We start from the raw sequence: 144,179 nt of genomic DNA, 5'->3' as shown, positions 1-144,179 counted from the left end.
ACTGTACCATCCTTGCCTTCTGTTTCTTAGTTTTGTATCTACTATTGTTAATATTTTAATATTTATTATTTTTATTGTAAGCCACCCAGAGTTGCTTTGCAGAGTGAGATGAGCGGCATACAAATTTAATAAATAAATACATTTCTTACCTAGTGTTTTGTCAGAGTTCTCTATGATAAGTGACCCTGAGTCATTTGCCATGGGAATTGTATCATTCTAGTCCTACAGCTGTCAGGCTTCTATGAGCAGGATTTGACTAAATCTACCTCCTTACACTTCCCATTTTAGCTCGGCTTTTTTCAGCCTGATTTGGCAGAAGACTGCAGACATAGTTCAGTTAAGTTTGAATACCTATTGCAAAATTAAACGATACACAGAATTTACTGCCCGCTGCAGTCAAAGAAGTCAAGAATTGGTATACATTCTGAAGCATTGAAACTCAAGGCTTCCTCCTCCTGCTCTCCCAATTTAGGGTTAATTGACATGGTACTTGGTGGCCCTGTAGTCAGGAAATTGTGGAATTTTTTTACATCCTTAGTCTGCGAACTGCTAGTTGGTTCCTCAAGACCCTCAATCCGTACAAATGAAGTCTCATATTTCACTAGGTATGTCATATTCTTCTGTTCAATTTCATCTAACCATTTATTTTCTTCTTTTTCTTTAAAACCTTCTTTTTCTGGCAATCTTTCAGGAGGGCTTTCTGCCTTTCATCTAAAAATTCTCAAATTGGCCCTAATGAGAAATAGCATTTCACCAGACCTTATTATAACAAGCAGTAAACTCATGAAGAAGATAAACTGCTTAAATAAATAAATAGATAAATAAGTTGGATATACAAGGACATTCCTCAAGTCCCTTCATCTTCTCTTCCAACAGAGCCGCTTGTTGCACATGTAGTTTATGCTGTCTTCAGGCAGAAAGACAAACATGGCACACATGCTTGCTGCAGGTTACTGGAAGAGCTCCATGGAGGTATGACATCTAGATGAATCCATCATCATCATCTTCCAATTTCTTTACTAGAGACCTGTATAGCATTTTCCTACCTGCCCAGAATAATGGTTACTTCATTGTGAGTGCCCACATCTGTAATACAGTAAACATTTCTCCAGACCATGATAAGTCCAAGAGATTGGAGTTTATGGTAGATTCTTTGCTCAGTGTTAATAATGAATGCTCACATATTTACATTTAAAGAAATATATTTTACTAAATAGTGAAAACTTTTTAAAAGGTTAATACTTTGTCCATGGAAGTAAGACAGATGTTGCTCTTTGATAGTACATGATTTCCAGGCCTAAAGAAGTACATAAATGCAATATATAAAGACCCAGACTTTTTGCCTCAAATATAGCAAGTAGACTAAGATAAAATAATGTTGAAAGCTATGGAAATAACTTTTATTCCTTTATTATTTTATATTAAACAGTACGAATTTATAGTAAATTTGTTTTGGGATGTTTTGATTCTGATGTAGCTATCTTTTAAAATGTCTGTAGAACAAAATAGCTTAACTTAGATAAAAGTGCTTCTTGGTAGTTCATTCCATTTAATCACATATAGTTTGGTCCTCGTGCCGTTGCCATTACTGTCCAGGTTTCATACTTCCTAGAGGTTCTGGAGGAATTAACTGAGGTCTTAGGTGCGTAACCATCTTAATATCAAACAGATAGACTTTGAAATAAGATTGTTGCACATTATATTAACATGAGATTAATACAACATAACATGTTGTGTATACTTGATGTTTGAAGGTGCAGTTTCAAAGCTGGAATATTAATTCACCTTGTTTTAAGTGCTTTTATCATTTCCATACTTTGAGTTATAGTCTGTAGATTGTTGGTGTAACTAGATAGCATTGCTGGTAAAGTTTGCATTATGTTCTTCTTCAGTGTATCCCAAACATTTCAGGACATAAAAACCATAATTTTTCATGTATGAGAAATGCCCAAAATAATGATTATACAACATTGGAGTCACATATGATTTATAGTAACAGATTCTTGATATGTGTAGTCTCTCAACATTTGAATTATAATTTATAATATTATAATTTTATAATTATAATTATAACATAATTTATTTATATTTATTAAACTGTATTATTTTACAAAGAAAGAAGGCTGAAAGAGGGCTGAAAATCTTTGGAAATCTGAGGGGGGAGGGGTGCTTTACCTTATGAGATCAATTTCCAGCTGTCACAACAACCCTTGTTTATTGGGCATTTTTTCTTTTTTAATTGGTTTGATGCAATAAACATATTTCCTTAAAAATGAATACACATACAGGAACATTAATACTTTAAAAAGTATAAGTAAGTATAATCTTTATTGTCATTATACTTAAATACATCAAAATTGATTACAATTTGTATATTTATATATATACAATTTGGTTGTATATGCATACACAGAATTAGGTCAGGCCCAAGACATTTATTGGCTGAAGTGGAGCAGCTAATAGATCCCATTCTATATTAGCTGATTATACCATATTATTGTATAAAAACTCTATATATTTCTTTAACTCTTCATTCATTTGTTCATGCACTATCAGACTCCAGACAAACAAGTATGAATATTAATGGATATCTCCTTTTTTTAACCCTTGCAAACATAATGTCACCCTCCTTTACCTTCATTTGTTTACTTTTTGTATGATTATTAGTACAACAGCCCTAAAATGATTTATATTGAAGTACTCCACTAACTTGGGTTTACTCCTAAATCAGCCTTTAAAGGAGGACAGCCTCGTAGCTTCCTGTGTTTATATATTTTAAAAGGAAATTCAGTTGTGTTAAATACAGTCAAGCAAGTGTGAGAACAACTAAAGACTATTATCATTCTTCCCCCATTTCCTTCTTTCCTTTTTTTGAATAATATTTATATTAAAAAAACACAAAGAATTCCTGAAAAGCATCACCAATATATAACCGTGCATACCTATCCATCAATGTGCATATTAATAGATTGTATAAAAACCTTTTAATATTAGTGCACAATGGGAGTGATGCATGGGGGTTTTCTTCCTCCATTTACTATTAGCTGTTGAAAAAAAAATGATATAAGTCATAGTTTACATCTATGTGGTCAAAATTTGGTTAAATTAGAAGCAGAGTTCTTACAAATCAAAATAGGATTAGAGAATTTCTTTAGGTTGGTGAGTTGTTGTGGCCCAGCAGGAGCCATTGGAGCTGCCACCAGACTCCGACAGCGAGGGTCCCTATGAGTCGACTCTGGAGGATGTGGAGAACCCTGGACAGGGTTCCGACTCCAAGCAGGGCGCAGAGAGGCTGGTTGGCCACCCGGAGGCCCCTGAGCCTTGGACCAGTGGGGAGGACACAGAGAGTGTGATCCGGACATCAGCAGTGAGTTGTTCCTGGATGCCCGGCACCCGAGAGCTAATAGGCGTAAGGAACAGTTGCGCAGTTACAGGAGGTAATTGCACTCGGCTGGTGGTAATTAGGCTCCTCTCCAGACTATAAAAGGACTGCTTGTGCACACGCCCCTTTTGCAGAAGTCAACACATTAACTAATGTTGGAGAACAATATTGTCAGCTTGGCAGGCTGGATTGCTGCCCAGGCTTATCTGTGTTGGATTGCTGCCCAGGCTTGTCTGTGCCAGTTTGCTGCCAAGGACCTGTCTGTCTGTTAATAAATTCCGTAAAGTATCTTTGGCTCGGAGTGTGTTGGTGTGGGACGAGGGGGGGGGGGGGTCAGAACAGATTGACTTCTGCCTAAAACGAACCTCCATCGAACTACAATGGAGCAATTCCGTGCTGAGAATGTCCAGTTGGCTCAACAGATTGCTTTGCTGGCTGGTCAGGTCTCTCAGTTTTCAGAACCTGCTAACACCCCCCCCCCCAGCCACAGAGGAAATGCCCAGTGGCTACACCAGACAAGTTTGATGGCAACCAAGCTATGTTTGCAGTGTTCTTGGGACAATGGCAGCTGTTTATCAGCTTGAGAGCGGAGGACTTTCCCACCGGCTCTATGTGCCCGCAGGGCCCCTCCGTGGACTGGTCCTCTCCCAGTGTCATGACACTCCAGCAGCGGGACATTTTGGCCTTTTCAAGTCATTGCACCTGGTCTCCCGTACTTTCTGGTGGCCCTGCTTACGACACGACGTGCAGATGTACGTCACTTCATGTGTGCAGTGTCAACAGGCCAAGTCAGCAACGGGAGCTCCTCCAGCCTTGTTGCAGCCATTGGCGACCCGGGACAGACCCTGGGGAGCCATGTCCATGGACTTCCTGACGGAACTGCCTCCGTCTTCAGGTTTTACCACGGTCCTCGTGGTGGTGGACATGCTCACCAAGATGGCGCATTTCATCCCCTGTCGGAGATTGCCGACAGCCCGCGCCACTGCCCGCATGTTCATCCAGCACATGTTCCAGCTGCACGGCCTACCTGACCGGGTTGTATCAGATAGCGGGACACAATTCACGGCCCAGTTATTTGAAAGGGCTGATGGCAGCTCTAGATGTCCAGGTTTGTTTGTCCTCGGCGCACCATCCCGAAATCGATGGGGGGACGGAGAAGGTGATTGGGATTCTGGAACAGTACCTGCGCTGCTTCGTGAACCAGCAGCAGAACAATTGGGCGGAGTACCTAGCCGTGGCGGAGTTCGCATTTAACAACTCGCAGTATACCTCCACACAGACGACGCCCTTCATGGCGAATGTCGGGTACCACCCTCACATTTTCCCTCTCACCCCAGTGGACTCTCCAGTCCTCGCAGTGCAGGACTTCCTCTCTGAGCTCCAGGCGGTCCACCAAGTGGTGCGCCGCTATCTGAATCAGGCAAAGGAGGGAGGACTACAAAAGGGTAGCAGATAAGTCTCGACGTGCGGTGCCGGAGTTGGCTGTGGGAGATCGCGTGTGGCTGGCTGTGGGAGATCGCGTGTGGCTGTCCACGCAGCATCTTCCGTCCCACCGGCCGACTAATAAGTTGGACCATCGGTATCTTGGGCCGTTCCCCGTGGAGGTCGTCATCAACCCGGTGGCCTATTGCCCAACCTTCCCACGCTCGATGTGAGTGCACCCGGTGTTCCATCGCTCGCTCCTGATCCCTGAGCGGTCGGCTTGTCCTCTCCGCCAACCCTCTTCCCCCCAGCCGTCATCGCGTGAGGTGGAGAATGCGGAGCTAGGGTGCCATTTGAACGGTCAACTACAAGTAGTCCTCCACTTATGACCACAGTTGGGAATTTCTCTTGTAAATTGTTGAGGTTATATGCTGAGTTCCTTCTTTTAAGGCAATATTATAACAGTTGTTAAGCGAATCATGTGGTTGTTAAGTGGATCCAGCTTCCCAATGTGTGATTTTGCCATAAATCAGCAAGAAAGGTCACAAATTGTAATCAGTGACTTTAGGATGCTGCAACCAGTCAAATGCTAGCTACAGTATTTGCCAAGTGCTGGAATTGTGATCACGTGACAGTGATGATGATGTGACAGTTGTACCATTAGCAATAGCACTTATATACCACTTCACAGTGCTTTGCAGCCCTCTCTAAGCAGTTTACAGAGTCAGCATATTGCCCCCCACAATCTGGGCCCTCGTTTTTACTGACCTCAGAAAGATGGAAGGCTGAATCAACCTTGAGCCAAGTTGAACTGCTGGCAGTCGGCAGAATTAGCCTGCAGTACTGGATTCTAATCACTGTGCCACCACAAGACAGTCACTTTTTCCAGGACTTGTGATTTTGAGTTGTCATTAAACTTACAGTTATAAGGACTGCCTGTATTCTGCAATATTCTTCCATTCTTACCATTGGCTTACATTTTGAGCAAAGCTTCAGTGCAGTTCCTGAAAGGAGAAAAATATTCAAATGATATAAGTGAAACAGAATTAATACTAAGGTTAAATAGGAATAAACATAATAGGAATAAACATAATTATTTTAAAGACTAATAACCATGGTAATTTTAATCAAAACCAGATGTTTTCTTGTTAGTTTAAATAAACATAGTTGAGTTCTTTATCTCTGGAAGAACATTTAAAATCAGCATCACATGTTTTTCTTACTCTTAGATACTTCCAACTGCTCAGCGTCTACTTGATGAGCTGCTGTCCTCTCAGTCCACTGCCATCAACACTGTATGTGGAGCCCCAGGTAATAAATAATGCTGTGGATTTATTATATTAAAAAGTATAATCCAAACAATAGTTTCCAAATATGCAAATAAATTTAGTTTCTAAAATGATAGCACTTTAGGTTGCCTATAACTAAAAAGCATAGAGGTGTAGCAGATTAAGTATACTGATCATGATTCTCTTGAGTTGTTCATATGAAACTTTTCCTCTGTTAAGTAGTAGGAAGGTATGTTGTATCAAGTTTCAAATATATGTTTCAGTATTTCTGTAGTAAAATTAAGGCTCACTACTTTTTTTACCTGTAACCTTGAGTAGAGGGGGAAACAAACACTTGGGAACAACTGAAAGACTGTGTCTGCTTTTTCCTAAGATCCTACTGCTGGTCCATCTGCCTCTGATCAAAGCACCTGGTACTTGGATGAATCTACATTAAGTGACAACATAAAGAAAACTCTTCACAAATTTTGTGGTCCCTCTCCTGTTGTATTTAGGTAACTTAAATTGTCTTATTCCTTTACAATTTGTGCGAATTTGCAAAGTCCAATGCAAACATCAGCACTTTGCCTCTCCAGACTCTGTTTGTTTTTGGAGGTTTAGAAAGATGGTAAAAGATAATGTTTTCTTAATTGTAGGTGGAGAACTCTATATATATTTGATCAGCTATATTTCAACATGTGAATCATAAGGTGTATACAAGTAGTCCTTGATGTATATATATACATATTTATATATGTGTATGTATATGTGTGTGTGTGTGTGTTTATATACACACACACATGCACACACACACCACACACATTCATTCAGCAACTGTTGGAAGTTATGATGATGCTGAAAATATAGACCTGTGACTGGTCTCTGAAGTTACAGGATTGCAGCATCTCCGCAATCACATGATCAGAATTTAGGCTCATCCGCATTTATGACCACAGAAACACTTCAACTCCCTCACTTGCATAAATCCCCCCCCCCCATCGCTGCCCTTTTAGAAACCCTGCATTCCGCCACATATTTCTACTCAGTGACGTGCGGTGAGGTTTATAGCTGGTGAGGCAGCAATTTTTTTTAGACTTGTGGACTTCAACTCCCAGAATTCCACAGTCAGGCATGCTCAGTTGCGACCTGCCGTTCTCCGCCCTGGGATTTGGCCACGGCACCGCCTGCCAGAGCTGTGCAGAATCCGGGGCGCGCTTGTTGGACGAGGGCAGCGCATGTGGGGAGCAGACGGAGCGGAGGAAGCCTCTCCCCCCCCCGCTTCCCGCACCCGAAAGAACAAAGGGAACCTCTGCCGCCGCCCGGGCAACCTGGCTGGCCTCTCGCGGCGGCTCTCTGGTGCCAAGCTTGGGAGTCCCTGGAGGAGCTGGCGGGGGCTGCAAGCACCGCAGGCTGGACTGGAGCCTCGAGTCTAGGGCAGCGAGTCATTCGATAGGAAACTCGCCTCTTGGAAGGAATGACTCGCCTTGGCTCCTGCTTTGTCTCTCCTGCCTCTTCGCTTCTCCGTTCGGTCGTTGGGCGGCAGATCGAAAGCGGGAGCCAAGCTGGGTCATTCCTCCCAAAAGGCAAGTTTCCCATCGAATGACTCGCTGCCCTGATGATGAGAGCTTAGGCTGTGCCTCACTTGCCTCACCTGACTGCACGTCACTGTTTCCACTGCAGCTTCTAGATGTATGGATCGCCACTGTTGTTTCCCACAGCTGACCTTCGTCATCTTGTTCCTCCTGCTGGATCCAGCTGAGGGTGCAGCTCTGGGATGAACAAACCATTATGCAAAGCATTCAGAAGAATGCTAGAATATAGAAGCTAGGAATCCCAAGGAGATAGCAGCCAAAAAAGGAACCTAAGTTGAGTGATAAATGCTAAGCAGCAAAAACACAAAGATTTGTATATAAACATCCTCTGGGTTTTGCTCTATAGCAATTTTGTGCAAGACAGCCATAATGCCTAAAAGATTCTTGACTTTTGCATTAAGCACTGTATGTGAGAAGACTACCTAGCCACTGAGAAGCTACAGTGGGGCAAAAAAGTATTTAGTCAACTACTAATTGTGCAAGTTCTCCCACTTAAAAAGATGAGAGAGGCCTGTAATTGGCATCATAGGTAGACCTCAACTATGAGAGACAAAATGTAAAAAAAAAAACACCAAACAATCACATTGGCTGATTTGGAAAGAATTTACTTGCAAATTATGGTGGAAAATAAGTAGTCACCTACAAACAAGCAAGATTCTGGCTCTCACTGACCTGTACCTTCTTCTTTAGGAGGCTCCTCTGTCCTGCACTCATTACCTGTATCAATGGCACCTGTTTGAACTTGTTATCAGTATAAAAGACACCTGCCCACAACCTCAAACAGTCACACTCCAAACTCCACTATGGTGAAGACCAAAGAGCTGTCAAAGGACACCAGAAACAAAATTGTAGACCTGCACCAGGCTGGGAAGACTGAATCTGCAATAGGCAAGATTGGTGTGAACAAATCAACTGTGGGAGCAATAATTAGAAAATGGAAGACATACAAGACCACTGATAATCTCCCTCGATCTGGGGCTCCACACAAGATCTCACCCCGTGGGGTCAAAATGATCCCAAGAACAGTGAGCAAAAATCCCAGGACCACACGGGGTGACCTAGTGAATGACCTGCAGAGAGCTGGGACCAACGTAACAAAGGCTACCATCAGTAACACACTACATCGCCAGGGACTCAGATCCTGCAGTGCCAGACGTGTCCCCTTGCTTAAGCCAGTACATGTCCAGGCCTGTCTGAAGTTTGCTAGAGAGCATTTGGATGATCCAGAAGAGGATTGGGAGAATGTCATATGGTCAGATGAAACCAAAATAGAACTGTTTGGTAGAAACACAACTCGTCGTGTTTGGAGGAGAGAGAATGCTGAGTTGCATCCAAAGAACACCATACCTACTGTGAAGCACAGGGGTGGCAACATCATGCTTTGGGGCTGTTTCTCTGCAAAGGGACTAGGACGACTGATCCGTGTACAGGACAGAATGAATGGGGCCATGTATCGTGAGATTTTGAGTGCAAACTTCCTTCCATCAGCAAGGGCATTGAAGATGAAACGTGGCTGAGTCTTTCAACATGACAATGATTCCAAACCTACCGCCCGGGCAATGAAGGAGTGGCTTCGTAAGAAGCATTTCAAGGTCCTGGAGTGGCCTAGCCAGTCTCCAGATCTCAACCCCATAGAAAACCTTTGGAGGGAGTTGGAAGTCTGTATTGCCCAGCGACAACCCCAAAACATCACTGCTCTAGAGGAGATCTGCATGGATGAATGGGCCAACATACCAGCAACAGTGTGTGCCAACCTTGTGAAGACTTACAGAAAACGTTTGACCTCTGTCATTGCCAACAAAGGATATATAACGAAATATTGAGATGAACTTTTGATATTGACCAAATACTTATTTTCCAGCATAATTTGCAAATAAATTATTTCCAAATCAGCCAATGTGATTGTTCGGGTTTTTTTTTTACATTTTGTCTCTCATAGTTGAGGTCTACCTATGATGCCAATTACAGGCCTCTCTCATCTTTTTAAGTGGGAGAACTTGCACAATTGGTCGCTGACTAAATACTTTTTTGCCCCACTGTATATAATGTCTCTTGTTTCTGAAAAGGAGACCCTAAATTTGGGTCTCTCCAGCCTCTGAATCGTTCTCTCTATTCAATGTTCCAGTTTGCAGATCATCATAAAAGCAAAGGAATCCCCTGTCTCCCTGGAGTACTGGAAAATTCTTCTTTCATATTGATCCTAAAGGAACTCCTGTCATTGAGGCTGCAATTCCTACCTGCTCTCAAAAGATGAGGATTTATCCTTTAAGAAAAAGGATGTGAGGGCGATCTGGCTGCCACATCTGTCACCCCATTGATCGCCAGGGTTGATTCGGCTGATGTGGCTGGCTGGGCGGGTGTCCCCTCCCTCTCTCCCTGCTCCATGTGCGTCCTTCCCGAAGCTGCGTGCTCGGTGGAAGAGGACGACCATCCCAGATAGAAGGAGTGTACCGATCTTCGGTCAAGGGTATACGATAGCTGCGCTCCCCGGCTAGAACCTCCAAACAAACTCCTTTAAAAAAAAAAGATTCAAGAGCCAGCCCTATGGTTTCTAAAACAGCTATTGTGCTAATTCAAATTTCCTAGTATGTATAACAGATCTGAGCTACCTCTAGTCCAAGAAATGCATCAGGTTTCCTATTTTAGATGAAAAAAATTACACTACATTGGATTCATTCAAAGTTGTTCAATATAGCTGTCACCAGTAATAAATGTTCCTCTTTGTCTTGGCTCATGGGAGAGTGAGTGAACTGCTCAGTAATTTGCTGTGACCAATTTTTGAGGAATTTTAGAGACTCACTTCTATTCAGTGTAATTTGCCACAATTAGTGAAACTTTCATCCACTAAATGTGCCTTTAGTACTTATTTGTCCAGTTAAATGAACTGTTATTCTACTTTTACAGCTTAAGGATGTAGACAGAATTCTTGAAACCAGTTTTAGAAGGGGTCCTGGAAAGACACCGGCTTAATCTCCTGGTCATTGGCCTACTTTATAGCTATGTAAAATATTGGAGGAGTTTGTTTTAAACTTTAAGATTTGGCATCAATAGTATGTGGATGACACGCAATTCTGACCATGTGCATATTTTCAAATTGAAGCCTGCATGTAGATCTTATATAGTATTTTGATGCTGTAGTGTGTTGGGGAAAAGTGCTATGAGCAAAGCAGAAAATGGCTGTGTTGAGAATATAACCTACGTTTTTCTTAAATCTCATCCACGTTATTTCACAATATTGATGTTCCTTATGCAGCTCAAAGGGGAAACTAATTTTAAAACCACAAAACTTAATTTGGATGAAATGACTACATTAAACAATTGAAGAAGAGGATTGAAGTGACACAAAAATATTTGGTGGGAGGGAGTTGCCATTCATTTGGTGGCTGACCTCTTGTCCTTCTTTTTTGATATTACTAAACAGTGTTAGACTCTTCCTGATTGCAGAGATGTATTAGGGAGACAAAATCTATAAAGAAATCCCCTACATGCAGAGCTTCATAAATGATTAGCCTATGTTCAAGCATCAGTTTGAAGTTCTCCCATCTCCTCCCCCCACTCCACTTTTCCCAACTGCACAGTGATGTGAATTCCATGTACCTGTCCTCTACGGAACCCCCAGCTGCTGCTGAGTGGGCCTGTCTGTTACGCCCCCTGAGAGGGAGAGAACCTGAAGGCATATGGAACCTGCTTTCAATTGTACGTGAGATGTTTAAGAGGCGGGATACCAATGCAGCTCCTCTTCTGGAGATCCTGACAGACCAGTGTCTGACATACGAACAGGTATTATTTCCTTAGTTAAATAAATTCTCACAGAAATTTGTGTGTGGGATGGAATGGTCATGTCGATTATGTAGAAATTTTAAGGAAAGTGAAGAATTAGACAAATGCCTAACAGTATAATAATAAAGTGTTAGGACAGAGGTGGCTATCCCACTATCAATTCCTCTGAACACCATCAATTTCCATTTCTAGAATTTAGCCAATTTTGAGTGGTTTGTTTTTTAAATGTGTTTAGCCAAAAAAGAGGCAGTCGTTGAAATACCATCTCTAAGGCTCTATTGCATATATATTCAGCCTGTGTTTTTCTATGATAGTGCTGTTTTTGGCCAAATAAAGCAAGAAATTTGTGTGTTAAGATTCATGGAGGCAAAGTACTGATTTTTGGTCTCTAATCCCACAAAAGAGAGTGAAAAAATTCAAGTCGACCGACTTGGGTTGCAGTATAGCAATGAAATCATTAAAAATAATAGTACTGCTCTGTGTTTTACTAGTCAGATTGCACTTAAACTGTTATGCCCAGTTCTGGTTCTCTCAGTATGAGAAGAAGGACACAAAGAAACTGGAAGGAATGCAGAGAAGATGGAGAAACATTGTGAGAGGGATGAAAGCTAAACCCTAGAATAAATGGTAAAATAACTTTTAAGCTAAAGTTGAGATTGCTTAAGAGAGACATGATAGCAGTCTAACGTTTGAAGAACTGTCATGGGAAAAGGGTATGGAATAAAAACTGATGAATGAAAGCTAAACATGGAAATCCATACTCGGGAAGATTTTTTTTTTATTGTGATAGCTATAAATAATGGAACAGCCTACCTCCTAGAAGAAAATATGGATGTTCCACTATATGAGATTTCCAAACATTAGCTGGAAATCCATGTGTCTGGGATGACCCAAGAATTCCTACCATGAGCAGGTGGTTGGACTAGAAGAGACTTCCAACTCTGTGTTTTATAATATGTCGCACTGGTTTCTGACAATAGTTAGAATTGAAGAATCATGGATAGTCCACTGGATTAAGAAAAATAAGTATGAAGTTTGAGCATCTGACATTCTGCATCATTTGTCTACAGATAACTGGCTGGTGGTATAGTGTAAGAACATCTGCATCCCATAGTAGTGCAAGTGGGCACACTGGCCGGAGCAATGGCCAGTCAGAAGTTGCTGCTCATGCTTGTGCAAGTATGTGTGATGAGATGGTTGTACTTTGGAGACTTGCTGTCTTGGATCCAACCATCAGCCCTCATCGGTAGGTGTAATTCTGAAAGTCCAAAACACAGTTGACCTTGACAAAAGTCTGTTAATGGATACTTGCCTATTATTTTTATAGTAATGTTCATGTCCAGCTTTTTTGCTTGATTGCATCTTACTCCAAACATGGATGGGAGTTACATGGCATTGAAATATTCTAAAAACGTTCATGCCAGATTGCCGCTTTAATCTGTGCTTTCTTTGAATTCATGTTCTAAGTATTCGTCCTTCAAATACATAGTCATAATGAGTAGTACTGTATTTGCTCTCATGTTTTCTATAAAAAGGTTTGCTTTATATTTTTCTCAAGCATGTTTTAAATTTTTAATTAAAAACACTATCTTACTTTTGAAGACCTATAACTTACAACTACCAGATCAGCACAGTCCTGTTTTTTTTTTAATTACTAAAAACGAGTACATGTATGAGGTCCTTGGTGCTCTCTGAGCTTGGTTGCTTTCTTGCAGACATTTCATTAACCAAACTAGATAACATCATTAATGCTAGAGCATCATCAGACTACATGAATTATCTGCATCTTTTGTCAAAAGATACACACCAATCTACAAAAATGTAGGCATCATGTTCAAATTGTATGTTTCAGTGAATTCCTAAGTGAACAAGAGCCATTACAATTTTGGTAGACTATAGCATTAAGCATGACATTTTCGTTGAAATTTGAATGCATACTTATTTATGTGCAGTTATTTGCAAATTCAACTTAAGAAACAATGAATATAAAAGATGCAAAAGCTTGGACACCATTCCAGTCATTATTTTATAACTCCTCACCTTCTAAATGGTTCCTTTAGGCAGCTAAGGTCTTGCTTGTGGAATTTTTCCCCACTTGTCCTTGCAGAATCCTTCTATGAAATATTCCTAGTTCCCCCAGGATGCATTTCACCACATAGTGAAATGTGTTCCTCCACAGATTTTCCGTAATGTTCATATCTGGGGACAGGGCAAGTAAGACAACAATCTGAAAGATACCACCAAAACAGAGCATGGAGAAATCTTTATAAAAAGATAAGTGTTTTGGAGTGCCTTGAACAATCCTCACTTTTCAATTTTGTGAAAATTTGTGGGACAATATCAAACGTGGAGCATATTGAATGGGACCTAAGAATATTTCCCTTGAATTTCTTTGTCAAACACAATAGACCAGGGGTCCCCAACTTGTGGGCTGCAGCCCACTAGTGGGCTGTGAGGGGTTTGCAACAGGGCTATGGAAATGGCTGGCAAGTGTGCACATGCACCCTAACTTATGCGAGCAGCAGACAAGCACACAGGCTCCATTTAAGTGAATGGCAGGTGCACATGCACGCCTTTCGCACAAATGGAGCTGCATATGTGCGCTCTTGCCTGCAGCTTGCGCGGAACAGTCCCCTCTCCTCCTGTCACGTGTCCATAAAGCTGGAAATATTGGAGAATTCTACAAGGATCGGTGTTAGGAATGTTCATAGGAGCTTTGATTATTTGAGGTTTTTTTCTGTGACATAAAAATGAAATTAAGTATTAAGCATATTAGAATATTAGAGTTCTGATAAAATGTAAGTGTTCCTGATTAACAAGAAATTAAAAAGAAATTAAATTTTGACGTTTGCTTTTAATGGGTCACTTTTGCCTCTTACTTGTTTCTTTTCTTCCATACTGCTAGCCGAAGGGACTTGTGCACGCAGCTAAGGCAGTGGCAGTTGAAGGTAATAGACAATGTCAAAAGAGGACAGCATAAGAAGTCCCTGGAGAAGTTATTCCATGGGTTCAAACCAGCCGTGGAAGCTTGCTACTTCAATTGGGAGGAGGCATATCCTATTCCAGGCATCACCTACAGCAGTGCTGACAAAAAGAATTCCTTTTGTTGGGTGAAGGCCATCCAGCAGAGGAACTGCAGGCCACTGTGTATAGAAAATTTTTCTGATGGAGGGAGAGGCCATGGGACAGATGCTATGGGGACATGTTTGCAGCTAGGAGACAGGTCACGACTTGTCTCTCAGGAGCCAGCTGTGCGCCCCAAAGAACTTATTGGGAAACGGAAAGTTGTGTCTGAAGGCCCCCAGAGGGTTTTGAGAAGACTTTCAGCAGAAGGGGATAAAGCTTCATATAAAACAGCTGCGAACAAGGGCAAGCTTCCGGTGGGAAAGAACTTAGCCAGCAAACATGGCGGGAAGCGTCGTATGAGCAGTGAGGACAGTTCTTTGGAGCCAGACTTGGCTGAATTGACTTTAGATGACAGCAGTTTGGCTCTTGGAGCAGAGGCGAGCAATACATTCAGCTTCACAGACAGCCCGTTGAGCAGAAGCTACAGAGATACTTTTGAGGATGATGGTGGAGTGTATTTCTCTGAGGCAACCGAGCCGACCCTCAGAAGCAGTCCTTCCACCAAGAAACTTTCAAAGGAACCCGTGGAGGAAGTGGGCAGTGGAGATGATGACCTCCATGGCCCTGATGAAAGTAGTGCTGGGGTATGTTCAAAGCCAAAAGAGGTGGAGGAAAATGGCGCTGCTGGAGGAGAAGAGGAAGAAGATGATTACCAAGTTTATTATTTAAATCCCCAGGAGGTGGCTAAGGAAGAAGACGAGAAAGCAGAGGGTGGGATTGAAGAGGAACAAGACATGTTTGCTGGAATAAAACCCTTGGAGCAAGAAAACCGAATGGAGGTAGGCCTGTAAGCTCCTGACTCCTGTGCTCCCTTTATTTTAGACTCCTACAGTATATGTTTCTACTGGGAAGAATGAAAACATGTATTATGTAACAGGGAAGGACTGTTAAACTAAGATAACAGCTTTATAAATAACATTTGTATCAATATTGATAATTTATTCTTCTGTGTATCAACATCTGCAGCACTTGGTCAAGGAAAAAGGAATAGAATGTAATTCAGGCATGTTTTGCATAATAATATGTAGCATGCTGTGTTATGTCAGTCATTTTGACAAGACTTTAGGATTATTCATGTTAGGTGCAAAATTTGGTAGTAGGATACACGTCTAACGCAGAAGTTCTGAATTGCATCCCTTGTATCTGCATTTCCAAATGGATCTTACATAATTGAACTTCTGCTTGAGATTTCAAACTATCAGTCAGACTACAATGCATTGAACACGTGGATCATGTAAGGCAGCATCACGTGTTTATCTCAGTTTGTTTCTTGCTTCACATGGTAGCCATTGAGTACCTTTCCTTGTTGGACCTGAAGAGTCACACACTCCAAATGTGGTGCAGGTAGGGGTTGGTAAGGGAGTGCAAGGAGCATTTCTCACAAGTGGCTAGATTTTACTGGGGACTTGAAGAAAGTTGAGGGGTTTTTTTGTGATATGTTTACTGGAGGACTTAACAAACACTGTAGTTTTAATCTATTTCTCACATGGAAGTGGCAGTAAGAGTTGCCATAAGTTTCAGCAGGGAAGTTCCTAGGCCCATAAGACTAAGAACTGAGAGCAAAGAAAGCAAGAATTAGACTGGTTTGCTGCAATTCTCAATTTACAGATCCTGTTTGCCTGCGCAGAGGCTCTTCATGCACATGGCTATAGCAGTGAAGCTTGCCGTCTTACTGTTGAACTTGCAAAAGACTTACTGGCTAACCCTCCTGATCTCAAAGTGGAGCAACCCCCAACCAAGGTAAAATACTGATAAAAACATAATTTAAATGGAAGACCGGGGTTGGACAATAGCTAGTAGGAGATTTAGATGTGTGTGTTGCTGTGGATAATTTTAATGCTGTAACAAGTATAAACCCTTACTTTGAGGCACCACTTAATAGTTATGCTGTGATATTTTGAGATAATTGACTGCTCTCCTTTTGATGTGCATTCCCCATTGTATGTCTTCATCATCTGTAGTAATCCTTTCTGTCCCAATTCTCCATCTGATGGTGGTGGGGAAACAACAGGTCAGCTGCAGAACAATCTGTACTGACTCTAATGATTATCTCCTTTCTTAACCATGAGAGAGGATGGTGGTTAGTTCAACTTGAGGTTCCTTCCAGCCCTATGAATCTATGTTTTCTATGTGAAGGCTGGCGAGGGGAAAGGATGCATCTTCTGAAGAGCTTTGACTATTATTATTATTTTGCTAACTGTTAAAGAATGATGTTGTTCAGTGTGGGATAATGGGCTTCAAAGAAAAAAAAAGTTGGGAGTAAGAATAGGTGTTGCAGGGGAGTAGAGGAAGCAACTGGACTCCCTCAAAGATTGTGTGTTGGGATTAAAAATGAACAAGGAAAAGTGGATGGTGAGGATTATATGATTTTGGATGATAAAAGTACTGAAACATTGAAGGAACTTTTGAATTCTAGTGCAAGGTGTGATTAAAATTTAAAACAAAATAGCTGAATCAGTAAAAGTGCTTTTTGATATAAATAGGAACACCTCCCTATTTATTTTGCCATAAAAGTTTTTTTTACTTCTGTTCAATTGTGTCCAATTCTTGGAAACTCCCTTAACAACTTTGCCATGGCTGAAAGAGGGACTTCTCCAGGGCACCCAACTGGCTTTATGCTCAAAATGGGGGCCAAGTTCACAATCTCCTGGTGTCTAGTCTGATGTTTAATGGCAACACCAAATAGCCTCTCAAAAAAAGTAGATTAGAAAATACTGAATACTGAATATGTGACTGCAAGTAGTGCAATATATGAAGAATTGAGTGAATCCATATTATAGAGTTACTCCGTTCCACATCAAATTGTTGAGCTGTGTTTTTGAGGAGCATATTTTTGTCACCTTGTAGAAAAAAGAAATCTCACATTGCTTATTTATTCATTAAAACACGCTTATGTCCTATCCTTATTCCAAGGACAGGCAGGTATATTTGACCCTCATATCTTTTTATTCCTAAAATACCTATTGGTTAAAGTATACGAGAGCGTGAAGGTAAAACATTAATGGATTGCAAATTTTAGAGAGTTTTTTCCTTTAAATTTATGCTTTGTCTACTAAAAGTCTACTGTCTTTTAAAAAAAAACCAATATTTCTTTAATGATGCTAAAATCGAGTTGCATTTTACTTTCAAAATGTTTATGACATAGTGCAAATAAAAACAAATACTATTACATCAAATGGTGTTTAAAATTATATAGCATTCTTTGTTGTACTTCGTAAAGCTTCATTTCATTTTATGTATGGATTTTTCCTCACATAATCTTCTTGGGATTGGTCTAGACTGAATTTGTCCTGATGGGGTACAACTGAAATCAGTAGAATTTCAGCTGAGACTAGGAAATAGGAAATACAAATTTGTATTTTAATATGAATGAAGCTAATTACTCAGTTGTAGTTGCTCTGTATTTTGAAGTGCACTTCTCTGATTATAAATATGCATGTCAAATATGTATGTTAAAGATGTATAAAAGGGTAGAGATTTCCTTAAGCTAAGCAACATGGGAAAATGCAATTGTGTTTCTTGTTAAATGTTCTTCCAGTTTCCTAGTATTGTCTGTAGCCTGGGATATCTTGATCGTCTCCCTTCAGATCTGTGTCTAATCCTGCTCAGCCAAGAGTAGTTAGCTGCTACTATGACTAGGCATATATTAAGGAAAAGGACTGGCAAGAACCCACATTTTTATACATTTGAGATGGCACATAATTGGAATAAGTTCCTAGGCATGCTTGTTATTTGTAAATTGTTTTTTTTATAGAATCAAGCGCAGAAAAATTCACATTCAGCCTTCTAATTCTCCATCCCACAGGGAAAGAAAAACAAAGTCTCTACCAGCAAACAGACTTGGATGGCGACAAACACTTTATCCAAAGCTGCTTTTCTGCTGACTGTCCTGAGTGAGCGGCAGGAATATCACAATCTGGCTTTCCAGATTGGCATGTTTGCTCTGGAGTTACAGAGGCCCCCAGCATCTACCAAGGCCCTGGAGGTCTGTAGAGGATGGCTTTGTGCCTTATTTAGCACTTTCATGGGGGGAGGAGGCGGGGGAGGAAATTGCGTAGCTAGAGAATCCTAAAGATCATGAAACTGACGGAGGTTTTGGGTTTACACCTCCAGCTCTTGGTTCAAATTGTTTGGCTGAAATAATTTCCCCTAAACTCTGGATAAAAAATAGTGTCCAATTGTTGTAGTATTACAACAGGGTGACTTTTTTTTTACAGCCCAGTGATACAGTATAAGTAGTTCTTAACTTATGACCACAACTGGATCTGGGAAATTTATTTTTGAGGACTGTGGTCATTAAATGAGACATCACATGACTGTGACCAATGACCTTCTCTGCTACCTTCCCCTTTGACATTGCTTGTCAGCAAATGGCAATCACATAACAGCTGGACACTGCAGTTGTCATAAATGCAAGTCAGTCGCCAAGTACCCAGATTGTGATGACATAATCGCAGGGACACTGATGGTCGTAAGTGTGAGGACCGGTCATAAGTTACTTTTTACAGTGCTGTCAAATAGTCGCTAAATCATAAATCAAGGACTACCTGCATTGGTTTTGGTAGAATCTGTTAGCTGGTTATTTTGGAGTTTACTCTCCAAAATGTGCACTTCCAGATGCATATTCTTCACAGACTTCCATAGACTTTCTGCAGAGTATCAAGGATTGAGTTTTGTCCCCAAAGTTAGGGAATTTCTTGGCAGCTTTCACTGGATAAAACCAGGCCTCTCGGCCTCAGGCAAGAATTCTTACGCATCACTACAAAGCATTTTTTTCTTAATGTTATTATCCAGTCTTTGTGAACAATAATGCGTTTGTTAAAATAAAGGCCTTGTGCATGTTTCTTCCTGATCCCTATCACACAGGTCAAGCTGGCATACCAGGAGTCTGAGATTGTGGCCTTGTTGAAGAAGATCCCACTTGGCTCTAGCGAGATGAATACTATCCGGGGGAGGGCTGAAGAGCTGAGGGAAGGAACACTATGTGATTACCGCCCTGTCCTGCCTCTTATGCTAGCTAGCTTCATATTTGATGTCTTATGTGCTCCAGGTAAAACTCCTGCTTATTTACCCAAAGAGAAAGCCCCTTGAGGAAAGACTTGCTCGTCCCTCTACATTTTCAGTGCAGTTTCCACAGTCCATTCATTTATGTCTGTTGGTTCAAGTGTCCACAAGAGCTTCCGTGTTTTCTGTAAGGTTAAAAAAATAAACCTGCTACACACTTGATTTCGACCAGATGCTCACATGTGCTGTGGAGGTCCTGAGCTTAGCCTTAATCACAAAGCCTAGAGTATGCAATAAGCCTATCTGAATCCCTATGTTAGTCAAACTGACTATTCATTAACTATGTCCTAATATTTCCAACAGATAGCCCTCTTATAAATTACTCTACAGAAACTTTGGAGTACAAACTAATTTATCCCTGTTGCTGGCCTGAATCTGATGGGAGTCAAAGTGGGCACCACCAGGGAGACAAGGTTTCTCTATTTAATAGGGGTTATGCCCAGCTTCTTAAAGCAGATGGTCAGTTTCGTCGACTACTTGCTGAATCTCTACTACAGGTTTTTTTCCAGATAAAGCACCAAATCTAAGACCATACTTTACAGCTCTGAGGAAGTCAAAACAGCGCACTCTTCCTTGTGGTGGCCGCAATCCTCTTTTCATTCTGAATTACCAGCTGTGCCATGTGTTAAATTACAATTAGAGTTGTACAAAAAATGTCTCCAGGAGGATAAAATGTCTCAATAGGGTACTGAAGAAAATTTGATGATGCTTGTTTAACTGTAGCGATATTTGTATAAGTTGTTAAAATACAATATTTGCACTGTTTTTTTTTATTTACCAGTCCAGGCAATGTTTATTCTCTGTAGAGCTAATTACCGTATTTATCGGCGTATAACACGCACAGGCGTATAACACGCACCTTCATTTTAAGAGGGAAATTTCAGGAAAAAAATTTAAATTTCAAATAAAGAACTTTGAAGCATCTTTTCCCTGAAGACTCGTGTTTAGTACATTCAGATGCTTTCTTTCCTCTTTCCCTCTTACTTGTCTATCCTTCCTTCCACCCACCCTTCCTCCTTCCCTTTCTTCCTGCCTCCCTTCCAGTTCCCTCCTTCCTCTTTCCTCCTGCCTGCCTGCCTTCTTTCCCTCCTGCTTATCTATGCTTCCTTCCTTCCTTGCACCTCCCTCCCTTCTGCCTGCCTGCCTTCTTTCCTCTTTCCCTATCCTCCTATCCTTCCTTTCTCCCTCCCTCCTTCCCTGCCTCCCTTCCAGTTCCATCCTTCCCTCCTTCCTTCTGCCTCCTTCCTGCCTGCTTGCCTTCTTTCCTCTTTCCCTCCAGCGTGTCTGCTTTTCTTTCCTTCCTTCCACCTCCCTTCTGCCCTCCTGCTTTCTTTCCTCTTTCCCTCTTGCTTGTCTATCCTTACTCCCTCCTCCCCTCCTTCCCTTCCTTCCTGCCTCCCTTCCAGTTCCACCCTTCCCTTCCTTCTGCCTTCCTGCCTTCTTTCTTCTCTCTCCTGCTTGTCTGCTTTTCCTGTGTGTGCCCGCGCGCGAAAAGGAGGTGGTGGGAGATAAATTTGAAAGGTCTTCTGCTTTCGGAACTCGGAAATACCCCCCCTCCCCTTTTCCTCCAGCGAGCACGGAGCTTGAAGGAGGCGAAGTGTGTGCGCGCGCGCAAAAAGGAGGTGATGGGAGAGAAATTTGAAAGGTCTTCTGCTTTCGGAACTCGGAAATACCCCCCCCCCCACTCCCCTTTTCCTCCAGCGAGCACGGAGCTTGAAGGAGGCGAAGTGTGAGCGCGCGAAAAGAGGTGGTGGGAGAGAAATTTGAAAGGTCTTCTGCTTGCCGTGGGCGGGCCGCATTTACATAGAGCAGGGAGGGCTGTTAAAGGGCCGTATTAAACTGTAAAAACATGGCTTCTTAACATTATATCGGCGTATAACACGCATACATCATTTGCCCCCTATTTTTCAGGGAAAAAAGTGTGTGTTATACGCCGATAAATACGGTAATATCTCTGTTCCTCTCCTAGTGGTTTCTCCTACAGGGTCGAGACCTCCAAGCCGTAATTGGAACAATGAAATGCCTGGAGATGAAGAACTTGGCTTTGAGGCAGCCGTGGCAGCCCTTGGTAAGTGCTTAGTTTTCCCCCCCTCCACAATTGCTCCTATAATTTTAAAAGAGATCCTGCCCATGTCATGTATATTCTTGAATCACCTAAATGGTACTGAAATAATGGAAAGCCCGGACACAAGAAGCAGATAATCTTTTTAAATGAAATTTTAGGAGAAAATGTCTTGCCCTAGCAGGAATCTTTTCGTATTTACATAAAGTAGGACGACATCCTTGAATTCTGCTTTGCAGGCATGAAGACAACAGTGAGTGAAGCAGAGCACCCTCTTCTGTGTGAAGGTACTCGAAGAGAGAAAGGAGATCTAGCTCTAGCCCTGATGATCACTTACAAGGATGATCAGTCTAAACTCAAAAAGGTAAGTTATTTTTAGAAATGTTTAGAAACAGGACATATTTTATTCATTTTTAAATAACTAAGCTTTTCAGAGTTTCTTGGAAACCAACTAACTTTCGCAAGACTTTTCAAGATTTACAATGTTGTTTGATGTGTACATGTGTGTGAGAGAGTCTAATCAGGGTGGATGATGTGTGAGTTGCCCCTGTGTGTTTCCCTATAATGCACCTGTAGGTTTCTGTGTGCATTGGGAAGCATGGGATGAGAAATACATACTCTACTTTGATCATGAGACCACAAAAAGGATGCTTAGAATGGAAGAAATAATAATAATAATAATAATAATAATAATAATAATAATAATAATAATAATAATAACAACAACAACAACAACAACAACAACAACAACAACAATTCTGACTCTACAAAAAACCACCCTACTTGGAACAACTTATATCCTCCGACGTTACCTTAACAGTTCCTAGGTCCTTGATTAGGACTCGAGCTGTTGAGCTACCAACCAGCCCCAAAGGCTGTGAATCTCACCAAAGATTAACCAAATCATCATCATCATCATCATCATCATCATCATAATCTCCAATGTTACCTTAACAGTTCCTTGGTCCTTGGTTACGACTCAAGCTGTTGAGCTACCAACCAGCCCCAAAGCTGTGAATCTCACCAAAGATTAACCACATAATAAGAATAAGAATAATAATAGTTCTGCTTTCTCCATGAAGGTGACAAGCAACAGGGAGAAAGCAGAACTGTTTAACTCATTTTTTGCATCTGTCTTTACACAAAGGGATAAAACAGTCCAACCTATCAAAAACAGCACCACAAAAATCAGATTAGGAACACAAATTGAAATAGGGAAGAAAATGGTAAGTGAACACCTGTCTACCCTAGACGAGTTCAAATCACCAGGACCGGATGGATTACACCCCAGGGTTATGAAGGAACTGGCAGATGAGATCTCAGAACCATAACTATATTTTTCAGAGATCCTGGAGCACCGGGGAACTGCCAGAGGACTGGAAAAGAGCTGATGTGGTTCCCATCTTCAAAAAAGGAAAAAAAATAGATCCAGGAAACTACAGACCTATCAGCCTGACCTCAATACCAGGAAAGATTCTGGAAAAGATAATCAAGCAACAAATTAGCGAACACCTAGAAGTAAACAAAGTAATAGCCAAAAGCCAACATGGGTTTGTCAAAAACAGATCATACCAGACTAATCTTATTGCATTCTTTGACAAAGTGACAAAATTAGTGGACCAGTGGAATGCCGTTGATATAGTTTAGTTGGCCTTCAGTAAGGCATTTGATAAGGTAGACTATAACCTACTACTAGATAAAGTAGACGAATGTGGGTTGGACAGCATCACCACAGGATGGATTCGTAACTGGCTGACCAACCGCACTCAACGTGTAGTCCTCAATAGAACTGCATCTACATGGAGGGAAGTATGCAGTGGAGTACCCCAAGGCTCTGTTTTAGGCCCAGTACTCTTCAACATCTTCATCAATGATTTGGATGAGGGAATAAATGTGGAACTCATCAAATTTGCAGATGACACCAAGCTGGCAGGAATAGCCAACACTCCAGAAGACAGGCTTAAGTTACAGAAGGATCTTGACAAACTTGAACATTGGGCACTATCTAATAAAATGAAATTCAATGGTGAAAAGAGTAAGTTTCAACTTTTAGGCAAGAAAAACGAAATGCACAGGTACAGTATAGGTGGTACCTTCCTCAATAATAGTAACTGTGAGAGGGATCTTGGAGTCCTAGTTGACAACCATTGAAATATGAGCCAGCAGTGTGCAGCAGCTGCCAAAAAAGCCAACACAGTTCTAGGCTACATAAACAGAGGGATAGAATCAAGATCACGTGAAGTGTTAATACCACTTTATAATGCCTTGGTAAGGCCACATTTGGAATACTGCATTCGGTTTTGGTCGCCACGATATAAAAAAGATGTGGAGACTCTAGAAAGAGTGCAGAGAAGAGCAACAAAGATGATTAGGGGACAAAAACATATGAAGAACGGTTGCAGGAACTGGGTATGTCTACTTTAATAGAAAGAAGGACTAGAGGAGTCATGATAGCAGTGTTCCAATATCTCAGGGGTTGCCACAAAGAAGAGGGAGTCAAACTATTCTCCAAAGCACCTGAGGGCATAACAAGAAGCAATGGATGGAAACTAATCAAAGAGAGAAGCAACTTAGAACTGAGGAGAAATTTCCTGACAGTTAGAACAATTAATCAGTGGAACAGATTGCCTCCAGAAGTTGTGAATGCCCCAACATTCCAACTCTGCTATTGTATTGTATATAATAATTACAACAACAACAACATCTTGAATGGAAAAGTCAAAGAGTCAACGCAAAAGGAATACATCAGGAGGGTCCGCAAAATATTAAAATCAAAGCTGAATGCTGGAAACATAATTAAAGCCATTAATACATGGGCAGTTCCAGTGATACGCTACTCAACTGGAATCATCAACTGTACTCTGGCTGAACTGGAAAACCTGGACCGGAAAACACGCAAACTTTTGAATACGTACCACGCTTTACATCCACGGAGTGACATTGACAGGTTGTACCTGCCAAGAAAAATAGGGGGCAGGGGGCTATTGCAAATCCATCAAACTGTAGAATAAGAAAAACAAAGTTTGAATGATTATGTGAACCAAAGTACAGAAAAATTGCTGCAGGCTGTGAAAACGGAGAACAGCATAAAAACAACAAAAACAAAGGCAGAATATAAGGAAAAACAACTGGATGACAGATTAAATAGATGGAAAACCAAAGCTTTGCATGGACAGCACTTGAAAAACATTGAAGGAAAATGTGATGACAACTTGACATGGACATGGCTTAAGATGGGAACTATCAAGAAAGAAACGGAAGGTTTAATACTGGCTGCTCAAGAACAAGCACTACAAACTAATGCCATGAAAGCGAAGATACAAAAATCCACTGACAACCCAAATTGCTGACTTTGCAATAACAAAGTCAAAACTGTTTCACATTTAATATGTGAATGTAGCAAAATCGCACAAACTGATTACAAAGCTAGATATGACTGAGTTGCTAAATTAATCCACTGGTCATTATGTAAAAAGTATGATTTACCTATATCCAGAAAGTCATGGGAACATAAAGTGGAAGAAGTTATCGAAAATGAGAGGTGAAGATCTTGTGGGAGTTTCGAATACAAATCGATTGTCATTTGGAGCACAACAGATATCACAGTTGTAGAGGGCCAAAGTGTACAGTTTATTGATATCGCTGTTCCTGGAGATGCCAGAGTCGAAGAAAAATAACTAGAAAAAATAATGAAATATCGCGACCTGGCCATCGAAACTACACGGCTATGGATGAAGCATGTAACAGTGATACCCATTGTCATCGGGAAACTTTGCACCATGTCCAAGAATTTTACAAGATACATCAACAAATTGCAGCTTCCTGCAATAACACCAGCGGAACTGCAAAAAACTGTGCTACTCGGAACATCTTACATTTTAAGAAGGTACTTGATTGATACCTAGGACGCTGGCAGCAAACCGTATCAACCATTAGCACCAGTCACCGGTATTTGTGATGCATTTTTGAATGTTCAGTTGGTTGAGTTTCATGTTTAATAACAATCTTTATTGTCATTGTATAAAATAAATGCAACGAAAGCAGTTAGCAACTGCTGCTGAACTTGTGTCCCAAATAATGTCTGCAGTCTTTTCCAACCATCAGATTGGTTTGGTTTATGTTTCTTTTACCTTTTTCCCACTATGCCCAAAAGTTATCCAATAGAATAGAATAGAATAGAATAGAATAGAATATTGAGTGAAATTAGAATAGAATAGAATACTTCATTGTCACTTTGAATGTACACTAATTGGTATACATTAAAATAAAACTTTGTTACATACAGCTCTCAGAGGGTCACCACCTCCAATATACACTACATAACCATGACAGAATAAATAAACACAAAATTATGCATATACCCACATATATTATATGACACAGAAAACAACACAGTCTAGTTTGGATGTGTACATGTATATGGCGAGAAAAAAGACTATTGCGAGTTTACCAGACGAATGGCCTCGGGAACAAAGCTGTTGCAGAATCTGGTAGTCCTGCTAGATAGAAAGAGTCTGTATTTCCTTTCCATGATTTATTTCCAGTACTCTAGTAATATGGAAAGAAGAAAAAGAACAAAAAAAGAGGAAGGAGCAATTTGATCAGTCTACCCCAGGCATTTAATGGATCCAATGGGTTTTCACAGAGTATTTGAGGAGTTTGAGAGCTGGTGAGCAATTTGATCAAGATCCATTGGAATAAGAGAGGAACAAGGAAACTTGTGCTAGAGTAACCTCTTCCCTCTCACAGAACTGCTGCAGCTCCTTACTTTCCAGAATAGCTCATGGAAATGAAGGATGGGGAAGCTAACCAGATCATGATTGGAGGGGAAGACTCATGTGGAATCACACTGGACACTGGCATTCAGTGGCAAAATACTTTGGACATACTTTGCTGCTTTTACTATATTTGCTGAACATTATTCCAGCAGCCCCTTTTTAAGGTGACATTTCCCCTTTTAAGGAAGACTTCTTGCAGCTGTTGGCAAATATCAATATAAATAAATAAACAAACAAAATTATAAAATAGAGTTGAATTTTAGTTGGACAGAGTTAGGGTTGGAGATGACAAGAGCTTGCTTTGAGGTGATCTGGGCACTGAGGAATCAGGGCTATCTGTAATGTCAAGTTTGCCACTGCTCAATTGGACCTCTACCCTTCATGGTTGGTTAAGATTTCTTGCAAGGTGACAGGAGGTTGAATTCAAGCCATAGTATTTTTAGAGGGAGAATGAGGTGCAATTATTTTGGTAATTTTAGACCGGCCTGCAATCTTCTCTTTTTAGAAGTAGATTATCTGGGTCTTCAGCTGTTGGATTTCAGGCCAAAATCCTGCTTCAAGCCTGGATGCAAGAATGGTCCTCTACTGCTCCTCCAGGGTGTCACACCATTCCCTGCTTTGCAGCTGATCCAATAACTGAAGGCTATTGGGAGAAATAGGCTCAGACTGAATTCACCCAAGATAGAATGACAAGAGATTTTGGGTAACTGATTCTAAGGAAATTGCCCTGATTTGTAGCTCTTACTCAATCAGCAGGCTACAGTTTTTATTTTTATACAGTTAAATTGTATGTACAAATTGTGGTCATTCCTGCATTACAAGGCTCAGTTTCACAATCTTTTGTGCCTTAGTCACTCCTATTTTGAATATTTTAAAGTGCTTTGGAGGGGTGTACCTGGAAAGAATTCATTCACAAGCCAAAACTTGAGCAAAATGTGATGGCCAGGGCAATAGCGAGTGCATCATGACACATTGTTTTATGACTACAGTGCTTTGGAGATTTCATTGGTTGCCTGTTGGCCTCCCTGTGCATCTAGGATGTTGACTGTCACCATTACAAGCCTACATGATTCTAGACTAGAATCCCTGAGGACCACTTTCCCTTGTATTTATCTGCCCATCCAACAGGTTCAGATAGAATCAGCTCCATCCAAATCCCTACTATTAACATGTTCCTCTGGTGGACCCTCAAAAGTAAATGGGTTTTCCGTTGTTCTGGTTGTTGTTGGTCTCATATTCTGCAAGTACCTCCCCATGGTGATTCAATCTGTTCCTTACCTTGTGCTTTTAGGGGAAAAAATGTTAAAACTTATTTAGCACAGGCTATGTTGTCAGTGAAGGTTGGAATCACTTACGTGTATGACTGCCTATCTTTTTGGTTTGTTATTTTAATATTACCATTTTTGTTTGAGTTATGTGTGGGTTTCACAAGCATATGTTGCTGTTGGTAAAACAACACTCCTGAAGAGTTTTATCTTTGTGATAATACTGTCGTAAACCAAATTGAGTGCATGTGTTGAAACAGGGCCAATTTTATGGTTAATGTTCTTACGTGTACCTCCATCAATAGATATAACTGTGACCAAGATAAGTACATTGTTGGACTTGTTCTGTAGCCTGGACAAGGACCATTATAGGCATATTATCCTGAGCACTTTCAACTTGCATAAACTTAGTCTTTTAAAGATTTATACATAAGCCAATCTTTTTGGCCTCAGTTTCACCAAGCAATGTCATCCACAAAATCTAAATCTGTTAGATCGGGTGTTGTCTAAGCCCTATGCCAAAGCTAGGGTTATCCATTGCTCTATGCCAGGGGTGTCCAAACTTGGGAACTTTAAGACTTGTGGACTTCAACTCCCAGAATTCCCTAGCCAGCCATGCTGGCTGGGGAATTCTGGGAGTTGAAGTCCACAAGTCTTGAAGTTCCCAAGTTTGGACACCCCTGCTCTATGCATAACGAAGTCCATGGAAAGGAGAAACAGGAATGGCGATAGTATACATCCCTGTCTTACTCCTGTATTGATGTTAAAGAAAGCTGTGTTGCCCAATTCCGTTTGTACCTAGTAGCTAGTGTTGTAATACAGACTCTGAAATTTTTTACAAAATGTTGAGGAATACCAAAGAACTTTACGATATTCCATAATGATACTTGATGAATTGAGTCAATCAACTTTTTGAAGTCAATAATATTGATTACTTTTGGCTTTTGGAATTCTAAGCTCTGTTTGATGGAAGTGAACAGCCAAGATGATTAAACAGTTAAATGTTTTCTAACAATGCTGCTTGAGAAGAATCCTCCATGTCTCATATCATGACCACATCATTAATGAAAAAGTACTACAAAGATTAGATTAAGAACACCTGAAAACTGTGAATGAATGTCGAATGCGGCTTTTTGGCCATATATTACATATGCCTAAAGACAGTGTCTCAGTGGCTGACGCTGAGCTTGTCGATCAGAAGTTCAGGAAGAAAGGAGGTAGGGAGGGGAGGAGAGAGGGAGAAGAAAGTGTAAATATAGTGTATGGAGAGCAGAAGAGCCAATAATTGTTTTTTGGGAGTTGATGGTAAGATGAATTGATGTAAACATTTAATAATACAACATGATGTTGGCTATGTAATAGTATACATGTGATTATATGTTACGAAAATGAAAAAATAAAAAAACTTTACAAAGGAGAAGTACGGCGGTTCGAATCCCTAGCTGCGCATAACGGAATGAACTCCCGTTACTCTGCCAACCTAGCAGTTCAAAGCATGTAAAAATGCAAGTAGAAAAATAGGGACCACCTTTGGTGGGAAGATAACAGCGTTCTGTGCACCTTCGGCATTTACTCATGCTGGCCACATGACCACGGAGATGTCTTTGGACAGCGCTGGCTCTTCGGCTTTGGAACAGAGATGAGCACCGCCCCCTAGCATCTGGAACGACTAGCACACATGTGCGAGGGGAACCTTTACCTTTACCTAAAGACCTGCGTCCAAAAATTGTACTCCATTGGATGATTCCTGAAGGAAAGACAAAACGATGCCGGCCTTGGAAAACCTAGCACCAAACAGTTAAGGAAGATCTTAAGATGATTAATGTCCCTTGGGATGATGCTGAAGATGCTGCAAATGATTGAAACCGCTTGAAAACACTTGCTGCCCAATGTGCTCTATACAGGAATTGATGATGATGATGATGATGATGTGTGTGGGTTTATTATTTTTGAAGAAATTGATCTTTATTTTATGATTATCTTAATTGTCATCTGCCCAGAACCTTTGAGAATAGGCTGCATGCAAATATAATAAAAATAAATTATTTTATAAGTCAAGGACATATTCTGGGGACAACTAAATTGTAATTTTTACCAAGATAGAAGAGGAGTGTTTTTAAATATTCAGATTTACTGTAATGAATTAATGTACTGTAAGATTAAATTGAAATTTAATTCCATGTACTTTTGCCATATGTTTCTTTCTTCTGATCCTGCCAGAGTTTGAAGGGCAATCCGTAGTTCTAAAAGATTTTGGGAAGGCTTAACTGGGGAAAAATGAATGCGTTCAAGGATACAAAAAGTCTCTGCCTTATGTTATAAGTTACATTACTGTAACTAAACAAGCTAATTGCCTGAATTTATAGAATCAACTGACTTATTAGCTGCATATGTATCCATGAGAACTTAGCCTCATGCCTGTCCTATGAACCCACCCCTTTCTGATTTTAGATCAATCTTGATTATGCCACATTATCCCTTCCATTTCCCAAGTATTTAGTTCAATTCGTAACCTCTGCATTCTCCTGTTCCTTGTTTTGTAGATCTTAGATAAGCTGCTGGACAGGGAAAGTCAGACACACAAACCTCAAACTCTGAGTTCTTTCTACTCATCCAGCAAGCCTACAGTACCTAATCAGAAATCTCCTTCCAAACATGCTACCCAATCAACTGCACCCATGCAGCATCTCCCAGGAACATCTGTTGCACAGCAGACAGGGGTACCGCCTGCAGTCCAAAGCAACCCTTCTGAACCCTTTATGGAGAAGACTACCCAAGGTATGGACAGCCATGTCCCAGGATTCTTCCAACTGGAGTATTCATTATACATTAACATACTACACATCAAGTAGTATTTTTTCTCATTTGGGAATAGGGATACCGAATCAGCCTGTGAATATCTACTCTGACTTTTAACTTTCAATATTTATGTAGGAAAGGAACTGAGTTTTGGCGATAGCATTAATACGGATCCTTGTTTGCAAATGGTCTTCCTCTTACTGCCTTTCTAAGTGACCCTTTGTGCTTCCCCAGAGAACCCTCAGAGATCCCCTTGCGACCCACCTGTTGAGTCCAGTATCTTAAAGCAAGAAGGGAAAGTTCCTAGCCGAATAGCTCTTGGAAGCAGAGGGGGCTACAATGGAAGATGCTGGGGTTCACCAGTCAGACAGAAAAAGAAGCACACAGGTAACTTGGGGCTGGACGTCACATCTCTGCTACTGGGTGGAGACCTGTGATGATTCAGAGGTTTCTGCAAGTGGGGACAACATTGAGGCAAAGATTACCAGCCAGCGGGCAGGTTCTGGCTGACATCAGGTAACATTTTAATGAAAAATGCTTTGTTCATTGATTCATTGATGGGCTAGTTCCTTTCTCTCAGCCCTAGGAAGAAGGCAGTGGCAAACTACTTCTAAAAAACTTTGCTAAGAAATCAAGTCTCCCAAAATTGGACATTATTGGATGGAAAGAAAAAGAACATCTATGTTAGCATAAATTTGTATAGTCTGTGAAATTGATTGTAATTTCTTTTGGTGCTGCCAAATTATGTATCATAATTTTATTTATAAATCTATTTATAAATAAAGAAGTAAGTATTGCCTCCAATCTTTTGGTGAGCAGGGAATTTTGCCTGTCTATTGCTGTAATTAATGTTCACAATTTGGCAAATAATTAGCTGTACTGAGTAAGGTGGCTCAATTTGACATTTGGAAATACACAAGACTCAAGTATATTTCCATATGCCGAAGAGAATTCTTTGATAAGCATCAATATTCATACCTTGGTAATTGACATTACACTGTTGCAAATCAGAGCAGTATAATTGCCTGTAATGCTTCCTAACATGACATAATTTAAATTGAGAGCCACCAGAAGCTCTCAAACAAATGGTGCCTATTTTCTAGTTTCTGATTTGAACTTAACTGCAGAATCCTCTGTATATTGAAAAAAGGAGACGGATTCCATATTGTGTTGTGATTATGTTGTGCCCTCTAAGCTTGCTTACTGTTCTCATTGCCTTGTAGGAATGGCAAGCATCGACAGCAGTGCCCCAGAAACCACCTCTGACAGTTCTCCCACCCTCAGTCGACGCCCCCTGCGAGGGGGCTGGGCAACTACCTCCTGGGGCCGGGGACAGGACAGTGACAGCATCAGTAGTTCTTCCAGTGATTCCTTGGGTTCCTCTTCTTCCAGCGGAAGCCGGAGGGCCAGCGGAGGGGCACGCGCAAAGACTGTGGAGGTCGGGAGGTAGGTGCTGCTGCTCATCTAGAATTGTGTATTTATGGGGCAAACATTTCCTGGCTCTGACCTGCATGCGGTCTAAGAAAGAGTCTCCAAAGTAGCAAGAGGCTCAGTCAGAAATTGGAGCCTTGTTATCTTTTGGAGAATATCTCAAGAATATTTTATTTGGGTTCTACTTCAACTTGTTCCATGACTCTTTTATTTTTCTTTCTTCAGATACAAGGGCAGGCGACCGGAGAGCCATGCCCCCCATGTCCCAAATCAGCCCTCGGAGGCAGCTGCTCACTTCTATTTTGAGTTGGCCAAGACGGTTCTCATTAAGGCTGGGGGAAACAGCAGCACCTCCATTTTCACCCATCCGTCTTCTAGTGGTGGCCATCAAGGGCCTCATCGCAACCTTCACCTCTGCGCCTTTGAGATTGGACTCTATGCATTGGGGCTGCACAACTTTGTCTCACCAAACTGGCTCTCTCGGACTTACTCCTCTCATGTCTCTTGGATCACAGGTGGGGATAGTATCTGCATGAGCTGTTCCACATAACATACCTGTCTCATTTTTAAGAAGCCCATAATTGAAAACCCTCCCAAGTGGCTTCCTACTATAACCAGTGGTTCTCTGGAAGTCTTACCAGTAGTTTCCTAGCACAATTTGTACAACACAGGAAGGGCTGCGGAGTGAGAAAAGTAACAGCTATTATAATCCACTTTTTACCCTTTTGCTGGAGAATTCTGGGAGTTGAAGTCCACAAGCCTTAAAGTTGCCACATTTGGGGACCTCTGCTCTATTGTGAAAAAGATTAGTGTGAGCAATGGGGATAATGAACTTGCATTACATGTGGAAGCGTGCACTGCTCAAAGACAAATAATAACTCTGAGTCACCCTGAACCTTGTTGAATATCTGTTCAAAATCTGATTTTTGCCAGTCTTTAGAAACGGGTCCAGTGTAGGCAAATAAAAACAGCTTTCAGTTTGAGCAATCACAGTTTGTAAAGCTTTAGCTCTTTCTGTCCTAATGAAGACATTGGGTCCATAACAATGTTTCTTAACCTTTTTTGCCCATGGTCTCCTTCTGATTTTTTTCTCCTGTAGCCTCCCTCTTTAGCTCCCATTACTGCATTCAGGATAATAACTGATGTGGTTTTTTTGCCAACAAGGCAATAACACAATTTGTTTTTCTGTAGCCCCCTCAGTGTGTGCTGTGCTCCCCTGTTAGATGCTTTTCATAAGTGGGACCCTTGAGATACCCTAGGGCAGTGATGGCGAACCTATGGCACGCGTGCCACAAGTGGCACGTGGAGCCATTTGTCAGGGCACGCAAGGCGCTGCCCTGTCAGCATGCACGCGCTGGCCAGCTGAGTTCACCTTTTTAAAAGCTATTTTTCGCCTTCCCCAGGCTCCAGAGGCTTTATAGGATCCTGGGGAGGCGAAAAGAGCCCCCCCCCCCCCGGAGGCTTCAGGGACCGTCCCTGAAGCCTTCGGAACGCTTAAAACCACCCTCCGAAGTGACTTTCGGGTTGCTCGGAGGGTCGTTTTAAGCATTCCAAAGGCTTCAGGGACCGTCCGGAGGCTTCCCTGATGCCTTCGGAGCGCTTAAAATGACCCTCCGAGCAACCCGGAAGTCACTTCCAGTTTGCTCGGAGGGTGGTTTTAAGCACTCCAAAGGCTTCAGGGAAGCCTCCGGACGGTCCCTGAAGCCTCCAGAGGGCCTCCGGGGGGTCGGGGGAGGCTCCTTTCGCCCTCCCCAGGCTCCTATAAAGCCCGTGGAGCCTGGGGAGGGCGAAAAAAGCATGTAAAAATGAGGGGGTTGTGCGTTGTGCGCGCATGTGCACTGGGGGGGGCGTTGCATTATGGGTGTGGCACGCCTGCACTCAACCCCCCTGCGCTCCCCTCACTTGTGGCACGCGAGCCAAAAAAGGTTCGCCATCACTGCCCTACGGGCACCAGGGCCATATCCCTCTCCCCCAGCCTTTGAGAATTGCTCATCTAGAAGATGCTTAGATATTAATATTATCTTGATTCTAACATGAATAACTACAATTTTCTTTTAACAAAACTCAGGCAGCCAGCAAATTCGAAGGCAACTCTGCTTCTAGAAAAGAGGGGTGGGTGGGTTTTTTTGCCGTTACTGAAGTTGCTAGATTGACTTCCTGCCCTGTGGCAAAAGGCAAGATTTACTGGAGTTCCTGTCTCAAGTAAGAATAAATACAGTGGCCAAGATTTTCCCTGGGAAAAGGTGGCTGGATGGACAAGAATGAGCCCATTTCCTTTCCTCTTTCCGCATGTGGGTGAATATCATAGCTGAGGGCTGGTTAGATACATAGACAGCCTGGACAGAGTAGAGCTTTCTTCCATGTGGAGATGAATGTTGTGAAAACAGGCTTCTAACCTGCTACACAACTTCTTGTGCAATGTGGGAAGCATTGTGATATGTATGTGTGGTTAAATTGGAATAGCAACAGGTATCACTTGCTACCTGGACACCAGAGAAATCAACTTTTCAACTCTCTCTTTTCTCCTATAATACATTTCTTAAGTCCCTGGGAGAGTTAACACTTGTTGTATGAGCTTTTCTTACTTAAAATCATGGTCTTAATTCAGTGACTGACTGTTGCGTTTCAGCAACATACTGTAGGAACTCTTTGGTGCATAAGGGGAGAGAAAAAGGTGGGCCTGATCTGCTCTAAATCATACGGTAGAAGTGGGCAATATAGCTACAAGTTTTAGGTGGGAGTAGTCCGGTACCTCATGTAGGAGATTGAATGGCAGAATTTGGTCAAGTGCAAGAAGTATCTGCATGCATTCAGAGCTGTGGAATTTTGGTAACAGACACCGAGTTTTCCAGAGTCTGTAAAAAGGAAGCATATGGTAGCAGCAGGAAAATGGGCCATAGATTGCCTTTTTCTGGCCTCTATTCAGTTTGATTTGGTTCTTAATGCTGTCCAAGATGCTTTCCTTTGTAATGATGTACTAATTTAATCACTGGAAAGAATTAAAAGAGATTATTTAATATACAGACCTAATATCTGACTGACTCTCTCCTGCCCTTTTCTCTGGGCTCTAGGGCAAGCCATGGAGATTGGCAGTGCAGCCTTGAACATCTTGGTGGAATGCTGGGATGGACACCTAACTCCCCCAGAAGTGGCATCGTTGGCTGACAGAGCTTCAAGAGCTCGGGATTCCAATATGGTGCGATCAGCTGCTGAATTGGCATTGAGTTGCTTGCCACATGCACATGCCTTGAACCCCAATGAGATTCAGAGAGCCCTGGTCCAGTGCAAAGAGCAGGTGAGCAGGTCAGGTGTCTTTGATCCACTTCAGCACCTAGCAAATACAGGCATCGGCCTCGCTTTTTTATGGCATTGTGGAATAGGGCTGAAACATGGGCTACTGCTCTTCTTGAATAAACACATCGCTATGTTGTTGAGAGCTGATCTCCCGTGTTTCAGTTCTTTAGAGCTGCATCTCTCGAGAGTGAAATTATGACAGTCTAACAACTTCAGATCCTTCCTCTGTTGTTTTATAAACTGAATTAAAACAAATAAGGAACAAGCAAGTTAGCCAAATACATAAAAACACTGACGATAATAAACTTATTTTATATTAATTTTTCTTCAAAGCTTCTTGTGTAAAAGTAAATTGTTATAAATCCTGCAGACCCATTTATTAGATCCCGAGGCCTTGTTGTGTGTTTATTTTCCAGAAATGGTATACAAAAAGTCCTAGATTTACAATCATTCAGTTAGTAATTGTTCAGAGTTATAGTGATACTGAGAAAAGTGACTTAACAACGTCCTCGCAATTAAAAAGTTTGTAGCATCCCCACAATCAACTGATCACAATTTGGGTGCTTGGCAAACGACATTTATTTACAATGGTTGCAGCATCTCCAGGTCTTGTGATTCCCAGCTGACTTCCAACAAGCAAACTTAATGGGGGAAGCCAGATCACTTAACAACTGCATGATTCACTCAACAGTTGCAATTATTTGCTTAGCAATTGTGGCAATAAATGTTGTAAAATTAGGTATGGTTCACTTAGCAACTTTCTTAACACTGGAAATTCTGGTCCCAATTGTGGTTGTAAATCAAGGACTACCATTTTGGAGCCATGAGCAGATTAATCATTTTCACGTCTACACTGTGTGCATGATTGCTAGGCAAGTGAGTATTTCAATCGTACCATCATTTTAAAGCATATTTCCACCTCCAAGCTGTATAAACATGAATGCTTAGTGGATATAAGCATATCAAGTATGTGTATTTGTGTAATGTGGCCTAAGAAAATCAACATCCTATATCAAGGTGTGCATAATTATTAGGCAGCTTATTTTCCTCAGGAAAAATAGGCCAAAAAAGAGATTTAACTGACTCTGAGAAGTCAAAAATGGTAAAAAGTCTTTCAGAGGGATGCAGCACTCTTGTTAAGATATTGGGGCGTGAAAACAGAACCATCAAATGTTTTGTTGCAAATAGTCAACAGGGTCGCAAGAAACATGTTGAGAAAAAAAAGATGCACATTAACTGCCAAATATTTGAGAAGAATCAAATGTGAAGCTACCAGGAACTCATTATCTTCTAGTGCTGTCATATTCCAGAACTGCAACCTATCTGGAGTGCCTAGAGGTACAAGGTGTTCAGTGCTTAGAGACATGGCCAAAGTAAGGAAGGCTGAAACCCAACCACCACTGAACAGGACACATAAGTTGAAGCAGCAGACTGGGCGAAGAAATGTCTGAAGACAGATTTGTCGAAGGTTTTATGGACTGATGAGATGAAAGTGATTCTTGAAGGACCAGATGGAAGGGCCTGTGGCTGGTTCTGTAACGGGCACAGCGGTCCACTTCGACTCAGTTGTCAGCAAAATGGAGGAGGGGTACTGGTATGTGCTGGTATTAAGATGTAGTAGTTGGACATTTTCGGGTTGAAGATGACTCATAGTCAACTCCCAAACCTATTGCCAGTTTTAGAAGACACTTTCTTCAAGCAGTGGTATAGGAAAAAAATCTGCATCTTTCAAGAAGACCACAATTTTTATGCAGGACAATGCTCCATCGCAGGCATCGAAGTATTCCACTGCGTGGCTAGCCAGTAAAGGCCTTATAAGGTGAAAGAATAATGGCATGGCCCCCTTCTTCACCTGACCTGCACCCTATTGAGAACTTGTGGGCCCCTCTTAAATGGGATATTTACAGTGAAGGAAAATAGTTCACCTCTCTGAAGAGTGTCTGGGAGGCTGTGGTTGCTGCTGCACAAAAAGTTGATCATCAACAGATCAAGAAACTGACAGACTCCATGAATGGAAATCATACGACTGTTACTGAAAAGAAGGGTGGCTATATTGGGTCACTGATTTTTTTTTTTGAAATGTCAGAAATGTTTATTTGTTCTTTTTGAGTTGTTTATTTTTCATTTAGTTGCATAATACTTCTGCACACTAATAGATGTCCAATAATTGTGCACACATAGATATTCTAAGAAAGCCAAAATCTCACTTTTACTTTCTTAAATATTCAGGTTTGAGGTTTATTAACATTTTGGTTTGACCGAGAGCACTGTAGTTGCTCAATAATAAAATTTATCGGCCAAAATACAACTTGCCTAATAATTGTGCACACAGTGTATGTCTTTAATAATTTCATGCAGATAACAAAATTGAGCATTCAGTTGTTTTATACTTCCATCCTTTGTTCAGCAGAATATTATATTAAAATTCTCTTTTTTCTTCAGATTTTCATAATTGCAATATATTTTTAATTTGTAGGGACTAATTATAATTGATTCATTTTGTTCAGCCAGAGGGTGAGGTAGCTGTTCCCTTTGCAATTCAGGAGCATGAAAGCCACATGCTGGCCTTTTCCATGCCTGCTTGTTTTGTACTGCTAGTTTTGCTGCCTTGTAGCCCTTAGTTCTAATAGTTATTTCTAAATGGTAATGTCTGAAGGCTCCTATAAAAACCTTGAATCAATGTAGCTTTTGAATTTGCAGGATAATCTAATGTTGGAGAAGGCTTGCTTGGCTGTAGAAGAGGCAGCCAAAGGCGGCGGAGTTTATCCCGAAGTTCTGTTTGAGGTTGCTCACCAGTGGTACTGGTTGTATGAGCAAACTGTTGGGGGAACTCTTGCCCAGAGGGAAGGAGCAACAGGCTGCAGTGCAAATGGAGCCCGGGCGTCGTGCGAAACAGTCCGTGGAATACCAGATGCCAGAGTGACATCGGAATCCGCTACAGTAACGGTGGCTGCTGCGGTGACAGCAGCAGCAACAGTAGTGCCTGTGATCTCAGTGGGGTCAACCATATACCAGCAGCACACTGTGGCAGGACCAGCGATGGCACACGCCCACACCCAGGGCCTGCACCCCTACACCACACTCCAGACCCACATTCCTTGCAATCCTCAATACATCGGCCATCCTCTTCAGCACATGCCACGGCCAGCAGTCTTCCCAGTGCCTGGTTCTGCTTATCCACAGGTAAGTTTTTTGTCTAGAATAAGTACTTTGACTGTGGCACATCATCTCTTCAGTGCAGATGACAAGGACTAGGCAATGGCTGGGCAGAAATGGCATTTTATTTCTTTTCCAATTTGCGAGCAGGGATGTTGGGAGGAAATTTTTTTCTGTTGTTCAAGGGAAGAAACATTCTCCAACCATGTCTTAAGGGCGACCCCCTTAGCAGTAGTAGCAACTACACTGCTGAGAAAGTCTCCTGAGAAGAGTTTCCCTTGGGTGTCTTTGATATAATCAAAGGCTAAGGATCTGAGAGAAAGAGATTATTGTATAGTCATGTTGGTGCCCCATGGACAATCTCTAGAAGTAAACGTCACTTAATCTGTGTTTGGATGGATTGGCTAGTTTCGTCTATCAATTGCTATCAGAATCTGCTTTCTTTTAATTGAGATTATGTCTCAAGTGGAACTCATTAATACCCTGACACTTTTTTTTCTTCACAAGTAATTGGATTTAGCCCTACCTACCTACCTAGAATGATTATTATCTTTTGTCAGTGTTAACAAAAAGTCTTACATTTCTGAAATTACAACTTTCAAACTGTTGGTAAAGATATGGTATAAAATCTTTTTGATATTTTTGTACCACTATGAAAATATGCTCAGTATGCTTCTTCCTGCAGCTATGGATTATTTTCACAGGTAATCTGGTAAAGGTTTTCTAGGTAACATCCCTAAAAAGAAATGTTACCTTTCTTTTTACAATATTTTAGTTTGGATGTTTCCCCTTTCAGAACTCAAACAATATGCAGGAGGTGGAATTGTGGGTCTGCAAAGGGCTGTTTGCACTTGACAAACACATGGTCTTGCCTCTTTGGGAAGGAGCAGGGCAACTCTATCCTGTTTTTTCTGCAGGGTGTCCACCCAGCGTTCATCGGGGCCCAGTATCCCTACTCGGTAACTACTCCGTCATTGGCAGCAACTGCAGTGTCCTTCCCAGGAGTCCCCGTCCCTTCCATGACACAGATTGCTATGCACCCCTACCATGCTGAGACGGGGCTGTCACTGTCTTCCAATGTAGCAAGTGAGTATTCCTATGACAGGTGAAAAGAAATTTTAGCAGGACTTTCTCTAACTGATTGTTACATTACAATACTGTGGTATGACATCTAGTGTGGAAACGTCTAATATTCAGTTTTCAATATCTATTCTGTGACTACAACCAATGAGAGTGTTTGTTAAATAATGGCAACAGCACTTAGACTTATATGCCGCTTCATAGGGCATTTACAGCTCTCCCTAAGCGGTTTTACAGAATCTGGGTCCTTATTTTACCCACCTCGGAAGGATGGAAGGCTGAGTCAACCTTGAGCCTGGTGAGATTCAAACTGCCAAACTGCAGCTAGCAGTCAGCTGAAGTAGCTGCAGTGCTGTACTCTAACCACTGCTCCTCCTCAGCTCAATAATAACTGTAAACCTTCACTATGTTGATGCCTTTTTCTTGGTGGTTTAGTTACAATTGTCAGATTTTCTCACAATGTCCTGAATCTTTGGGGGCCGTATTTAGTTTCAGTTTAGAGTGTTGCAGTCTTAATTACAGCATAGCTTCCATTGGCACTGTGGCTAATCACAAACTTTATAATTTGCAACTGGTCCATTTTACATTAGACTGCAGGTTGTCCAGCATCCTTATAATTAAGTGTAAAGTTAGGAAAGAGAGGGGCTAAGCATAGTGCTGTGCTTAGGGGTGGGGGAAAAAGAGAGAAGACAAGCGGAATGAGCGGTAGGAGTATTTAAGCAGAGTATTGTGCTTTCATTGCAAACAGGGAAGGATTTGCAGCTAGAAGCAGTTGTTGGAACCGGATGTTGCCTGGAACATGTCTGGTTCCAGAGTCCTTTGCACTAAAGCACCAAAGGTGTGAAGTGCAAAACGAAGAAAAAGGACAGTGTACCTTACTCAGATCCTCAACCAGGCCCTATTCTCAAGAAGAGTGCAGAATCAGAGGACAAAGTCTCTCACTTAATGATATGAAGGGACTTTGGGACCCACACAGATAGTCCTCGGGTACGTCCGTTTGTTTAACAAGTGTTCAAAGTTATGACAGCGCTGAAAAACTGGACATACAACTGGTTCTTGAAGTTCTGATCATCAGATATCAGTCCACATGATTAAAATTTGTTCTGTGGCACCTCTCTGCCTATGGCACTTGCCCTCACTCCCTCACACTTACCCACAGCCCTTACTTGCCTGTGACTCCTGCTGCTTCTCATTTAATGATCAGGATGACTCAAAGCAAATCACTTTGTGACAGAAATTCATATCTCAATTGCCATCATAACCCCAAGACTATCCGTGTTTATACCACAACCCAACTTCTACTTTCCCATCCCATTTGCATTCATGTTTAGGAGATGTTCTAGAGATTTGATCTCTTTACATGAATTTCAGTTTTAGAGATGACATTGAAGTTATGTTCCCATCACATTCCTGCTTTCAATAGCAGGAACAGAAACAATCTTCACAGCAGTTATAATTACCCTGATCCTAGGGATCTTGGATCTCATAGCCCTTTTGTGATTAGATGCCTTATTTCTGTATCAGATTCCCCAAAATAGCCAGAAGTCCAAAAATGTTATCTGTCCTTGGCAAGTATCCAAAATGACTTTTGTAGGCTTTGCTGACTACTGATTGCCTACTTCATGTGGAAAGTCTGATTTGTGAAACCTTCAGACAAGAATGCTGCTTCTCTGTAGGCACAATCCCTCCCTTCCTCCCGCCCTCTCTCTGACACACACACATTGGAAAGGAGACATGCTCAAAACAAGATGATTTATCCCAAAGACAGTATAAGTAACATACTTAAACGTTTTTCGGCAATACAGAAAATTATTGCAAAAAATTAAAATATAGTGATTAAAATATAGCATTCCACAAGGGTGACTAATTGAAAGAATGTATAACAAATACCAGATGTCTGCGAACATGTAAGGCAGAACATCAGAGAGAGGCAATGCCAGTAATATATGGGGAAAAAACTTTCTCAGAGAAACGAAGTTATACTTGATGATTTCTGTAGGCTAGATTTTAATTATCTGAAGAGGAGAAAAATAGAAAGTTGAATAAGAACCCTACAATATGTGTATAAATTATTTTCTTACCTACTAGCATCTCCACTGTTGCAGAAATAGATTATAGATAAGGGAACAAAACAAGAAAAAGCAGACTGAATTGCTTTAATTGGATTGATATTAAGTCCCATCAATATACTGGTATTAATGCCAACTCAGATGTGAACAGAAATGTTTTAAAAGGCTATTAATAGCACATCTTCATTCCTGGGGAAGCAGTATGCTACTTTCTAAACCTGTTTCAGATCAATGAAATGTTTTCAAAGTTGCTTCCCAGTGAAGGGAAAATTCCAAAAAAGGTGAAAAAGTTGATAATTATCATTTTAAGTTGCAGAAACATTTTAAGGTTTGATAAGAACTTTTGTGTTTATTGGTAAGTTGTAGTAAATAACTTGTCAACATTTATACATTTATAAATATTCTATAAATATGAAAGTAAATTTCACCATATGAGTCAAAAACAGTTTATATCTTCAAACTAAACTTGATCTTGGACATTATTCTTGGCATTGGTTTTGGGCAGAAATCGGCACTGTCACTTCAGCATTCAAATTGTAAGCGTTAATTTGACTTTGGATATCTATATCAAAGTCCAGAATTGTGTTTAAATTCATTATTTTAATTTCTGTTTCTATTGTATCACCCTCATTTCCTCTGTGTATGAAGAATTTGTATGCTTACTCACGTAAGGTCACTTGATTGGCGTTCCTTGAAGAATTTGCAAACCAGTGGAATGTGGTGATTGATGAAAAACAGATTTTTAAACAAATTAATGAGTAAATTAGTAAAATTAAGCTACTTAGAAATCTTAGCGTCTTTTGTGTATTACAAGTTTGTTGTAAGCATGCTCAATCCCCTTTGTGTTACACAATAGATCTAATTGCTAAGTTAAAAGTAAGGAAGTCTTTTATACCTTTGTCTGTTCTGAATCAATTCATCTAGTCCATGAGTAGCATTGAGTATAGGTTAAAGACCAGGACTGCTTCTTTGGATTTTTAGTCTTCGGTATTTTAGTGATACACAGAGAAATTGTTTATATCCCAACGTTTACTTACTTAAATGCAACAAAATTCTATTTTGTTCCATAGAACAAAATTTCATTTAAGGCTTATTATCTGTCCTGGTTTGAAATTCCTGCTTTTTTGGTTTTATTTTAAATTACATTATCAACCAGGCACAACAACTGCAATTCTAGAGTCAAGCAGGCAGTTCCAAAAAGACTAATGTGTAAAATTCAAAAAATGCAGAAATTGTTATGATTTTGTAACAGGGATCATCCTTAAATTCTACAGCAATATGTTTTTCACTGAACCATTAATGTTTCCTCAAATAACCCACAAATCTATAAATATCTCCCCCAAAGAATACATGTTCCATGTGCATCAACAGAGTAACACATGGACAGTGATTACTATAAGGGCTATTCCTGTACACCTGGAATATCTCCCTTAGTATGTTTTCTCTCTTTTCCTATGGATAACCAAAGTCTTCAGCCTACCATGGCTTCCTGATCTTTGTCTTTCCCCCTGAGATGTGGGTCTCAGTCTTCCTTTTTCTTGTCCTTCAGTAGTAAGAACTGGGCCTTCTATCTGCATTTGTCTGATGGCCTGACATTACTGAATTCCATGAGTTCCTATTTTCATCTATGTTGCCAGGTTGTCTTTCTTACTTTTTGATGTTGCAAGAATATGTCATGAGATGGTATCTGGAACACTACATAAAAACTGTGAGTCAATTAGCCTCCCCCTCTCATAAATTTCTGTATAATTAAACATGTACTAAATAGACATTGTGCCTTGAGGATTTAACTATTCCATTTTTAAATAGAATGACATGTTAGCTATTGCAAATACTTGAAACTTTTTTAGAAGTACTTGTATAGAGAGGTGGAGTTCTATAATCCCCTGTGGGGAGCTAGAACATGGTCTATTTTGGTGTATTTTTTCCCTTTTGCCAATATTATGCAACAGGAGAGAGAGCACATAGAAAGGCTCAGCTGTTGGGAAATATCCAAAAAAATAGGGAAATAAGGCCACTTTTAGAGTGATCAGCCATACAGTGTTATAACCCGGTTTGTGTATTCTCTGCTACTACGTTTCCACCAGGTTAATAACATTAATCCCTGACATGTATTCAGGCAGAGTATGACTGAAATACTGTAGCTGATGTCTTTGATTTCTCCCCTTTATACGGTTGTTTCTTCTCTCCAGTAGGAAGTGTTCACGCAGGGTCTACTTTCCCAGCAATTCAAGGGACTTCCTTAACAAGCTTGTCTTCTCAGCCCAGTTCCCTTGTGACAGGGGGCTTTCCTTCTGAAGATGAACAACACAGCCAACCGGTCAGTCCTCAAGGATTGCACTACCTTCATTCTGCCTACCGAGTTGGTAAGGACAACAAACAGCGATACTTTGGTTGTTTTGGGCTGGCATTGAGAACATGAGTCATGCACATCCTATTAATAGCTACCTGGAAAGGCTTGCCTGGTCTGCCATTTGTAGATGAAAGTTTAAATTCACTAGTTTAGGTTGGTGAGCAGATTACTGGTGAATAAATAATTCAGGAGAATGAGAAGAGACATAGGATTAATTATAGTTGCAGGAAACTGTATTTGTTAATAATATATTCATTGATCCTGTAACACTGGGAGACCAGAAAGCCAGTCTTAAATTGGGAACCATAGACCAAAGGGATTGGTTAGTGATCAGTGTATGTATTCTGGATTCAGGACATTAAAAATGCATCTTCCTTAGTTCTGAAAATTGTGGCTCTCTTGATTCACTGCTCTGGACATTGGCATTTCTAATTATAATTGAACAATGATAAATATGGCCAAAATTGTCCAGAATGCAGCAGCACAGGCAGGTATGAGGTACACCTCATCAGACTTCTATAACATTATTGCTTCATGAACCACCACTTGTCTTCCAGGTGCAATTCAAGGTGTTGCTTATTGCCTATAAAGCCTTTCATGATATTGGTTGTTTTTCTTCTGATGATGGTGCATTCTTTTGGGTTCAACTATACACTGTGTGCACAATTATTACGCAAGTTGTATTTTGGAGGATAAATGTTATTATTGAGCAACAAGAGTACTCTCGGTCAATCCAAAATGTTAATAAACCTCAAACCTGAATACTTAAGAAAGTAAAAGTGATGTTTTGGCTTTCTTAAAAGAATATCTATGTGTCAATAATTATTGGGCAACTATAAGTGTGCAGAATTATTATGCAAATCAATGAAAAACAAAATTTTTCCCATCTTACTCGTTCATTTTCATTTATTAAAGTGAGAATAATAAACAATTCAAAACATACAAATAAACAGTTCTGACATTTTAAAAAAAACCAACCCAAAAAATATTGCATTATTTTTTCCTGATACTTTTTCTTGGTCATATAGTTTTCTGTAGAACTCCTGAATTATTTTCTTTTTACTCTCATTTTGATACTATAGAGCTCCATTCTTATCTTGCAATTTGCTTATCAATTTCTTTTCTTTCTCCTTTTTCAGCTTATAAGCTAACCACTTTCCTAGTTTATTGGTATTTAAAAAATGTTTTGCTCTTTTTATTTGTTGTGCCAATTCTTCTTTTTCCCTTAAATTTAATTTGTGTTTTATTACTTCCATTTGACTTTTACATTTCCTTTTTGCGGTTCTTTTTGTAGGTCAAATTCAAGTCTTTTGTACTCTTGTTATAAGTGTCTTTTGGTATATTGATGGGACATTGTTTTGATAGCTAGCCTCCTAACATGCTTTTGCTGGGTCCCATATATTTTGTAATGAAGTGTCTTCTTTTCTATTCACTTTGAAGAAAAATTCCATTTCTTTTTCTATCGTTTTAATACATTCTTTATCTTTTAATATAGATTGATTCAATGTCCATCTCACCTTTTTCTTTTGTCCCTTCCAACTCACTTTTATTGGATTATGATCAGCCCATATATTTATTTCTATCTCTATCTCTTGCATGTTTGTGCTCAATTCCAGGGACATCCATATCATATCAACTCTGGACCATGATTGGTGACTACCTGAATAAAATGTATATTAATTTTTCTCTGGGTTTGTTTCTCTCCGTGTATCCTGTATGCATGTTTCTTCTGCAAAGTCCTAGGAAGAATCTTCCTTACTGTTTTACCTATTTTGCTACTTTTTAGTGAAGTTTTGTATCTATAAGTGCATTAAAATCTCCTACATAGATATTCTCATAGTCCATTTCAATAATCTTGTGTAGATTTTTGTAAAATTATTCTTGTTTGTTGTTTGGTGCATATATTACTATCAAGAGTATCTGTTTTTGGTTTATTGCAATTCCACCATCAAAATTCTCCCTTCATCTGTATAAATTTGTTTAGCATTTATTGTTTCCTTAATATATAAAACCACCCGTCTTTTGTTTTGTTTTGCTAATGAAAAGTATAATTTCCCAATCTTGGGATATTCCAATAGTTTACTAGGTTGATTTTTAATACGGAGTTCTTAGAGACAAATTATATCTAATTTTAATTTTTGTAGTCATGTAAATTTTTTATTCTTTTTCATATTTGAATCAGTCCATTTATGTTGCTCTATTGTTTCAGCTTCACTTTCTTCTTGTTGTATACTTGTTTCTTACAGTGACGTGTGGTGAGGTTTATGGCTGGTGAGGCTGGTGACGTCATCAGGAAGGCGGGGAATGGGACCACATGTGCTGGAGGCTGAGGCTGCCTCAGCCTCCAGCACACGTGATCCCATTCCCCGCCCTCCTGAGCGTGCTCCGCCGGCTCGCGCACCGCAGTCCTCGAAAGCGACTGGGGAACGACGAGAACCTTCCTGCCTCTGCTGGACTTTGCGCGCTCCTTGCGACTGCAATAGACGTCCAGAAGTGGCAGGGGCTGTTGGGCTGGAAGCCCAAACCCCATTAGCCACAAAAGCCGCTTCTGGACATATATTGCAGTCGCGAGGAGCGTGCAAAGTCCAGCAGAGGCAGAAAGGTTCTCGTCGTTCCCCAGTCGCTTTCGTGGCTTCGTCATCCGGGAGCGCCGACAACATTTCTGCCTCCGTAGCTCGCGGGCGCGGACGGACGGAGGTAGCCAGAGTGGCGCCGAGGCAGTCCGGCGGGCGAGCGACCGAGGATCAGGCTGCCTGATCCTCCATCGCTCGCTCGCTCGCTCTTTCGTTCCCCCGGACCGCCTCGGTGTCGCTCTGGCTACATCCGTCCGGCTGCACCCAGGAGCTGCGGAGGCAGAAATGTTGTCGGCGCTCCCGGATGACAAAGCCACGAAAGCGACTGGGGAACGCCCCAGTCGCTTTCGTGGCTTCGTCATCCGGGAGCGCCGACAACATTTCTGCCTCCGCAGCTCCCGGGCGCGGCCGGACAGATGTATATAATATTATAATATTATATATATATATAGTATATAATATTATATACTATTATTTCATGAACAGAGGTGAGGCTCTGCCTCCTTGCCTCCCCTGACCGCACGTCCCTGGTTTCTTCTTTTATTGGTTCCTCTTGCCTGTTGTATTATGTTTCTCCTCTCGTTTCCTGTCCCTCATTTGCACTGAAATGGTTGTCATACAATTCTAACGCTTTGATTAGTGAATCCAATTTGTATCTTTTTTCATTCCAGTTCACTAATATTCCCTCAGGTACCAGCCATCTAAAGTTTCTATTATACTTGATCAATTTCACAGTCATAAATTGGTATTGTTTCCTTAAATCTCTTATTCTTCTGGGGACTTATTTCAAGACCACAATTTCTTTTCCTCTGTATTGCAATGGTTTGTCTCTTGCCTTTTTAAGTATTTCACCTCTTGTTGATTTTTTGACAAATTTTCACATGTACCTCTCTCTGAAGTTTGCGTGTATTCTAAATATTTCATCTACCTCGTTAGCCATCTCCTGCTTATTTAACTTTAGAGCGTCTGCCAACAGCTCTATTATCATGTCTAGAAGGTCGTCTCCTTTTTCCTCTTCAATATTCTGAAATCGTAAATAATAAGCCGTCTTCTGCATTTCATGCATTATCACTCAATCTTCTAGCTCTTTATTTGCTTGTGTCACTTTGATTTATATCATCAACTTTTTTCTGCTTGTTCTGATTTCTCCACCATTTTCTGAATCCTTTGTTCATTTCTTGTTATCATTTGCTGATAGTTCCTTATTCTTTCATCCAAATTATGTATTTTTCCTTCATCTTCTCCCATATCATTTTCACTTCCCCATATCATTTTTCATATTGTGATTTTTTGTCAAAGCTTCTTGTATAGATTGAAGCATCATTAGTATTTGAGATGTATTCGTTTACTCTTGTTGCAACATTGTATCTATTGATCTTTGACTTGATGAACTAGATGAGGCCAATGATGATGCAGATGACACTTTTTCCCTATTCTAGTTAAGTTTGGAATACTTGTCATTTCAGCATCTACTATTAAGGGAGGTAGTCTAATTAATTTGTTAAGGGAACAGAGAGAAAGGAGGAAAACAACAACAAAAAACAGCCCACAATCACCATAGTGTCCCATGTATTCAATAGGCTAGGAAACCAATCAAAAATCCATCTCTCAATCACCAAGTTGTCTCAGAGATAGTTGTATTTATAATCGATGGAATCAGTGCACAAAATCAGTCCATTTTGGGACTACAGTTATTTCTTTATCTTCTGTCTGTTGGTATTTGTAATCCAAAGGGCCCACCAAGTCCCCTAAAATCCAATAAAATGATAGCCCAAAATGTCTAGTAGATCAAAAAAGCCACTTCACTTGGTTTTAAAACAATCAAGTTATTCCACTGTTTGAGGCTATCAAAAGTATTTATAATTCACAAGCCTTCAAAGGGTTTCAGTATATTCACTATCTGTCTCCAAACATCGAGGAAAAATAATTTTACAACAGTTGTAGTTTTGTCAGTTGTTGCAGGGAAACAGAAGCTCACAAAAGAAACACCACAGAGATTTGACTTGGGACGATGGTGCGCATGCCAGCAGAGGGCTCTGCATGCCACCTTTGGCACACCTGCCATAGGTTCACCATCAAGGATATAGGGTGTTGATCTCCTTAGGACACATTACATAAATACACATCACTTGATATGCTTATATCCACTAAGCATTCAAGTTTATACAGCTTGGAGGTGGAAATATGCATAAAAATGATGATACGTACAAAATACTCACTTGTCTAATAATCGTGCTCACAGTGTATTGTATGGTTATTATCACTACACTGCTATTGATTTGGACTGCCTTATAAATTTCTAAAAAGTAATTGTGGGAAGAAAGTTCTCATGGGAATCCTTTTAATCATCAGTACTAAAGAAGGTAAAAAGAGCCTGCCCCTCATGCCAAATCTTTGTAGTGCCAAGGCTCTTCCTGTTTTAAAAGAAACAAACCAAAGCTCTGCTAAGGAAAGATATAACTATTTAGCATCTGATGGCTTTTCTTTGCTACAAATTGTTCCACAAGTTGCTTCTCCAACCTTTTTCTATGGTGCAGAAAGCTTTAAAATTAATATTTAAATTTTAACAAGGTGAAGACCGCAAAGGTTGTTGGTTCAAACTGCTCTCTCTTGCCTGTGTGGGAAGTGTGAGCAAGGAAGCCCAAATTGAGGGTGCAATTTGCTCTCTCCTTCAGGGATGCTGGCACTGGAGATGCTTGGTCGCAGGGCTCACAATGACCACCCCAATAACTTCTCACGCAGCCCCCCCTACACAGAAGATGTGAAGTGGCTTCTCGGACTAGCGGCCAAATTAGGTAAGATCCACAGACACCCTGATGTGAAGGGGAGGGAACATGCATCTCAAGGTGGGGCTCCTGCCTGCATACAGCTAGAGTGTCTTATTTTATTGCCTAAAATTGCTAGTGCCAGTGATCCCTTGGTGAAAAGAAGCCAGTATAATTCAAGGGTGCTCCTGGTATATTTTCCAGCTTGAAAGTTTCAATGTAAACAGTTGGCAACTGTTTATTTCAACATTATTTACAATACAGGTGTCTTAAAGTTAAAAAAGAATTTAAAGCTTTTGACATCAAGTGCTCTCTGTAGATCCTAGTCCAAATTATTTTAATTGCCAATGGTTGAAAAATAAATGACAATAGATCTTATCCCTTTTTCTTGGATATAGTCTACCAAGATAGCTGCTGGTTTTGTTCTGTTCCTTACAAAAGAGGAACCTCTCCCTCTCTCACACACAAACACAAGCACGGGGAATAATTTCCTATGCCTTACATTCACAACAAATGCCTTTGCTCTTTGCAGGTGTGAACTACGTACATCAGTTTTGTGTTGGTGCAGCCAAGGGAGTCCTGAGTCCTTTTGTGCTGCAAGAGATCATCATGGAGTCCCTACAGAGACTCAACCCTGCCCATGTCCACAACCACTTGCGCACCCCCGCCTTTCATCAGTTGGTGCAGAGGTGCCAGCAGGCGTATATTCAGGTACACATGGGCTTAATGAAAAAGGTTGCTTGCTTCATGCCTGGGAAGCTTTGTGAACTTAAATGTGACCTCTTTTGGGAGAATGGAGCAATAGGGCTGCTGTGAAACTAGTTAGATCCGTTTTAAACTGATTAAAGCTCTGTTTTCCAATCTTCCTATTCCTCTGAAGGACTACCAGAAGAGGGACTGTGCCATTTTATGGGAAAAATTTGGACAGACAGTAAAGGTTGTTTGTTGATTCCCTGAAAGACTTTTCACTTGGCTTTCCTTCTACTTCCCCACAAAGTGGTATATACCGTATTTTTCAGAGTATAAGACACTCCAACGTATGACGCACCTAGCTTTCGGAGAAGAAAACAAGGGGGAAAAATCTGTTTCTGCCTCCCAGCAATTTGCCTCCTTGCAACAAACAGCAAACAATATAGACAATATACCCTGTTTGTAGTGTTACATTTCAGACTATACTTGTACAAATGCTGTTAAAATTGATGTGCTTTCTGGAAGTATAGTTATGCTCTGCTATTTAAAAGAGGATACAATAGCACTGGGCCTCTTCAGATCAAGAATTTATTTTAAAAAGCTTCTTCATTTTGTTAAGCTGTCTAGAACAATAATAAAGCAGTCTTTAAAAAATAAGTCTAATAATTTGAACATTCTATAGGCTTTTATAGTTATTGACTTATCTTCTTGCAGCAAACAGCAGCCTGATTAGCACAAGGAAAAGAAATCTGCTTCTGCCTCCTAGCAATTTGCCTTGTGGAGTAAACAGGAAGTTTCACTTTCAGTTTAAGCATGGGGCCTCCTGATCATCAGCTGTTTCAGGCTGCAGGGATTGCTATAGCCCAGCGATGGCGAACCTTTTTTGGCTCGCGTGCCACAAGGGGGGGGAACGCAGGGGGGTTGTGTGCAGGCGTGCCGCACCCATAATGCAATGCGCGACCCCCCCAGTGTGCATGCGCGCACAACGTGCGACCCCCCCCCATTTTTACATGCTTTTTTTGCCCTCCTCAGGCTCCAGAGGCTTTATAGGAGCCTGGGGAGGGCGAAAAGAGCCTCCCCCGCCCCCCTGGAGGCCCTCCAGAGGCTTCAGGGAATGTCTGGAGGCTTCCCTGAAGCCTTCGGAACGCTTAAAACGCCCCTCCGAGGAAATCGGAAGTGATTTCTGGTTTGCTCGGAGGGTGATTCTAAGTGCTCCGAAGGCGTCAGGGAAGCCTCTGGAGGTTCCCTGAAGCCTTTGGAATGCTTAAAACGACCGACTGTCCCTGAAGCCTCCGGGGGGGGTGGGAGGCTCTTTTCACCATCCCCAGGCTTCTATAAAGCCTCTGGAGCCTGGGGAGGGCGAAAAATGGCTTTTAAAAAGGTGAAGTCAGCTGGCCAGCGCATGCGCGCTGGCCAGCTGACAGGGCAGCACCTTGCGTGCCCTGACAAATGGCTCCGCGTGCCACCTGTGGCACGCGTGCCATAGGTTCGCCATCACTGCTATAGCCTATTACAGTCTTTGCAAACCCCATTTTCCCTGTTTGCTGCAAGGAGGTAAATTGCTGAGAGGCAGAGGCCAAAAGGTGGGGGATGCTGGGTGGGTGGGGCTACAGTGTTCAAGACACACCCAAATTTTCACCCTGTTTTGGAGGGGGGAAAGGTGCGTCTTATACTCCGAAAAATACATTAAGTCTAAATGCTCTTACTATTGTCTTAAACAACAGCAAGGGGGCCGCGGTGGCTCACGTGGCAAGACACGGCCTGCACACTGCTGAGGCCGGCAGCTCAATTCTTGTGAGGGAGTAAACCATGTAGGGACAAGAAAGGAGATTCCCCTCATTGCCTATCGGCATTCAAGTGTCCCTGGGTAAAGATAGCTCCGCCTGAAAAAATTCCTTTCATAGAGGCAGCCAGCCAGCTCTGTGATCTCTGGCTAATACGTGCCATATGCTAAAGTAAATAAGTAAATTAAAATAAAATAAAAGGACAGCACTTTTCTTTTTCCCTCTCCTAGCTCTGCCTGTAACCCCTGATCTGAGAATCTAAATGAGATCTCTGGGGATACAGAGCTGTGATGGCCAATTCCTAGCTTTAGATTTCTGCTCACCCATTAATACTTTGGGATTTATTCATGTTTGCTCACTATTTCTTCTGCTACCCAAGGTAATTATGAAACTAATGGTATAATTAGGAGGGACTGGATCACACTGAGCATTTTGGACAAGGGTGAGAGAAACGTTATGTAAGGGGAAGGTGGTCCACTGAACTGTTTTTGGCATTTATCAACACAATAGGGTAGATAGGTTTACTACAGTAATAAATCCATCTAGATTTGGGTTGGCAACTATGGCCCCTGTAGACTACAATTCCTAGGATTCTTGAGCCAGAGGCCATGGTGGCCCACCCGGATCTAGATTCTTATGGTTCCTTATAGAGGGAAGGCACTACTCAGGCACTATTTTTCCATCAGAAACTGTATTTCATCCCTGCTTTATCTTGGTTTTCCAAAGTACATCCATCACCGTCTGATCCATCTCACTCCAGCGGACTACGATGACTTTGTGAATGCCATTCGCAGCGCCCGAAACGCCTTCTGCCTGACTCCTATGGGCATGATGCAGTTCAATGACATCCTTCAGAATCTGAAACGCAGCAAACAGACCAAGGATCTGTGGCAACGGGTCTCTCTGGAAATGACTACCTTCTCACCCTGATGCGCCATCTTGCATTCTTCCTTACGGGATCTTTTTAATTTTAGCTATTGGAAACCACTGATTCAATGTATTTCTACCATGACATTCCTCGTCCATGTGGCTGTGGCTGTGTTCTACTTCCCTTTCTCTCTTCCCCAGCAAGTGAAGGCAAGGAAACCGTGTGCATGTGTGTGTGCGCGCGTGCGTATGTGTGGGTGAGAGAGAGGGGGAGCTGGCTGATCATTGGTCAACAGTTTTAGTCTTTTTCCTGTATAGGGATGTCTTTATAAATGAACATCATTTCTGCCTTTCTCTCTCTCTTACTGGGTGTGTATGCATGCATGTTAGGGGTAGGATCAAGCCTGTTTCTTTATAATATTTATTTTGGCATTTATAAATATGTATACTACTTTCTATATGGTTCTTAAAATTTCAGCCGTTACTGGGCCAGGAGAGGCAGAGTTTGTTTCTGCTCATCCAACACTGTTCCTTCCTCCTTCCTGCCCCAGCAGGTCCCTCATCCAGTACAGCTTACCTGTTTGGATGGGCAAAGGCACCACTGGAAGCATCTGGGCGCAGCAAGTACAAAACTGGCTGGTACGATTTCTTTGCTCTTAAGATAGTGATCTGAGGGCCTCCTCATCAGACGACATAGGATATTCTACCCCAAATGGCTCCCAGTTGTACAGTCATGTTCCTTTGGATGAGATGTTAGCTCTCCTGTAATCAGTTTCTTACTCCTTGTTTCAGTTTCCCGATTAAAACCCTCATTTTCTTAGACTGACTCTTCTCCATATATTTCTGTTTATCATGCTGACATCATAAAACAAAGAACTAAGAGTGCCTTAGAGTAGGAAGTTCTAACCTATTTTTGCAAAGGACTGAAAAAGTACCGAAACCTGGTCTTGTCCCAACGACCTTTGAATCACACAACCTCTCACCACAAAGTAATAAGGAAACTTGGTCTTCAAGATAAGGAAGATTCTCATTTGCTGCTAGTCCACAAGCAACTGATATTCAGGCATGTATTGCCCTGAAGTTGAAGGTCCCATTCAGCTCTCATGGTTAATGGCTTTTGCTAGACACAAACATATTATTAAATACCAACAACTTCATCTGGTGGTAGTTAATCCAGTAAACTTGGTTATGCATTTTGTGAACACCAAATTTTGCCTGACATCAATTTTTGCCGATCACTTTCCCTTGGTTCAGCCTAGCTTGGGGAAAGGCAAGATTTATTTACTTCATCCAGCTGATGTGGATTTTGTTAACCTTAAATTTCCTCATAGTTGTGTGTTACCTGATGTGAACTAGTCGATTATTAAATATATGGGGACTAATCATATTAACTATTTAATTAAATAGTTTAAATTTACATTTAAATAAAGTTAAATGAAATTTAATGTGTCTCGGCCTCAGCCACTTTTTAGCCCTCAATCTGAAAAAAGTTGTGTGCTAGTAACGTTGGACTTCCTCTGATTAATTCTCAGCATTCTTTATATTACGTGATGCTAGTGTTTCATACTGTTTTTCACTAACTGGGAAATAAACTTTGCATCCTGAAGCTTGTTGGTTTCTTCCTCAGCTGTCATCTTTCTGCCAAATGGTTGGGCATTCTGATTTGTTTGAATCATGCAATTGTCGGCCATGGTTGACTTACTTTAAATGTGACTGTTCTATTGAAGCAAGTGTCTGATCTCAGTTCTTTAGTCCAGTCATTGTATTGTTTAATGTCAGCCTGCAAAAAGTTTTTAAAGTTTCCATTTCTTCAAAAGTGCCTTATTTTAAAAAAAAAAAATCACCCCCAAATCCTGACTCTTCCCTTTTGGGTTTTGAAAAAATTACATACAATAAATGGGCCTGTAACGATGTTAATTAATTTCTTTGCCCTTGAAGGGGTTGTGGCAGTGAGAACAGGAGTTGCTTGGACGTTTCTCTATGCAGAGAACAAAGGGAGGAGAAGGAAGCTCTCTGTGACTGGCACAGAAAGAAAAGAATGAAAAAGCCAGGAATAAACTAGAGGGCGAGAAGGCAGGTGGGCTCTTGTAGCAGAGGAGGAGGCCAGGGGGGGTTGCCAGGAAGGCTGAAGACCAGGGGTTGTATGGTGGGTGATGGGCTGATTGGTTCCATGGGAGTCCCATTTCGGAATTGGTCCTGATGAATGTCATCTCCTTGATTTCAGTGAGATTCAAAGCCAGGATAGGGATGTTTATATTTTAGAGGAATGATCCCTCTTGAATTGTATGTTAGCGCAGTGTAGCTATCCCATATTCCTTTCTTTCCTATATGGTCCTTATTCAGGCTAATTTAGGTTTATTGCATTAGACATGATTGATGTTAATTGTGGATCTTGTGCACATGGCAGAAAAGAGTTACTGAGGCATCCCCACCTCAAGGCCTTTCCTGTCCAAGGAATGGTGCAAAAGCTGCCATCTTAATAAAGTTCGTATTTACAGTTACTGCCTAGAATTCTGCAAGTTGACAGAATACAGTAATTGATTGAGTCATTTCTATTTCAAATAGACCCTGTAAAATTAAAATTAGATAATTGGAGCAATTGGTCCATATTAAATTTTACAGAGAGTAAAAAGATACATTCAAGGATATAATTATTATACTAGTCCAATAAAAGTAACCATATGGAATAAATCAGAATTGCTGGGTATTTTGCCAGATAGGGAGTCACAAAGCAGGTCCTGTGTCTTTACAGAAAGCTCAAAGTAACGACTTGAGTAGCAACTTCTCCACAAAGGTCATTTAATTTTTACTGTCAGCTATTATTTTTTTGTATTTGCCATTGAGAACAGCTATAAGCCATGTTGGTGCAGTGGTTAGAATGCAGTATTGCAGGCTAATTCTGCTGACTGCCAGTTGTTTGAGTCTCACCAGCTCAAGATTGACTCAGCCTTCCATCCTTCTGAGGTTGGTAAAATGAGGACCCAGATTGTTGGGGGGGGGCAGTATGCTGACTCTGTAAATCATTTAAGAGAGGGCTGTGAAGGCTGTGAAGCAGTATATAAGTCTAAGTGTTATTGCTATTGGGAGGATGTGGCTATTCTAATGTTATTGCTGTTTGGAATTTAAGGAGTGTTATTTAATTTAAATACCTTGCCAGCCAAACAAAGGGGCTTGAATTAAACACATTTAGCTAAATAAAGCTTTAATGCTGGGGTGTGCACAAGCTATGAAAAAGCATAGGCAGGTATTTGAAGATTTTGAATCACTCTATTGTCTACCATTTGGTTGCCAGGTAAGCACTTTAGACCACTTTTGCTAACACCAAGGTCTTAATTTTAACATGATTTATCTCAAGTGCTTCCTTTGAGTAGTAAGTGGCTGGAGTGCTTAGAGCTCATTTTGGTCTGATTGATGTTTATGACAGAAGCATTAGCTCCTTGATTGCAGTTTGCTTACTGGCTACTTATCAGGATGATGAGCTAAGGAACTTTCTTCAGCCACAAGAGGATTGCTGTTCCAACTGAGCAACTGGGAACTAAAATATTGCTGTCACTAGGATCTTGTTCCAGTGGCCTTGCATACTACAACATACCTTATTTTTGTTAAATTTGTGCATTAACAGAAGTAGTTGTCTCTTGTGTTTTTAATTCCATATTTTGGAAATGAGATCAAATACGAACTTGAAGTAAAGAAAAATTACATAGAGCTTGGTTAAATAAGTAAGCCCCAAAGTATCATAGATCTTGGCTTGGAGCAATACTTTTTTTCTGGCCAGGAGCTGCAGTGGAATATCCAGCTTTAACCACTCTGTTCATTTGATAGAATATGCTCTAAATTAACCCAATTACAGTTGACAATTTCTTATGTGCATGCTTGACATAAAATGCATTAGGCTGAAGAAGCTTATGGGACAGTAGGCAGAACTTGGTTGCTCTTTTTTGTTGCCTTAAATTCCAGTATTTAGTATTTGTATATCATGATTGCTGAAGATAAACAGGTACTATGATTCTGTCACTGCCTTCCAGTTTTTCCAGGCTTAAATTATATAAAATCCTTTAGATTAGAAACCCAACACCTATATCATTCTCCTCCATAATGACCACCTTGATATCTGTCCAAAAGACCATGTTCTACCAAGTTTCCTTACAATGAAATGGTATATTCATCACCAAACCATTATTTTACAGTTGCAATATTGTAATACTTCTATTATGATTCTTGAAGGCAGTTTTTTCTGATTCTTTAATATAGTTGGCTGCTGTATTTGGCATTTATGTTCCAGTATTTGGTTCCTAATTTTATTGCACCGAATGATTAATAGATCTACGCAGGCATCTATCAGAGGGGTTGATAAGGGCAGTATCAAATTGGCACTTTTCTCAAACATGAAGTCTGTGCTGACACTAGAAGGAATGGGGAAGAATGCCATGTACCTGTCAAGTTGAAGAAATCAGGAAAAAAATGGAATCATAATTTTATTGCACTCAATGTTTAATAGATCTATGCAGGCATTTGCAATTTGTTTCGTTGTGTTCCTTCCAAAACCCTCAGGTAGCCTCTTAGAAGTTTTAACAAAAATGTATTCAAAGCTTTTCAAGCTGAAGGCAAGTTTGCCTTCTGAAATGTCTCCGAAAGAGGCATTCCTAATAGTGGTGATTTCAGTATCTTGGCCAACTAGGCAGATGGTCCTTATGAATGGATCTTTCTCTAATTTTGTACAGGTAAAATTATGCCAGAGGAAAATAATACATGTCAGTTGAACTATGGAGTCCTTGCTCCTCTCAGAGCTTGGTTGTTTGCTTGCAGATATTTCATTAACTGACCAGGCAGTTAATCAGTGCTAGTGAGCGTGGAGTTTACATACAGTAAGATAAAGCTGATGTTAAAGAAGGAAATGAACAGACCATCCTTTCCAGCGGCCAATACCCAGATAAGCAGGAATTAACAACAGGCAAACAATCAAGCAGAAAACAATGATTAAGGAGCTAAGGATAAAACCACACTCCCACCAACGCCGGCAGGGCAAGCTGCTGTATAAGGACCAAATCTTACACTCCCTAGCACTGATTATGTCTAGTTGGGTAATAAAACATCTGTAAGCCACTCCGCAAGCAAGCTCAGGGAGCAAGGACTCCATAAAATTGTTCATTATGCAGATGTCTCTTTCATCCTATAAATTGTGCAGATGTTTGTTTGCCACAAAACCTCAGTCTTAGATCCAGTACTGAATTAAGTTTCTGTCACATACTGCCTGACTTCTGGTAAAGCCTATCCTTTTCCATAGATAGGCCCAATCCTTTCCATTAAAGCCTTGAAACTCTTTGTCTTGTCCTATATAGGGAAAATAAGATTTCTCAGACTGTCCTCACTATTTGTCTAAATAGAAAGTGGTATCTGCTTTTTTTTTACACTGCCAGGTTGCAGTGCAATTTGACTCTGCCAAATTTCCAAGGAACATACTTCTCCAGAATATCGGCAAAATGTTCCTCACCCAAATTAACCTCTTTAATAATAATAAAGCGTGACTGCATAGATGTCAAGTCCAGAGCAGAGCTGTGGTTCTAGAGGTTCTAGATAGAAACCTGACTACCAGGCTCCTACAGGTAAAATTTTATTTGTCATTAATCTGAGGCCCAAAAATCACGAATACTTTGCCTGTAACAGTAACTATTCAAGCAGTTATTCTGTTTAAATCCCATTACAAAAATCCTGTTCTCAGAACTAGAATTTGTATATGTCTGAATGCAGCTGCTTTTTCTGTGAAAGACCGTTGTACTTATCTGAATGGTTATTCTTGGTGCGCTGCGTGAGAATCCAATGAATAGGTTAATTTTGGTCTGCTTGCCTCGAGACTGAATTGAATGAAATGCCACGCCTCCTTTTGCACTCGGCCGATCAGTTTTTTCAATGAAAGGAATGGCTATTTCGAGAAGCACTTGAATGTCCACTAACCTCGAAACCTCCTAGCCCCAACGACCCTGGACTGAATTGCAAAGGGCAGGGTTGGATTCTCACGCAGCACACCAAGAATGACAATTCAGGTACGTACAACGGTCTTTCTCTAGTGTGCTGCTTAGAGAATCCAAGGAATGGGATATGCCTAAGCATACTACATTAAGGGTGGGTAGAAGTCCGGTCCAGGGAACCCGAGTCCGAGTGAACCGCTTGCAGCACCCGACGTCCGAAGACTGCTTCAGCCAAAGCATAGACGTCTAATTTGTAATGCTTGATGAAGGGCAACGGAGATGACGATGTCGCTGCCCTACAAATTTCCTCAACTGATGCTTGCGTGGCCCAGGCCATAGTTATGGCCGTACTGCGTGTTGAGTGGGCCGTGACCTGAGGTGGCGGCGGACACCCCTGTACCTCATACACCTTGGCAATACAGGCTTTCAGCCATCTTCCAATGGTGGTGGATGATACCCTCTAGCCCATAGAGCCAGGAAGAAAGGCGACAAACAGACTTCCGACCACCGGAACGACACAGTACATTTGATGTATCATCGCAGGGCTCATTGCACGTCGAGATGATGCCACTTCCACTCTCAAGAATGTTGCAGTTAAGGACAGAAGTCAGGTAACACGAGTTCTTGGGCTCTGAGGAACCAGGAGTTGACCTTCGTAAGGAAACAAAGGTCAAGCTGGAGGACCACTCTGTTAGAGTGGAATATGCAGAGGTCGCTCCGAACTGACAGCATCACCAACTCTGAAATCCTGCGAGACGAAATAATGGCCATGAGAAAGACCACCTTCAGCGTCAACAAACGAAGACTGATGGATTGGATGGGCTCAAAAGGCGCAGACGTCAAGGCCTCGGATACGACAGGAAGTTCCCACGACGGATAACGATGCACTGTCGGGGCCTAAGGTTGGAAGCACCCCTGAGAAAGGCACGAACCCTGGGATGGAGCACCAGAGAACGGCCGTTGTCTCCGTGTAAAACCAGGGAAAGCGCCGGAGTCTGTCTCCGCAAGGGGTTAGGGCCCAGCCCCGTCCAAACCGTCCTGGAGGAAATCCAGGACTTGAGGAAGAGAAGCTGACCTTGGAGTAACTCTCAGGGGATGGCACCACCTGCAGAAGGCCGACCAGGTCGCATTGTACATCCGTGTAGTGGATGGGCATCTCGTACCATCTTGGATGGTACGAATGACTCGCACCAAGAAATGGTCCCATCTCAAAATGTCCCCTTCAATGGTCAAACGGCCAACTGGAGCCACTGAGGGTCCGGGTGTATCAGCACCCCCTGGGTGAGGATTATCCTGTTGTCCGGGATCCTCCAGGGGGGGGGCAACTGCCAGGCTGATCAGGTCGGTGAACCAGGACCTGCGAGCCAGTGGGGAGCGACCATCAACACCTCTGCCTGTTCCGAAAGAATCTTGCGAATCACCCTCGGAATTAGCGGTAAAGGCAGAAATGCATACAGAAGGCCACGGGGCCATAGACAATGGAGGGCGTCGGCCCCCTCCGCCCCGGGAGTCTGGAACCTGCTGAAGAATCAAGGCAGGTGGGTGTTAGTCCGAGATGCAAATAGGTCCATCATTGGCATGCTAAATCTGCGGGTCAGTTCCTGGAATAAGTCCGGATGGAGCTGCCACTCCACCTGGTCCACAATCTTGCGACTCAACCAATCTGCCTGTAGGTTCAAGGCGCCGGAGATGTGATCCGCCCTGACGGATAGGTGTGACTCCGTCCACAGGCAAAGTGCCTGCGCTTCCAGCATCAGCCTCTTGGAATGCGTGCCCCCATGACAGTTAATGTGCGCCTTGGCGGCCACGTCCATAAGGATCAACACGTGCCGCCGCATCACTAGGTCGCTGAATTCTCGAAGAACTAGATGGATGGCCTGAAGTTCTAACTAATTTATATTGTTCATCAAGTCTTGTGGGCTCCGGTGTCCCTGGCAACTCAAGAATGGGTGTGAGCGCCCAAACCATACAAGCTGGCGTCAGTCGTGATCGTGAGTCGATCCGGTTCTCTGAACAGACAGCCTTTCCGCAAGGCGGAGGAGGTCCACCAATAAAGAGATTGGACCACTTTGGAGGACAGCCTCACTGTAATGTCCAGAACATCTCTGTGCCTCCATTGATGTGGGAGGAGGGACCATTGGAGGTGACATGCGTGAAGTCGGGCCCAGGGAACGAGTCCTATGCAAGGTATCAGCTTCCCGAGTAACATGTAAAGGACGGAGAGGTGAACTGTCCTCTGAGACAGTACCTGATTCATCAGAGTTCAAATGCTGGCGCAATGGTCGGGTGACAAGAACACCTGACATTGAACGCGTCTATTACCGCCCCAGGTGAGTCAAGGACATGGCCATTAACAACTGACTTTTGTCCATATTTACCATGAAGCCGTGGAGTTGCAGCAATTGGATTGTCGCGTGAAGGTCCCAGCAGGCCTTCTCCGGAGAAGATGATTGTATCAGGACATCGTCTAGATAAGCTTGAAGTCTGATGGGGTGTGACCTGAGATGGGCCATCACCGCAGCTAGAATCTTTGTAAATGTCCGTGGGGCTGAGGAAAGGCCAAATGGCACCACCCTGGTATTGGAAGTGGCGCCCCGCGTATGAGCAGAGAAACTTCCGGTGTGAGTGTCGAATCGGCATGTGAAGGTATGCTTCTTTGATATCTACTGATGTCAGGTAATCTCCCTGGCGAATGCAGCCCAAGATGGTTTGCAGCGACTGCATTTTGAAACGCTTGTATGCCAGGTACATGTTCAGCCTCTTGAGATTTGGATCGCTCTCCACCCCCTGTTTTTGGGCACTAAAAACAGGATGGAGTAAACCCCCCTGTTCCTGGCTGCTGGAACTGGTTCGATGGCCTGACTTTGTAGAAGGTGCTGAATCTCGGCGTCCATGAGGGCCCTCATGGTCACGCACCTCGGGATGGAACACCTGATGAGCCTTCTTGGGGGAGTGGGGAGAAATTCTAGGGTGAGGCCGATCCGCACGGTTTGGAGAACCCAAGCGTCCGAGGTCAACTGTTCCCAATGGTGGATGAAGTTTTTGAGTCGACCAACAATGGGAATACCAACCTGGGAGACAGCGGTATCAACAGAAGGGTTGATATCTGGCACTGTGATTTCCCCGGCGGGACTGGGACTGCTAAGGCTGTTGCTGCTGTCTAGACCTGTCTCTAAACCCTGATCTGTCCTGGACTCTTATTGGAGGCCTGGTAGTAGGGTCTGTTGGTATTGGGGTCCGACTGACCCCGAGTCTCTACAAAAGGGCTGCCTGCGATAGGAAGGCTGGGCCCTGCGATCCGCCCGACGTTACACTGAGGGCAGGACCTTTTTCTTATCCTTATTCTCAGTGAGAATGGGATCCAGGGCTTTGCCAAAGAGCTTCCCCCCTTTAAAGGGTGAGGATGCTAAACACCATTTAGAACGCCAATGGCGCAGCCAAAGCAAATGGCGGGAAGTGACGGTAGTAGCCAGAGGCCTGGAAGCAAACTTGACTGCCACCAGGGTGGCATCCGCCGAATATTCCAATGCCGCCACCAGTTTATTCACATCCTGATGAAGACGCATGTCTTCAGGTGCCAACCTAGCTTGCAATTGTCTGAGCCAAACTAGCGCCGTCCTATTGAAAAAGGACGGGGCCGTGGCCGCGCTAATCGCCCAGACAGCTGTCTTCAGCCTTCAACCCTTCAGAGGCATCTGAAGACACAATGGCGGGAGAGGTCAAGGCTGCGACAGGGGCATTCACAGTCGGCAATTGAAGGATCTCCTCCAGATCCGGACCTGGTCCAAACAACTGTTTGTCATTATTACTAGGAGGAGGAACAGCGGCTGGCTGAGCCCACTGCCTCTGGATAACATCTAAGAATAGCTTGTGTGAGGGAATGACCTCCTGTTCCTGAACCGGTTTAGAAAACAGCCTCTCAGTGGAGTCAAGCCCCAAGGAAGGTTCTACTGGGATACCCTTATCTCCCATTTTAACAGTTGTCCTGATTAGCTCCCTGCTCCAGGTGATGGAGGGGCGGCCAAGGGGGAACTCCCTGGGGAGATGCCTTCCCCAGAGGCAGGGTGGGTGGATCATTCGGCCATAGGAAATCTTATAACACCTCGGGAATTAACCAGCAAAACTGATTGGGACCCTTGCGATCCTGGTCTCGAGAGGAGAGAATGCTGATCGAAGTACTGACTTTTAGCCACAAAGGGTTAATAATCCGAGAGCTCAAAGTGAGATCGCAATCATGCTGCTGATTAGCTCGCTGACTCACTCACAATGCGGTGTACAAGCTACCAAAACTGCCGATGCAATGGAGCGGCTCATTTGGCGCCAGGGGAAAAACGGTGGAATTCAAACAAGCAGCCAAAAGGCTCCCAGGAAAAATGCCCGGCTTGGTGGCAACAGGCGACGGTCAGTCTGGACACGGCAGCCAATAGGAAGACTTGCTGAGCCTTGTCTCAGCCCTTACCCGCAGAATTCAAATGCAAATGGCAAAAGGATGGCGGACCAAGCCTCCTAGCGCACCAACGAGGGAACCCGAGAATGGCGTACCGATCTCACAGCCCTTACACCAGATATTCAGAATGGCTAGCCCGGAAAAAGGGCAATTGGGCCAAAATTAACAGCGCCTTCCTGTAGGAAGGGAAACAAGCGGAAGTTCTAACCGGCGGACTGGGGAAACCAGCGTGCTAGAAATAACCTGTGAAATAAAAAATGCACACAAACAAATACATTCATATTACCTGCAATGAGAATCAAGGAATAGGTTTTCATGATAGAAAAATTGAAGAGAGAATGTGATTATGTCTCGTTAGGCAGACTGAATTGAAAAAACTGATCGGCGGAGTGCAAAAGGAGGTGTGGCTGAGTTTCATTCAATTCAGTCTCGAGGCAAGCAGACCAAAATTAACCCATTTCTTGGATTCTCTAAGCAGCGCACTGGAGAATGATAGAAGGCGAACATTGGAAGAATGCTCAGCACTTTCTCTAGGCATTTGAAGTCATGTGTACAGAAGAGAGAAGCAATCCAGGTCACTATAAAGTGCAAGTCAAGTGTTCCAAGTCAGTTCTGGTTGAGCGATGGAGAGACCATCCTAAAAGCAGCACAATGGTGGAATCTAGAAGTTAAATGGAATTGACCTCTTCCAACTTTGAAATCTATGTTTGTTTGCATAGAGGTTATGATTTGCTGCTGCAAATATGGGGAACTGTCTAGCAGACTACAAACTCCTACCTCCTGTTATTTTTACAATAATATTAAATAGAAATCATTTTAACTTTGTGTATTCATCAACTTATCCCTTACCCTTGATATTTGACTAGGACATTCTAATTAACATACTAGCCATTCTGGAAATGTCTTTGATTCCTTTGAAAAGAGCTGTGCAGTGCCTTGGGAGTGAATTGCAAAAAGGCATCAGACAACCATCTCCTTTCCCAGAAATGCTCAGTCTCCCTCTGTAGCTGTAGCCCAATCCCAGGAAAAGCCGTACATTGTTTAAGTGTGATTCTGAAATGCTTCAAAGGAGCTGTCTGTGACTCTTAAGTGCTGGATACAATATAGACTTGGCCTCTTGCAATTAGTTTTATACCCAATTTTTCTCTCCTGTATTATTCATGGACTTGAGCTGAATACTGTGTGTACATTTCCTCCTCTAATGAGCCCTTGACCTTCAACTTCACTCCTTGGGTAGAACGTACTTCTCTTGGAATTCACATGGGGATCCCGGTAGGTGCTTAAGCTTTGAATCACTTAGCAGATCCCAATCAGGCTTAAAAATCTTTAAAATGTCTGCCACTTCCAATTAGCCTCGTGTTTCTCCTCCAGAAAATACAGTTTATGTTATTGATCAGATTTTTTTGAGATTATCTAGTCTTAAGTGTTACTGTTTTCTAGTTTCATTTTAATAACTAAACCAAGTTCTTACAATCCAGTATAGAGTGATCTCCATTGCTGCATGCATAATCAGAGCTATTTGGTCAGGAAAAAGGTTAGCGCAACTTGAAAATCTACATCTAGCAAAAAATAAAGCACTTCATTTATTGATCCAAATGCTATGTCTAATCTTTATTTAGACATTGTGCTCAGCTGCAAGAGCCAAGAATTTATTTGTATCATTCAATGTGAATGACAATATACATGAATCCAGTGCAGGAAGAACAGCACTTTTTCCTTTCTTTCTTCAGCCACAGGGTTTTAGGTTGGTGGGTTACATTTTTGGTTACACAACATTTCCCGCTGCTTGGGGACACATTGAGATATTATAAAGTCCATATTATATATTTACAGACAATGGTAAATTCACAATTAAAAATGCACAACAACTAAGCTTCAATGCGAAAGCTTGGTTGAAATCACTTTCTTCCCTGGTTCAATGAACGCACCGAGTTACAGATGTTGCCCCAAGGTGTCTCCCCGTCTACGTCTGCGTATTTTCAGTGAGCTCAGCACTGGGTTTCTTGGGAGTTGCTGGGCCACTGTATATAAGGCATGTTTGAGAGATGGACAAGAATCTGCTTTGTACTCCATGAGATGGTGGTAGCAAGGCAGAAAGTAGGAATAGATTCTAGAAGGAAACTGGAGACTCATTGAGGCAAAATGAGACATTTTGTACCAATTCTGTCCCCTCTCAACCATCAGCTCCTTGCTGTGCTCAGAAAGGAATGAAAGGAGACTAACAACTAAATGCAGAGGAAAAATCCATGCAGCGGGCATCAGAGGACAACTTCTCATCCCAGATGAAGATAAGTTTCTTGCAGCGGCTGAAGAGAGCACATTGGATTTCTCTCCATCTTTTACTTGTCAACAACCACTTTCTAGCGGAGAATGTCTGTACCATTCTAGTGACATCACCTATTTTGCTTCCCTGACCCCTGGGGTAGAAACCATGAAGTAACTAAAATGGAACTAAGAAAATGCCATTTGATGTCCAGGACTAAGAACTTTGGAAACACCACCCTATACATAACAGAGCTGTCACAAATAGTAAGACATTCACTTGCTAGTTTCCTGAGCATTTTGGACATTAACAAGAAATGTCACAGTAGCCTACACATTTGCTTGCCTCTGCTCCTTCAGCTTCCTTGCATCTGGGAATTACAGGCTACACACATTCCCATGTTAGTTACCATAGAATTTGGGAACAGTGGGCGACTACTACACAGTATCTTGTGCAATTATGGTCTGAAGGTGTCTCTCAGCTGCATCAAACTATAAATAGTTGAAGGTGCATGGTTCGCCCAGATGGCATGCTTCCTCATCCCTCTCTGGGTGATTCAAAGAAAGTTGGCAGTGGTGTGTGTGTGTGTGTGCGTGCACGCACATGCGTGTCCTTCCCGAGGGCTCCCACTTGAGTTTGTTTGGCAGTCTTGCTTGTGGAGATCTGGGCTTCAGCTCCAGCTTGAATTCTGCAGCTCCTCCCTGAGCCACGTGGGGAGAGGCTGCCTGAGCGTATTCAGCAACTTGGATAATTCAATGTTGTGCTCATGGTAGAAATCTGCCAGGAACATCCGGGACTGCAGCAGCCCCAAAGAGAGAGGACACGTTAATGAAAGGCCAGGGACAACACTTTTTCTCTCTCAATTATAACAGACATGCAGGAGTTCTGTGTAGCTTACCGAGGAATCCATCTCTGGATATTTTCTCCCTTTACTCTTCCCCAGGCATTTGGTCTTTCCTCCATCAAGCAGCTGGCACCAAAATCCCTTTGCGTCATCATACCTGAAAGGGGAGCTTGCTTTAAACAGTCCTTTTATACACCTGTGCTTTAATCTAGAGCAGTGGTTCTCAACCTGTGGGTTGGGACCCCTTTGGGGGTCGAACGAAACTTTCACAGGGGTCGCCTAAGACCATCGGAAAAAACATTTTCGATGGTCTTAGGAACTGAGACACCAATTTTATGGTTGGGGGTCACCACAACATGAGGAACTGTATTAAAGGGTTGCGGCATTGGGAAGGTTGAGAACCACTGATCTAGAGTGCTACAAAGGTTAACTGAATACCTTTCTGGTTTTCTTTTTCTTTCAGTGCCTGTTTGGCCAATGAACTTGCCCAAGATCTCTCAGGAAAAAAGCAACACCAGTTTTACATTACAGGAACTAAAATGAAACACAACTGATCTCCTACATTTCAGGCTGGCTCTGCCTCCCTCTGGATAATCTCTGCCCTTGTGGATCAAGGAGGCTCTGAATCTGGTACGGGAGGGAGTCCTTGGCAGAGCTGATCTCCAAGGCAAGGCATCCCTTTGGCAGGAAGCCCTGTGAGATCAAGGAAGCCCTGTGAGATCTAACCTGATCACTGTCTATGGAGCCAGAGGGAAGAAATCTCTCCTGGGCATCCTGGCTCTTTACAGGAATCCTCTTAGGCTCTTCATCCTTGGTACTGTTTACTTATTGAAATTAATGCAGGCATCCTTGTCCTGTTCATGGCAGCTCAAAAAAAAAGCAACGAAGTAAAAGGAACAATTTCAGATGAATGAAAGCATCAGGAAAGGCTGATGAAAGTGGTGTCGGCAACCCAGAACATAACAAGGGCAGCAATACATAAACCTCTGCATTTATGCTAGCAAGAATTGCCTTGGAATGGGTCTACCTTCTATCTCCTTTCTTGGTGCCGGCTAGCCTGCCCAATTTGTCTTTTTTGTTCCCTTGAATTAAAATAAATGAGAACCACATGCTGCAAAATAAGGGGGCAAAATAAGAGGACTCTTGAGCTCCAGGGGCATTCTTGAAAAAGAAATGTGTCTCTGTGTCTAGAAGTTGAGCTGTGGCAACTGCACTTATTTTCTTGGTTTGAGACATTTTGCTGCCCACGCAAGCAGCTTCTTCAATCAGAACAACCCTGCCATTTGGGAAAGAAACCCTGAGGTGGGAATGCCCCTAAGGAGGTTAGGAGTTGGTACATTCTAAGGACTTTCTGCCTACTCAGCTCCCCCAAAGAAATTTGTTCAGACTGAAGAAGCTGCTTAGATGGGCAACGAAACATCTCAAACCAATAATAAGCCCAGTTGCCATAACTCAAGTTGCAGACAACTCTACTTGGATGACTGCGAATCTTCACGGGGAAGTATGCATGTGTGCGCGCACTTCCCTACTCTCAGCTTCCTCTATGCAGACACTTACTGAAAATAGACTGAATTTTTAAAAAATGCCTTTCAAGACTGTAATCAGAGGGATGATTATTTTTATTTGGTTAAGTCCCCTTTAACTGAAGGATTCAGAATCCCCAGAAGATGGCAACAAGCTCAGATGTTGTTCTAACTGCCACCATCTCATGCCATTGAACCTGGTTTGATGGGACTCTAAAGAGGGCAGCAAGTTTGTCTACCCTGCCAGGTCTTGGCAAACAAGCCAAGACTGACTGAAGCGGGAGCAATTAACAAGCTCCTGGGCTTCTGATTCTCATTATGTGGAAATGGGAAGTGATAAACCCAACCAGAAATTTTATGAATCTACAGAAAGGGAGGGGCGGGATTGCCTGACCGTCTCCTCATTTAATATTTTGTTGGCCTAGAAGTGCTGTGTTCAAATCAGGTCATACAGGGAAATTAGCTTATAAGCACCTGTCACACAAATGTATATGTTTTTACAAAGATTTCAAGACAAAAATGCCCCCATGCAAATGGAGAGCCCTTACTTTAGTGCTTGTGTGTAGTTGAACAGTGGTGTAATTCCCAGAAACCGTTGAATGTTCTCCATAATGGAAGAGGGGCTGTGTCGAAGCTCCTGCCCATCGACTATCAGAATCTAAATGGAAGGAGAAATGGCCAAAGTTCTTGGTAAATCTAACCAACCTTTGCATCAATGAAAGAAACTTTTAGTACAATCTGTAATTCTGCCAGACTGCGACCTTCAATAATCTTGACCTAAGTGCTCTTTGTAGAGAAGGAGATTTGGAGTTAAGAAACAACCCCCCATACAGGATCCGGCGTTGTGCCTTTACTAAGCCCATTGAGCCAACACTTGCTTTGCTTCTTGAAAAAGGATGTGAAGATGTAGAAGTTCCTTTAGTAGTAACGGCAGTAACGATGGTACCTGTTGATCAACCTTGCATGCTAACTTGAAAGTCTTTTGGCTTTTGCTTCAACTAATGATATTTTCGGGCTGCCCTACATCGTAACTGTTGCAATGATTTCAGAGCCCTTCCAAGCTTCATGAGGCGTGACATGAGGAACACTTTTTGGGAAGTTTGTGCACATCTCTTGATTGTGGCATGATCCCCTTTCACAAGCCTGCATCAGAAAGAGAATGTGTGGGTGTGTATTTCTTCTTAGGGGATGGAGCCTCAAGTGCCCTACTAGCTGTAGTCTCATTGACTGGAATAACCAGCTCTTCAGGAGAACAGGTTGTGGTTGGCCTTTTCCTAAGCTTTTTCCAACAGAAAAAGTAATTTGGCTCAATGTGCTCAATAAAAACATGGCAAACTCTGGGAGTTTGTTTAATAAACAACTCACTGTATGTCAGCGGTTCTCAAATAGTGGGGCGCGCCCCCCTGGGGGGGCGCGAGGCTCCGTAAAGGGGGGTGCGAAGACTCCCTTTCCATCTGGGTGCAACGGCGGCGAAGGCGTGGGCGAGGCATAATATATCCCGCCTGGAAGTGGCAGCACTTCGGGCTGTGGATTTTCATTGGAGCCGCGGGCTGGAGCTGTGCAAGAAGCCTGCTCGGGCGGGGGTGGGAGGGAGGGAAGCATGGGACCACCCGTCTTCGCCACCGCGTAGCTCGCCTCCCCGCCAGCAGCTCCACCGCCAGCATTCCGTCTGGAAGCGGAAGCGCAACAGCCGCTGTTGGGGAAGGGACAAAGGGGCGGCGGTCGCCCGATCTTGCCACCGCCACCCCTTCGCCCCTGGTAACGGCGACTGTTGTGCTGCTGCTTCCAGCTGGGATGCTGGAGGAGCTGCTGGCAGGGAGGGAGGGAAGAAGGGCAGAAGGGAGGTGGAAGGAAGGAAAGAAAAGCAGACACGCCGGAGGGAAAGAGGAAAGAAGGCAAGCAGGCAGGAAGGAGGCAGAAGGAAGGAGGGAAGAATGGAACTGGAAGGGAGGCAGGGAAGGAGGGAGGGAGAAAGGAAGGATAGGAGGATAGGGAAAGAGGAAAGAAGGCAGGCAGGCAGAAGGGAGGGAGGTGCAAGGAAGGAAGGAAGCATAGATAAGCAGGAGGGAAAGAAGGCAGGCAGGCAGGAGGAAAGAGGAAGGAGGGAACTGGAAGGGAGGCAGGGAAGGAGGGAGGGAGAAAGGAAGGATAGGAGGATAGGGAAAGAGGAAAGAAGGCAGGCAGGCAGAAGGGAGGGAGGTGCAAGGAAGGAAGGAAGCATAGATAAGCAGGAGAGAAAGAAGGCAGGCAGACAGGAGGAAAGAGGAAGGAGGGAACTGGAAGGGAGGCAGGGAAGGAAGGGAAGGAGGAAGGGAGGGTGGAAGGAAGGATAGACAAGTAAGAGGGAAAGAGGAAAGAAAGCATGTGACTACGGTGGGAGACGAGGAAAGACCGGTGTGCTATGTTATGCAGAGGTGTACTTATAACAATTTTATAGACAAATTATACTATTTACAGTCGCGCGGGGGGGGGCGCGAAATGTTTTCTTCTTCCTAGGGGGGGCATGACAGAAAATAATTGAGAAGCACTGCTGTATGTTTTGATAGGACTGAAGCAGTGGTGGGTTCCAGCCGGTACGTACCGGTGGCGGCTGGGAGCAGCGGCCACTGTACCAGAACGGTGTTTTGGTGGGCCCGCCCGCCCGCCTACGTTCCTTACCTGCTTTTAAGTCAACCGGGCCATTTGCACATGCACACGCAGCGTACAGTGCTACATGACCTCCGTTGAGCAGCTGGAGCGTCGCAGGGTGGTGGGTGTAGATGCATAAGCAGTGTGCGTGCCCGAGGTGGAAGCCTGGCCCCGTCGCAGCGTACCAGTTGCAACGGTATCTGGAACCCACCACTGGACTGAAGTAAAGCATTTACAGCACTTCAGGATTAGGGATGGTTCAAAAGGGCTGACAATGTTCTCTCTACAGCATCTATACAAAATCTCCCCAGAGACTTGTAGAGTATTTCTAGATGATGCATATCACTTTAATGATATTTCCTGAACGAAGAATCAACAGACATAGCAGGTATTTCCTAATTATATCTGGTTACCAGACTATTATACTTTCTGTCCACCCCACTTCTTGAAGGAGGCGGTTGATAAATTCCTTTCTCTTATGATTCAGCTGGCAAGAGAGAGTACAGAATTTTCTATAAACAGGGTTTGCATTAGTGATGAAGGTCAAAAGTTCAAGAAACTCTGCTTCTTCAAAGTTCCTTTCCACTCTGGGTCCGCTCACTTCTGAAACCTAGAAAGCCAGCAAGTTTTTAATAGGGCCTTATCTTAGTATTTATTCTTCTTGAACCTCTCTTTGTGAGAGAGACCTTTGGTAAGTCTCACAAAGAGATATTCAAAAAGAATCCGAGTTTGCTTCTGCAAATGAAAGCTAATACATTCAGAAAAGGTTGCTCAGTATCAGTTTTAGGGTTCACTTACCGTATTTCTCAGACTATAAAACGCACCGGAATATAAGACGTACCATTGAAGAGGTAATTTTTTAAAAAAAGGTTTTGCACTCTGCAGGCCACCCAAACTCTCTGCACGTCTCATTTTTTGCAAAAATAAAATAAAATAAAAGCATGCAGAGGCTCTAGGAGGGTTATAGAGTGCTCCTCGGGATTTGGGGGGACAAAAACGGCCCATTTATTGCTCATTTTTGCCCTCCCCAGCCCCCAGGAGCACTTTCCACGCCTCCCAAAGCTTCTGCACGTCCATTTTTGTGAAGGGGGTGGCGTTTTGGGAGGCCAAAAAAGCTGTATTCAGTGTATAAGAAGCACCCACATTTTCACCCTCTTTTTTGAGGGGAAAAGGTGCGTCTTATACTCTGAAAATATGGTAAATTGTATTCAAGTATCAGCTTGATCATGAAAAAAAATGGTTGTACCTGCCCTGATGGAAAATACGTTAGCCATCTGTCCAGATGTACTGAATATAATCCAGGATTCAGACAACGACTCTGTAGATTATGCAGCTCTTGGGGGGCCTGGGGTCCAGCAGAAATGGTCTGGTAAAAGGTGTAGTTCAGGGCCACAGGGTCATTGTGAGCACGTTGATGCTGCAAGTGTGAAAAGTGAAGTAAGAGCATAAAATTCTGCTTTTCCCCATTCAAAAGGCAGCCAATAGGTAAAGTTTCACCTAGACAGCCTGGCTTTCTGAGTTACCTGATACCAAGAGTAGGCTCGGTCAGCGGGGTTGATAAGGACAGCAATGATTTTGGCCTGTGGAAGAAGAGCTGCACTTCGTTTGGGGACTACCTCGGTGTCAAAGTAATTGGCACTTTTCTCAAACATGAAGTCTGTGCTGGCATTAGAAGGGATGGGGAAGAATTCCATGTACCTGTCAAGTTGAGGAAATCAGGAAAAAAAAATAAGGGAATCATAATGATGGGGATGGATTTAATTAGAATTGAGAAATTTCTTACTATACACAAGAAGTTTGTAAGCACTGACAAGAGTACACACAAGCATTTGCCTTGTTCTGGCAGGAGTCTCTGCCCTCCCTCATGCTGGATATGCCATGTTCTGATTCAACCTGGGATGCAATGAAGCCTGCCCTACGGGGAATGACACAAACACTATCCTCTCTGAAGGCTGCCTTGATCAGTTACTCCAGGGTTTCTCGATCTGGCTGGGGAAATTCTAGGAATTGAAATCCACACACCTTAAAGTCATCAAGGTCGAGAAACACCAATCTTGTCTTTGTTTTATGAAATGATAAATGCAGATGGTTAGATTAGCTACTCTGATCAAAGAAATGAACACATCCAGATTTGTTTCTGCTTGGTAGCCACTTCTGAATGTTTGTGCCTGAGATGGGAAAAAATGAAACTCTGGTGATTAGGTAAGTTTGTGATTTTAGAAATGGCTGGTACATATTAAACATCCCTACGACCCATCCGCTCGCACAGAGAGGGACTTCTCCAGGTGCCGTCCACCAGACAGTGCCATGGGGCGGCGCCTAGGAGCAGAGCCTTCTCTGTGGCGGGCCCAGCCCTGTGGAATGACCTCCCCCCGGATATTAGGACCACTACTGACCTCCGCTCCTTCCGTGTCAAGCTCAAGACCCACCTTTTCCAAATAGCTGGCCTGGCTCAACCATAACTTCGTAACGCTCCTGATGGGTTTTTTAATTTAGTAATTTTATTTAAGGGGATTTTAAATTGTGTTTTTAATTGTCTTTCACTTATAAGTCAACTCTCCTCCATGCACATATGTATATGTCTCTGTTCTTTTTGTATATATGTTTGTCTTATGTGTATTTTTATCCGTTTTGATTGTACGCCGCCCCGAGTCCTTCGGGAGAGGGTTGCGGCTAATCAAATAAAATAATAATAATAATAATAATAATAATAATAATTATTATTATTATTATTATTATTATTATAGTTGTGAAAGTAAAAAGTTGAGGATGTAGTGTTATTATTTTATTCTACTGCACTAAAAAGAATCAGAAGTCAAGGCTTTCTCCCCGCCCCCACTTTCCCCTACACTTCTTTCTTTTCTCTCTTCCTTTCCCCATTTTCCCACTATTTTCATTTTTGTTTTATAAAAGTTTAATAAAGTTGTTTTTTTAAAGAAATGATGAAGGCAAATCAGCGACCAACACAAGCATCCTTGGACTAATTAAAAGATAGCAATGTTATATAACACTTGAAGTTCACATTGTTTTATACAACTGGCTGGATGCTGGAACAAGAATAAGTTGCTAGTGCGAGGGAGACTCATGGAAATGCAACAGGATGTGGAGAATCTTGGCCCAGCTTTATGACCAGGGATAGGTAGGCAGGATCCAGAGGCTCTCAGAGACAATTCAATAGGAATCGCAGCACGTACCAATCAATTCCTTTGTGATAGTTGGGTCCATTAAAGAACTGGATCTCTTCAAAGGTGGATGGGCTTGGGAAATTGCTAGTCACGGCTGGGTGCATGGAGAGAAAGAAATGCACAGCAGTTGTTCCTGCAACAGAGAATTAGGAGGAAAACAAAAGCTTCATCAGCGTTATGTTGGGTTTACTTCAGCCATAAATAACTGAAATATCTGCTAGTTCCAAATACAGCTGGTCCTTGACTTAAGATAACAGCTGAACCCAAAATTTCCAATCCTAAGCAAGTAGTTGTTAAGTAAGTTGCACCCCATTTTATGACCTTTTTTTGCCAGAGTTGTTAAGTGAATTACTGCAGTTGTTAAGTGAGTCATGCAATCATTTTGCAAACCTGGCTTCCCCTATTGATTGGAAGCTAGCTGAGAAGATTACAAGTGATGATCACATGACCCCAGGACAGAACAACTGTCATAAATATGTACCAGATGCCATGCACCCAAACTTTGATCCCATAACCACGGGATGCTGCAACAATTGTGAGAATGGACCCTATGCCACTTTTTTCAGTGCTGTTGTAACTTTGATCAATCGCCAAACAAATGATTGTAAATCAAGGACTCCTTGTATTTCTTTTCACTTATGCACTATAGCGGAGTGGTGAAGAATGCTGATATCCAGTTTAAACTTACTTTTGTACATTGATTAATCCCCAAATTTATTGAGTTGCACATCTATCTTATCTCAGTTTGACAGGTCTGAAAGGAGTAGGGAATCTCCATGTAGATTTGCCCCTCAAGATTTACCCTCCATGGTAAAATCCTCATTAAACTTTAAATCAGCAGAGAGGGAATGCCTGCTGTCCTGAGGCTGGTGAACTAGAGCAAGGGCCCAAGTCTACATGACCAGCAGTAAGGGAGGTGAGAAGGTGGAGTTTGGTGACATTCAGGCAGCTATAACTTTTCTACCTGGACTTTAAGGGGTACTAGGCTGACAGATGAAGATTGAAATCACAAAATGGAGAGACTCACAATGCATTATACAAAAGTCAAATTGCTAAGCAAGAGGAAAAATGCCATTGGGGAAAAAAGTTACCAGTTTTTTGAGGACCAATAATAAGGAATTTAGGAAGCCGGTCACACGTCTTCTCTTTTGACCAGATATCCTTATGCCGCTTGTCATCACAAGGGTTCTACGTCAAGAAAGACATCCAACATGAGATCATGTAGGCAATACATGACTTCGTATACATTAGGTAAGTAAATTGTATGAGAAGGTCCCCAATCTAAGATGTGTTCCACCGTTTGGAATGTGCTACTATGATATTGGGTGAATGGTCTACAAGAATACTGAGCTGTGGATCAAAGCTGTTTAATCACACTACTTTTTTTATAATGTTATGAAAACATTTAATATATCAAAGCAGACAAAGTATTTTTGAAAAGTTTATCTTTTGATATCTGCACTTATTTTGAAATTTTGTTTGCTTGATTTTGCTCTTTCCCTAATAGGAAATTCAAGAGAAGTAATTTCAGCACTGGTCAAATCCCCCGGGCATGTGCTTGGTTTTGAGCAGCGCATTTTAGGAAGGCCACTGACATGAGAACATGTTCAGATGGCAGCCGCCAAGAGGGCTTGCAAAGAAAAATGGTCATGAGGAACAGTTGGTGCTGTGGGTAACTTTAGTTTGGAAGACATCTGACAGACATCTTCAAGACATCTCCACCCTGAAGATCATTCAGAGTGTTCCAGAAGATAGAATAAAAAATTGTGGGTTCCAATTTTGGATACATTTTCGTTAGGGGGGATTTTGGTTGAGCGGCAGGTAAGGGTTAGCATTCAACTATAGACCATTTGTTCATACCCATTCCTGCTGGATACGCTCTCTTATATTCCAGGATTTGGAGGAGAAGGGGTGCCAATCTGGTAGTATTGCAAGAATTTGAAATAGCTAAGGCAGGTGATATTATCTTCATTCAAGGTTGGTTTAGCTGGATTCTTAGCATAGCATAACTTTTATAGCCAGTTTATGGGAGCAACTGATATTCAGAGACTCCAATTCCTTTATTATCTATTTTACCAAAAGACTCCTTAATTGCATATTATCCGAGGGAGTTTCTAGCAGTCAAAGAAAGCTGCCCACCCAGGTAAACTCCCCAGCTGAATTTCTAAACATGGGTATGCTAATAATCATCTCCACATTCCTCTTTCAAGGATTGATAAGAGATGTCATGATGTATTTACAGGTTAATATATAATCTGGACTGGTACATGAAGAAAAACAAAAACTGGTTCTAAGGTTAACTTTCTGACTAAGAGGAAGGTCAAATATGTGCTGACAATCAGTAATGCCTCTCTTGACTTTGTTTTTGTCCCTTGCTTGCCAAAGGAGAGCTGTCCCTGGTGTTTGTCCCAGCAGTTCCCAATTCTACAGCCCTGAGACCTATTTATGAACATCATTTTCCTTTCAAAATAACAGCCTCAGTTGGGGGTCTGAAGCTAGATTACCCACCCAGGTAATCTGCCCACTCAACAGGACCTGCCATTGGAAAAATGGTTGGATTCACCAATGACCCACCTTGCTTATACATGCTGAATATGTATATGTACATGTACATATACATATTCAGTATATACATATGTACATGTACATGCTGAAAATGGAATCAGAGTCACTTCAAAAATGTCAAACGTCTCTCAAAAATAAAAGTTTCCTATGTCCAGAAACAGCCATAACTTTCCATATTCCCAGTTAATTCCAAAAGAATCAAAGGGAAAATGAAATGCAGGAATTTCTCTCTTGCAGCAAATAATAAAGATTCATTAAACTCTGAACTTTCTACTTTTGTATTAAGATCAAATCAAATTTTCAGCTGAAGTGGGAGCAATGGGAGCCTATCTTAGACATTGTTGGAAAATCCACCCCCACCTCCCACTCCCAACAATGCTTCCTCACCTGCCACAGAGGGTTCTTTTCCTCTGAAAATATTTCAAAATACTTTTTGGCCAACTGGATGGGAGGCAAAGTCCGAATACGAAGATTGGTCCAGCACTGCACGAACTTGACAAGGCTTTCAAAAGTGTAGAGCCCAAGCCGGTCATTGCCGTAATTGGACAAGTGGGTCATGAAGATGCTGATCTACAATGAAGGAAGGAAGTGGAAGCTTCCATTAGTATCAACCATCAAATGCACTTGGGCCCCATTGCTTTGCTTCCTGCAGTTCAGTGGTGTGTTCCGGATCCCGATGCAACTGGTACGGTGCAACGGGGCTGGGTGTCCACCACATGCACGTGCACTGCATGCATGCAGCGCACGCATGCGTACGTACCACCCGCAACGCTCCAGCTGCTCGCTGGAACGTCATGCAGGCGCCATACGCTCCATGTGCATAAGCCCGATTGGCTCAAATACAGGTAAGGAGCGCGGGCGGGCCCTCCAGAGCACCATACCGGAACAGTACCTGGTGCTCCCAGCAGGCACCGGTACACCTGTACTGGGGTGTACTGCTTGTATCCTACCACTGCTGCCGTTGCAAAGCATTCAATGTCCAAGATCCCCAAGTTTTTGTTCTTTCATTTGTTTAGATTTGACAATTACAGTCATCCTTGCCGTGGAAGAGGATATTCATATAAATAATTCCTGTGTCCCAGAATTTCTTGAGAAAATTTTAATTAATTCATCAGTTCCACTTAATTCTTTTTTTTCTGAAAAGAAAGCCATCATATCTCTCAGTCTGTTGAATGCAGAGCTATTTATTTATATTGCTTTTTTATATTTATTACATTTCAAGAGCAAGGAACTTGGGAGTCTCCTTCTATTGGCATGACAAGTGCATGCTTACTGAAAGTCTAGTCTCCATCGGGGGTGGGATGTCACAAGCCAACAAAATACCTTTAGTTTCTAGAAATATGACCCCTGCACGTCTTCATGCCCCCCTCCCCAAATCTCATGGAAAGACCTACCCAAGGATTTTATTTATAAATTAATCCTTTTCTGTCTAAACCAGGGGCGTCCAAACTTGGGAACTTTAAGACTTGTGGACTTCAACTCTGGCTGGGTAATTCTGGGAGTTGAAGTCCACAAGTCTTAAAGTTCCCAAGTTTGGACACTCCTGGTCTAAACAAGGTAACTGGAATTTCCTTTTAAGAATCCAATTACAGTATTGCTAAGACTGGTGGGGGCCATCTTTTCTATAGTCTGGGAGGTGTGACGGGGAATGGTACTGTCATTTAAACTTACTGCTATGTCCATCTCACATAATTAACTTTCAACCTGTTTTTTGAGTCCCAATAAAACAAAAATACAATACTTCAAAGTATGAGAAAATCAAACCTACAACAATTACTACTTGGTGGTACCAACGGACTTCTGCACACCATAATTATTGCTAAGAACTTTGCAAATTTTACTAGTTGCTCATGTTTGATCTTGTAATAGTAACTCTATAACCTCTTGGTCAATTTTCACAATTCAGACAATTGTAGTTATGAATGCCAGATACTATGAGGAATACAATGGACAGTTTAACAATGAATAATATCTTAACATCTGAACACTCAAGTGTAGTTATCACAAGTACTTTTATCTGTTGTGACCACAATGGGTGACGCCAATTTGAGCTAAAGTAAAGAACATGCTAGGAGAAGCATGTAAGATGTTATGAAAAGTTCTAGAGACTATTCATGGGGTGGGGGCTGCAATTGGTGGAACGTTATCCATGTCATTTAAGGGGTCTGTATCCCAAGTTCAGGCAAAGCTGAACTTAGGGTGCAGACCTTGAAAATGTGCAATGTAAGTCAGGTCAGAGTAAGTCAGGTCAGAGTTAATTTGCCTCTGAAAGATTTGCTCTGTTTACATAACATGCTGAACAGAATCTTCACCTGATCTGTGTGCCATGATGAAGAATTTGAACATGAGTTTGTCGAAATCCTGTTGCTAACTATACTTCATCCCAGCCAAAAAGCTGAGAGGATATATGGGGCAACTGAGACAGGGCAGCCTGCCCTGTTGTGCTGCCCCATGTCATCCTAGCACTCTGATGCATTTTCTTTCCCTCTTAACTGCATGCACTCTGCAGAGAAGATCTCCATTTTTCAAAATCAATGGACCACACTACCCATGTACCTAGGACGATTGATTTTATTTTCTCAACTGTGCTTGCTTGGAGGTTTGAAGGTTTGATTCCATATTTTATTTCATTCATCCTTTGTTTCATCTTCATTTCTTTTTTGGGGAGTTTGTGGAATTAAGGACCTGAGACAGGAGGCCTTTTTGGATCTGGCTTGGATCTGACCACTCTACCCACTGCTGAACCTTAGAGAAACTTCATCTTTTCCTTGTTCTGCACACCAGTCCCAACACAACACACACTTCAGCCGGGGCTTCTTTCAGGTGCCACAAGCATCCCCTTGCTAATCAAAGCCTCTTTCTGCATTCAAGCTTAAATTCCTGCACATTTTTTAAATTTTTATCTTAATGGCATTTAATAGTTTTTGATAAATGATTTAAATACCATATTTTTCAGAGTATAACACGCGCCAAGATTTTGAAGAGGCAAATTTAAAAAAAGCTTTTGCACTCTGCAGACCTCCCAAAAATGGCCCGTTTTTCGCGAAAACGGGCCTGTTTTTGTCAAAAAAATGGCCATGCATTACCTTTAGAAGGATTATAGAGTGCTCCTGTGGGTGGGAGCAAAAACAAGCAAAAAAGGGCCAATTTTTCACTCATTTCTGCCCTCCCCAGTCCCCAGGAGCTCTCTGAAAGCCTCCTACAAGCTATGCACGGCCATTTTGGTGAAGTGGCGGGGTTTCAGGAGGCCAAAAATGCTGTATTCAGTGTATAAGATGCACCCAGATTTCACCCTCTTTTTTGAGGAGAAAAAAGGTGTGTCTTATACTCTGAAAAATACAGTACATTCCAGTGAAATTTAGATATCAATCTTTTTTCCTTAGAGACTGACGATGATCTGCTCTCAGAGACTCATAAAGTCAGTTGGGCCATGACACAATTATCTCTAAGTCAGATCTTCTGGCCTTCCCAGAGGACATTCAAGTCGTTGGCCAACAGAATTATCTTTATTATTTACTTAACCCAGGAAATGAAGGGGTGGAGCCCACAGATATCAGCTATAGCCAGCTGCAAGGTCCTATCGCTTCCTGAGATCTTGATGCCGTTCCTAATAAGCAGAAACTGATCCCTTGCAATATTTTTCTAGGATGTTGTGGGTCTCATTTGGATGCTTTATCACTGTATCCCTAAAGTATCGAAATAAGGATTCCAATATCTTGGAATCTACTACAGCTTATGAGGACGCAAATCATGATCCCAGGAAGTTCTAGTATTGTTCCATACTGCATGAGCAGGGCCACATTTGGAACACTGCATTTGGTTCTGGTCACCACGATACAAAGAAGATGCTGAAGCCCTAGAAAAAGTACATAGAAGTACAACAAAGATGATGAGGAATATGGGGCTAAATCAAGACAAACAGCAAAGGGAACTAGGTATGTTGAGCCTAACGAAGAGAAGGTTTAGGGGAGACATGACAGCCGTCTTCCGGTACTTGGAGGTTTGTCACAGGGAAGAAGGAGCTGATTTCTAAGCACCTAAGGGCAGGACAAGAAGCAATAGGTAGAAACTCCTCAGAGGGAAATCCAACTTGGAAATAAAAGAGGAATTTACTGACGGTAAGAATGAGTAATCAATGGAAAGGCTTGCCTCCTAGAGTTGTGGGTGCTCCATTGCTGAAGGTTTATTGGATAACCATTTGTCCAGGATGGTTGAAGGACTCCTGCCTTGAGTAAGGGGTTGGACTAAAAGACCCCCAAGGTCCCTTCCAGCCCTGTGATTTTAAGTGTGGCAAGAGCAGAGATGATACCATGTGACCAACAGCAAAGGCTTCTCTCAATAACTTGAGGAAGTGCTTGACTACGAAGCAAAAAAGAGGTACTGTTTTAGTCTGAAAAATTAACAATTTGGAACTGTGCAATTTGACAGGATTGTATAACAGCCTTACTAATGAATGTTATGACTGCAAAAAGTCATCATCTCACATCATGAATGCTCATTTTTTTCACTACAAAAGCCTGGGAAAAAATGCTATCATTCATTTCTTCAGCAAATGTCAGAAAAATTTGACTGACAGCTCTACAGCTGCATTGGTGTCAAAGCATAATAGAGCCACCTGGTTACCTAAAGATTCTTCAATAACAAAAACTTGAGAATGGAAAATACAGTTGGCAGCATAACCAAATAGGAGAGAGATATTCCTATTCCTGAAAATGGATTTATCCTTGATTTATGTTTTTACCATACCAATTTTTCCAAACACAGGTGGGTCTTTTTGTTCTCTGGAGAATATTTTTCATCTGTGTAGTTTTACTTGGAGTGTAAACTGGAGAAGGGATCAGGGAAAAGATGACTTCACTGCATGTTTCTCCACAAATGGTGACAGATAGTCCTCAACCCAGACCACAATTGGGACTGGAATTTTTGTCATAAGTCATTGCAGTTGAAAATTAAGTCAGACCCAATTTTACAACAATTTTTACAGCAGTCCAGCTTCTCCAGCGGGCATTTGTTTGCCAGAAAGTGGCAAAAAAAGTTGCAAACCATAATCACTTGACCGCAGGACATCACAACCAATCATAAATGTGAACTGGTGACCAAGGTAGCCAAATTGTGATTGGGAGACCATGGGGGTGTTATGACAGTCAAGTGTGAGCACAGATCACAAGCTACTATTTCCGTCATAACCTTGAACCATCACTAAACAAACAGTCATTAAGTCGAGGACTAGCTGCATGTGTGGTATTCTCAAACTTTTGGAACTGATTCTTCAGATTTTTTTGGAAACACCTTATAGGTACCCTCACATTGGTTGCCATGGTGACACAGGCACAGTCACAAAATGCCAGGTTAGCAGAAGGCACGTGGATGAGATTCTGCTTGTTGAGTCACTGAACTGGCTACCAGAGTCGTTCTTTGGATTCTTGAGGACTCCTCGGTTTTTTTCTCTACTCTTCTTCAGAACTGGACTGCAGCTACTCACTAGATTATTTTCTAAGGGTGCCCTTGAGATTTATGTGAAGCTTTGCAGTGCTCCTTGTGCTTCCTGCTGGCGTTCTTGCTACCCCAACCCTCTAGCACTTTCTTGAGGAGCCTCAGTGGTTCTTTCTGTGCTCAACCTTTGAATCAGGGCAGTCTACGTTTGCCACAGCACACCAAAGCCAAGCACTACATTGCTGCTGCCCCCTCCCCACCCCAAGGACTCATACCTCTGCTGCCAGCTTTTTAGAACAAAGAAGTGCAGCCAGTGACAGCAAAGTTTGCTACAGAAGCTGCTCTGATTACCTAGTCTACCTGTTCCAAGTCTCTCTGGAATCCCAGCAATAGGAACAGAGATCAAAGCAAGGACAGCAGCCAATAATACTTCAGCTCCTCTCCTTCTTCCTCCCATTTTCAACCTCCTCTCTTCTTAGGGACCTGGTGTGGGTCAGCCTTTCTGAAGTGCATAGAAGATCTTTATGGCCTTATTGAGGAGGTCAGGCTTAAAGTTGTAAAGGCAAAAAGTACAGCAGCATCGCGTGGCTACCTTGTCCACAGAAAAACCTACTGAGCTGCTTTGCAAATATATATTTAAAATATGAAGAAACAAAACAGGAGAATTAATAGAATAGTGAAAATAAAATAAATGATTAACATAAATTAAAGCACGAACCCCTCCTAGTGAAAAAGAAGAGGCCAAACTTCATTTTAGTATGAGTTCTTTATGGCTGATGCCTGGCGGATGCGCACACAAATTAAACCTAACAATCTCTGCTATTGAAAAATAAAAGTCTCAAGACTCAGGGCAGAGATATTAAACCACATGAAAATTTGTGCCCCTCGGGCAAAAGCATGCCGATAAATATTTGATTGGTTGTGGGTATTTTTCCTTCATCCCAATCTTGCATTTAATTCACTACGGATTTACTCAAACCGAGGATGGGTTGCAGGGAGGGGAACATGTGGACGGACATGTAGCGTAACCAGCAAGGTCCGTTTCTCATGCTGTGCCCAAGACCTTTTTATGGTATCTGTCTGTGCCACCAAAGAAAGACAAGAACGGATTCTTGAAAACGAGCTCTTTTCCCACTGAGTGGGAATGGGATCAGGTAAGAGTAGAGCGAATGGGGATTACAGAAACGCCACCCCGAAACAGAGGGAAATTGACATGCTCCTTCTTCTTAGCCCTAAATCTCTCGGAGAAATGGAAAAATCCTCTTGTTCTAGTGCTAAGAGAGCACGAAGAAGGACTGCAACTGACTAGTCATTCTCAAGCCACGTGAACGATTAAATTATAATTATTAATCCATGTGTGCTGTTCTAAGTGGAATTATGACCTCACATAAGCAACTCAAAAAGAAAAACGGCAATCAGGAAATAAGATGAATATTTCTTTATTTATAAAATTGATGCATAAACCAGCGGTCCCCACCCCCAGCCCACTATTGGCCATCAGCTGTTCAGAGCCAGGCTGTTCAAAGTAGCGGGCAAGCGTGCATTTGCGTGAGATCCACTCACCTTTAGTATAGCAACAGCACTAGTACTTAGACTTACAGTATATACCATTTCATAGTGCTTTACAGCCCTCTCTAAGCAGTTTACAGAGTCAGCCTCTTGCCTTCAACAATCTGGGTCCTCATTTTACTGATCTCAGAAGGATGGAAGGCTGAGTCAACCTTGATCCTGGTGGGATTTGAACTGCCAAATTGCAGGCAGCCGGCAGGCAGCAGAAGGAACCTGCAGTACTGCACCCTAAACACTGTGCCACCAAGGTTCTGTATGGTATTTTAGATTATGAGTCTTTTTCAAATTAAGAACTGATGATGAAGAAGTTAAAATCATTCAAGGGGTAAATAACTACTTAATTTTAGATTTTAAAACATGGTACAAACCTCTAAAAGAAACTTTACATACACTCATGTATCATTATCTTACCTGCTAAAACCTAAACTACCATGCTTTTAAAATAAAATAAAAAATGCAAGGAAGGGGTATCTAAGTTAATAGTCCCCCACACCAATTAACATTTATTTAGTGGTCTACAAATGCAGAAAAGAAAAAAAGAGGAAGTCCACCAACTGAATGAAGACTTTTGTATTCTTAATACTTACTGGGTTCAGGAGCAGCGTCAGGAAAAGTTCTCCACCACGAATGCTCTTGTCTAATTCCTTGGATCCACCAGGGTACTCATTATAGAATATAGTGTGAGTAAAAAGACCACAGGTCTGGCGAGGCAACACCTGGATAAGCCAGAGAGGAGGAGCAAAATCAAAACAGAGGGTTGGTTCTGGCTGTGAACCGTCACAGGCTGAGGGGAAAAGACAACGCCAACAGATGGGCAGACTCCACTCCCTCCACATCAGATGCCCTGGCCTTCAGCTAAGATTCCTAAAGTCCCATGAAAACTTCTACAGAGGTAGAATGGAGATGGACAGAGACATTGCCAAGAATTGTCTATTTTCACATTCTTCAAAAAGCTAAGAGATGAAATAACTCTTTCTCAAAATAATTTTTATTCATTGTATAGAATTATTATCACACAATGAGTTAGACCAGAAATCAGATGGATTTGTGTGGACATCTTTACTGAGCCAAGTTGTATTCTAGTGCCTTTTCCAACAATGAAACTCCATGGGGGCGGGTGTGTGTGTGTCATAAATCAACAGAATACTTTTAGTTTCTATAAATATGACCCCTGCACTTCTTTGTTTGGTTTACCGAGGAGCTGAGGGTGATGAAGCGCCACAAGAGACGCCTAGAGAGCAGATGGAGATCTTCACACTCCGAATCTGACCGAACACAGGTAAGAGCCTATTTACGGACCTACCTTGTGGCATTAAGAGTGGCCAAGCGTCGATATTGTGCCACTCTTATTGCGTCCGCAGACAACCGCCCTGCCGCCCTGCTCCGGGTGACCCGCTCCCTCCTTGTACAGAGGCCGCGGGAAGCCCCCTTGCAGGGTAGAGCAGAGGAATTTGGGGAATATCTGCAGGACAAAATCGCTCAGATCCGCAGCGAGTGGGTCCCCTGCAGTGGTCTAGGAGGGACGCCAGAGGCGAGTCTTGAGGGACCATCTTGGGAGGAGTTTGACTCTGTTACTTCCGAAGATATGGACAAGTTGCGTGGGCGACTGCGAGCCACCACATGTTTACTGGACCCGTGTCCCTCCTGGCTTGTACTGGCATCCTGGGAGGTCACACGAGGCTGGCTCCAGGAGTTAGTCAACGCCTCCTTGAGAGAGGGGTTCTTGCCAGCCGACTTAAAAGAGGCGGTGGTGAGGCCCCTACTCAAGAAGCCTTTCCTGGATCCAGCCATATTAGCTAACTACTGTCCTGTCTCCAACCTTTGCTTTTTGGCGAAGGTTGTAGAGAGTGTAGTGGCACAACAGTTCCCACGCCACTTGGATGAAATTGATTATCTAGACCCGCGCCAGTCCGGTTTCCGGCCCGGTCACAGCACGGAGACGGCTTTGGTCGCGTTGGTGGATGATCTCTGGAGGGCCAGGGATGGGGGTTGCTCCTCCATCCTGGTCCTATTAGATCTCTCGGCTGCTTTTGATACCATCGACCATGGTATCCTATTGCGCCGTCTAGAGGGGTTGGGGGTGAGGGGTACTGTTTTGCGGTGGTTCTCCTCCTACCTTTCTGGCCGAGCGCAATGTGTGCTGACGGGGGGGGGCAGAGTTCGACCCTGAGGCCGCTCACTTGTGGGGTGCTGCAAGGGTCGGTCCTCTCGCCTCTCCTGTTCAACACATATATGAAGCTGCTGGGTGAGATCATCCATGGTTTTGGGGTCGAGTACCATCTGTACGCTGATGATACTCAGCTGTACATATCTACCCCGAACCACCCCAACGAGGCCGTCGAAGTGATGTCCCAGTGCCTGGAGGCCGTACAGGTCTGGATGGGCAGTAGCAGACTCAAGCTCAACCCCTCCAAGACGGAGTGGCTGTGGTTACCGGCGCCCCGGTTCAACCAGTGGGTTCCATCACTAGCCATCGGGGGCGAACAGCTGGCCCCCGTGGAACGGGCACACAATTTGGGCGTCCTCCTGGATGCCCGGCTGTCAATGGATGACCATGTGACGGCCGTGGCAAGGGGGGCGTTCCACCAGGTTCACCTGGTGCGCCAATTGCGCCCCCTATTGGACCGGTGCGCCCTGCACACAGTCACCCATGCGCTAGTGACATCCCGACTGGACTATTGCAATGCTCTCTACATGGGGCTTCCCTTGAGATGCACCCGAAGGCTGCAGTTGGTCCAGAATGCAGCCGCGCAGGCAATTATGGGAGGTACTAGATACTCCCATGTAACACCTCTCCTGCGCGGGCTGCACTGGCTACCTGTGGCTTTTCGGATGCGTTTCAAGGTGTTGACTATCATCTTTAAAGCGCTCCATGGCACAGGACCTAGCTACCTGCGGGATCGCATCCTGCCCCATACATCCCTGCGGCCGATTCGCTCTCACAGGGAGGGACTCCTCCGGGTGCCGTCCACTAGGCAGTGCCAGCGGGCGACGCCCAGGAGTAGGGCCTTCTCTGTGATGGGCCCGACCCTCTGGAATGACCTCCCCCCGATATTAGAATAACGACCGATCTCCGCTCCTTCCGTAAGAAACTTAAGACCCACCTGTTTAACTTAGCTGGCCTGGCCTAACTGTAGTTTTTGTGTCCCTCTAGCCTGTATTTTAAATTTTTTGGGGTAGATTTTTTAGGTTGTTTTAATTTTTAACTATATTGTACAGCCTATCATTTAATCGGTTTTATGGGTATTTAAAAATATTTAAGTTTTGTATATTGTTTTATTTGTGGTCTGTACACCGCCCCGAGTCCCTTTGGGGAGAGGGGGCGGTCTATAAATTCAATAAAATAAAATAAAATAAAATTTGTGCCCCCCTCCCCCTGCAAATCTCATGGAAAGACCTACCCAAGGATTAATTATAAATTAATCCTGATCTGTCTAAACAATGTAACTGGAATGTCCTTTTAACAATCCAATTACAGTATTGTTAAGACTGGTGGGCTCCATCTTTTCTATAGTCTGGGAGGTGTGATGGGGAAGGGTACTGTCACTTAAACTTACTGCCATGTCCATCTCACCTAATTAACTTTCAACCTGGTTTTTTTTGAGTCCCAATAAAACACAAATGCAATACTTCAAAGTAAAAGAGAATCAAACCTATTAACTCCTGAATAGGTTGCACTTCTTTTCTCCTCTAGGCAGTTAATAAGGCTCGGCATCTTCTTACCATGATTCCATTATGGATGAACCCTCGTCGATATCGGGCAGGTCGAAGATGAGGATATTCTTCTGTGCTGGTCACCCCAATGTCCCAAACACTTTTCCATGCTTCATAGAGTTGGGCATGAACCGGATAAACCCCTGAGTGGTGGGGGGCTACTGCATAGCCCATGTCTGTGGGAATTCCATGTTCCTGGGATGTAAACAAATGTTTAAGAGTTCTACGTTCACTTCATTGTTAGCAATTTAGCAAGAGGGAAGGGCGGCTGGCTATGGGGCAAGACAAGGAGTATATACATAACAAAACAAAACTTGTTTGCTTGCCATAAAGTCATTAAGTAGGATGGACAGATAGGACGGACAGATCAATAAAAAACCATTACATTTTTAATTTTCCTAACATACAGAAGATATGAAAGAGGGTACAAGTTCCAGATCAGATATGAAATATTAATGGAACTGGAAAGTGTGAAGCAGGAATTAGGAAGAACACAACACTTAGGAATTGCAAGAAATTTCGCATTTTCTGACAGATGTCTATGTCGCAGATGGCACCTATTTTTTAAACACTTTCTGCAAACTCTCTCCTACTGCAGTCTGTGCTATTATCTTTACATCCTTATCGTAGAACTCAGCAGTGGTCATAAACTAGTAGCAGATTGAAACATTTCAGAAAGTTGTTCCTTACCAAAGCAAACTGCTTGTTGAGTTTCATTTGCTCTGCCAAGACAGTAACGTTGTGAAAGAGATGTGGCTGCATGTGACTCCACATATGAGGAAACCACCAGAATTCCTTCCTGTTCTTCAAGAGCATATCATCTCCTTCATCTTCCTCATCTGTACCTGGAGGCCCATGGAAAAAGGACTGAGCTAGGGTTGCTGGGTCATTATTGAGCAAAGATACTAAAGGCCAACAAGACAAAACATCATTTACATTACTGCACAACAGATTTGAAGAATAAAATCCACCAGCCATTTGTTTTGTTTCCTAATGAGGTCTTCACTGAGACAGGAAGCTCCTTTCATCTCAGAGAGAGAAAACTTTCTGCTGGTGTCATAGCAGATTAAGCCTCTGACCATTTGTCCAAAACCATTAGGCTCAAAAACTGGGCTCCCTGAATCAGTGCCAAGCACACTTAGTTAAGAAACATATAAATAGAAGCAAGGAGGTGACTGATAAAAGAAATCTCGGGTAAATATTCTAACTGTACCAGTTATTTCTTTGTTTGTTATTTTTCACTATGCAGGAATTTGGCTTTCTTTTGAATCAGCAGGCTTATTTACTTATTAACTTAAAACATGAATATAGCTGCCCATCTTATATCAAACTCAGGGCAGCCCCCTTTCAAGATTGCCTGAATCTGGCCAACTCAGGGGAGTATGATTAAATGTAAATCCAACACGAATTTGCTCCTAAGAAATGGAATAAGTTCATATAGAACAAAAAAAAAATCTTACCAGTGTGGTAGAATTTCCCAGAGAATCCCAGATTGAAAGTGAAATTGGGAACCAGCGCCCTCAACTTGTTCTGAGTGTTTAAAAGAGCCTTGCAAGAAAAGAAGAGAGAAAAGCTGAGAGAAACCATTCAAACCAGTTCCTTAATCAACTCATGTGATGATAGGAATCCATACCCTTCTCAACAGCTTCTTTCTCTTTCATGACTTTTACCAACTGCATAAACTGGAAGTTGAGTAAGTCCAAAAGACCCAGCCCCACATCACCGCCCCTCTGCCACTTCCAGGCTTTCCAAAGCCACAGATTCCTGGTTGAAATATACCAGAGTGAGTATCTGGCCAGCTGAATCTGCCTTCTTCTGGGTCTGGGTTTTGATAAGATATTTCTTTGATCTCTAACTGCGCTGGCATTTTCTGGACTTGTGGCATCTTTCCTGGTCTAGACATTCTGAGCATTTGTCACTCCAGTTCAATTGTCTCCACAATCATTCTGGATACCTTTTCTTCTTGTGTTCTGTTTGTTTAAGGGTGGATAATTGTCTCACTCTTTAAAATGCTATTTCATATTTAGCATTCTACTGGATAATACATATATAGTGCTTATACGTATAATTTCTAAGCAACCTCATTTGACTAAAATCCCTTTTGGTACTTGGCATCTGCATTCTGTGTTACTGAGTCCTGACATTCCAAAGCATCTGGGAAGGTGATCTTCAGAGAGGAAGATCATGCTAAGCAACTTAGTAAAGCCTAACCTGGGTTACTATAACAACACACGTGTCAATTGATAAATTCAAAGAATTCCCATTTACCAGGAAACTGCACGGGTCCTCCTGAGAGCACCCCTCCACCCAATTAGGTTCAAGAGCATCCCCAAATGTCTGCTCTTTACAGAGTGTTTCCTGATTTAATATGCTTCTCAAGATCAGATCTCAAAATATCCACAAGCTTGATAATCAATCACCACCAATAAAAGGCAGAAATAGAAGGTTTCCAAACGCTATTTGCAAGTACTGTTCATCTTTCTTCTGACACTTTAGAATATTGAAAACAAATCCACATTTATAATTGATTTAGTTTGACTGGTGTAATTTTCCTAAACAACATTTATGAGATGCTTCTAACTTCTTTGTCACAGCAGGAAAGTGTATTACTTCTAGGCAATGCTCCATACTTTCTTTTAAATTTTATTATGCAAATATATTTGTTCCTATAATTACATAACTATTTTATTTCTGAAAATTGTAACCTGAAACATATTTCCCTTTTTTATTCTTTTTTAAGAACACACATGGATTGAATGAAAGCAAAGATCTTTATGTTTTTGTAAGGCCAATTCTATCTAATTTGCTTATCGTGTAGTTTACTTTTATTTACTCTTCCAAGACTTATTTCAGAATTAGTATGAATATGAAAGGAAAGACCCAGCAAACAGGTTCTTGAAGGCAAGAAGAGAAGAAAAATGCTGCTGAGCTTCTGGGTACATTGACCAACCCCTTCGTCAAGACTATTTCCAAAAAATGGGAGATTTCACTCTGCAAATTCCCATTTCACATCAGTTTTCTTTTTTCCATTTTTTTCACTCCCAATTTTTTCAAATGTCAACTAATAAAAAGACCAAAACAATACAAGCAAATTAAGTGTATACCGTATTTTTCGCCTTATAAGACGCACTTTTTTACTCCAAAAAAGAGGGTAAAAATCTGAGTGCGTCTTGTAAGCCGAATGTAGCCACTGGGTCATCTGAAAATGGGGCAGGCAAAGAGGGGGCTGCAGAGATCGTGATGGCTGGAAAGGAGAGAGGTTTCGCTTTCAGAGCTCCCGCTCGGCTGGGCTCCCGAGAGGGCTTAGGCGGTGGTGGCGGTGGCAGCGGCTCCTCACATTGCTGGGGCGCTGCTTTAAGCTGCCCTCCTCCTGCAAAAGAAAGGTGCCTCAAAGCTTTGGCTCCTGAGACCGGTGCGCTGCCATCCAAAATGCTGGTACCACGATTGCTGCAGCGCCCGCTTTACCTGCCGCTTCTCGGGCAGTTCCAGGCGGCAGAGATCGTAGTAATAGCATTTTGGATGGCAGCGCACCGATCTCAGGAGCCAAAGCCTTTGAATCAAGTTTGATTGTGTCCCATCTAGCGTTCTCCACCCCAACCCCAAATCTCTCCGGATCCGGAGAGATTTGGGGGTGGGGGTGGAGAACGCTAGATGGGACACAATCAAACTTGATTCAAAGGCTTTGGCTCCTGAGATCGAAGCCTTTGAATCAAGTTTGATTGTGTCCCATCTAGCATTCTCCACCCCCACCCCAAATCTCTCCGGATCCGGAGAGATTTGGGGGTGGGGGTGGAGAACGCTAGATGGGACACAATCAAACTTGATTCAAAGGCTTTCGCTCCTGAGATCGAAGGAGGGAGGGAGAAAGGAAGGATAGGAGGATAGGGAAAGAGGAAAGAAGGCAGGCAGGCAGAAGGGAGGGAGGTGCAAGGAAGGAAGGAAGCATAGATAAGCAGGAGGGAAAGAAGGCAGGCAGGCAGGAGGAAAGAGGAAGGAGGGAACTGGAAGGGAGGCAGGAAGGAAGGGAAGGAGGAAGGGAGGGTGGAAGGAAGGATAGACAAGTAAGAGGGAAAGAGGAAAGAAAGCAGGAGGGCAGAAGGGAGGTGGAAGGAAGGAAAGAAAAACAGACACGCTGGAGGGAAAGAGGAAAGAAGGCAAGCAGGCAGGAAGGAGGCAGAAGGAAGGAGGGAAGGATGGAACTGGAAGGGAGGCAGGGAAGGAGGGAGGGAGAAAGGAAGGATAGGAGGATAGGGAAAGAGGAAAGAAGGCAGGCAGGCAGAAGGGAGGGAGGTGCAAGGAAGGAAGGAAGCATAGATAAGCAGGAGGGAAAGAAGGCAGGCAGGCAGGAGGAAAGAGGAAGGAGGGAACTGGAAGGGAGGCAGGAAGGAAGGGAAGGAGGAAGGGAGGGTGGAAGGAAGGATAGACAAGTAAGAGGGAAAGAGGAAAGAAAGCATCTGAATGTACTAAACACGAGTCTTCAGGGAAAAGATGGATACATTGTGAAAACTCAGCTGTCAGTTGATCTTAATGTTATGAAATGAAAAGTATGCCATTTGCAATTAACTTGGCATAAAATAATTCATTTGCATTTAATTGTTATTGTTCAAAGAATGTTCGGAAAAATGTTCGGCCCTCCAGCATGTTCACTTCATCCAATCTGGCCCTCTTTGAAAAAAGTTTGGACACCCCTGTGTTACATGGTTGACATAAAATTGTTCTTAAACTGCTGTTAACTTTATACAGTTGATATAAAATATTTTACTATAGTATTTGGTTCAGAATCTTTTTTTTCTAGATTTTCCTCCTTTAAAATTGGGTGCGTCTTATATTCCGGAGTGTCTTATAGGGCGAAAAATACGGTATATTCGTCCAACTTGCTGCTCAATGTGCACCAGAAAATATGCATTTTAAAAAATTATTTTAACAAGATGATGATTTGGAAACAAGCAGCTAGATGTGTCACACTGAAACTAGATTTGACAGGGATTTCATATACTTACATTCTGGAATTAATTTGTGAAAAACATGCCAACTGTTTGACATTGGAAAATGTTCCTTCACTGCACCTCTCATTTAAGAAGTCAACAAACTTGCAAGATTACCTATTGTTTTTTGTTTTGAAAAAAGAAGTTAATCTTTCCCCCTTGGCAGAGATTCTCTTTCAAATGCATAAAAGTAAGTATTATCTTCTTAGCATCAAATCCGTTCAACTAATGTCAGATTAATGCTCCATTTCACACCACTAAACTGGTAAACAAAGTATGTTTTAGAATGATCTCATCTGAGTCTTTCTGTAATCACCAGAGAAGCTTTGCAAAGGGAGGTTAACTTCTATAATTCCACACAGCACTACCAGTGAAGCTCTGGGTTTCATCCTTGGCTGGGATCCCATCTTGCAACAATTTGGAATAAAGAGTCATAAAAATGTGTGATAAAAACAAAAACAATTGCTCGACAACCATCCCTTAAAAGAGGCTGGGAATTAGAAATGAAATCAGCAGGATTTCTAATTTGAGCTTATGCTCTTTGGATAAAGTCAGGGTTTTAGTTAGGATTTTCAAAGTCTGACAAGTTCTCACCATCTTTGCACCAGGACATTACAGGCTCTGCCTATCTCACTACATTCATTTGTTGCGCCAACTTCCCTATTCTCGGGCACAGGACCACAAGCTGAGATCACTTTAGTGGTTAGGCTTTATGCATGGACTTTCTCGGCTTGACAAGCATGCACCGCAGTTTTATAAGAAAGATGAAGTCCTGCTCTTCCTACTGTACAGAACTTTTGGGAAAGAGAAAACGGCATAAAGCCACTCTTCTTCTCCAAAACACAGTGCAATGTCACTATTAAAAAGAAACCCTGCTCCACTGAGTGCACCATCTCCTAACTACTTTACACTTCTTTCATTTAATTGCTTCTCCTGATCAGAGGGATAAAGCAAAGCTGGCACTTCTGTAACTTTAGCAAGGGTTTAAAACCAAGCCAAACACACACACACAACTAGCCGGATTGACCTGACTATCCTGTTTATGGGCTCTTGTATTATTCACCAGGAAAAGATAGTCAGATTATTCTATTCCTATCTTTTTCAACAGAAACCCATTTTTATGGGAAGCTGCATTACAATTACTACTATTTTAAAAGCAGTCATTGAAACAGGCTCACCTCTTATGAGATGTGATTACGAAACAAACTCTTAAAAGTGCACTACAAGCAATATTTAAAAGGGCTTGAACTTCTCACTTTAAATGAACTTCAAAATATGCTGCTATGTAAACATTTATAAAATAGATCATGCAATCTATCAGAGGAATAATTTTTTCAAACTACTGTGAAATCTTTAACCTCATATTCTACTGAGATTTAGATAACTTTCTTTAAACCCGATGCCATATATTGATTAAGTAGAAAAATCCAGTAGGCTCATTCACCTAGCAAATTTATTATGATTTTATCCTTACTGTACTCAAAAAGACGCCTAAACCTATGGCTTCTCTAGAGTTTGGAAAATGGGCAATAAATGTCATCCACACTGCCATCTCTTACCAAATGCATGCTGAATTAGCCATTGTTAAAAATGTCTGCTGTCTGCCTAGTTCAACTTTCCTCCGGAGGATTGTTAAGTTTGAATTTGTAATGCAACAAAGACAGAATTTAGCAAACCCACACACATCATTGGTACAAAAGATAAATGCAGACTGTTGTGATAGCAAATCTCGTGATCTCTTCTTCAACATCAGATTAGGGGTGACAGTTTTAAAACAAAAGACACTTGATCTTTCATTTCCCCCCAAATTGATGATCTCGGAATTTAGAGAAGGAAAAAGCTATTTCACAAAGAATTAGTATTTTAGCAAAAAAAAAAAAAAAAAAAGCTTTGCAATTCTCATATGTTTAACAGAAACAGTAAGAATCTCTATCCTTTTGAATTTATTAGTAAAAATACTTGGAGTTATGACAGTTGTTCACCTTATGTTCCCATCCACTCTGTTCCACATTACCTCTACATCAGACACCTTCATGCGTGTCCCTTCTTTGCCCACAAAGATATCATCAATGTCCACAAGGATGTAGCGGTCAAGGGTCAGACAGAGACGCTTGCCAGTCAGGTAAGCAATAGCATCAACAAAGATGAGCTTGTGCAGCCAGAAATTGAGATTATTACCAAAAAGAACCCTCTGGATACCATCATGAAGACCAAGATCCTGCACCACTGTGGCATGCAGAGCTCTGTGCGTAGTCAGGTGAGGGATTGACTCAGATGATTTGGTGCTGGCCATCAATACGGGTTCATAGGTTGTATGATTTGACTGGAACACTGTCCAGTCGTCCCCAGGCAGAGGGCCCTGCTCCACTTCGTTAGCCTGGGTAACATACAGAAGTGGGGCACTGGGATTGATGTGATAATCACGCAATCCCAAATTGGAATGTAGGAAGAGAGGAAAGCCTTTGAGCTGAGCACTAAGTAAGCTGTTCTCGTTTGCCTTGAAGAAACCGATGATTCCTACTCCATATTCTACACAGTATTTGTCCAAAAGATCCCTGTTCCAGGTATCCAGGTTCACATATTTAAGGATATTCTCATAGATAATCAGAGCGTAGCGACCATGGTCCTTGTCCATTAGAGTGGGCATGTCTCCTTTTCCAGGAGCAATCTCTGTCCTGTATTTAAACCGACTAGATTCTAAGATGGCCACAATCTCTTGACCCAATTGGGAATAAATGCTTTCCACAAAAACTAGCACCACAGGGTCTGTGTGTGAATTGTCAACTGATTTTGTAAGCCTCCAGCTTGCCTGGGGCTGGATGAGGATCCTGTGTTGGTTACTGCAATCGCTGAAGGGAAGAGGGGGAGGTTCCTTGATTTTGGGACTGTTAGTGACATAGTAAGCCAGGAAGCACATGGAGACCAGGCTGAAGGCAATGAGCAGCAGGATCAGTCTGTGGAGCTCCAACTGTCGCACATGCCTCACCACTTTCCACAGCTGAATCATGATGAGGTGGGCGGCTTAACCTTGCCTCACGTTTGGCACCTATCAAGCTGCCTTGATGTCTCCAGCGCCACCACCAGAAGAGCCAGTGGCAGCTCAAAGAAAACAAATGTAGGCTGCAGAGAGGAAACAGGCCGAAGTGAGCAGCTGCAAGACTAGATCCCCAGTGATCTGCCATTTATCTCAAGTGACCATGGCCTTCAATTCCCATTGCTCCCTTGAGCACTTCCTCCCTTTTGTTTCTCTGCTGGCCGAGAAGAGTCCTAGGAACCAAGGAGGCTACATGCACTTGCAAGGAAAGGATAGGCTCTCCAGAAAACGAAGTAGTGCCACCAACTGATGAGCCTTCCAGTCACATGGCTGTTATTCCGAATTCGCCACCTGCAATAAAAAAAAACACCTCAGATAAATTTAGGAGCTCTAGAAAGAGCAACAGTGCTGCAGTGAAAGGCCTAGGGTGTCCTATTAAAATCACACACATTGCTTCTGATATTATCAACAGAGATAAGTGGGACTTATAAAGAATGCTCAGCATTCCAACCTGCCACCCCTAATTTCAGGACTTTCTATTTCACGTCTCCCCTGATGTCCTCTGAGTACGTTCAATTCTTCCTGGACTTTTCTGTGTTTCATTTTGAGCTGGCTACTAGCATATGTGAGGTGGATTGGGAAATCATGCCCGTGACGTGCCAGTAAAGGTGTACTCAGAGCAATTCCATTCTTAGCTTCTGGTGTAAAAATGCTCTTTAGAAGATCCCTTAATGAACAAGGAAACATGTATATAGCTAGTCCTCACCTTAAGACCATAATGGAGCTTGCCCATTATGGGTGTAAATTGTAACCATCGAAACATATGACTGATCTACTTTTAAAACACCTTTCTGCAGTGGTTAAGAGAACTAGTTGTTTAGGTGTTTGTTCCAAAAACCAGAAGTAAACGACAGTTTTTGGCAAAAATGTTGTAAATCACAGTCATGTGACTTCAGGATACTGCCAAAATGTCGGCCAGTTGGAACTGGAACGTTGGCACATTGTGGGTGGGGCACAGCCTAACTTTTGAACGGTTGAAGGATCTGAAGCATCAAGAACTACTGTAATTAACCATTTCTTATTTCAGATAATTAACAGATTTTTCACACTGATATAGTGTTATTTTGTCATCAGAGTTGCTTTACATTCATTCTATTAAGATTTATAAAAATTCCAAAATAGTTACCACCATAAACTCAAACAAAAGGAAATGAGGAACTCTAGAATATCATCATGATGATATAAGAAAACCTCTTTAGTGTTATTTGTTTGATAACAGAATGTGCACCAATGCATTTATTTTGGGAATGATATAATCATACAAATGATACAATATGTAATATTTGTGATGCCACAATGATATTGCTTAAACTTACTGTCCTCCATGGAATAACAGAATCTTTTCTCCAGTAAAGGTCTGTTAAATGAGATTTTACTCTTAGGTTTTCAAATTCATAAATCATAAAATTAATTCATCTGGGCTTAGGTGAATAAGTTAAATACTGTACTAATAGTGTCTATGGAGATTCTCAGTCATCCAGGTCATGGTTGTCCTAAAAATGCTTTTTCAAGAGGCAACTGGACTTTCTGATTTTTCTTTGAAGAAGTTTCGCTTCTCATCCAAGAAGCGAAATGTCTTCAAAGAAAAAACCAGAAAAAGTACCTTTGGGTTAAATACTAGTATAAAATCTTTAAAGTGTAAATACAAAAACTATTTAATAAGTTCAAGTTGTTGGAAAATACTAGAAAGAAAAGGAAGTGCAGCAATAGAAACAGTAAAAGAAAATAAGATCATACTTTATGCCTCAATTCCCAAAGATGCCAAAGTATACAAAATTAAGAAAATCTAATCAGAAACAGATGTCCTGTGCCCTCAAAGTAGAGAGTCAAATCAAGTTTGAAAAGCAGAGACCAATCCTGTTTAAGAGAAATACCCCATTTTACTTATTCAGCTATCTCCATTCTAATGGCTAACTGTAACACAATACTTTTTAACAGACTTCTAAAAAAATTAGAGGAAAATTTGCTTCGAGGCTATTGTGTGTGGGAAATGTTAATTTTCATTCCTTCAAGATACCACAACTGCTTTAAATATGTATTTATAGACCGAGTATGGTTTTATTGGTAAAACTGATTTCAGTCTTCATTAGAGGAAAGAACTAATCTGATCACCATTTAATGTTTCTTGCTATAAAATCTGCCAAGCTAAGAAACTTTCTATAGCAAATAAATGAAGCCAGGAATCTCATAACTGCTCACATTTAAGAATTTCTCTTTCACAAAATTAAAATCTAACCAGTAAACAATCTTTTGTTTTATTTATACAGGTCATCCTCAACTTATGACAACTGACCCTGGAATTTTGGTCATTAAGAGAGATGCCCATGTGAATGCCTCACTCAACAATCACAATTTCATTTCTCCCCATTGAGGTATTAAGCAACTTAATGTTTAAGGAGGTGGGGGAGGTCTTGGGAGGCCTGGCCCCCACCAGCATACAGAAACCTGCTGTGGGTCAGGAAGCCTCGGCTGGCTATGCTGACTACTGTAGGCGCCTTCTCCTTGACCTACCACTCCCAAGATGCCTGGTCGTCCTCCTTGCTGCATCACTCTTAAGGCTGGCCAGAAAAAGAACTTTGCTGGACAGAAAGCCAGCAAAGGCTATCTTCTTCAAGGCTAGAGAGGTTTTTTCTGGCCTTGATAAATGTTGCCTCTCTAGCCGTGAGGAAGATTGCCTTTGCTACTTTCATGTCCCTTGCATTGCCTGGGCAGGCCTGTCAGCAGCTGCAGGTAAAGGGAAATTGACCCAGGTGTGGTGGGAGAGGGAGAAAGCCCAGGCTTCTCAGGAGTGGTGGAGCAGGTGAGAAGACCCACATGCTAGTGGACCTAGTCAGTTAATACCCCTTGACCCATTGTAGGGCAAGATGCAATACTCCACTGGTTGTAAGGGTGGGCACGCTTTCAAGTGCCCAAATATTGATTGTGTAACTGCTGGGGTGCTACAACATTTGAAAGTTCAAGTAGGGATCATAAATTCCTTCATTCAGCCCATGGTAATTTTGAACAGTCCCTGAATAAGTGCCTGTAAGTCAAGGAGTTTCTGTGGTAGTAGTTATTTATGGTTAATTTCAATTAAAATATTTTACATTGCTTTTCTACTTTGCAGCATTGAAAATGGATTCACAAAATAATTAAAATCGGAAATGAAGTAAATCTGTATAAGAAAGATCAAATTGTTAGATACTCAAGCCTATCACAGAAAACAGATGAAACAAACTGTCTAATAAACTTCATCACCTCACAGTTTCTTTCAGCTTTTAAGTTCGCCTTACAAAGATTTTTCCTACAAATCAAAATACCTCAGAATTCTATGCTCATCAGACACACATCTGCTATTCAAAAGCAAGCAGATGTGCAAAGCTGTAGGACTAGTTCGGTCAAATCAAGAACCAACATCAAGTGACTACGTCAAGGACAACTCTTCATAGAAATGTTTTGTTCCAAGAATGCAAGCACAAGCAAGCATACACATGTTAAGTGTGCGCGCACGCACGCGCACACACAAACTCATCATCAGACTGCCAGGCTTTTGAGACGCCAACACATCAAGGCCTTGCCAGATGGCCCAGTGTTTTTACAGAAGTGTTGGGATGGCATCAACAATCAAAAATCAAGTGAAATAACCCCATGAAGTATGATGCCTAGCAGCAATCTTTGTATTCAGATGACTAGACTTCCCGAAGGGTTCTAAGGAATCCTAAGAAGTCCAGATTTTCACGTGACCTGCCAGCTTAGCTATATAAAAGCCAGGACTGGCTAATTTTATATAAACTACAGTATTCTGAGCTCCTTCAGGATTGGGAGAGTTCTGCAGTACTATAAGAATTCAGCAGAATACTCTCCCCAGCCAATGAGCTAATGCATACAAACATTTGTAAATGTTAGTCAGCTTGGAACTGAAACACAATTAAGTCAAACTTCCCAGCAGGTCTAGGCTATCTTTTTATTCCTCTAACAGCCTTTTATCAACACCACATTAACACTGACCATCCTATCTAAATGTCTAGGACCTAATCAATTATCTCCAAGGGTGTTGAAAAGTTGTGGATATGTTCTCTCAAAAGACCCATTCCATGATCTTTGAGAAGATACGGTGGATGGGTTTAACTGCCAGAAGATTGTGAAGACAAATGCTGCTATCTCCAAAGATAAAGGGAAAAGAGAAGCAGAGTCAGCTTCACATCAATATCCGGCAAAACTAGCAATTACTATTCTTTGAACATTTATAGAATAATTCATAACTTGGCAAAAGCCTGTGTGTACTTTTCTTTTTTAAAATATTTTTATTGAAGATGTTTTTAATAAAGTAAAAACCATGAAAGAAAATAAAGATAATAAAAAGAATAAAATGTGAAAAAAGAAAAGTCTTTTTTTTTTCATTTTTTCAGCAACAAAGTCCATATTGGGTTTCCAGTCATTGATAAATGTAGTTGATGATCTTTAATCAAACAATTCAATTTTGCCACTTCTGCTCTATTTCTGTCATCTTTACCAACCTTTCCTCCATTATGGGTATTTCAGAGTCTTTCCATTTTTGCACCTACTGTATCTCACAGTAGTAATCAGATATAAAAAATAATAATCTTCTTTGGCTCTTTTCTAAAGAAGAACTAACATTCAAAGCAACTTGATTTTTTTAAAATATAAAAACAACCAGTTTAGTTTACCATGGGATGTGGGTTCAGTAAGACAACTAAGACAGCTGTACAGTTTGGCATATTTTACCCTCCTCTTATACATGTATTTATATAGTTATTTCTACGTTTTAATCTGTTGTACTTTGGTACGGACTGTACACCGCCCCGAGTCCCTTTCGGGAGAGGGGGCGGTATATAAATGCTAATAATAAATAAATAAATAAATAAATAAATAAATAAATAAATAAATAAATAAATAAATAACAGAATTTATACAGCACCCCAAAACAGAAGATGGCAAAATGTGGGCTGAATTTTGCTACTATTAGCTGGATGCAGAGCTGGCTGAACCCAATTAGTCCTTTACCAACGGTGGAAAAGGAAGGATTCAGTGACATAGAACACAACTTCAGCTTGTTTTTTCCCCTTTCTGGTGGACATAGTTCCAAGTATCTACCCACCATCATATTTTGTAAGAATGCTTCTGAGGTACACACTGGAGAATTGTTTGAACTCAGGATTATTCCTGAGACCAGCACTTAGCTTCTCAGTGTGGTCTGGCAGCTTTTTAATTGCACCAGCATATTTCACAGTACATTATTACACAACCATAAGGAACACAGTCATCATAAAGCCTTAGCATGCCAGCCAGCCTTGTATTCATTTTATTCAGCTAATAAAAAGTCTATGAAATTTCACTCTCATCACTAAAAGCAGGGGGAAAAAATGTCTCCCCTTTCTTTGTGAATAGATGGAAATATTTTACCTTCCCACCAAAATGAAGAATCCTTTAGTAGAAGAATTTGATTAAGCTGTCAATGCCTGCAGAATGAATGTTACACTTCACAGCAGAGATCAGTTCACTGCAAGAGACACCGGAGGCCCTGCGCTCACTTGGGATTCTACTAGTTCTACAATTCTAACAAATCAACCCAATGAAGGCCAACCAAATTATCATTTTATTCATAGTTGGCCATTTAGATGCTATGGTTTTCTTGATCAGTGACAATTTGCTCTTCCGAAGCTGGGTTTGCTTATTACCAGGTGCAGGGAGAGTTAATTTTTGTAAAGATTTTATGGGGAAAAAACCCATAAAATAAGAATGTAGTTTAATGCTTTGTAGAATCTGATGGCTCAAACATGGCTGAAATCCCACAATTATATTCTATATGTTATTTGAATTGCTATTTTGATCAGTTCCTTATGTGGTACATTTCACCAATAAACCTTAAGTTATAGAATCATATGGTTGGAAGGGAGTTAGGAGGTCTTCTAGTCCACCCCACTCGTCCATTCATCTGGACAAATGGTTGTCCTTTTTTTTTTTTTTTTTGAAAACCTCCAGCGATTGAGCACCCATAGCTCCCAGAAACAAGCTGTTCCACTGTCAGGAAATTCCTTATTTCCAGCTTGGGTCTCCCTCTGACGAACTTCCACCTATTGCTTTTTCTCCTGCCCTCAGGTGCTATGGAGAATAAATTGATCTCCTCTTTCCTGTGACAGCCCTTTAAGTATTGGAAGACTGCTATCATGCCTCACCCTAGCCTTCTCTTTATTAGGATAAGCATATCTAGTTGCCTTAGCCGTTCATTGTATGATTTAGTCTCTAGGCCCTTATCATCATTGCTCTTCTTTGAACGCTTTCTAGGGCCTCAACCTCTTTTTTGAATCATGGTGACCAGAACTGGATGCAATAGTCAGAACTGGACACAGTATTCCAAGTGTGGTGCCACTAGTGCAGTATAAGCCGGTACTGTTACTTTCCATGACCTTGATGCTTATTATACGGTCGATTGGCCTAAAACTGTGTTGGCTTTTTGGCAGCTGCTGGCTGATACTTAAATGGTGATCTACCATGACACTTAAATCCTTCTCACAGTTGAGTCAGGTACCTATGTATTTGGTTTTTCCTGCCTAAATGCAGCACCTTATTTTTCTCACCATTGAACTGAATCCTGTTGAATAGGGCCTAATGCTCAACTCTGTCAAGATCCTTCTGAATCTTGTGTCTACCTTGCAAGTGTTGGCAATTCCCCCCAGCTTGGTATTGTCTGCAAATCTGATGAGTTTCCTTTCTATCCCCTTGTCTAGATCATTTATGAAGATGTTGAAAAGCAGCAGGCCCAAGACAGAACCTTGAGGTACTCCACTGAATATTTTCTCCATGTAGACGTAGCTCCATTGTAGCAACATCCTGAGTCCAGTTGGTCTGCCAACTGTGAATCCATCTGGCGGTGGTACTGTCTATTCCACATTATTCTAATTTTACCAAGAAGTAGGCTGAGGTCTACTTTGACAAATGCCTTACTGAAAACAAAGTATACTATATCCACAGCATTTCCCTGATCCACTAATTTGTCACTTTATCAAAGACGACAATAAGGTTTCAATCAGAATAGAGCTGGAAGGGACATTGAAGGTCTTCTACAGCCCCCTTCTCAAGCAGGAGACCCTATACCATTTCAAACAAGTGACTGTCCCGTCTCTTCTTAAAACCTCCAGTGATGAAGCACCCACAACTTCTAAAGGCAAGCTGTTCCACTGGTTAATTGTCTTCACTGTTATGAAGTTTCTCCTTAATTCCAGGTTGCTTCTCTCCTTGATTAGTTTCTATCCATTGTTTCTTGTCTTGCCTTTGGAAAATAAATTGACTTCCTCCTCTTTGTGGCAGCCTCTCAAATACTGGAATACTACTATCTAGTCACTTCTAGTCCTTCTTTTCTCTAGACTATCCAAACCCAAATCCTGCAATTGTTCTTCATATGTTTTCGTCTCCATACTTTTAATCATCTTTATTGCTCTACTTTGAACTTTTTCCAAAGTCTCAATGTCTTGTTTGTAATGTGGTGACCAAAACTAAATTCAATATTCCAAATGTGGCCGTATTAAGGATTTATAAAGCGGTACTAATACTTCACATGATTTTGATTCTATGCCTCTATTTATGCAATTTAGGATCGTATTAGCTTTTTTGGCTCCTGCCGCACACTGTTGACTCATGTTTAAGTGATCATCCACTACGACTCCAAGGTCCCTTTCACAGTTACTATTTTTGAGCCAGGTTTTGCCTAATCTTACTTGTACCTTTGGTTTTTCCTGCCCAGGTGTAAAACCTTGCTTTTCTCCGCATTAAATTTCATTTTGTTGGATAGGGCTCATTGTTCATCTTTTTGGATCCTGAGCTTATCTTCTGGGGTGTTGGCTATTCCTATCAGCTTAGTGTCATCTGCAAATTTGATGAATTACACTTCTATTCCCTCATCTAAGTTATTTCTGAAGACATTGAAGACTACTGGGCCTAAGATGGAACCTTGTGGTGGTACCTCACTATTTACTTCCCTCCCTGTAGATGTAGTACTGTTAAGGACTACTCGTTGAGTACGGTTTGTCAGCCAGTTACAAAGCCATCTAGTTGTAATGCTGTCTATCTCACATTTTTCTCACTTACCACAAAGTAGGTTGTGGTCTACTTTGTCAAACAGCTTGCTGAAGTCTAAATATACTATGCTCACAGCATTTCGCTGGTCTACTAATTTAGTCACTTTGTCAAAGAATGAAATAAGATTGGTTTAAGATGATCTGATTGGTCTGTAGTTTCCCAGGTTTGTTGCTTTTTCTTTTTTGAAAATGGGAACCACATCCGCTCTTTTCCAATCCTCTGGTAGTTCCCCGGCTCTCCAATATATTTTAAAGATTTGATACAATGCTTCTGAGATAATATCTGTCAGCTCCTTCAAAACTCTGGGATGTAATCCATCAGGTCCCGGTGATTTATATTCATCAAGGTCAGACAATCTTACCATTTTCTTTCTTATTTTAATTTTTATTTCTAGTCTTTTACAGTTATGTTTTGGTAGGTTGTGTTACAGTTTCTTTTTTTATGTCTGCATGGTTTGATTTTAACAAACCCATACTCATTTCCAGTAATCACCTTGATCATTTCCATGTCTCACAAATCCTATGCTTCTGTCTTCAGAATGTTTTTTTTAATAGAGATATAAATTATTTCGCAAAAGAGGTGATCATTTGCTAAGCTAACTTCATAGCTACCGTAGAAAATTTTGGCATTAAAGTTTTAGTAAAGCAATATTACGCTGCCACCAAAAATGAAGATACTGCTTGGTGATTCTCATAAGCACAATCTTTGCAACTTGGCCCCAACCACCTCTGTTCTTTCTGAGGAGATATAGGTGCATCCTGGGTTTAGCCAGAGACTTGAAAAGAAGAAAATGTAGGGATAAGATCACCAGGCTACACTAATAGACAATATCTACAGATATACCAGAATCCATCATCCTGAGAAGGTGCTTGCTGTATCCACCTTTAATGAACCACTCTCCTGGTAGTTTCTCTCCCGGTATTTGTCATGCTATTTGGATATCTAATTATGCCATCATAGTCTGTCAAGCAGACACTCTCTAGAGTCTCCGGCAGAGGCCCAGCTGTGATCAGACCTGTTTTTTTTTCAAGAAAATAATCACAGATGTAACAGAGGAACAATATACCATTCAATCCTTAAGATTTGCACCAAAATAAAATTAAAATTTATATCTTTCAATTATTTTGAATAAAGTTGTACAATTAGATATGATTACTCAACATTGTTTAATCAAGGTCAACAAAACAAAACTGATGAGCTGGAAATGTTCACAGTTGTCTGCAAGACACATTTCTAGAAGCTGTTTTTAGTGACAATTGGTGGTGAAGCTCAGCTTGCAACATACAGATGTATCTTTATCCAGGATATAAAAGACCCTCATTATATTTGGATAAATGACATATTGGCTATTAGCTTGAACATTTTTTTTAATCTAGGAGTTAGTCAGTAACTGCTGGATTTTTTTAAATACACATTTTTAATTAGATAAAAACTCTCTTTGAGAAGAAAGCAGTTTCCCATCATTTTCAGGTGTATCATTTCCTCCAGGGCTTATTACAAAGGCAGACTGGTATGTAGTCACTGCTAATTTTATAGCCCCAATCTTTCTGAATTTTTCCTGCCAGTTCTCAGTCTTTTTAATGAAAGCAATTTGCTTAAAATATTCAAAGGAGAAAATCCTGTTGGTGAAATTCTCACAACCGGGAACTGGGAGGGGCGGGGGGGTTGCACTTAGGAAATGCCTGCACTGCACGTCACTATGTAGTCTCTTCCTCAGGACCCTGCAGCCCCCTTTGCTCCTCAGGCTTCTAGTCAATCCCATGTGAAGGACTACTCGGAGGGCACTCTGCCAACAGGCCTTCTTCAACAGTAGCGCTGCTCCTCCTGCTAAGAGGGGGAGGCTTTCCTTGATAAAATTGGGAGAATTTTAAAGAAATCATTCACCCAATTTCTATGTTCAATTTCTATGTTTCTACTGTATGCCTAATTCTCATGGAGAATTTTAAGAGATCATATTGCCTGGTAGACGGCTGTGTTGACCATGGACTTGATGAAGCACAGTAGTCCAAAGTCTTTTCTGATGAGAGCAACTTTTGCATCTCATTTGGAAACCAAGGACCCAGAGTATGGAGGAAGAATGGAAAGGCACACACTGCAAGATGCTTGAAGTCCAGTGTGAAGTTTCCATAGTCTGGGTTGATTTGGGGAGCCATGTCATCTGCTGGTGTTGGTCCACTGTGCTTCATTAAGTCCAGGGTCAATGCAGCCGTCTACCAGGAGATTTTGGAGCACTTCATGCTTCCTTCCGCAGACGAGCTTTATGGGGATGCTGACTTCATTTTCCAGCAGGTCTTGGCACCTGCCCACACTGCCAAAAGCACCAAAACCTGGTTTAATGACCGTGGGATTACTGTGCTTGATTGGCCAGCAAACTCGGCTGACCTGAACCCCATAGAGAATCTATGGGGCATTGCCAAGAGAAAGATGAGAGACATGAGACCGAACAATGCAGAAGAGCTGAAGGCCGCTATTGAAGCATCCTGGTCTTCCATAACACCTCAGCAGTGCCACAGGCTGATAGCTTCCATGCCACACCACATTGAGGCAGTAATTGTTGCAAAAGGGGCCCAAACCAAGTACTGAGTACATATGCATGCTTATTATTTTCAGAGGTCCAATATTGTTCTATGTATAATCCTTGTTTTATTGATTGCATGTAATATTCTAATTTTCTGAGATTGTGGATTTGGGGTATTCATGAGCTGTACGCCATAATCATCACAATTATGACAAATCACAGCTTGAACTATCTTGCTTTACAGGTAATGAGTCTTACCTCATATATTAGTTTCACCTTTTAAGTTGCATTACTGAAATAAATGAACTTTTGCACGATATTCTAATTTTCGAGTTTCACCTGTGAATTTGGATTGTTTGCTCAGTTTCTCATAAATGCTGCATTTTCATTAAAAAAATTTTTTTTAAAAAAAACCCTTTAGTGGGAACTAAACTTTATTTGCTAATCACTGACCTACCCCTACTCTGGACCACATTTGATTCATTTAGCCATACTAATCTGCTCCATCTTTATGTTATGTACATAACATAAATAAAGACAGCTAAATGTTGCATATCAGAGAAATGAAAATGTTCACCACGTCTTCAAGACTGGCTGGATGAAAATGTGGAAACAACTACTTAGCAAAAGTTCAGTTACCAAACATTACTAACTAGGTAACCTACTAGAGCGCATTCTTTCTCTTCCTTTTTTAAATGTTCAATTTCAATTTAATTCAATTTATTTGATTTGTTAGCCGCTCCCTCTCCACAAGGGACTCGGGGCGGCGTACAATAAAAAGCATATATATATATATATACATATACACATACACATACACGAAGGAGGTAACAATCATTGAATACATAAAATAATGATAATAAAATTAGCAATTAAAATACCCCAGTTTAAAATTACGGATTTAAAAAAGACTGTCAGGAGGAATAAGATGAAACTATGGTTGAGCCAGGCCGGATAATTGAAAAAGGTGGGTCTTGAGTTTTGAACGGAAGGAGCGGAGATCGGAGGTAATCCTAATGTCGAGGGGGAGGTCATTCCAAAGGGCTGGGCCCATCACAGAGAAGGCCCTACTCCTGGGTGTCGCCCTCTGACACTGTTTAGTGGACGGCACCCGGAGAAGTCCCTCTCTGTGCGAGCGGATTGGTCGTAGGGATGTATGGGGCAGGATGCGATCCCGCAGGTAGCTAGGTCCTGTGCCATGGAGCGCTTTGAAGATGGTAATCAAAACCTTGAAACGCACCCGATAGACCACAGGAAGCCAATGCAGCTCGCGCAGGAGAGGTGTTACATGGGAGTATCTAGTACTCCCCATAATCACCCGCGCGGCCGCATTCTGGACCAACTGTAGTCTTCGAGTGCATCTCAAGGGAAGCCCCATGTAGAGAGCATTGCAGTAGTCTAGGCGAGACGTCACCAGCGCATGGGTGACTGTGCGTAAGGCATCCCGGTCCAATAGGGGGCGCAATTGGCGCACCAGGCGGACCTGGTGGAACGCCCCCCTTGCCACGGCTGTTACATGGTCATCCATGGACAGCCGGGCATCCAGGAGGACGCCCAAATTGCGTGCCCGCTCCATGGGGGCCAGTTGCTCGCCCCCGATGGCCAGAGATGGAAGCAACTGGTTGAACCGGGGGGCTGGAAGCCACAGCCACTCCGTCTTGGGGGAAATGTGCATTCTATGGTCACAAGAACATAGATGTCATGAGAAAACAACAGCAAACAGACAGCAAAACTGCCTTGTTGGATTAGGGAACAGATAACAACTACATTTGTCAGTGACTGTAAGCCTTCATGGACTTTTTGTTGAAAAAAAATTAAGACAATCACAAAAAGCACAATATGGGAAGAAAGGAGCAAACCTGAACACACGGTGCTCTATCCTTTTACCTTTCTTTCATTCCTTCCAGAGGTGGGTTGCTGCCAGTTCAGCCCAGATCAAGCGAACTGGTAGTAGCGGCGGTGGGAGGCTCTGCCCACCCGCTCGGATCCTTCTGTGCATGCACAGAAGCATCGTGTGTGCGCGCACCCAAACCAATAGTAAAAAAATTGGCAGATCACCACTGATTCCTTCCCCTTTTTCATATCTACATTTTCTTTAAACTGCCTAATAAAAATGCACTTGTAAACAGACACATGGTGCTCACAGTCCCAACTGGTTTAAGAATTCTACACAGGATTCTCCTTTCAAAAAGGGCCAAGAATTGAAGAAATAGTAACAAATCTGTTGCGCTTAAAGAGTTCAGCTTAAATCAGTTGCACTTAAATACATGACAGCATTCAAACTGCTTTTTTGCATCTTGAACAAAAAGATAAGAAACTGAAGAGGTAATCTAAAATTATTTGCCCAGCCTAGGTACATTACCCCCAAAAATGATTTAAATGTTTCTAGCATGTTTAAGGAAGTGTAGTTCCTGAGCTGGAGCAAAAAATATCAGGAAAAACGCTGAAGTGGTGTAGAGATAGTTAATTGAACTATTTTTACCACTCCTTAAAAAGTCTAGCACAAATGATTTTGCTCAGACTTTCCAGATCATGTTTTTTCTTCAACATAATTAATTGCTGATCTTGAACTTTAAGCCAAGCACATGCTTCCTCTTCCTATTGACATTCTTTCATTGTCTGAAGTGGCTCAAGCAAGAGGGGCGGTAGCTCATCCGAATTGCTGCATAAATGATTCTCCAGTTTATCTGAAAAATTCTAGAAGTGGCACATTCAGGTTCACAAGCACTGTGAAGCATTAAAAATATTTTTAAAAGAATCTAGATTGAGACTTTCCATTCTTCATTCAGATAACATTATTTCAATGATGATTAGAATCATTGATATTTGCTTCATTTTCTATAATATTTTTGGATACAAGTTTTTCCTAGATTTGTTTCTTCCCTAAAAAGTACCAACTTACAATATACACTATGTTAATTCTTGTATAGCTCTGGGGGGTTTCTGTCCATGACTCAAGTACAGAATGTTTAGTAAATGATCACACTTAAAAATAATGTTGACTGAAGAAATTATAAAAATCTCCATGCATGTACATCTTTATATGAAATGAAGATAGTTTAGCTCAGTTTCTACATCTAACCTGTTGGAATTTTCTCATGCTGAATATAGAGGCGGGGCTGATTTTACTGTATAAGTATTCCTGATAGTAGCCTCTGGGTAGTGACTACTTTTACACCAATATTGCTATTGGTATCAATGTCATTTTACTATTGGCAATGCATCAAAGATCCCTCCTACTTTTATTCTCAGAACAAGCTTGTGAGTTGAACCAAAGTCACCCCAGGAATTTCATCTGAAGAAAGTACCTGCTTTATAAGCTATCCAAGTCCCAGACCAACATTTTCCCCATTATTCCACTGCTTTTCCTTGATGGTAAAATTTTGCTCATCTCTGAACAAACAAACTATAGTGGAAAGGACACAATTTTTAACACAGTAGAGTATTCCAGATTTAAATTATTGGGTGAATCGCTATCCTTCAATCTAAGCCACTTCTGCTGTGACATCAAGTTGAGTGTCAGGAATTTTACATTGAGTTTGTAGGAGAAATTTATACAACTCTGCATATTAGTAGATTAAAACAGTAATTGGAACAGTTCATATGGTCAGACTATAAAGGCTCACACCACAACAGTAGAGATTTTATGAGAAGGCAAACAAGATCTCCCCCCCTCTTTTCACCATACTCTCGAAATTCCATTTTTTCTCAGGCCACAAAGACTGGCTAAATTTATTACTCTTTTATTGAAGTACTGCTAACTCAGTGTCACGCATATAAAAAGTATAAAAAACTATCCAATACTTCCAAAAAAATCCATACACCTTCAAAAGTTCTTCAGCAGAGGAACATTTTAATGTGAGAGATGAAAGCCCCCCCCCCAAAAGAGGAAGATCTTGATATTTCTAGATGCTTCAAATATACAGTAGATACCAAACAGAAAAGAGGGTTAATTTAACCTATGGTGAGCTCTTCGGCAGTAGGATTCAGCAAATGCCGACAATTCTTACCTTTTGGTCTTAATCTTTTGGGTCACAGTTACAAGCCTTTCAAAGGAAAAACAAAACAAAAACAGGATACCTTAGGGTAGGTGCACAACAACTAGGAGCCAGTGAAATTCTAGGTGAGGTTTCATGCAGCCTATCCTACTCAACACTGAAGCACTGTCATTTTAAAACAATTAAAATGTGCCAGTATCTTTTAAAGTCAATCAAAATACAGCTTGTAAAAATCTACGCTGAATACATGGATTAATTAATATGACCAACTCATCTCTCTTGAACATGTAGAAATTCAGCTGGGAGTTTAAAAGAAGAAAGAACAGAGTTTTTTAGGCAGTACAATCCCAATTACCGTAACCTTTTGCCTAGTTTAATTTTCAGTCTTGAGAGATAATACCAACTTGTAGTAGCTGTCCAAGCATATTGATAAGAAAACAAATTGATATCCCAAAAATGCAAATTCATTGATAGTTGATGGTGGTATGTCTGGAACACCTTCTCTTGGTAAAAATCTCTCTTATGGGATGATGGCCAGGCTCACAGTGGGGGTAGTGAGGCAGAAAATTCTGGTTGGCTGAACTACAGGAATGGAAGTCCTCACTCTCCTAAGCCAAGTGGCAGGTCATAATTTCTCATTTGTTTAAGTGAAAAGCATCCCTGACATCTTCAAGCCTAATTAAATCACCTTTTGTCAGAAGAAAGGAACAAAATAACAACAACAAGAAGAAGCTCTGCCAGGAGGCTTACAAACATGGAATTTATTTTATATTTTAAAGCATTTATTTGTTAGTGAACCAACCTAGAAACTTTTGCTTTTGGTATGTGGTGAAAAGAGGGCTGCTTCTCCCAAAATAATAATTGGCATTAGTTGTTAACTGCAGGTTCAAGCATAGTTCCACCCTCTGGTCTCAAGCTTGGAGTTGATAATTCTATTCCATTTGCTAAAGGTGGTAATAAAGATGTAATAATATCAAAATCAGAAAGCTCAAAAGGAGCTTGCTTAAAAATAGAAATATGTTTTCATAAATAACACTTCACCCTATAGTTCAAAGCCTCTTTCTCCCAAAAGCTCATCAAGTATCAAATTAAGACTGTATCCCTCAGGACCTCTATAGTCCAAAAGCAGATGCCAATTAGCAACTCCGGAAGTTACCAGTCTGACAGGAAACAGCCTTGCTGTGGGAAACTTCCAATGGAATGACAGCAATATAACCTCAAAAAAACCTTTGAAATACCACTGCAAATCAAAACTCTGAGAAGTAGATAAAGCCTCTGCATTACTACTATAGTGAAGTTGATTTTACGTAAATTGGATTCTCATACTGCACTCAGTTATTATGTCATTTGCTAACTTTTGGCTAAGTACAATAAGAGAACTAAACTCTGGCTTAATGTAATATGTAAACCCAGCTCATTGTTATTCAGAAGTTAATGGTAAAAAAATATTAGTTTACAATGATGTACAAACCTAAGCATTGACTTGAAATTATAATTTTTCTCAAATGATGGGACCACTTTGAGTTATGACTGGCTTCCCTACAAGTTCCATACAGTACTTCTTGGAAAGGTTTTCTATTAACTTTCTATAAGACTATGAGCTACAGCTTTCTTCAGGAGGGCCATAAAATTATCACCATATAGCTAAATATTTATATGTATTTTCATTTGAGCATAAATCATGTAGTATTGAAGAATGCCATTCACACCTCCTTTTAAAGAAGAATGGGGATTCTAGGTAACTTTCTAAATAACTTTGAACAATGAATATAGTAAGAAAACAGAACCTAGCTTGATATAGAGGCATCTCACGTATTTCAGCCATATATACCATATTGTCTAAACCACCCAGAATTAAAATTGATAGATACTTATCACTTAAGCAGGGCCAATTTAACAAGAAATGCAATTTAATTCTGAGGTCAAAAAATAACTTACCTTTTTTTATCTATCCAAGAATGCATCACTACCAGAAATGGAGCCCCAAGAAATGGGTAAAAAACAGGATGTTTTTGTGTGCTTGGTAAAATGTGCATGGCTCGCATGTGAAAAAAAACTCCAACATGCATGTAAACATTTAAGCTTCAGCTATCTCCCTGGCTGATGTTCTGCAGTTAAATCTCCAGGATCTTCCCATCCTGGCTGCTCTCATCCTCTGAACTGAAAGCACAATGCTCTCAGCCTCTCTTTCAGATGCCTCTGACGGCCATTCTCTGGCAAGCGAAAGCTCAATCGGCCAGCAGAGCTCTGTTTGGAAAGGGAGGGAGGTAGAGAGATGAACGATTCTCACCATTTATCAACCTCAGAGCTATTCAGCAACCTGCCTGAATACAACCAACATTGGATTCTCCATGGTAACCAGAAAGTGGCAGTAGGTGGCAAGAATGCAAAACACACACACACACACACACACACACACATTACACTACTACACCACTACACCAGAACTGGTCTGAAAAATATAGGATATAAACATTTCAGAGGTCAGCTTCTATCTTCAGCCAACATTTTTATCTGTATATCTTCTCCCTTCCCTGCAGAAAAAAAATATTATGGAAAAGGAGGAAATACATTTCCTGTTCAAGTACAGGAAAAAAGCAATTTCCTGCTTTGTTTACTTCTAATGGAAAGTGAGCTGTTTCTTCAACTATTATTATTTCGAGTTTCTCTTAGGAATAGTCTATAAAAAGGGGGAAAAAACCCTAATACGTAGATCCATCTGCTTTGTTGATTCTCAGTGAAGTTAATTTTATAGTCAGAGTATCCATCTAATCTATGTTGTAAAAAATAAATGGCTAAAAATCATAAGCTGATGGTCAGGCATTTTTGCTATAGATGGGATTATTACTCTATAGGTTTTAGTACCGTATTATTTCACAGGCTCCGTCATATGTTGATGCTTTTCTTAAAAGATGCTGTGCAAGTGCCTTTCAGTAGTGCTAAATTAAATGTTTCTGTTCATTTTCTTTGAAATTTATCAAATGCAGAGGTTCACAATAATTGCTTACAATATTCCAAACTATAAATTACAAAATATGTAGTTTTGAAAAGTAAATATTAAAGATACTGCAAGTTACAATTAGAGTTAAGGTAGTCCATATTTGTATCACAAAAACAAAATCTATTTTAGCACTGTGCATGTTTATTAAAAATTGTTTCTATGTCTATGGAGATTCTCAATCATACAGGTTCTGGTTGTCCCAGAGGTGCTTTTCAGTGGTGAGTTTAAATTTATTTTACTACCGGTTTGCTTGTCCGTGTGCTCACGCTCTGGGCGGAGCCTCCCGTCGCCGCCACTACCGGTTCGGCCAATCCAGGGTGAACCAGAAGAAATCCACCTCTGGTGCTTCCAAAAGGCAATTTGACTTTCTTGGTTTTTTTCCTTGAAAATGTTTTACTTCTCATCCAAGAAGCTTCTTCAGTTCTGACTGAATGGTGGGGAATGGTGAGGAATTCCATTCCCCATCATTCAGCCAGAATTGAAGAAGCTTCTTGGATGAGAAGCAAAACTTTTTTAATAAAGGAGAGGAAAAGAAAAAGAAAGTCCAGTTGCCTTTTGGAAAAGCACTTTTGGGGGAAAATTTTGTTTTGCAGATTTGAAATAAATAAGACTTTCTTTTAAGAGGTGGGGAAAGTGAGGGCTTCTAGGTGATGCTAAATCATAATTCTTAGGAACACCAATCAACTTTATTCTCCAGTCCTCCTTAAAGTGATTAAAAATGACCTTGCAATATTACCATATTTCAATTTATTTGATGTTATGTGAAAAAGCTTTACTTATACAGGGAATCAGAACAAACTGCAAATTTTGGGAACAGGAGTCCTCTGATTAATGATACTGAATTACTTTTAATCCTAATTAGAACACAGAAATAATGGAGGTGGAAGGGGCCTTGGAAGTCTTCTAGTTCAATTCATCACATATATCAACAGGGACCAAGAAACCCTTCATTGTTTTCATTTTCTATTTGCCTAAAAAAGCTATTCTGTCATTAGTGCTTCTTTCCTTAAAGAGACTCATCTGCAAAACTCATGTAGAATATCGAGGAAAGCCTTGATAGCGTGGCTCCTATTCAGTACATCCATATTCAGAAACTCCATTATAACAAATGTGGAAGTTTTTTCTTTTTTTCTTACTGCGTTCTTGTGTTCTGCGATGCGTGCATTGATACTTCCACCCTTTTCCAGCACTTTAAAGCTACAGGACATGAAATTAATTTTGAAGGAACCAAATTAATCTCCAAAATTTAACACTTCAACAAGAGAATAATTATGGAAGCTATCGAAATAGAGAAACACCCCCACAACATGAATAAACATGACGATACCTCCTGCCTACCAGACATCTGGAAACCAGCCCTAGTCAACAAATGAGCCCCACCCACCATCCAGGCCGTTACAACACAAAACAACAACAGACACACAGCCAGCACCAATCAGCACCAATCTACCAATTATGATACAACCACACAGTCAATCAATACACTTACTGAAACAAAGCCAGCACTCCACCACCCCCAACCAAGATTTATAAAAAGACAGCAGCTCCGACCACGCTTTAAGCCGAAAATACCAGCCTGAAGATGGCGAGTGAGACCTCGCCGAAACGTTGCCAAGACAATCTCAATCTTACACGGGAAAAGACTCGAATATAACAAGACCAGCATACCTACACCCGTGAAAATCTACGAAAACAAATATATATAGACAAGACTATACTTATAAAGGCTAATTTAATGAAAATGATATCTATCAAGAAAAAAATAATAAAGAACATTGTTCTTTTAAAATATCCCATTGAATGTACAAGTCTGCTTCTTCAGCTTTTAGAAGATTGTGCTAGGAGTTTCAGGATCCATCTCAACCTTCTCATCTACTAAATACTTCGCCCAACACTACCCTAGGGCACTCTAGGCATGTTAGCCCCTTAACTTGTATGGCATCCTTGAGGTATCCATGCAGCCTCCATCTCTTCCTTCTTTTACCCCAAGATCAGGTGATTCTGTTTAATTTCTCCAAATTTCAGTAGCAAAGTGCTTAGAAACAGGATATATCCAACAGGGCTAGGATTAATGAACAAACAAATGAAAACTACATAGAATAGACTGCATGCTGTTGCTTTTGTAATGGAAAAAAGGAAAATTAAAATAGAGTAATATAAAGGACTTACTGATCTTTTAAACTGAACTCTTTTCTAATGGTTCAAATGAAAACAAATCCTTTTCATAAGTCTCTCCTGGACGTGCTTGGTTATAAGCCACTACCAGAGGAAAAATATTTCATTTATGCCTGTATTGATTATTCAGAATTGATGTGTGATATTTTCCCCTTTGTCTTCCCCCTTTCATTTGTCTCCTACTTCTTGAGTGTAATTTTCAACATATTATATTATAACATAAAGACAAGACAAAATAGTAGTGAAGTGTGGGGGGGGGGGATCCACGTCATTTTACACCATTTTTTGTGTGAAGGAAATTGAATTTTCAATAAAATATCCCGTCTACATTTTAATCAAACAAACATTTTATCCAAAATATGCCAAACAGGAAATCTGGGACTAAGGCAAAAGATTCATTTGATCCTTAATTTAAATAACTCTGATGCAGTTGTGTACAGAAGGACTTTGCCTGATGATGCTGAAAAGATAAGAGCGCTGGGGGAGAAGAGGCCAATGAGTTGCCCAACTGCAGGAAGCAAAGTCAATAGAGAATGGCCTTTTCGAAAACCTCTCCCTCGTCAGGAGGTCACTTTGTATTAAGGTGACCAACTTTTTTACAATGAAAAGGAGGACAAATAAATTGGAAAAAATATATCGTAAATAAAAGAAATATTTTATTCATTGCAACAATAATACACTAAAATATGATATATGCATAATAAAAACATTTGCAACATTTTATATTGTAATTATGCTTACATGCCTGTTAATTATTATTTAAATGGGTACTTTTCCATTGAATTAATATTTTTTGTCAATGTATCATCTTCTAACAATATATTGGAAATATCTGAACAAGAAATATCCTTCATATTGAATTTTACGGCAAGTGCTGCAGCTAGAGTATCAACATTCAATCTCGATTTCTCACTTGTCCAAAAATCATTGGCAATTGAAAAAAACGAACAAGTATAAATAAATGTTCACATGGAATATGTTCGTTTTTGAAATGGCTGAAAATATCCACCCATCTTTTATCAATTTCAACGTGTTGATTTTCCCATTGTATTAATTTTTCAGAATTTAAATATACATCCAGTCTTCTAATTTCTTCAAAGAGACAATTGTCGTCTATTTTAATGTCTAGCATTTCTTTAGATAAAAATTCAACACAAGTTTCAATATCTGTTCAATATACTTGCGATGAAGTAAAAAAAAACACCATTAAAAACTGTTTAATTAAATACGTCACATAACATGCAACAGATTAGCCTTCAAATATCAAAAAGGAGGACATGTAGGAGGACACTTTTCGAGGGAGGACAGAACTTACAAAAGAAGGACTGTCCTCCCTAAAGGAGGACGGTTGGTCACCTTACTTTGTATAGAAAGACAGACCTTCCCTGATCTGAACCAGGGTCATCTCTAACTTGAAAAAAATCAAACCCAAGAATTTTAAGTTTGAAAAGAAAAGGAAACTCTACCAAGAACCTTCATCACTTGTGAGGCAGCAACCTGGACCTAGTAAGACATACCTTCTGTTCAATCGCCTGTTGCCATTTTTCCCTCACAAAAGATACTCCTATTGTTACGAGTTGCTTTAGAAATCCCATTTTGGTTAGTGGTTACAATTATGCCTCCTCCAAACTCCACTGAGGAAGCATTATGGGAGTTGTAGTCAAAGACCGCATAAGAGAACTAGGTTGGATAAAATTGCTTTCTAAAAGCTTAAATGACTGCATGAATTTCATTTTTACCTAACATTTCTGCAGATGTTAGTAAGAGTAGCTAGACTAATACAGTATGCTTCTGTATCTAATCAAAGTACATTAAATCCAAGAACTGCAAACACTGAAAGATAATACAATACAATCAAATAAAAACCTATACAGGGAATAAAGGCTGATTTTATCTGGGTATCTTCAATCAGGGGAAGCTACCAGAATCTCTCCCACATCTCCACCAGAGAGAGGTTTAGACCCAGCCACTCAAAACCTCTTTAACCTATCTGATTAAATGATGCCACTTTATTTGTTAAAACATGTGTAGAGTTCAGAGATCATTTAGTCTAAATCCCATGTCTAAAGCAGGCATTCACCCACTACAGCATACCTGACAGAAGGCGATCTAATTGCTGTTGAAATCCTTCCAATGAAGGAAAGCCTTCCTGCTGAAACTATGTTCTTACTAAGAAAAGTCTTTATATCCTGTGTGTGTGTGTGTGTGCGCGCGCGCACGCACACACATGTGCGGTTTCTTTGGGGGATTTTTTTTGGGGGGGAGGCTGCAGCATACCTTTGGTTCATATTTAATTTGTGAGTCAAAGATAGTTCAATTTTTACTGTATATCTTGCTGCCCAGTATGGTCTCCCTCACTTTATGCACACATCTTTTACTTTTTCCTACTCAAATGTAGGATTTTGCACAAGCACTTTTGAAATTGCAGGTAGCCTTCAATTTAAGACCATAATTGGGGCTGAAAAATTAGGTGTCAAGTGGTTTGGTTGTTAAGTGAGTAATCGTGGAGATACACCTGATTTTATGCCCTTTTTGTCATGATAATTAAGCAAGACATCATGTGGCTGTGACTTGAAATCTTTTCTGGTGGTTTCCCCACTGACTTTGTTAACTTTCTTTGTTGGAAGCCAGCTGGGAAGGTCACAAATGGCAATCACATCAGGCCGGCTGCTGCAATTGCCATAGGTGTGAGCCAGTTGCCAAGCAATTGGATTGCAATTGCTTGACAGCAGGGATGTTGCAGCAGTCGTTAAGTGCGATGGCCAGCCATAAGTCACTTTTTTCAGTGCCATTGTAACTTTGAATGGCTGCTAAACAAAAGGTGATAAGCTGAGGATTGTATTTCTTTTTTTGATGTTGTTTCTGCTCCTATTTCCAGCTTCTTATAATCTTCCTGAACCCTAAGGCTATCCTCCAATATTCTCCCCCCTCCCTGCAAATTTGATAAACATATTTTCTATCCTCTCATCCAGATCATCTATGTTCAGCATGTTGAATATCCCAGGGCCTAGTTAGTATTTATTACTTGGTGTGTTTCTGCCCTAACTTGTCTTGTGGTATTCTGTAGTCGTCAAGCACCGGGCATGATCTCATTGTTTTCTTATCTATATAAAAGCAAGGTGACTCTTAACATTTTTGGCCCCATTCTGCAGGTCAAGGACCAACTTAAGTTCCTTCCTTTCCCATTTCTAATCCTGCCTAAATTGATTCCTGAATTAGTTAACTCTTTCCTAATAGCAGAAGGCAGAGACAGGAACAGGTTTTCAAGAAATCTTGTTAAATTAGCACAGTAGAAGCTAAGGAACATGGCAAAGGGACATGTGAATATTTATCCCACCGGCACTGAGCCATGAGCCACATGGGAGTGTTCCCTGGGCCGTTACCCTCCAGTCCTGCTGGCCATCGGGAGCTCTAAGCCTTTGGCCAAGCATCAATCACAAAGGTCAACTCAATTAGCATTCTCCTACAGAAGCAGGAACAAAAACCAGAGTTACAGAGAAAAGCTGAAAAATAAACATCTCTAAGCAGCCTCTGAAGCCCAACAAAGGAACAACAGAATGAACAAGGGTAATTTTATATTGCAATGAAACTTCCCATTTCCATTTATCTTTTTTCCACGTTATTAACCATATGAGCAGACATAATAAAATGCAAATTGGTGAGCTGTAATGAGTAAAATATACACAGAATCCTAGTTTTAATTTATATTTTCATTTTAAATTACATTATATTGATGTAATAATCTCATGTTATGTTAATATTTGCTTTGCAACAAACAGAGCCTATTTTTATGCAACACAAAATGTATCTGGAACTCTTCCATTGGCCATAACGTTTCATCTTTTACCCTCTCACTCTGGAAAGGCAGAACTGGAAAGGTTAGCATTCTCATTCGAAGGGCTCATATATGTTTCATATACACATGCCTTCGGCAGCAAAAGTGAGGTGTTAAAATTATTTTTATTAACACAGCACAAAGCAAGAACATCTGTCCCAATTAAATTACGCAAAACACTGTTTCATAATGTTTGCACTGTACATGTGATGTGATGTGGCACCACAGTAGGTGAAAAGCAAGCACATCACACACCAATCACAGCTACACATTTGGTTCATGCAGTCTAATAAGCCACACTGTACAGAACTCGACTCAGAATCAATCATTTAACAAAATTACAACAGCACTGAAAAGTGACTTACAACCAGTCTTCGCACTTACGACTGGGACGGTATCCCCATCAAACTTTGAGCATTTGGCATGTACTCACGACAATTACAGCGTCCTGGGGTTATCTGAACTGCCTTTGCAAACTTCTCAGCTGGTTTCCAACAAGCAAAGTCAGTGGGGGAAGCTGGATTCATTTAATGACTGCATGATTCACTTAACAGCTACAGTGATCCGCTTAAAAACCATGGCAAAAAAGTTGCATGTTGGCATGACTCACCTTCCTTAGCAACATAAATTCTGCTCCTAACTGTAGCTGTCAGTCAAGGGCTACTTGTAATCTGCATCCTAGCCCAAACCATGGATCACGTTATGACTAAAAAGGAATGTCTTAACTAAAGCTTGTTAATTTACCTGAACCATGATCTGAGAAACCTGGACTAACAGCTAATGTTATGTAACCAGTAGACTTCTGGGAAAATAAAACCAATTGCAGAGCACCCTCTCCAATTCTCCCTCCAAGCCCCTGGAGATTTTAGGAGGGGGGGAAAGGGCTGCTGGAAGAGCTTCCTATCTCCCATCTGCCGTATACCAGTTGCAACATATCTGGGGGATGGGCTGATCTTTGCAAAGAGCCCATCAGCACAAAGGTTGCTGGGATACCATGAAAACCACCAGGGATCTGACAATTCATATCGTGCTTTATAGAATCATCAAGGGGTGACAGCCTTAGCTGTGATTAATGCATATTTACTATGTTGTACGGATGCTGAGTTCCTAGATTCATATTTCATGGCCCAGTTTATGGAAGAAACTCTAATAATGGATGGCTTATACATCACACTGAAACCAAATTCTGGCTTAGTACTGGGATTCTCAAGCTTTGTGCTGCCGTCACTGTCTAAAATAATAAATAAATGGACCTGTTTCTATTTCTAAAATCATCCAACCACATTCTGACAAGGCTTCCACTAATGGATTGGGCTCCCATTTCTGCTAGGATCTGCTGGCCTCCTGTTGCAAGGCATCTTCCATGATGGGAAGGAGTCACCATAGGTGGGCTGCCTGGCTCAGGCTCAGGGTGTGATGTAAGAGCCCAGGGAAAGGTTGTTCTTGGAAGAGGGGAAGCCTAAGTCCTGGATGGATGACTTCAGGCAGCCCCTGGGAGCGGTTGGGTTGTGACTACCAAAATCGTGCAGGCAACTTAGCAAGGGATGCCTGTGTATAGGAAGACATACTGCAGATGTGTTCTGGGTAACTGCACCCACATTATGGCCTTAGCATATCATGTGGATCAAGTGAATGTGTCTGGGCTTGGTTGAAAATGACCACCAACCCTCAACATTTGCAAATCGGCTTATAGCATCACAAGTCTAACAAGAATCCTGACCATGTATCCACATTACCTGCTAAGCACAGCTTACATTAAGTTTGTGTGCCCTGAACAATAGGGCAAATTCTTCTCAGCAACAGCTAATCAATTTCCCTCCTAAGTGATAAATTTTGAAATGATCACTTCATAATTAGTGAAATCTCTAATTTTGTGATGACTTGACAACCATTTCTACCTATTTTTAGCCCCCGAACAGATGCGATACTCTGGGTATTGAATGAACAATGAACTTCAGACTTCCACAATTGTGAATGCCAATTCCTCATATTCCCCAGTTACAAAGGCACCATTGAGAATTATGTTAGGCACATCTGGAGATCATCTAAATTTGGAAAGACTACCATACAAGATGGATGGTCCATTTTTTAGTTTATGGAAGAAAACTGTATACCCAGAGTGGGAATCAGAATCACTGGAGCTGCTCTATCCATAGGATGCCCCCTCACAGTCTCAGTGGTTGACAAGAGCTTCATATATATTGTATGTAGAACATTGAACCTGGTGTGATAGCTGTAGGATTTCTGTTGAAACATGCACTCGTTTCAACAAATATCGCATTTTTCAGAGTATAAGACACACCTTTTTTCCTCAAAAAAGAGGCTGAAAATCTGGGTGCGTCTTATACTGTACATCGAATACAGCATTTTTTGTCTTCTGAAGCCCCACCCCCTTCACCAAAATGGCCGTGCATACCCTCATGGAGGCTTTCAGAGAGCCCCTGGGGGCTGGGTAGGGCAGAAATGAGCAGAAAAAGGGCCTTTTTTGCCCCCCCCAGCCCCCAGCAGTACTCTATAAGCCTCCATAAGGCTATCCGTGCCTTTTTTTTGACATTTTTTTCTCTTTGGGGGGGGGGCATTCCCCCAGGAGCACTCAGCAAGTCCCCCTAAGGCTATTTATGCCTTTTGGAGGGGGTGGGAAACAGGCCTGTTTTCGCGAAAATCAGGCCGTTTTGGGGAGGTTTGCAGAGTGCAAAACCTTTTTTTCCTTTCGGAAAGCTCTTTAACTGATTGATGGGAATTACATTGATCAAGTGCTGTGCCAGCAGAGACAAAGTCTTAGGTGCTGCAGATTGTCAGCGATTTCCTTCTCCAGCACATGGATAAATACACTTGGAAACATCTACCTACCTACCTACCTACTCTCTCCCTACCTATCTACTGTATTTCTCTCCCCCCTTATCTACCTACGTACCTACCTACCTACCTTCTCTCTCTCTCCCTATCTACTGTATTTCTCTCCCTCTCTATTTCTCTCTCTCTATCCCTCTACCTACCTACACATTCTCTCTCTCCCTACCTACCTACTGTATTTCTCTCTCTCTATCCCTTTATCTACCTTCCTGCATACCTAACTACTCTCTCTCTCTCTCTCTCTCCTTACCTACCTACTGTATTTCTCTCTCTCTCTCTCTATCCCTTTATCTACCTTCCTACTTACCTAACTACTCTCTCTCTCCTTACCTACCTACTGTATTTCTCTGTCTTTCTCTCCCTCTCTATCCCTCTATCTACCTACCTACTTTTTTAAAAAATTGCCTCTTCAAAATCTTGGTGCGTCTTATACTCTGATGCGTCTTATACTCCGAAAAATATGGTATTAAACGTGTATGTGGTCAGATGCCCACGGACCAAACTGAGACCTATATTCTGCACAATCTGCGACTTTTGGATGAAGGGCAAAGATTAATTCCACACAGAATCATGACAGGTGGTATCCCAACCAAAACTAATAATAAATCTTCTTGGAAATGAGGTTAGTTAGATTTTTAACCAGAGCAATGAATCTAGAACACATAAAATATATTCCAAGAGAAGTTACCTACCTTTCAAATCTTTGTCATTTCAAATCTCTGTCAATGTCTATTGGCCTTGTACTCAGACATGCACAGCCACTCATGATACAGAAGTTACAGAGAAATAGCACTGAGTGTCTTAAGAATGACATGTAGGAATAAAGTCTAATTGACATTGCAATGACTCAGCGAGAATGACATTATTATACAAATAGTGGAGCAAGGCAAAATTTCTTTCTAGCCTCAGATATTTCAGTTTTGCTCTGAGAAAAGATACAGAGATAGGAAAAATGAAATTGCACTTGAATTTGAAGGAACTGTGACATTGTCACAAACTCTTCATCTGTTCACGATAAACGTTTGTTTCTATGGGAGCCGCCACTCCTACTACATTCATTGTATTTTATATTTGCCCTTATCAGATGTTATGTTATAGTTCTTTTTCTTAAATTACTAATAGTCTTGATTTCAACAAAACATTCTAGTTATATCCTGTCTGCAGCTTCATGCTTTTTTTTAAACAACAGGAAATGGAAAATAACTCCTTATAAACAACTTCATTCTCAACTAATGTGTACAGTGTTAGCATATAAAGGTAGTCTTAGGCTTACAACCGTAATGAAGACTGCCCATCATGGTTGCAAGTTATGAAAGTCAAAAAATGGGTCACCCTTATGACAAATCTAATTTTACAATCTTTTTTGCATTGGTTGTTAAGCAAATGCTGCAGTTGTTAAGCGAACACTACAGTTGTTAAGTGAACCAATTGCTCACAATGGGACAGTTTTGCCAAAATTAGAAGTAAATGCTACTTTTCAACAAAAACTTCATACAACACAGTCATGTGACTATGAGGGAGGGGACCATTGGAACTTCAGAATCAGGTCGCAAGTACTCCTGGGGTAGTCTGTCATAACTTGGAACAATCACTAAATGTACCTTGTACACCTTATCTTGATGTCATGTATACCTTATCACTACAAGAGAGGAAACCAACAATTATTCACTGTCCAACCTCAAGACATTTAAATTTAAGAGTGCACAAGTTGAGGCCACAGACAGCCATCAAGATTTTATCACTGATATTTTGATATTCTGCTTATACAACAAAGCAAAAAAGTGGTTAAACACACAGGTAACTGTTTAAGTAACTTAATTTAAAACTTATTTTTGCCCAAGTCTTATCTAGCTGTGCCAACTTTTAAGCATGTAGCTTCTACTATGCACCCCAAACATTGGGCTTAACAAAAGTTTTGTAACTTGTTGCCAAGAAATAGGACTTAGGTCTAGATTTTTTTAGTATGCTACCTCTCCACTAAATAAAATTTTCTAAGAACAATAATTGGAATCAAGGTTAACTTTTCATAAATGTTGAGAGTGACTGGTAAGACAGCCAGATTGAAGACGAATGGAAAATGCTTCACAGCATACAATGTTATACTGGACTTCAAATTAAAATAGTTAATTGGGTTCAAAAAAAGACACATTAAAGAAATAGAAAAATATTTGAGTAAAACGGTCAGTGTATTGGGTGTTAGCCATAAAAGACACAAATTTATAATGGACTGCCCTTGCAATACTATGCCTAGGTATGTTCTTCTCAGCTAAAAACAAGCATCAGAGCTAGAAAAGATGCTGGGGCAAACCAAAGTGATCAGGGATTCTTGAAACAATTCTCTGTGGAACCACTGAAGATTTTTTTTATAAGAATGATAATCAACAGTGAATGTTTAAAAAGCTGTAAAGTACAATAGAGGCAGCTATTGTGGAAAAAGCATCTTCACTATGTATGTAGACTTGGCAACGTCTGGCAGGAAATTCAGCAAGAACAAAAGGAACTACTTCTCTACACAGCCTCTAATTATTTTATAATATTAACTGAAAACTTATATGGTTACAGCTACTAACAGATTGACGTATAAATAGGTAGTAGGTAAATAAGAGGCAAATCATGTCAAATCAAGGAGAATGGTTTAGCATTTAGATTTTTAGGGAATCCCAAGACTATAGACCCGTGATGGCGAACCTGTGGCACGGGTGCCAGAGGTGGCATGCAGAGTCCTCTCTGTGAGCACGCATGCTGTCACCAGCTGCTTTTCTGGTTTCCAGGACACGCATGCGCACCGGCCAGTTGGTCTTCATGCGTGCTGGAAACTCAAAGACCATCTGGGCGGTTTGCATGTGCATGCTAAAAACCTGAAGACCAGCTGGCCGGTGTCTGCATGTGCACCGGCCAGCTAGTCTTTGGGTTTCTGGTGCTCCAGCATGCACACATGCATGCATTCCAGTTTGGGCACTCAGAGCCAAAAAGGTTTGCCACCACTGCTAGAGACTGAACCAGAGAAGGCCAATGACAAACCGTTCCACATTATTGACAAGAAAACACGACAAATGTGCCTATGAACTGAACTCAATTTGAAGATTTTTACTTCTTGTTTATAACTTATTGGTAGCAACTTGTATGTCACTATACAAGACAGGGATCCACCCTAGGTAGCGATTTAGTCTCATCCTGGGAAGGCTGCGTTTGTTAAGGGAACAGGCCATTTACTTGCTTTGCTAAAACCAAAATACTGCCAATATGAACTTTTGTCATCCTTTTGATAATCCTTAGGGGAAGATGAATATTTTGAGGTTTTTTTCTATATAATGGAAGTTATAGTTTTTATACAACATGGCTGTCATGGCCTGCTTGCTGTGCACTTTTGCTTGTAGCCAGACAACAGAAGCCAGGGAGGGGGAAGGGTATGGTTGGAACGTATGAGTGGCTGGAAGGGAATCGAGAAATTCATGTGCACTGTCTATGGCCTGGGAGAATCTCAACACCACAAGGTCGGACGACGAGAGCCTTCTAAATCAAGCAGACTTTTTCCCAAAACAAAGAAATTGGGTGAAACGGTCAACCTTTGAGTTGGTCTCTCAAGTGCCAAGTCGCATCCAAGAAGCTAATGTGCCCCTTTGCTGCGGAATCAGTCCTAAAACATCCAGACGAACCTTTTGTGATGCAGGCAGATGCTAGAGATGTAGCTAAAGGCACTATATTGCTTCAGAGAAATGCCAAGGGGGAGTTACAGCCCTGCACCTATATGTTACTGCAAACTTTCTGGACCCGAAAAGCGATGAGCTATTTGGGTGAAAGAAGCCTATCTGGTCCAATGGGCCCTCCTAACGTGGAGACAGTTCCTAGAAGGCAGTAAGATTCCATTTGAGGTATGGACAAACCATAAGGACCTGGAAGTGTTTAGCCCCTCCCCTCCCCCAAGCAAGCCTGGTGGGCTCAATACTTCAACACTGCTACCTACCGGGAAGGGGAGGGGAATTTCCTGGCGGACACTCTTTTCCGGATTCCACAGTACAAATGTGCTCAAGAGGTCATTAACTCATCATCAAACCCAGATAGTTAGTACCAGCCTCCACGAGGCAGCAGAGGACACTACCATTGCAATCAGCCAAAGATCTGAGGCAACCATTGAGAGATGCTTTGGCAGACGATGAGCGGTTTCTACAAGAGTCACAATACTGGGGCAGAAGGGCATTTTGGATTTGTAAAGACTCTCTATGAGCCGTGGTGGTGCAGTGATTAGAATGCAGTAGTACTAACAGGGTACTTCTGCTGATTGCTGGCTGCCTGCAGTTTGGCAGTTTGATTCTAACTGGCTAAGGTTTATTCAGCCTTCCATTCTTCTGAGGTCCGTAAAATGAGGACCCAGATTGTTGGAGGCACAAGAGGCTGACTCTGTAAACTGCCTAGGGAGGGCTGTAAAGCACTGTGAAGCAGTATATAAATCTAAATGATATTGCTACCTAGTGAAGAGACAGATCTGATGGCCAAAGATGAAGAAGGACATAGAGCGGATGTCTACAACCTCTTTGGGCCCTCATCACTGGCTGGCCCTACCCCTCGCCCTCCCCTCCCAGTCACTCCTTGCCTGGTGGGGGGGGGGGGGATGAAGAAGCAGCTGGGGCCGATTCTCTGGCGGCCTCATTCTTGCTGGAGCTTCTTCTGGCTCTTGTTGGTGCTGGATGTGCCTGGGCCACTTAGACACGAAACCTGCTCTCCGTCCCGAAATGCTGGCCCAATCCCACTGCGACCGATGCTGGTTTTGCTAACACAAGGGCTGGTGGGGTGGGAATGGGATCCGGAGGATGGGACAATGGAAAGGGGGATGGGCCCGCAGCGCCCAGCCACGGCTTTAAAACTTGCAGAAAGATGGGGAGAGAGAGAGAGAGAAGAGATAGAGGGGGAGAGAGAGAGGGAGGGGAAGAGGGGGGGATGAGAGAGAGAGAGAGAGCGGGAGAGAGAGAGAGGTCAAACGGTTTTGTGGTTCTGGATGTTTTTTAACAATCAGTTCTCTGCCCTAATGGCCGGCTGGGTAGGTGTGGCTAGAGGTGTGTGTCATGTGACTGGGTGGGAGTGATGTTGAGTTGGCCACGCCCACTCAGGTTTTGTGGCTTCCAGTGTTTTCTTTTCTGTGGGAAACGGGTCCAAATGGCTCTTTGAGTGTTTAAGGTTGCAGACCCTGACATAGAGACCAGTTAAGAGTCTCAACATCTTTTTTTATATTGTGGTGACCAAATCTGAATGCAGTATTCTAGGTGTAATCTTACTAAGGCTTTAAAGAGAGGTATTAGTACCTCATTTGATCTTGATTGTATCCCCGTTATTTGTTTTTTCTTACCTAAGTGTGAGACTTTATCCACCTGGCGCCTATAAGTTGTTGAAGCCGAAAATTCTATGTAATGTAACCTCATGCATTTTTGCTCTCTTGTAGGACTAATCTTTCTTCTGGAGGGTCGGCATGTCATGGCCAATTCAAAGCCAAACAATAGAAATGGGGGGGGGGGGAATGATTGGAATGTATGGGTGGCTGGGAGGGAATTGAGGAATTCATGTTCCTGGGAGAATCTTGACACCTCAAGGTCAAACGATGAGAGCCTTCTGAACTGAGAAAACTGTTTCCCAAAACAAAGAGATTGCATTGGATTGGTGGACAATGGACAGTGGGTAACCCAAGCAGGAAAAGGGAGATTTTAACTATGCAGTTTTTTGTGTGAAAACATCAGAACTGTCTTTGATTCTACTGTGCCTATGTGGATCTATCAGTAAAGTTATATTCTTGGTAAAATAATGTCTCAGGAGTATCTTTTGCTGCATATGCCAATGGGATAGTTGACAATGACACATACAGGGAAGAGAGTCAGAAAAAAAATAACCTTTCAGTTAAATAACACTGGAAAAAATGATCACACCATATGAATGGCTATCCTTGAGAAGAAAAAAAAACAGGAGAAATAATGAACTTAGTGCTATCATCTTGCCAAATGTTAGGAGCAACTTGCTATTTTAAGACATCCAGCTTCTGAAAAACATAATTCATTATTAAAAAGAACTTCATATGGGAGCATGAAAAGGTAAAAGCAATGAAATGGTCAGAAAAAGCCTTAAACGATTGCTTAGAAGTTGTTACTGTTTACTGACGGTTATCTACAGACATACCATTGTAATTTCTGTTATTAAAAAATAATAAGAGGGGTAACAAAAGAAGACAAAATCCTGAAAATGTCCAATCTTAAATCTCTGCATCTAGGCACTGCTAAAGATGAACATATAACATTTTCAGAGAGAAGATATGCCTGGAGCCTCTTAACTGGACAAATGTAGTATTCTCCCACTATCTTTCAGATGGTTACTCTTACTTCAGAATAGTACATTATAAAGTTTTCAAAGTTATTGTTTATAGTAACACAGTTTATGAACATACAATTTGCTCACAATGTAAAATCAATATCAAGTTCATGAAATAACACAGAATGCTAGGTAGACAAACAGGGGAAAGAATCTAAAGCAGCATTTCTCAACCTTGGCAACTTTAAGATGTGTGGACTTCAACTCTCAGAATTTTCCAGACATCTTTTTCTCACCCCAGTTTTTTTTTAAAGTTTTATTGGTTTTTACAAATATTTTGGGGAAAAGGGTACATAGGTATGGAAAAAATTTTTGACAGCTACATCATACAGAAGGTGGTGCTTCCCCAGGATCTTACATCTCTCTGTTATTTTATATATATCAAAATATCATTATTACATACATATTAGCAGTTTTGGTTTGCCTCAAATTCTTTAACATCTTCAATCATACTTTATATCACTTCTAACCATTTCATTATATTAACAATTGCAATGTACTTTTAATTCATTTCTGTGACCTGAGTCTCATTGCTGCCTCCTCTCCCCTGTCTGTTGGCTGAGCCATGGCTCCTCCCCCTTTCATATCTTGTGCACTGTCTCTTGTTCCATCTAGAAGAGTCTTGTGTTTTTCCATGAAGGCTTCTGCCTCCACCACTGAATTAATTCTCACTCCACCACCCTCCCAGAAAATCAACAAGCCTTCTGGAACTAACCATCTGAACCAGATATTTTTTTCATACAATTTTTTAGTTAAAAAGAAGAATTTCTTCCTCTTATCTCTTATTCTTTTTGGTATCTGTTTTAGAATGGTTATTTCTTTATCCTTATATCTTAAAGGTTCCCCCCTTTGAGCCCCTAGAATCTCATCTCTTGTAGTCTTTCTAAAAAATTTAACATGGACTTCCCTTGGAACATTGTGTGTTCTAGCATATGCTGAATTAATTCTATATATCAGATCAATGTCCCACCCTAGCTGTTGTTTATCTCTTTTAAGATAGTCTGCTAACATTGTTATCATAGTCTCCCTTAAATCTTCACCCTCCGTTTCAGGTATATTTTGAAATCTAAGAAAGAACGACATCCTTTCAAATTCCATTTTTTCCATGTAGGTTTCAATTCCAATATTTTTTTTTTGTAATGCCTTCACCTCTTCTCCCATCCCCACAGCACTCTCCTCCAGGGCACCAATTTTCTGTCTATTTTGCGAAGTCTGTTGTTGATTCTCTCTGAGTTGTTCCTTTAAATCCGCCAGCTGCTTTTTAATTTCATCCTGTCCCTTTATAAGCGTCTGGAACATTTGATGAAACATTTCTTGAGACTGCTGTTCCCCCTCAGAAGCTTTAGGTTGTAGAAAAGAAGATAATTGCGTTTGTTGGGGGACAGGGCTTGAAACAGAGGATGTTGGAGCTGACGCTGGTTTAGGTGGGGGGGCCTTCTTCGCAGGCATTGCGAAACTCAGAGAAAGTTATAAGTCTAGACAGGAAAAATTGTGTCTGCAGAAGTGCACCGCCGGGAGGGGTCCACAGGCAGACAAAGTCCAATGTGGGATATTAGTCTTTCAATACAGCTCCCCGCCAGTTAAAGTCGATTTTTCCCAATCCAAGGAAGATTATATGAAGAGATGCCTCTAGAGTTTACTGGGGTAAAGTAATTCCAAACCAGAAGATTTTTCAAAAGTGACAGTTCATTTATAATGGCAGTAAAAAGGGGGGAAGAAACGCCATTTTGGCTCAGCCCTGCCAGGAGATCGGAAAGCAACCATTCAAAAAGTTTCCATTCATAGTTTATAAGGTCAGCTCACATTTTTTCTTTCGCAATTGTTCTAAAGAGTCATTATCCCATTGCTTGAAAGAAGTGAATATCAAAAGAGTTTTTTTCAAGTTCTCTCTCTCTCCTCCGAGAGTGAGATCGTGTAAAGCCGCTTTTCCGAGAGGTGGGGGGAGAAACCCCCCCCTCTCCAATCTTAACACTTTACGAAGATCGAAGAGTCTTAGGAAAGCTGCTAATCCTTATTTAGTTATTGTTCAGAAAAGCAAGAAAAAGACCCCGGGGGAACTCCCCCCTCACCGCATTTTAGCTGTTGCCTTCAAGTAGAGCGTTTCTTCCGATCTCCTCAGGATGAAGGCGCACGTGGCATTGCGCACCCCCTAATGCTTCCCGGTGCCTAGGGCAAAGCTGGCAGCCCCCCTGCGGCCGCTGCCGCTCCAGGGGCCTTCAGCAAGCCGCCCCTTCGGCAGGACGCCCCTACAAGGCACCCTGTGCCCCCCCTGAATCAGGGGGACCCCACCAGGACGGCGACCGGTGGACAGCATGTTCGTCGTCCCCAGATACTGGAAGTGGAATCCTTCTCACCCCAGTTTTGCGGGCTAGGGATTTCTGAGAGTTGAAGGCCACACATCTTAAAGTCACCACAGTTGAGAAACTGTGATCTAAAGGGTATATTGTAGAAAGCCAAAAGGAGATGGGATCTTGATTGAAAGCTAACTATCTTTCAAATTTCCAGATCATTTCAAAAAGCGTAAAAAAGTAAAAATGTATTTCTGGCAAGCTGAACTCCTAGTGACAGTCTTTGCTGATTTCCAGACAACCAGAAGAAATGGTTTGCCAGGGATGTCTCCTGGCCTGCTATTTCAGTTTGGGTTCCTGGCATCTCTTTATGCCTCCCATACGCTATGATCCTATTTAGCCTTTTATATGTTTAGCCATTTCAAACCCTGGTTTACATCCCAGAGTACCAAAGAAACTGGCAGATGTGATCTTGGAGCAAAATATTTCAGGTCTCCTGGAGCATGGGGGAACAGCAAGGGGACTGGAAAAGAACTGATATGATTCCAAAGCTTCAAGAAGGAAAAAAAACAAGTGATCCAGGAAACTACAGACCAATCAGCTTGACATCAATGCCTGCAAATATTCTAGAAAAGATAATCACACGGTAGATTTGTGAGCACCTAGAAATGAACGAAGTGATCACTATAAACCAGCATGGAATTGTTAAGAACAGATCATGCCAGACCAGTGGTTCTCAACCTGTGGGTTGGGACCCCTTTGGGGGTCGAACGACCCTTTCACAGGGGTCGCCAAAGACCATCGGAAAACACATATTTTCGATGCTCCAACCGAGACATCAATTTTATGGTTGAGGGTCACCACAACATGAGGAACTGTATTAAAGGGTTGCGACATTGGGAAGGTTGAGAACCACTGTGCCAGACAAACTTGATTGCTTTCTTTGATGATGAAGTGACTAGATTAGTGGATCAGAGAAATGCTATGAATATACTTTACTTGGACTTTAGTAAGCCATTTGACAGAGGTAGACCATAACCTACAATGTGGGAGAAACAGTTATCTCATGAGATGGATTTGCAGTTGGCTGACCAACTACACGTAGCATGCAATGCCTAACGGAATTGCACCTACATGGAGGGAACATCTTCAACATCTTCATAAATGATTTAGATGAAAGGATCAAAGGGGGACCCATCAAATTTGCAGACAATACCAAACTGAAGAGCATTGCAACCACTTTGGAAGATATTCAATATTGAGAAGGATCTTGACAGACTTGAGTATTGGACCTTATCCTACATGATGCAGTACGATGGTGAGGAAAACAAGGTCCTGCACTAAGGCAGGAAAATCCTATTGCGCAAGTATAAAATAGGCAGTACCTAGTTCAACAGTAGTTCAGAGGGGTCCTGGGGTCCTAGTGAACTTAAGTATGAGCTAGCAATATGCTGCAGATGCCAAAAAAGAATTAGGATTAGAATCATAATAGAGCTGGAAGGGATCTTGGCGGTCTTCTAGTCCAGCCCCCTGCTCAAGCAGGAGAGCCTATACCATTTCAAACAAGTGACTGTCCCATCTCTTCTTAAAACCTCCAGTGATGAAGCACCCACAACTTCTGAAGGAAAGCTGTTCCACTGGTTAATTGTCTTCACTGTTAGAAAGTTTCTCCTTAATTCCAGGTTGCTTCTCTCCTTGATTAGTTTCTATCCATTTTTTCTTGTCCTGCCCCCCTGGTGCTTTGGAAAATAAATTGACCCCCTCCTCTTTGTGGCAGACTCTCAAATACTGGAATACTAATATCATGTCCCGTCCCCCGTCCCCCTAGTCCTTCTTTTCTCTAGACTAACCAAATCTTGCAATCGTTCTTCATATGTTTTCGTCTCAAGGCCTTTAATCATCTTAATTGCTCTTCTTTGTACTTTGTCCAGCGTTTCAACAACTTTTTTGTAATGTGGTGACCAAAACCGGATGTAGGATTCCAGGTGTGGTCTTACTAAGGCTTTATAAAGCGGTACTAATACTTCACATGTTTTTGATTCTGTGCCTGTTTCTACAACCAAGGATTGTATTAGTTTTTTGGCTGCTATCACACATGGCTGGCTCATGTTTAAGTGATTGTCCACTAGGACTCCAAGATCCCTCTTAAAAGTTACTGTTTTTGAGAAAGGTTTCACCTAATCTGTACTTGTACCTTTGGATTTTCCTGCCCAGGTGTAAAACCTTGCTTTTCTCCACAGTAAATTTCATTTTGTTGGATAGGGCCCATTGTTCAAGTCTGTCAATATCTTTTTGAATCCTGAGTTTGTCTTCTGGGGTGTTGGCCGTTCCTGCCACCTTGGTGTGAAATAGGAATACGTCACTCCTGCCTTGGGAAGAGGGATGGCCAAATTAATAGGTATTCCATATGCACTAAACACCAATACAATTACTATATTTCTAAATGAAAATAAAAATGGCTTCATTTAAGTAGGAATAATTGTTCAACTGTGAAGGAACAGTTCAATAAGAAACAGGATGTAATAGTTTTAGATAGAAACCCTGATGGCACTTTTGTTCCTGTTTAGAATTGCTTGCCATTATATCAATTAATCATTAAAAGGTTTATTACATTGCCAGGTTCTCCCTGATTGCTCTAGTACCTGCAGCTAATCTGGTCTTGGGTTTATTTGCTGACGACAAATGACAAGATAATAAAAGATTAAGAGATGTTACCTACCATGGATAAGCAATGGATAATTAAATACAGCTGCCTGATTTACATACTTTGAATGGGCCTCACCTTCTCTCAGACCTCCCACATTTTGGAAGCTTCCAATTTGTTTAAAATGAACTGTTAGGTCCCACCACTGATATTACAGACCATGGTTATAAAATCACAATTCATGGGTTTGTGGAATTAAGCCCAAACCAGACCAAACCAAGCTATATTACACTCTCAGCATCATCTAATCTACTCCATCCATCTTTACCAATGCAATATATGGCTAAAGGACTCTCTCTACTTGGGGACTGTTCATTTATAAACCTTCCTCCATGCAAAAACTCAACCCTCCTCTGCTGAAAAATAAATTAACAAACCCATGAATTTTCAAGTTATTTGCTTTATATTCTATGGCTACAGAACTTCAATGAAAAATTAAGTTAAAAATAGCTTTCCATTGATTTTGAAGAGACTTTTCATGAACACGAACAAGAAACTAGGTAAGAATTGTGAGGAGGGGCAAAATTATCTGTTTTCTGCCTACCTAATACATTCAACTGGCTCAGCAAATTTATAGCTTGCATTCAAACACTATAAATGGAAATGATAAAAAGCACTGATGAAGAAAATGGTAAGAGCATATAGTATTATATGGCCCAGGGGTACGTAATGTCTTCATTATATAAACTGACATACACAGAAAACCACTCTCTGTGAATTTATGCAATTAGAAGCAAGTACATACAACAATTAATTCTCCAGCCAGTATATGTTATTATATAATAGAAATAACTGCAGGAATTGACCAACCCTTGCAAATTGCTGATATTTTCATCTGCAGGGTGAATTTCTCTCTTCAAAGGAGCAAAATTCTCATCAACACTGTCTGAAATGTTTTTAGAGTTTGATTCTAATTGCATTTAAATTAGAGTTGGACAGCTTATAGTCCATAAACTACATACTGTATATACAAAGGAATACCAGAGCTTCCTAGAATGATATTTCTTTTTGTGAATTTCGGGAGTTTGATGAAGTTTCTTGGGATGATGACGATTATGATATGGCTGAAATAGAAAACATGGATGGAACAAAGGAAAAGAAGAAAAAGAAGCATTCAATCACGCTCCTAAAAGACCGGGGTGAAGAACCAGATCTTCTGGGTCCTTCAAAAAACCAGTAGGATGGCTTCAATCTTGGGAGGAACCTCATTCCAGAGGGCAGGCATCGTGACAGAGAAGGCATGCTTCCAGGGTCCCAGTAGACAGCATTGTTTAACTGACAAGAGCACAATCCTACCAGATTGGATTGATTGGGCATATACTATAGGACAGTGGTCTCTAACCTTTCTGGCTTTGTGGAGTAGTAGCGGCGGCCACAGGAGAAGCTTGGGAGAGGGGATGGTTTTGCATGTGCAAATGGAGCTTCCTGCACTTGCCCACCACTTGTATGGACTGGTTTCCAATGTGCCACGGAACAGTATTGGTCCGCAGACCAGGGATTTGGGATCTCTGCTATAGGAGACAGGCAATCTCTCAGGTACACAGGACTTGTGTCATGTAGGCCTTTATAGATAGTGAGCAGCATTTTGAATTGCATTCAGAACCAAACTGGCAATCAGAGCAGTTCGTGAAGCAGAGATGTTACATGAGCATAGCAAATCATACCGATCACTGCCCAAACAACTGCATTCTGGACCATGTGGTCTTCAAAGGCAACCCGATTTAGAAGATGTTACATTACTCAAGCCTTCAGGCGATCAGGGCTTGAGTAGAAGTCTAAAGGGCCCCCTCAATCTAGGAAAGGGTGCAACTGGTACATCAGATGAAGCTATGCAAAAGCCTTCCCGGTCACAGCTGTCATTTGTCATCAAGCAGGAGCAGAGAGTCCAGGAACACCTCCATCCAAGGTCAAAGATGTAATATCTCCAGCTGGCTGTGTCAAGCATAAACAAGCAGAGCCACACAGCTTCCAGTTCTGTTCCCCAGGACCGAATCTCAGCAGCCTCATTTGGCTAGTCCAGGAGAAGAGAGATCATTGTATGTCAACAGTATAGGATGATATCAAACTGGCAGATGACCTCACCCAGTTTCATGTAGGTGTTGAAAAGGAAGGGAGACAGAATGGGATGGGGCACCCTGAGGCCTAGGGAACAATCTCTCCCTACCAACCAACACTCGCTGAAATTAACCACAGAGAAAGGAAGATAACTCTCATAAAACACTGCTCCCAATCCCCAATCTATTCATATCAACTTTCCCATTTTGGGAGTTTTATGGGTCAATAGCTACTAGGCAAGAGGCAAGGATAAAATACAGCTCCTAGACCAAAATTTTATCTACTCCTTATTTAATTTATATAAAACAATCCTGTAAAATTATTAATCAAATAATAGGTGAGGAAAAACTTTATGAAAGCCACTTCTATGGTGAATTGGTTCAATAGTGACTAAGAGATCATTGGTACAGTATTACCCTGTTTTCCTGAAAATAAGACCTCCTCGGATAATAAGCCCAATCGGGCTTTTGAGTGCATGCGCTAAAATAAACCCTTCCCTGAAAATAAGCCCTCCCCAAAATTAATGCAACACAGCAGCAGCCATGAGGTGACCACAATCGCTGTCTCCTGCACTTCAAAAATAATAAGACCTCCCCGAAAATAAGGCCAAGACCTTTTTTCGGGGGCAAAAAGAAAATAAGACCCTGTCTTATTTTCGGGGAAACAAGGTAACAATGAACCTGATTAAAATGAGTTCCACTCAAGGGTCTAAAACAGGAACATCTAACTTCCATTGGCTTGTGAGGGACCTGCAGGTTTAAGCTGCCTCTCAAAGACTGCTGGAAGACTATTAAGGGACTTCGGAAGTAGGCCTTTCCCTCGAGATCTGCCATGCCTACTTTTTAACTTTCTCGAAAATTCTTGAAATCTGTCTTTCCCCAGGTGTTGGGATAGAGAGAGGCTACAGTGAACGCAAGGTGTTGTGGTCTGCATTGGGGAAGTTTAGTTGTGTTCTCAGACTTTTTTGAGTTTACAGGTTTTATTGTTTTGTTTCTATTGTTTATACATATTGTTTTATTCTTTGGGTATGACTCACCCAAAGTTGGTTTTTTTAAAAAATTATCCTGCCATTATTATTGTTGTTATAAATAACTCAAGGGGCAAACATATCTAATATTCCTTCCACCTATTTTCCCCACAGAAACAATCCTCTGAGGTGGATCAGCATGAGAGAGTGACAGGCCTAAGGTCACCCAGCTGGTTTTGATGGCTAAGGCAGGACTAGAACTCATCAACTCCTGGTTTCTAGCACGATGCTTTCATTTCTAGACCAAACTGGCTGGCTATGTAAATGTTTTAAATAAATAAATCTCAGCATACCTCTTTACAATGCTTGTCCCTGATCACATTGCTAATATAACGATGAAATTGTGCATTGTAATGTCATAATACACGTTCCAATTTTTTGTTCTTGGGTCACAACATCACACACAAATATATAACAAGCCGACTTGTGTCACGATTCCTGTTTCATTGCTTGCCCCCATGTGGGCACCTGTGATTACACAAATATTTGTTCTCCATGTGGATAAACATGTTTACCAAAATAAATAAAAAACTGAACACTCCTACATCCATGCATTCACATATCCACAAGTACTGGCATACATTTTTTATATTTATTTATAATTAAGCTTTTTCCCTCTCTCCTGTTTTGTGACCTTTGTGGAAAGGTTTAGGAAAAAAGACACAAACACACTGCTGTTTTAGAAGAGTCATTTCTGCCACAGCTCCCTTTCTTTAAATCCTAAGCTCTGTTTCTTCTGTGATTCATGCAATTCATTAACTGAGTAAAAAATAGAAACAATGCAAGTAAAATGAGGTGATCTTAAAATTGCATTTAATTTGGGTATGCCTTGCAAGCACATTCAGGGAAAACAGTAGCATTGGAGTAAAATAAGCACGTGATGGGGAAAAAATGCTACCGTATAGTTAAGAGAACTATCCTGATAAAAAAATCCAGCCTGCAGGACATAAGTAACACTTTTTACATTTTTATTTTCTTGAGATATTTCAGCTCAATTATTTCCATCTCAATGACTTTTCAAGTAATTTACTTTTTGAAGTAAAGAATGTGAAAAGCTTTCAGAGTTAACCTACCAGAAAATCTGCATTTACTTTAATTGGAGGGCAGGAAGTATTTTTGTGCTTGGTAGAGAGAAAGTCCCAAGTGGTATTTGGATTCAGCTAGCTCTAAAGGTTTGTGTTTCACATATATCACTTGTCCCAGTCATATTGTTATGAGACACCAAACGGAATTTCATTCACTTATTCTAACTATGGCCAATTATAACTCAGCTACATCACATTTTTATGTTTATATAATTATAATGTAGTAGATAACCAATGTTTTGTAACATGCAATGGCAATTAAGAATCTGCTATAAATTGAATATCCAAAAGGAGAGCCAAGCTCACATAAACATTGCTGATCTGTAATGTAAAACATTACGCCTTTCCCTCACATTTGCACAATAAGATTCAGTCATGTTTTCCCCCCGATCTAAAAGTAATTGATACCACGAAGTACATCTCAACATATTTCAGAGACATAATATTCATATATGTATGTATGTATGTTTAGGAGCAGAAATTTTTCTGTTAGAATGACAGTATCCCATTTGAGGTTTCTCTCATGTATCTAACACATGCATTTATTCAACTTGTTTAGACCACTTGAAAATTTACCACTTCTCTGAAGTTCCTTAAAATATTCATATAATAAAAGGACGAGCTTTTTCAATTAAAAAGGTATTTCTGCCATTTTGTGACTCATTTCCCTCTTAAAAAGAAGGCGAGTGACAAATTTTCAGTGGAGAAACAAAACACTAGAAACCACCTCACAGTATTGATTAGAATGCAATATCTTAACTCATCAAAATAATAAAAATAAATTAGCAAATGGGAAATAACTCAAAGGAAGCAGACACAATGTCTCGATACAAAGAAATTAAATGCAGAATAACTAATTCCACTAAACTAGAATTTTCAAGTTATCTGACATAGTTATTTTAAAAATGCACAAAAGCCACAAAGAAAAGCAATTAAAAACATGTTTTAAGCAGCATAATATCAGAGCGTATTAGGGACCATGGAAACAACTATCAATAGAAAGAATGAGGGGACAAAAAATATTCTGTATAGCAGTAATGCCAAAGTAGAAGAAATGATACCAATAAGCCATTGTCTCAACTCCTTTGGAAAACTAAGCTTTGTTCACATTTTACTAAGATTTAGAGTCTATAGTGGTTTGCTGGTTAATGAAATTTTAGTTTTCACTCCTGTCTAATGTGGTCAACAAATTTAAATAACACAACAGAATACTTATTTAAAGCATAAACTCCTCTAGCAATGGTCTCTAAGACTTCACTGATGGAGATCCAATAGCATCAGATAGGTAAGCCATCAGTAGGGAAGAAATTTAGAAATGCAATATGCCTTCTATTACAGAAGGCTGATATACTAATAACCAGAATCTTCACTGAAAATATTGACAGCTTGTTTTCAATCTGCTGTATGACAGTGATGGTGGCAAAGAACATTCCGCCACCACTGCATCCTTGAAGTGCCAAGGGATTTTCTGAATAATTCAGGTTTTCTGCAATCTTGTCCAACTGTAAATATTCAGGAATTCTTGGGGCATGTTGTAACATCTTTCTGAATGTTTTCTGAATAAAACTACCCACATATTCTGCATCTTATACTGCTAGTAATGATTCATTAAAACTGCCTTTGAAAACTGGAAATTCTCCAGACCTATAGACTTCATTTCCCAGAATTCCTAACTAATATTAGCCACTGCTGAGAATTTTGGGAGTCAAAATACGTCCATTTGAAAGTATCAGGTTTGAGGAAGACACCATCTACAATCTACAAATCTATTCATAACACTAATGAATTTGGTTTGATGTTAATGAACGAAACTTGCTTTATATAAATGTACGTGGCCATCTCCTTAAGAAAGCCAGGAACATCTCGTTTTGATGAATACTGTATCAAATCATGAATCCCAGGAGATCAATTTGGCTCTGTTCAGAGTAGCTCAGTTCTCTTGCCTCCCTTCATTAGTTGTGATCAACAGGTAATACCTGTTTCTTTTTACATCACTGTTGCCATAAAATTGGCACTGCTGCAATTGTTTCTGAAGACCCTTGCTCTGGCCACATAAATCTTAATAGCTGTTAATCACTCATAAATATTCCCTTTCTGGAAAACAATATTCCATAGCAATGTATGACTATTTGGATCCAAAAGAAGAAAGGTGATGCCCTGCCATCATCATCTTAATTTAAAGGCATATTTTTGAGACCTGGCTACTGTGTGAGTCCAGGAAAATTCATGAGAGGTTTGATTGTCATGCCCATGCCAGAATCAAAAGAACCTTTTCCGATATGGATCATAATAGTTGCACAACCCAGATACTTTAGAATAAAAGGGCCTACTATTCCAACTACAAGATAGAAGCCTCCAAGAAACTTCTATTGCAACATTTTTTAGATAGATGATCATATTAATTTGTTGCACAAAATAATCTTGCGGCATTAGAACCTAACCAGTATATTATGTCAACAGCCACCATGTTATGGCAGAATGATTACCCTGAGCCCACCCATCTATAATAAGAAATGGGGAGAAAACAAAGTAATGAGATCAAGGAGGAATAAAGTGCAAAAAGTAGTCTAATAGTGTTAAAGCCTAAATATAGAGACAGTTATTAAAAGAAGGGTCTTGGGGAAATTTTAAATTGCTGAAATACAATTTAGAAATAAATTCAGAAATAAGATCTAAGACTTGAATCAAAATAAAAATGTTTTATCTCATTGTGCTGTTATTAACTTTCCAAACCCAGGACAGTTTCATTATCAACACTGACACCAACAAGGCTAAGTTTGAGCTTTAACAAATTATACCATCTGTGAAACTAAGGGATAAGATTTCTTGTGTCGGAAATGAACTTTTTTTAATCTTCGAAGATGTCCTAGAGATGGTGCTTTTGAATGACGCTGAGTTTCAAGTTCAAATTCTATGAGATTTAATACCTGATTTTTGTTTGATTCTTCTGATAAATTATGTGTACCTAAAAAGAGTACATAAGGAAAAAGAGATCATGGCCCTCACAAACAGTATAAGCCTGGGCAACATGAGACATAGAGGACAGTTTCATGCCTACTACAATAATTGCCAAAATGATTACATGGTGCCCTGCCATTGCATATGATGCAACTATGAAACTGTGTTTCGACACGTGTCATCATGTCCCCCCCTCCTTTTCCCCACTGTGGTTGCCCATGTATGGCTAACGCTAGATGGCCTTAGAAAGCTACCGTTTAAATCAGGGGCGTCCAAACCTGGGAACTTTAAGACTTGTGGACTTCAACTCCCAGAATTCCCCAGGGAGTTGAAGTCCACAAGTCTTAAAGTTCCCAGGTTTGGATGCCCCTGGTTTAAATCCATGGCACTTTTGCTTTGGAGTCCACTACAGGGCTCTGCCCTGTTTCCTTGCACTTTTCAATACTTACTCACATGAGTGAGATCACCTGGGATATGAGCTAAGAAATCAACGTTATGCTGATGAGATCAATTTTTTTCTCAGATGAGAGAGTAGGTGTGCTCAATGAGTGCTTGTAATGGATAGGCTATGTGCCAATAAGTTAATGAAATGGAAGTGCTGAGGTTTATCTACCTCAGGGAGTCATCCTGTTCTCTCAAAGAACAAGTGTGCAACTGGATGTTCCTTGACCCAGCTTTGTTCTTGGAAGCATGTACTGACTGATTCAGAAACTATGCTAGATATAAAATAATTCATTTTGATTTAGCATGATATGTGAAGCCAGCCATCAGCTTGTAAACCATGATTTCATAGTAAAATATCCCAACAAACCATGGACTAGCAAAACATGATGTAAAGGAATGTGTTTTACACGATCAGGATGGCATACAAGTACTTTAGCTGTACTTCATTTTCATTTTCTCACTTCAATTTTTCCTGCTTTTTAATCATTCTTACTACATACATTACTGGAACAAATTATGTGTTGAAGTACTTGGGAGATACTTCAGAAATTGAAATTAAGTTTTAATGTAGTGTTAAGATTACCACATAGTAGTAACACTCTGATCTTTTAAGGTGAAGGTCCTTCAACCACTCTCACTCAATTCAGTCTACTGCTTCTGTTCTCTAAATTCTGCATGGTTCAAACATTGAACTCATATTTTTTGCCATTTTACATTCTGTTCTGAATTGTTTTATTTAATTCATTGTCATTTCTACATTGAAAGCTAATGTGGTTATTATTTGGAGTATGAAACAGAAAATAAATTATTAAACTTAGTCATTAAAAATAAGACTTTTTTCTATATTTATATATTCAGCCTAACACTTATACAGCAGCTCTTCAAAATTTCCACCAGACTTAATACAAGCCATTATTTCCTACCGGAGCAGATGTGGATATAATCCGGATCTTTTTGTATGTGTGCACCCCCCTCCTTTTCTACTACTGAGCCATGCTTCTTTCTCACTCAGTGTGTGGTTCTTTGCCATTGGTATTTCACATCCCCATTCAACAAACCAAACCAAATTCCACATAAATTGTTAGTGTGCTTCCCTTTCCATTCCCTCCCAGTGCATCAATGCAGGGTGTTTTCACTTTCAGACTTGAGCCCTCCAAAATTCAGACAGCTTGCACATGTACATTGAGTGTACCGAGGAAGGCACCCCTTAAGTTACTTCCCTTGTAGCCACTTCCAAATCACCAACTCTCTTTAGAGCCGGTCACAGCCAGGGGACCCAGAGGGCAAGCGGTCGCCCATCGCAACACAGCAACCATCCTTCTAGCCTAAGATCGGGGGAAGAGACCGTCTGCAACGTTTTGGGACCCCGCGAGCTGAAGACACAATATTTGGGGGACGGTTTTCCCTGCTCGGGAACCGCACCCGAACTCGGGGCGCCGGACGAGGCACGAAAGAGAAGGAGGAGGAGGAGGAAAGCCGCAAGAAAGAGCGGGGATCCCGCACTCGGCGCTCTCCAGAGCAGCGTCCCGTACTGGGATCCAGGGATCCATTCCCGCCAGAGACCCCAAGGCAGTGGTCGCCGTGGCTATTACCGCTGCCATATTGGGGGGCGGGGCGAGGAAGGAGGGAACAATTAACAGGGGTGCTTCTCCCCCCCCCCCATAGCCCCTAAGCCAGCGCTGCCCCCGGGCCTTATCGATGGCTGAACAGCTGGGTTTGGAGCGCCCGTGGAAGGAGCGCCGCCGCCGCCGCCTCGTCTCCAGCAACTCCGGGAAGGACGTCAGAGGCGTCCCCTACAGCTATCGATCCCCTGCCCCTCGCCCGCTTACCTTCTCCGACGACGCGCGGCAGAGCCCAGGCGGGCGCCGTTGAGGCGCTCCCCCTGCCACGCTCCCACCGGCGGCTCCTCTCTCCTTTCCCCTCCGCCTCTGCCCCGCTGGGCCTCCCCGGAGCGCCGGGAGCCCCTTGGTCCGGCCGGAGCCGCCGGCAGGCTCCCTCGGCTCGGCCCCAGCTCAGCTCTGGCGGGCCGCGCGTCAGACCGCCGCCGCCGCCATCTTCCGCTTGGAGGCGACGGGAGGAAGCGGCGAGCCAGGCCAGGCCAGGGAGGCGGAGAGCGCCGCCTGTCCGTCCGCCCAGTCCCGCCTCTGCCAGGCTGGGGCCGTCGTCGCGGGAAAGGGGAGCCGCAGACGACGCGGGCGAGAGCGCTGCCACCCCGTCCGCTTCTCGGCTGCCAGGCCCTCTCGGGAAGGGAAAGCCATTTCTCCGCCGGCGCTTTATGTCGCCACTCGGCCGTCACTCAGGCGCTTTCAGGCTGGCCGGGCTGGGTCGCCGTCGCCTGGCTGTGTAGGCCAACGTTCATGAGCGGCACGTCCAGGCTGTGCCCTTTCCAGAAGACCCGACACGGGAAGCCCCTCAAGCTCCCGGCCCCAAAGGACGATATTGTGGGGAGCAGAAATGTCTTTAAAAAAAAAAAAAGGACTCAAAACAAAACTGACATAGAACAATTTCATATTTATTCTTCTAATGATTATTATTTCTCACATTTAATATAGAGACGGTGACATTTATAGGTGTAAGCTTGCACCCATGTCATTATTTCTTTCATATCTAGAGTGATATTTTTAAAGCCTTTGGGTTACTGTAATATTCAGGCCATTTAGATATTCGGGCTTTGTTATAAGACTGCTAAATATTCACAAACCTATTTAGATAGAAGGAAAAGGCAGGAGAAACTCTGTTTTTTATGTTTAGGGGCTCACATTCTCTTTCAGTGACTTGCCCCCTAATTGGTTCAATGCCATGCCTGAGAAGAACTGCAAACATTCTTTTTTCATTGTTGGAGAGATGGTTTTTTTTGGCTACCAAAACTGAACTCAGAATTTGGGACCAGCTCTCACAGCATCTTCATGGTGTCTGAAGAAGGCTGGTGTTGTATTGATGTTGGGTCTTTGGGAAGACTTCAGAACTTCGAAATATTGTCCTCCATCAAAACCGACCTGAAGCTGGAAAAAGGACAAATAGGGACATCTTGCAGGCCAAAGTGAGAGGCTGAAAGAGGTAGGGAAACAATAAATGTGCCCTTTAAACTTTGTTGATAAGGAGGCCAAGATAGAAAGCCGCCCAGTAGGTCATCTCCAGCCACAAAGTAAGTGAGTTTGAAAAATCCATTTGAAATAGAACTATCAGTTTACTATTCTTTCCTCTCTCCCATTAATAATTGGTATTAATGTTGTTAGCAGCCCATCAAAGTGGATATTTTTCTTAATAGCAACTATCAACATAAGAATATCTGAAGCAAAAACAAGTTGGTCACATCACATTTGATGAAGAGTGTATTAAAATTATTTTAGAACATAGATTTCTTCCTTTCCCCCCCTTGAAACTAATTCTTGGGTGAGTGGGATTCCTCCATTTTCAGGGCCCAATCATGAGAAATCACATGCAGTGAAAGAGTTTGGAAGGCATTGTTGAATGTATGCCACTTCTCAGCTCCCACTCCCTTAGGAAAACAGTTTTAAAGGGCAACATATAGGTTAAAAAAACCTCAAAATTCAATAATTAAACTAATTAACTAAAGACAAATAGAGAATTGTCTTTCAAGCCTGTGCAACATTTTTGAAATCTACATGGCAGCTGTTCTCCCCTTTCTTGGTAGTCACTTCCAGTCTGCACTGACAAGGTGGTCCAGCCCAAAGCCTCTTGTTTGCAGGGTACCTCAGGGTTTTATGCTCTCACCTCTCCAATTTAACATCTACATCCAGCAGTGTCATGTGATGTGTTGGGATTTATTTCCCCTTTGCTAAACCAGGCAGGGGCGGGGCCAGCATGTGACACAATTGGCCCCCGAGTTTGTCACCCCTGATCTACATGAAACAGCTGGATGAGCTCATCTGTCAGGATGGGGTCAGATATCATCAGGATGCTCATGATACTGAAGTATACATTTCAATCCCTGGCTAGCTAAACCAGGCTGTTAAGACCATGTCTCGGTGCTAGAG

At 41.5% G+C, this 144,179-nt stretch overlaps 2 protein-coding genes across 5 annotated transcripts in view; one reads left to right on the top strand and one right to left on the bottom strand.

Moving 5' to 3' along the window:
- Positions 1 to 54,206, top strand: part of ZSWIM8 (zinc finger SWIM-type containing 8) — an 87,830-nt gene extending 33,624 nt beyond the window's left edge. The window contains exons 6-27 of one of the 3 annotated variants that reach the window (XM_081955858.1): positions 6,034 to 6,115; positions 6,467 to 6,587; positions 11,243 to 11,444; positions 12,515 to 12,690; positions 14,350 to 15,154; positions 15,248 to 15,349; positions 16,179 to 16,310; positions 18,376 to 18,555; positions 19,437 to 19,620; positions 21,604 to 21,702; positions 21,936 to 22,060; positions 30,283 to 30,517; positions 30,773 to 30,925; positions 31,762 to 31,984; positions 32,195 to 32,484; positions 35,041 to 35,264; positions 37,964 to 38,446; positions 39,337 to 39,505; positions 43,761 to 43,934; positions 49,170 to 49,289; positions 49,792 to 49,970; positions 52,460 to 54,206. In XM_081955858.1, coding sequence (XP_081811984.1) covers positions 6,034 to 6,115; positions 6,467 to 6,587; positions 11,243 to 11,444; positions 12,515 to 12,690; positions 14,350 to 15,154; positions 15,248 to 15,349; positions 16,179 to 16,310; positions 18,376 to 18,555; positions 19,437 to 19,620; positions 21,604 to 21,702; positions 21,936 to 22,060; positions 30,283 to 30,517; positions 30,773 to 30,925; positions 31,762 to 31,984; positions 32,195 to 32,484; positions 35,041 to 35,264; positions 37,964 to 38,446; positions 39,337 to 39,505; positions 43,761 to 43,934; positions 49,170 to 49,289; positions 49,792 to 49,970; positions 52,460 to 52,663 — 4,662 coding nt within the window. In that variant the 3' untranslated portion in view covers positions 52,664 to 54,206. Of the gene's footprint in view, positions 1 to 6,033; positions 6,116 to 6,466; positions 6,588 to 11,242; positions 11,445 to 12,514; positions 12,691 to 14,349; positions 15,350 to 16,178; positions 16,311 to 18,375; positions 18,556 to 19,436; positions 19,621 to 21,603; positions 21,703 to 21,935; positions 22,061 to 30,282; positions 30,518 to 30,772; positions 30,926 to 31,761; positions 31,985 to 32,194; positions 32,485 to 35,040; positions 35,265 to 37,963; positions 38,447 to 39,336; positions 39,506 to 43,760; positions 43,935 to 49,169; positions 49,290 to 49,791; positions 49,971 to 52,459 lie in introns of all 3 variants that reach the window. The other 2 variants (XM_081955857.1, XM_081955856.1) reach the window with 2 other exon arrangements.
- Positions 54,207 to 64,595: 10,389 nt separating this feature from the next.
- Positions 64,596 to 142,400, bottom strand: NDST2 (N-deacetylase and N-sulfotransferase 2). Of its 2 annotated transcripts, none has more exons than XM_081955241.1 (14): positions 142,011 to 142,400; positions 93,737 to 95,107; positions 88,198 to 88,285; positions 87,428 to 87,582; positions 86,747 to 86,932; positions 83,611 to 83,739; positions 76,409 to 76,591; positions 74,548 to 74,644; positions 73,466 to 73,589; positions 71,795 to 71,969; positions 71,518 to 71,688; positions 68,192 to 68,301; positions 66,175 to 66,277; positions 64,596 to 66,072 (listed from the first exon to the last, which is right to left on the bottom strand). In XM_081955241.1, the coding sequence occupies exons 2-14, from the start codon at positions 94,727 to 94,729 to the stop codon at positions 65,947 to 65,949; spliced, it is 2,640 nt and encodes an 879-aa protein (XP_081811367.1). In that variant the 5' UTR covers positions 94,730 to 95,107; positions 142,011 to 142,400; the 3' UTR covers positions 64,596 to 65,946. The 2 variants fall into 2 exon arrangements, with proteins under 2 accessions (XP_081811367.1, XP_081811368.1); XM_081955242.1 differs by lacking the exon at positions 142,011 to 142,400 and adding an exon at positions 107,298 to 107,625.
- Positions 142,401 to 144,179: the final 1,779 nt, after the last annotated feature.

Source organism: Natrix helvetica (genome assembly GCF_964273705.1).
Source record: "Natrix helvetica genome assembly, chromosome: 5".
Classification (NCBI taxonomy): Eukaryota; Metazoa; Chordata; class Lepidosauria; order Squamata; family Natricidae; genus Natrix; species Natrix helvetica.
The sequence above is the reverse complement of the archived record's forward strand: the minus strand, read 5'-3'. Positions and strand labels throughout refer to the sequence as shown.

Excerpts from the sequence above, each read along its gene's own strand:
- NDST2 (XM_081955241.1), bottom strand. The coding sequence starts at position 94,729 with ATGATTCAGCTGTGGAAAGTGGTGAGGCATGTGCGACAGTTGGAGCTC. Across the intron at positions 76,592-83,610 it reads TGACGCTGCTCCTGAACCCA|ATCAGCATCTTCATGACCCA; the intron begins GTAAGTATTAAG and ends CCTTCATTGTAG. Across the intron at positions 71,970-73,465 it reads TATCACAAAGGAATTGATTG|GTACATGGAATTCTTCCCCA; the intron begins GTACGTGCTGCG and ends TCAACTTGACAG.